This window comes from Monodelphis domestica, chromosome 6 (genome assembly GCF_027887165.1).
Source record: "Monodelphis domestica isolate mMonDom1 chromosome 6, mMonDom1.pri, whole genome shotgun sequence".
Classification (NCBI taxonomy): domain Eukaryota; kingdom Metazoa; phylum Chordata; class Mammalia; order Didelphimorphia; family Didelphidae; genus Monodelphis; species Monodelphis domestica.
Window position 1 is genome coordinate 13,974,004 of NC_077232.1, and position 144,179 is coordinate 14,118,182.

At 36.9% G+C, this 144,179-nt stretch overlaps 1 protein-coding gene and 2 pseudogenes across 2 annotated transcripts; all 3 read left to right on the forward strand.

Moving 5' to 3' along the window:
- The first annotated feature begins 1,535 nt into the window (after positions 1–1,535).
- Positions 1,536–97,571, forward strand: VN2R643 (vomeronasal 2 receptor 643). Of its 2 annotated transcripts, XM_056801017.1 has the most exons (6): positions 15,098–15,345; positions 17,539–17,830; positions 53,444–54,250; positions 77,175–77,393; positions 83,582–83,705; positions 96,639–97,571. In XM_056801017.1, the coding sequence occupies exons 1-6, from the start codon at positions 15,098–15,100 to the stop codon at positions 97,541–97,543; spliced, it is 2,595 nt and encodes an 864-aa protein (XP_056656995.1). In that variant the 3' UTR covers positions 97,544–97,571.
- Positions 21,473–32,215, forward strand: LOC100026776 (tyrosine-protein kinase Yes-like; annotated as a pseudogene).
- VN2R642P (vomeronasal 2 receptor 642 pseudogene) lies at positions 110,843–111,112 on the forward strand (annotated as a pseudogene).

Genomic DNA, 144,179 nt, shown 5'->3' on the forward strand with positions numbered 1-144,179 from the left:
GCATTACTTTCTGGTCCCAGCATTGTAGAAGATGCTACAGAAAGTTGGTGAAAAGAGCTGATGAAGGGCTTTAAGCCATTTCCCAGGGCAATAGGTTTGAAAGAAGCCCAAAGTTTTTAAAAAACCATTGGGGGGAATGTGATAATTGATATCATATATAAAAGACATTTAATTTGGAAGACTCATTTGATTTTTTTTTACCTTCTACCAAAGATCATTGAAAGGAGAGATGGTACAAATTTGATGAAGGACAAACATTTCCTAATGGTTAATGTGATTTAAATATGGCATGCCTTCTCTTAGAGACGGTGGGGTCCTCCTCTGTGGAGAAGGAGCTGAAATAAAATGGTCAAGGATCCCTTATCATATTTTCTGTAAAGATGAACCTTTGGGTGGAAAGATTTGTGTCTTCCCAGAATGGCCAGAAGAGTATCTGATAACATGAGAGTTTGTGTCCATATTGGCACTAATGAACATCCCTGGTTAATTATTGCCTGTAAAACCAAATAAGAAATCATCTTTTGAGCCTTTCAGGCTCTGACCCAGGCTTATCTGCCTTAGAAGGGAACAATATTCCCCTTGAAGTAATCTACATTGAATCCAAACTGATTTACTTGCTCTATCTCATATATGCAGTCACATTTCTTTCCATGACATCTTAGCACAGGCTGTTCCCCATGTCTGCAAGATGTTCTCATGTGTCTCAATCACTCCAATCTTTTGGTTCCTTTAAAGCACATCTTGAGTACCACTTTCTACAAGAAATAGACTGAGTCTTCAAGTTACTCTATCAAAAAGCCTCCAATTTCTTTTTATCCATTTTGTGTGTCTATTTTCCATTTTTGTTGGGTGTGTTTGTATGCGTGCAAGTTGTTTCTTATCAGTAAAATATGAGCAAGAAATATCAAGGATGATTTAATTCCTCTATGTTGATCTCTAGCTCCTAGAACAGTGATTGGCACACAAAGGGAAGTTAGCAGACATACTTAATGAATAAATGAATGAACTAAGCAGTCAGAAAATGCTGCAGACTGGATCTACTACAAAATTGTGTTATGTCATCGCAGTTGGGCTCTTCCTGATACAAGGACACTTGGGTATTACTTCCCAACAGCTCATCAGTGTGTTCATTTCCATTCACAAAATTCATAGAGCACCTCATTGTCCTTATTCCCAGCTGATGACAGGATCTTCCAATATACTGAGAAAACAGAATCCATTAATTTGATCTTTTCCTTCTGTCTTCCCTCTATCCAATGCAGAGTTCATATAAGATATTCTTTTGCCTTTGTGTAATCCAGCGCTTGATTAAGGATGAAACCAATCAGTTGCTCACTCCTAATCTCTACCAACCTCTAAACTCCTACATTGTCCCCTCTTTCCACTCACTTAATGGCTGCCCTTTAAGCACTGGTCACCTCTTTTCATGGCTTTGAAAGGATTCCCCTAATGACCCACAGTCTCTCCACTATGACACTGTGTTTCTGTGCATGTCAAATTTTGCCCATTTCTTCATTTTCTGTCATTTTAGGTCCATGCTCAAACATTACCAACATTTTCTGACTTTGCAATTTGCTGTGGATGAGATCAACAAGGACCCCCATTTGCTGCCCAACATAACCCTGGGATACCAGTTATTCAATAATTTACATTCTAACAAACTAGCTGTGGAGAACTCCTTGACGTATTTATCAGGGAGGGGTCTGACCATTCCTAATTATAGCTGTGGCAGGCAGCACAAGTCAGTGGCGGTCATTGGAGGGATGTCGTCTGCACTGTCCATGTCCATGGCCACCATTCTAGGGCTCTATAAGGTCCCACAGGTAAGGAACTTTTGCATATTTTAATCAATCTTCTCTTTGGGGTTCAAATAGACAAATCCTTTATAATGTGTCTTGCTGCATCATTGGTGATTCAATTAGCAAAGATCAAGAAATTCTTGGCTCTGTTTTGAAAACAGAAGCTCCAAAAAGTGGGCAAAATTGCCTTCCTTGATGGGATTCACTGTGTTATCTAGATGAGGCGATGCTCTCTCGATTCATTTGTTTTGCCTCTGATGGTTCTGAACCAAGTCAAAACCTTCCCAACGAGTAGTCCTGCCCTCTCAGTTCACCTTTTATATGTTTGAATACCACTGTGCAGATTTTTGATGGAAGAGATTTCTTTTTCTCTCACCTCAGAAAATTCTCTTTGAAAATATCTCTGTGCCTTTTCCCTACAAGTATGAAGCACAAGAACTTCCCTTTCATGCTCTGAGCTAAGGAATTCCATCATGTTCTGTGTTTAAAGTTATCTTCCAATTCCAGCTGCTTCCTTCTGCAATCTGGGCTTGATTTGCTCAATATGTGATGAATCTTTTCAGAACAGAAATTGTTTATTCATTCAATTTAACTTATTTCAAGGGAATGTCTTTGTCTAGTGCCTAATATATATTTCATAACAATAGTCACAGACAATCACGGTGAACTAGATGTGACCTCTGTGCGATCTGTTTGGAGAGGCATCAGGGCAATGTGGGCCAGTTAAGTACAAATTCAAGATGCATTTTCTTTTTTGTTCCCAAACCAATCCCTCCCTGGGTAATGGAGATAGGCACATGCATCCTAACAGTCAGAAATTAGATATGCCAATAAATTCACTGATGCTCCTATGCCATTGCTCATGTACACTGTCCTTGTTTCCCTAGAACATATTTTTAGTATTGTCACAATTTTGATTTTTCAAAGACCAGGTGGTTTTTAAAAACACTTTTAACCCTCACTTTCCATTTTAAATCAATACTGTGTATTGGTTTCAATGCAGAATAGTGATAAGAGCTCGGCAATGGGGGTGAAGTGATTTGCCCAGGATCAGAGCTAGGAAGTGTCTGAGGCCAGATTTGAACCTAGGACCTCCCTCTAGGCCTGACTCTCCATCCACTGTGCCACCCAGCTTTTCCTTTTTTTAAAAAAATCCCTTTTTAAAAAGTAATATCTTATGAATATTTATTTGTAAAAGTCAGTTTTTCTTCCAGGAAATACTGAGGGAAAGTGAAATACATGATTTATTACTCAAGTGTTATTCAGTACAATTTTACTCAAAACAGATTTATTAGGCTGTATCAGTTGACAGACATTGGACTAAAAGGTAGGGATTGTGGCAAATGAAATTTCAAAAACCTAAGAACCTCCTGTTGGTTGTCCTGTTGGGTCACCAATGGCACGCTAATTAAATTGGCCCTCTAAATTGTTGTTGTTCTTCCTTTGCTCCAGAGCACATGCGTTAGCTGTGACACATTCTCATCTGCCCATTCTGGTGGAGATTGTCTTCATGTGCTTGAGATAGGCATAAACTAACTGCTGAACAAGTCTGATCCTAGTAAGCCATCCTCAGTCTGGTTTAGAGCATCTGCAAAGAAGGTTTTCCTGGTTTGTGGCCACTGAGTATACTCTAGCTTCTTGGACCCATGGCTGAGTGTGGGTAGATACCAAAGATGTATTGGTTTATCAGGGAAGCCTGACACATCTGCTGAGGAGTCTTCCTGGTCCCTTGTCAGGGTTGCTCACTCACCAATTATTCTGCTATTTCCATACACACATGCACTGCTTTATGTTGAGATTGAGGTCTCTGTTCCTTGACTATTTCAGGTTTCCCCCAAAGTAGGGCAACAATTCTCCCCTCACCCCTCCGCTTCTCTTGCAGGAGTTGTAAACTGTCTGCAAGATATTCTCATGTGTACTCAGTCACTCAAAATCCTTTGGTTCCTTCAAAACTGATCCTGAATACCACTTGCTCTAAGAACTTTACCCTGAGCCTTCCAGTTACTGGAACAAAACACCAGAAATTACCTAGTTTCTATATGGTCATTTTATTGTGCTGTTTATGTGAAAGTGTACGAGTTGTTTCTTATGAATCAAATATAAATAAGAAATGATGATTTCATTTCTCTATTTTGAACCCTATCTCCTAGAATAATGATTAGAATTTGGAGGGGAGTTAGCAAAAACACATTTAGTGAATCACTGAATGAAAAAAGCAGCTAAAAATGTCGCAGATTGGATCCACTTCAGATTGAGATTGTTATTGTTCCAATTGAACTGTCCCTGTGATGATGCCATCCGTGGATTACTTCCCAAGTTATTTCCTATTCTTCTTTCAATAGCTGATCAAAACCTTCACTTGCTTTTGCAAACTTCCAATATCATCTCATTCTCTTCCTTCTCAGTTGAGGAAATTACCTTAAAAATATCCTGAGAAAACAGAAGTTGTAACTTTGATCTGCTCCTTATCTATTCTTTATATCCAATGGTCTATTTCCACAGTTGGCCTGATGAAGAGATGCATCCAATCACTTGCATAGTCTTAGTTTCTACCAACTTCAAACTTCACTTAATAACTATCCTTTAAACATGGGTCGCCTCTTCTATATGGCCTTGAAAGGATGCCCCTAATGACCCCCACTATGATACCAAGCTGTTTCTGTGCTTGTCAACAGTTGCCTAGTTCTTTCCTCTCTTCCTCTGAAATTCTGGTATAAAAACCTTGGTGCAATTGTTGGTGTTCTTCCTTAAACACATCCCTCTGGCTATGATTCTCTGTGGCAGGAGAGTTTCACTAAATCAGCTTCACTAAATGCTGGCCTGGGTCCCAGTACTTAAATGGGATTTCTAATTGATCAATTTAATTTTGAATTCTGACAACTGTATGCTGACTAACCTATTTGGTGCTGGTTTATAAGCACACCAGCTTCAATCATTCATTCATTTGTAAACAGTGGGGGTAAAAAATACTGTGCCTATCCAATCACGCTCATTCTCAGTGCCTGTATCGTGAGGCTCCTATGAGAACACAATAATATTTGACCATTCCAGGAGACGTAATAAAAGCCATGAATCTTGCCCAAAAGGAAATGACCTTTTGTTCTGGAAAGGGGAACACTGCTCTTAGTCATGAGCTACAGCCTCTGGGTGAAGAACTACACAATGCCACTTATCACATGAGAGAGGAAAAATATCCAAGAAGTATTGAAGAGATTGAAATAAAATGTTATAGGTAATGATGAAATAGTAGTGTCTTCCCTTTCCAGAATCAAAATTCATTTCTTTTAATATTCCTGAAGAAAAACCAAAACTGAATAGAAATTCTCACTCTCAAATATAAGCACCAGGAGAATGAATAAAGGTTAATAGGAAAGAGAACTCACAAGGGGATTAATAAGGTTAAAGTGCTTCCATGAGAAGATGACATTTGTAATTCCTAAGAACTTTATCATTATTAGGGCAGTTAGAGAGAGAATACATTACCAAATGATATGAATGTGAGTTGAATATGATGGGATAATATCTAAAATCATTAACTAAAGTGTGAAAGAGGAACACAGTGGATGAATGGTTAAGGGATAGGTGGAACAGGGTAAATAAACTCACAAAAGAAAAGCATAAGAGCTTTTACAGTGGGACGAAATGTGGGGGAACAGGAGAGGGGAGTGTTTGAACCTTACTCTCATTGTAATCGACTCATTTGGGTATAAAAATCCATCTTATCATAGAGCTCTGATGGTGAATCTTTTAGAAGCCTTAGATACCAAGTGCCCAAACTGTAACCCTCACATGGCATGTGAGTCCCACACTATGCCCCAGATGGAGCAGGGAGGAAGTACTCCCATTGGGCTGCTGGGCACAGGGTCATCATTTGAAAAATGTCCTCAGGTGCACATGGGAAGAGGGAAGGGAGCAACTCTCTCTGGTATACTCTAGCAAGGGTGCCTTAGGTTCACCAAGATGGCCCTAGAGGAATGCAGGAGGGAATGGGGATAAGAGAAGGGAGAGGATAGAATGGAGGACAAATTGAGGGAGGCAGTGGCCAGAAGTAAAATAATTTTGACGATGAACAGGGTAAAAGGGGAAAGAGTAAGATAAACAAAGGGAAACTAGAATGGAGGTTAAAACACAGTATACATAATATTGAAAATTTATTTTATAAGTTTCTCTAATATGTGCCTTAATTCTCAAATACATAAGAGAACTGACTGAAAATATATCAGAATCTAAATCATTCCCTAATTGATATATGGTCTAAAGAAATGAAAAGGTAGTTTTCAGATGAAGTAACTAACGTTATCTATAATTATATGAAGAAATGCACTAAGTCATTATTAGTTAGATGAATGCAAATTGAAATAACTCTATGGTACCACCTCATACCTATCAGATTTGATATGAAGACAGAAAAGGGAATTGACACAGATTGATGGAGAAGTGGGAAAATTGGGACACTAATGCAATATTGGTAGAATTATAAATTGATTCAACCATTCTGGAGAGGAATTTGCAACTATATCCATAGGATTTTAAAATCATAAAGACAGGGAGAGGAGTCAGATTGGTGGCTTAGTAGTAGTGAAAGTTGTAACTGCTCTGATAATCCTCTCAAAGAAATCTTAAAATAGTGCCTTTAAATGACTGGTGTCATGGAGCCAACAAGGGGATGGAATGAAGTAGTTCTCCTATGGAAAACCATTTGAAAGGTGGGCAGAGAGGGTTTAATTTCATGCGATAAGGAGGAACCAGAATTAAACTGTGCACAGAATGTAGGCTACTCACTTCCCACCTACTCTGCCAGGTTCCAAACCTAGGCACAAATAATCTTTGAGATGGCTGAACCCTTCCAAAGACAGCAGCAGAGCATCCCACACCCAACTCTTGAAGTCCCAAGTCCTGGAACAAGCCTATAGGGAGGCTCCAAAGACTGTAGCACTTGGCCCATTCAAACCTCCAGTGAAGCCTCTAATCCCTGGACAAAAAACCTGACAGCACTGCACTGAGTCATACAAGCCACCAGAAGTTCTAGAGGAGACTTAATCAGTAGTTTTCAGATCATTCAGGCTACGACCCTGGAAGAACTGAAATTTGCAGAAAACGGTAACTAGAGAAGACGGTAACAGCTAGAAAAAACTGAAGTTTGAGAGAGTATATTCTCTAACAACAACAAAAAAAAAGCCCACATTTTAGATGTAAGTAAAAGCAAAAAAGTAAAAGGCTGGTAAGATGAGAAAAACCCCAAATAAACACCTGACCATAGAAAATTTCTATGGAAATGAAGATTAAGGCACAGGCTCAATAGGGGAGAGAGAACAAAGGAGCCAAATGCAAAACTTCAAAGAAAAATGGAAATTGGCCACAGATATTGGAAGAGCTCAAAAAGAGATTTAAAAAATCAAATAACAGAGGTGGAATAAAAATGGGACAAATGAATGAAAATAATACAAAAAGAAAATAACCTCCAAAGAAGGAACCAATGTGGTCTTGAATCCAAATAAAAGCATTCTATATTTTGCTTTCTTTATAAATTTTTTGTTTGAATTTTCCTCCACCGAAGAACTAATATGGCAAATATTTTACAAGTCTGCACATGTAAAATCTGTTCAATTGATTCTTGTCTCTGAGGAAGGATGGGAGGGTGGGGTCAGAGAATTGGGGGCTCAATTTTTAAGTTTATTTTTTATTTAATTAATTTAGAATATGTTTTCATGGTTACATGAACCATGTTCTTTTCCTCTCCTCCTACCACCCCACTCCTGTAGCCAACAAGCAATTCCACTGGGTTTTACATGTGTCATTGATCAAGTCCTATTTCCGTATTATTGATATTTGCTCTAGTGTGATCATTTAGTCTACTTTCCCAGTCATATCCCCATTGACCCTTGTGATCAAGCAGTTGTTTTACTTCTGCATTTCTGCTCCCATAGTTCTGGATATGGATATCTGGAGGTGGATAGTGCTTTTTCTCATAAGTCCCTCACAATTGTGCTGGATCATTGCATACTTAGGATCTTTTTTTTTTCCTCGATTCCTTTAGGCATGCACTTGTTTTTTTCATATTATTGCAACAATGTTTTAAACATGATGATATTTCCAGTGCATATTTGATGGCTATCTTTGTTTTATAACAATAACTATTGGATTTAAATTTTTACCTCCTTGTATATTGTTTGGGTCCAAAGCCATGCTGCAAGCATTATTGAATAGAAGACTGACAATCCTGTTAAAATAGCTGATTATTTTCATCTTGGGAGTATTTGGAAAACTGTACTTATTAGAGTCTGATGCCATGATTTTCACAAACATATGCCATTTGAAATGTTTTAGGAGTGATATTATTTATTTAAACATACCCTTGTTGGGCAGCAAGCATACTACTCTGCTTATTTATTTCTGTGATATCTTGAAATGTTCCTTAGGGTTCAAAGCAATTTGATAGAAAATAGATTAGGAGACCTCATCCAAGAAAAGAGAGGGCTGCTAAAATGTTCCAGGATCATAAAGTTAAAATGTGTGTGTAAAATTGTGTAAAAATTAAAATGTATCAATAATAAAAATATTATATTTTAGGAGATTTATTAATGATCAACAGAAATCAAGGAATAAAGAGGATACAAAATAAAGACCACGTGCCCATGGCTGATTAGCCATTTCAACCCCCCCTTCCCACATAGCACCATGCTTGCTGCAAACCAAAAAGAGGTGCAAATGGACTTCCTATTCACTAATATCCTCTGTCTACAGGAGGTATGTAACAACAGGAAGTCAGTGAGCTCCAGGGAAATGTAGTTCTTTTTTAGGGTAACCGATTTTCAATTATACACTTTGAAGCCCAAAATCTTCTTGCTCCCTGAATTAGTTCTGAAAATAGCAAAAAACACCCAAACAAACCCAAAACTTGAGGTTTGATATAGTGTCTCCCCAGTCACAGATGAGGAGAGCCCACACCTCACATAAAGTCCTCAAACTGGGCTGGGATCTGGATATGAGAACCTGCTCCTCCCCTGGGCTTAGAGCTATGCAGTGACTTCTTGCTTTAGAACTTGGTCCCTATTTAGGACTTAGCCTCAGACCTAAGAGGACTGCTCACTCTAGTGAAGCATACTGAAGCAGGTTCCCTCGCTTAGTGCACTCAGAATGGAGAACTTGGGAATCAAAACAGGGTCTTAAGGAGCAGGTGGTCAGGGGTGTATATTCCATCTTGATTCCTAAGGCTGAAAGTTTTATAGGAGACTTGGAGCTGTCAGCCCTGGTAGCCAGCCTCAATCCTTCCTTAGTGGCCTTTACTGTGGCACCAGTGACAGTTTCCAGAGACCATTCTGTTGATCTGGGTGATGGATTCATTTTCTCTCTTTATGTTGACCTGGGCTGAAAAAGGATCAGACTATGATTTATTGGTCATTTATTGATAAGATCAAGGTTTTTGTTGTATTTTGTTAAGGGAAGACCTGTTGTGGGTTTCTAAGCTGAAAATTTTCCAGCTAGTTTTTCTATTCATTGTATCCACTCCTCATTTAAAAGTATTTTCCATTTGAGTCTTGTACTACATAGAACTGTCATATTGCTTTAGTCTAGAGTTTGGAAAATCAAGACCTGAAATAAAGTTTCCTGGCTACCCAGTGTGACAAGGAAATCACTTTAAAAGACTGATATATATTAATTTAAGGTCGCCAAGGAATTCAGCTATGTAATTCCTAAATGAAAACTTAAGTCAGCAGTCAATCTTTTATGGAGTTTAATTACAATAGGAGGAAGTAATTAGAGATAGAGAGAGAGAGAAAAAAGGGAGAGAAGGGAATAGGGCTTAAATACCCCTTCTGTTTAGGCTGGGCCAAAAGGCCCAAGCCCTTAGATAGCTGGGGCAAAGAAAAGAGATCAGTCCCTATTACTCACGTGACCAAAATGGAGAAACAGTCCCAGAGGCCCCCACCTTCAGCTTCCTTCAGAGCAAGCTTCTCAGAGCACACCCCAACCACACCGACCAACTTCTAAAAAAACACCTCCAGTCTTCAGCCCCCCTATCCTTAAGGAAACCATCCAAGTTCCCTCCCCTCAGTCCTCACATCTACCAATCACTGTCCATCAATTTCCCTGTGCCAATGGAGGCTCTAGCTTAACCCAGGACCGCCCAGAGGTTTCTGGCTTTGCACATGTCTGTTGAAGGTCATATTTTCAAATAATTAAATCTTTGCTCCTTTGCTACAGCCCTTTCTAAATCCTGTTAACCTGAGTAGGGTAGAGATTGGAATAATTAAATTTTGATCTAGGCTGCAGCCCTTACTCAATCCTGTTAGGATTGAATAGGGTGGAGATTGATTCCAAGTATCTCCATTGTATCAATTCTAAAATCAATCATGACTCAAAGAAATTCCTGTTCTATGCTTAAGCATAGGTCAAAGTCCTTTCCATTGTTCAGCAAAAGGTTTCTGTCCTAAAGTACTCTTAAGAAGGGAAGAGGAGGAAACTCTCATGCCAATGGGATTCACATTCCAATAGCCAAGACCCACTATCAATAGGGAATTTTTCAAGTATGAAATTTCCCAATGGTGAAATTTCCAACATTTATAAGTCTAAGAAATTTTGAGGTTTACACCAGTTTTAAAAGTGAGAATAGCTTTTACATTTAAAAGATTCTTTTTTTAAAAAAACCCTCACCTTCTACCTCAGAATCAATACTATGTATTGGTTCTGAGGCAGAAGAGTGGCAAGGGTTAGGCAATGGGGGTGAAGTGACTTCCCCAGGGTGATACAGCTAGGAAGTATCTGAGATCAGATGTGAACGCAGGGCCTCCCATCTTTAGGCCTGGCTCTCAATCCATTGGACTACCCAATTGCCTCCTCTTTTTCTTTTTCTACAGAAAAATTATTATAAGAAATATTATTAAATAATAGGGAAGACCAGATTTGGTTCATAGGTCCCTATTAAACCCTTGGACTTATATTTTGTCAACCTCTACGTTAGACAGAGGTTGAGTTATTCTGTCCTCTCCCAATCTTGCTCTTGAAACCAAGAATTTAGCCACCATCTATTAATCATCTGTTTAGTGCAATGCATTATGGGAGGCATTGTGCATACAATGGTAGGCCAAGCTTCAATTTGACTCTAACGAATGCCAGGCTAAGAGTGAAATTGGTCCTACATAGTTAATTTGGCCAGGATCACAAAAGTGAGTCAATATAACATTACAAAGCAAACTCCAATTCCTTATTGAAAAGGGCATTTAAAAAGAAATCTTTTAAAATAGCCTTTACTACATAGGAGTTTGTTATAATGAAGATGTGATAATGGAAAATGGAATAAATGGAATAAAATAAATGTTAATCCAGACTAAAATCATTCCTTAAATGCATGGGTTTAATATAAGTGGCTAATCACATGATAAGTATAGTAAGGATAAAATATGCTGAATGAGTGGTGGTTGCACAATGGGAAATTGATTGGAAGACACAGTCAAGGGATTCCCAGAAGGGGCAGGAATATCTGGGTCATGATCAGGCTGGATGGAGGAAAAACTCATGGTGAGGAGACCATCTATCTCTTGGAGTGTTGTTAGTCTTGTCCTTAGTCTCAGTAAAATATTTGGTACATAATGAAAGCCTGATAAAGTTTTAATTCCAATAAATTATTTATTTCAACTTAATGATGGCCTAGTGTAGATGAGAGGGAAGAGTATTAGAGGGCCCCAATTCAACTATGGCAGTTCCTAGATTACTCCTTTCTTAGACTCCACCATGCTAGGAGTACCATCAGTTGTTACACTGGCTAGTTTAGCCCAGTCCAGCTCCAAATCCTTCACAGTGTGGGAAATCTTTTCATAGATATCCTCTCCTGTAGTTGTTCCTTTGATGCTTTGCAGTGTAGCAAGCTCTTCTGTGACTTCAGAATTGTCATTTATCCCACAAATAAAAATTAGAAGTTGTGCAGAATCTGAACACCATTGCTCTCATTGAGTGCCAAGGAAATTTGGAAAGCTTTCTTGCAGAGTTTTGCAAATGCTGATGCAAATTGTTGCCAGAGGTCATCATACACCGATTGATTGACAAGGTCACAGTCGGAGGAAGGAAGATCAGCAAAGCAGACCCAAGAATGAGGGCCACCTGCTTATTCCTCTTTGTGACTTCTTTCCCTAAATTTTTCCCACTAGTGGACTTGTTATTATTATTCTCTTCTCAATACAGGAGAAATAACATGAGAGCAAGTATTTATAAGATCAATAAATATATAGCCTACTTTAAGTCTGCTAGGCTATTTCCCCCAAAAGGTTGCAATTACAGAATAAAAGCCCAAAGATTACTGCCCATGACCCCTCCTCTCTCAAGCACAAGATATGCTCCCAGGCCCTACAATAAACACCAGCTGAAAGATCAAGTACTATAATGAATCTTGTCCTACAGTCACCACACTAGAATGCATTTGTTGGAACAGAAGCCAAGCAGTATTACTAGGCAATTCAAAGCAACACAAGAGAAACAGAACTTGTAAATTGAGGAAAACTCCAAAATTGGTCTGGCTAAAGTCCTCACACTTTGATATGGATATGTTTTTTGTTCATCTCCCAAGTAATTATGATGGATAGTAAAAGCTGACCAAAAGCACAAAGATCCTCTCAACAGGTCAAGGGGCAATAACTTACAAAATGGCTTTATTCACATTAATCATATCTATCACAGAGTGTCATAGAAACCTAGTAAATGATCACAGAATTCTTCGTGGTAGTAACATCACACGAGTGTTATTTAGGTGACTTGATAATATCCAATCAAACTGCAGAATGTCACATATGTAGAGAATTGATTATGTGTGTGTGTACCAAAAAACCTATATAATAAATGTACCATGATACTCTGGCAGAGCACTGGGTGCATGTAGAAGATGCCTACAAATGTGGGTTGAATGCAAGGTGTGTCTCATCTCCTTATTCCGTCCATGATGCCACACCTGGGCAGAGAGACCCTGGGTCCTCAGAGAGGCAGGTGGACGGACCTCTGTAAATTGTCTCCCATTTCTTCAATCCTTCATGTAATTGTAGATCCTGAAAGACTAACTGTACTAAGTATGTCTGCCTTTTCTGGACACATCTCTTTGGAAACAGAAAAAAGTCACTCTAACAAATTCTTCCTCCACAATGGTTTGCCAGTGCATGCTATTAGCTGGGCAACTTGAAAACTTGCTCACAATGATGAAATATTTAGCTGCTTCTGCTTCACTAAAGTATTTTGCTGAGTTGTTGATGTATTTTTCAGTTTTAATATTTAATCTTTTCTCACATCTCCAACCAAACAATCATATTCATCTTCATGGTGAGCTTGATAATGTCAACACAAATTGTATTCTTTGAAGACAGATGCTATATTCTGGCATGTCAAACACACAACTCTTTCCTTGTACTGCATGAAAAAGTAATGTTAAGTCCACTGTTCTTTGAACATCCTACACTCTGAGTCAATTTTTCTCTTTCTTCATGACATTGTTTCCAAGAGATTCCAAATTGCTATTAGTAAAATACATATACATACATATATATATATATATTCAGCCCTACAAAAACAATATACCAACAATAATTTTGTCCACACAGAGGCTTACTGACTGCATTGCCCATCAATGCAGTCTGATCTGTGTCCATCAATGCAGCCTTCCCAGTCCACATCATTTCAGCCTTACCAGGGGCCATATTGGTGGAACTCCACTTTTACCTCAGACTCACACTGGTGCGGTGCAGGCACTAGCACAATTACAGAGCCAGTTCCTCCACCAACTTTCCAGTTCATGCTACCCTGTGAGAACTGCACTGAGATCTGTGGGTAAGTCCCATGCAACCAGATTCCACAGCAGGAAGAAAGAAGACATGACACGTGTGTGTCCTCTTGAGGTCTGTATTCATGGATCTGAAATGATAGACTGTAATATGAAAAACAAATGCCTCAGTCCCCCCATATAGTAAAATGGCAACCTCATACTCCCCCAGATGCACAACATAATGGCCTCTATGATATGTAGTGCATCTGGGGGAGTGTGAGGGCCATTGTACTACCATGTTTCCCCCCCAAATAAGACACTGTCTTATATTAATTGGATGCCCCCAAACCAGTGGCTGTGGTGGGCTTCTCACAGTAGAGGCCCCCCGCTGATGTCACAGGCCAGATCACCCCTATCCAATGCGTGTATACAGTACTGGAGGCAGTTCTGGGCCGGTGACACTGGGATAGTGGAGGCTGAAGCGCTGGCTGGGTTGGGTCTGTCCCACCTTGCACAGGCCCATAAGGCAGCAGTGCACACAGTGTGGAATCCCCTTCCCCAGATCGCTGCTCACCATACTGATGTCTTCCATTGTGCAGCCACATAATCCTTTGTGCGGTGCCTTGTTCTCCTTCAGTTCCTCTCAGAACAAGATGGCACACAAAGGATTATGTCACTGGAAGTAGTACTGTACGTGAGTGACTCTGCCACACGCATTGCTCCTCTCACTGACCACCAATGAAAGAAGGGCCCATTTTGGAAGTGTGGTGGGGGCCAAATACATGGCCTCAGGGGGCCTCATGTGGCCTGCGGGCCATAGTTGGGGGACTCCTGTACTAGAGAGAGGTATGGGCAGATTTTTGATGAAGGAAACTTTAATCTAAAACATCATCAAGGTTCTATTTTTAATTGATCTTGTCACTATCATTCACATTTCCTTTTGTGCCCTTCTCATGTCAGACTCTCCTCTGACTCATTTAACATCTGGTGATACTGAGTCATTGCAGTGATTTGGACTGATGAAAATGGAAGTATTACTTCAGAATACCCTGAAAGTTAGCTCAAGAGGGATCAGAGAGACTTTTGGATCATCTCAAAACTCAGGGAAGCTACGGATACTTCAGAGACAGAAAGCAGAAAAGCAGCTACTTTGTCCCTCGAGTTTTTAACTCAAAAAAGAGGCTGCAGGTGTAGAGTTGCAGGGCAGATTGGTTCCCAGATGCTCTCACTTTCAAACACTGGTCAACATAGTTGTTTGAATTGTACTCCAGAGGTCTGAAGATGTGGCAACTTTCCTTATCTGTCCAGAGGGACCAAGAAGAATAATATCCAGGAGGCAAAAGTGTCCTATAAATATCCCCTGAAACCCTTTGTCTTAAACAGGGGCCGGTCTCATGTCAGACACTTATTTCCCGAGTATTAGGGACTGTGCAAAACTTGTGCATCTATTAGAAAAGTCCTTAGTCTCAGAGAATGTGCCGATAGCTGAATGAAAAAGACCTTCAGTAATCTTAGACTCCCTGATTCCTTGGTACTTTATTGATTTTGGATAGTTGCCATGGGTTTGAGCAAACTAGGATTCCCTTTCTTTATAGTATTTGTGATCCTCCTGGTTTTTCAGATTTCTTTTTCTGAGTACCAGATAGGGGAGCATCCTTGCCAATTAAAGAGACCGTACAATCCTACATATACAAAGGAAGGAGACCTAGTCATAGCAGGCTTCTTCTCCATGTTTTCGATCACTGAGTATAATATTTACCAGTCAACCTTCTCATCTTCTCCTACATGGATTGTTGCAGACAAGGCGTAAGTTGTTATTTCGGTTTTTTTTTTCTTGCCTGGTAAAATATATTAATCCATATTTTTGACTGATTGACTCTGTCAGTAGAGTAATATTTTATATGGCCTCACAGATTTGGTTAAATCAAGGACTTGGGTTTGGAAATGTCTATCATATTGGTACTCGGGAAACAGATAAAATCAAAGGCTTTAAAATCATTGTGCTGTTTAACAAGCAGGAAAATAGAAAATCTATACAAACAGGAGATCTCAAAGGAAAGAATCTTGAATTCATCCTTACAGACTGAAACAACTCTTGTAGGGTAAACTTGGGATTCAAGTGGCAAAATGATATTCCTGAAGAATATCCTTTGTTGAGAAGTTATTGCTTCCATATTTGGAAGAAAGTATTCTTTATCAGAGGCATATTGATGAAGAAGTTCTTGGGATCATTTATTTATGTAAGCCTCGGATAAGATTTGGGTTGGGAGAGTCTTTCTATCTTTACACAGGAAACCGATCAAAGGATCTAACAGTACTTACCTAAGACATTAGAAAAGAGAAATCATTGAGAATCTTACCATCAGTGCAGAATTTTATCCAACTAAGAAATTCAAAAATTCTAATCAGGCCATTTCTGGAGTGCTGCATTATTTTCTGGTCCCAGGATGTAGATGCTGCTAAGAAAATTTGTGTAAATGGGCAAGAAGAATGCTGAAGAGTCTTAAGACATTTCATAGGGTATTCAATTTTAAAGAATCCTGGTGGTTTTAAATAAAACCTGGGTGGGGGAACATTATAATTTATATATATATATATATATATATATGTATATATATATATATATACATACATATATATGTGAAAGACATTTAATTTGGAAGACTCATTTGATTTTTTTTTACCTTATACCAAAGATCATTAATAGGAGATATAGTTCAAATTTGATGATGGACAAACACTTCCTAATGGTTAATGTAATTTAAATGTGGCATGCTTTTGCTTGGAGAGGCATCTTCCTCTGTGGAGAAGGAGCTGAAATAAAATGTCAAAGGAACCCTTATCATATTTTCTGTAGAGATGAACCTTTGAGTGTAAAGATTTGTGTTTTCCCAGAATGGCCAAAAGAGTATTTGATAACATGAGAGTGTGTGTCCATATTGGCACTAATGAACATCCCTGGTTAATTATTGCCTATAAAACCAAATGAGAATTCATCTTTTGAAGTCTGCTAGCCTTTCAGGCTCTGACCCAGGCTTATCTGCCTTAGAAGGGAACAATATTCCCCTTGAAGTAATCTACATTGAATCCAAACTGATTTACTTGTTCTATCTCATATATGCAGTCACATTTCTTTCCATGACATCTTAGCACAGGCTGTTCCCCTTATCAGGAAGATGTTCTCATGTGTCTCAGTCACTCCAATTTTTTGGTTCCTTTAAAGCACATCTTGAGTACCACTTTCTAAAGAAATAGACCGAGTCTTCAAGTTACTCTATCAAAAAGCCTCCAATTTCTTTTTATCCATTTTTTTCCTTTTTTGTTGGCTTTGTTTGTATGTGTGCAAGTTGTTTCTTATCAGTAAAATATAAGCAAGAAATATCGAGGATGATTTAATTCCTCTATGTTGATCTCTAGCTCCTAGAACAGTGATTGGCACACAAAGGGAAGTTAGCAGACATACTTAATAAATTAATGAACTAAGCAGTCGGGAAAATGCTGCAGACTAGATCTACTACAAAATTGTAGTAGCCCCAATTGGGCTCTCCCTGATACAAGGACACTTGGGTATTACTTCCCAACAGCTCATCAGTGTGTTCATTTCCATTCAATAACATCATAGAACACCTCATTGTCCTTATTCTCAGCTGATGACATCATCTTTCAATACACTGAGAAAACAGAATCCATTATTTTGATCTTCTCCTTTTGTCTTCCCTCTAACAAATGCAGAGTTCATATGAGTTCTTTTTGCCTTTGTTTAATCCAGCACTTGATTAATGATGAAACCAATCAGTTGGTCACTCATAATTTCTACCAACCTCTAAACTCCTACATTGTCCCCTCTTTCCACTCACTTTATGGCTGCCCTTTAAGCACTGGTCACCTCTTTTCATGGCTTTGAAAGGATTCCCCTAATGACCCACAGTCTCTCCACTATGACACCTTGTTTCTGTGCATGTCAAGTTTTGCCCATTTCTTCACTTTCTGTCATTTTAGGTTCATGCTCAAACATTACCAACACTTTCTCACTTTGCAATTTGCTGTGGATCAGATCAACAAGGACCCCCATTTGCTGCCCAACATAACCCTGGGATACCAGTTACTCAATAACTTACACTCTAACAAAGTAGCTGTGGAGAACTCCTTGACGTATTTATCAGGGAGGGGTCTGACCATCCCTAATTATAGCTGTGGCAGGCAGCACAAGTCAGTGGCAGTCATTGGAGGGATGTCATCTGCACTGTCCATGTCCATGGCCACCATTCTAGGGCTCTATAAGGTCCCACAGGTAAGGAACTTTTGCATATTTTCAACCAATCTGCTCTTTGGTGTTCAAATAGAAAAATCTTTATAATGTATCTTGCTGCAGCTTTAGTGATTCAATTAGCAAAGATTAAGAAATTCTCAGGTCTGTTTTGAAAACAGAAGCTCCAAGATGTGGGCAAAATTGCCTTCCTTAATGGAATTCACTGTGTCCTCTAGATGAGGTTATGCTCTCTTGATTCATTTGTTTTGCCTCTGATGGTTCTGAACCAAGTCAAAACCTTCCCAATGAGTAGTCCTCCCCTCTCAGTTCACCTTTTTATATTTGAACACCACTCTGTAGATTTTTGATGGAAGAGATTTCTTTTTCTCTCTCCTTTCCATTTTCAAATTGATCTGTGCCTTTTCATGACAAGTATGAAGTACTAAAACTTCCTTGCAGCATTCATACTTATAAATTCCATCCAATTCTGTGTTATAGATATCTTCCAATTCCAGTAAGTATTTTATTCCTTCTAGAATTTGGGTATGATTTGTTAAATATTTGATCTATCCCTTCAGAAGAGAAATTGTTTATTCATTCAATTCAACTCATTTTGTGGGGGATTATAATATGATGATCATATTCTAGTGCACATATGGCCACTGTGCAATCTGTTTGGAGGGACATCAAGGCAGCATAACAGAATTAATAGATGAATAAGTGTAAATTCAAGATGTTATTTTCTTTTCTGTGCCAAAACCAATCCCTCTATAGGCAGAGGAGATAGACACATGCAGTAGAAAAATAAGAATTATTTATGTCAATAGATTCACTGATTTCCTATACCATAGCTTGTTTATACTGTCCTTGTATCCTTACATGATCTTTTTGTATTTTCACAATTTTTATCCTTCAAACATCATAATGATCTATCATCAGTTTTTAAAAAGCAAAAATTATCTTTTATTTCAGGAAACAGTCAGGATTAGTGAAATCCCTGAATTGTAAACCGAATAAGATTGAGTACAATTCTGTACAAAACATTTTTATTAGTCTCTTTCATGTGACATGCATTCTTCTAGAATGTAGGGATCATGCTGAATGAAATTTCAATTAATTATATAAAAACTTCCTATTCCTTCATGTAGTTGTTGTTGTCCTGTTGAGTCACAAACAGCACCCTAATTAAATTATGTTTCCAAATTGTTGTTGTTCTTCCTTTGCTCCATAACACATGCTTTAGCTGCTTCATGGCCATTTTGGAAAGAATTCTCATCTGCCGATTCTGGTCGATATTATCTTCACATGCTTGAGGTAGACATCCCAACTGATGAGATTTGAAGCCAGTCAGTTACCCTTAACTTGGTTTAGATTGTTTACAAAGAAGGTTTTACTGGTGTGTGGCCACTGCATATTATAGCTTCTTGGAGCCACATAGGAGTGTTGGAGTACTGGGTATTCATGGAGGATTAGCACCTCTGGTATGAGGACTTCATACCTTTTTCAGGGCTGCTCATTCACAAATTATTCTGATATACGGATTTAAACAGTCATTTAAGTTTGTATGTATCTTTTGTAAGATATACATTAATATTAATAACTCCAAGTATTAATTTATAAAATTTATTAATAATCACTTGAAGTAGAAGAAATAAAGAAATACAAAACCTAATTACCTAACTAAAGTAAGATGATGTGTGTGAATTCTCCTGCCTGGCTCAAAGCCAGCTTCAGCAGCTGCATTCAAGGAAAGAGAGAGAGAGGTAGGATCACACCAAGACTTTATGCACTATCCACACAATATCCATCTATTTTTTTCTCTTCAATGTCTTCTCAATACAAACAAACACTGAAGGAAATCATTGAACATTGCTGTATCAGCGAGTATAGATTGCCAGTTGAATTGGGATGTTCATAACCTTAGTGACTACAAGAGGTAGGAGATCTGGAAAGAAAAATCGTTCAAAACACTGAGGCACAGAGCGAGTTTTTATATTTATTTAATATCAAGGAATCTACTTCAGCTGAATTTTGAATATTTGTATTCTAAGGATTTTTGCTAATGTTGTTTAAACCTTTTAGACGTGTCCCACTTTTTCTGACTCTATTTAGAGTTTTCTAGGCAAGGATCCTAGATTTTTATGTAATTTACTTTTCCAACACATTTTTCAGTTGAGGAAACTGAGGCAAACAGTGACAAACACAGCTAATAAGTATCTGAGGACACATTTTAACTCGGAAAGATGCCCTTTTCTGACTCTAGGTCCAGCATTCCATCTGTTTTGTCACCTAGATGTCATACTTGAGGGATGTAAACTTAAATTTGCTCTGAAAAGTACACTGTTGCTAGCACGCAAATCAATATAGTTTCTGATTCCTTCTTTGAAGAGAGAAAGAAGTTTCTAATCTTCTGAGGAGCAAGAAATTATTTTATGTGTAAAAATCTTAGAGCCTGAAATAGACTTCCTTGCATTCTTTTTTAAAATTCATTTTATTAGATGATTTAGAATAATTTTCCATTGTTGTAAAACTCATGTTACTTCCCTCCGCTCCTATCATCCCCCTCCCATATATAATGCTCAATTCACCTTGGTGTTTTTGCTTCCACAGTTTTTACTCCGAATGTGGATAGTGGTCTTTCTCATAGATTGCTCCAAGTTGTTCAGGATGGCTGCACTGCAACTAATATAGAAGTCCATTACATTCGATTGTACCACAGTGTATCAGACTCTGTGTACAATGTTCTGGTTCTGCTCCTTTGGCTCTGCATCGATTACTGGAGGTCATTCCAGTTCGCTTGGAATTCCTCCAGTTTATCATTCCTTTGAGCACAATAATATTCCATCACCAACATATACCACAATTTGTTCAGCCCTTTCCCAATTGAAGGGCATCCCTTCATTTTCCATTTTTTTGCCATCACAAACAGTGTGGCTATGAATATTCATTGATAAGCCATTTCCTTATTATCACTTTGGGGTACAAGCCCAGCAGTGCTATGGCTGGATCAAAGGGCAGACAGTCTTTTAGTGCCCTTTGGGCATAGTTCCAAATTGCCCTCCAGAGTGGTTGGATCAGTTTACAACTCCACCAGCAATACATTAAAGTCCCAATTTTGCCACTTACCCTCCAACATTCATTGCTTTCTTTTGCTGTCATGTTGGCCAATCTGCTAGGTGTGAGGTGATACCCCAGAGTTGTTTTGATTTGCATTGCTCTGATTATAGGAGATTTAGAACATTTTTTTATGTGACTATTAATAGTTTTGATTTCTTCATCTGAAAACTACCTATTCATGTCCCTTGCCCATTATCAACTGAAAAAAGCCTTGATTTTTTTGTATTGTATTTTTTTATTTAGTTCATCATAAATTTGAGTGATTAGACCTTTGTCAGAGGTTTTTGTTATAAAGATTGTTTCCCAATTTGTTGCATCCTTTCTAATTTTGACTACATTGGTATTGTTTGTACAAACCCTTTTAATTTAATGTAATCAAAATTATCTATTTTGCATTTTGTGATATTTTCTAAGTCTTGATTGGTCTTAAAATCTTTCGTTTCAAGGTGGAGAGTGAGGGCCAGGGGTGGGGGGAGCCCGGGAATTCCCTCCTCCGTGAAGTAAGGAGTCTGGGGCTAGTTGCTGCTGCCGACCTGCTCTCACAGAGGAGGTGGTGAGGGCGGCGGAGTGAGATGGAGGTCCCGCTGCCCGCCTGGATCCCTCGACTCTTGCCTCCACCTCGCTTTCCTCTCCCCTCCATCTTCCAACCGAAGCCACTACCACAGCCGCCACTCATGTGAGCGGACAAGAACAGAATCAGCAATGGGGTGCGTTAAAATAAGGAAGACAAAGATCCAGCTATGAAATACGGAACTGAAAGCAGTTCAGAGCCCATTAGTATAAATGTCTGTCATTTTGGATCAGAACTTACCCTACGGTGCCAGTCATCTTCAATAAAGGAATCAACTGTTAATTTTTCCAGTCATTCCATGGCACCATTTGGAGGTTCAGCAGGAATGACACCTTTTGGAGGTGCTACTTCTTCCTTTTCATCTATGCCAAGTCCACATTCTACTGGTCTAACAGGTGGTGTTACTATATTCATGGCCTTATATGATTATGAAAGTAGAACTACAGAAGATCTTTCTTTTAAGAAGAGTGAAAGATTTCAAATAATTAATAATAAGGAAGGAGATTGGTGGGAAGCAAGATCCATAGCTACAGGAAAGACTGGATATATCCCTAGCAATTATGTAGCTCCTGCCAACTCCATTCAGGCAGAAGAGTGGTATTTTGGCAAAATGGGCAGAAAAGATGCTGAGAGATAAAGCTTCCTCAGAGGGGAGAGAAGCTTTAAGGTAGGAAGATAAAGACAGGATGGAAGTTTCAAATACCACGAGGGGGATGACGGAGTCAAATTAGAGATATGAGGTGGCAGGAATGAGTCTTTATTAATTTTCCATAAGCCACAGCCAAGCTTTGATCAAAGGACCACTTCGAAGGCTTTTACCAGTCCAGAGGTCCACATTTAATACCACACAGGTCGGAGAGATGAAAGAGATAGAGAAGATTTAAAGGTCAAGCTCCTGCCAAGACAGCCATCAGCTCCTGAAAGAGAGAGAGAGAGAGAGAGCTTAAGGCGGAGCTTGCTGGGCTAAATAGTCTTTGATATGCAAATATACACAGTACATAGGGATGATTCTCATTGGTTAATGACAAGGTATAGGTATGGTTTCTCTTAACCAGGTGAGCACAAAGAAACCTGTGTTCCTGCCTAACCTGGGGGAAGGTGGGGTCAAGGGTCAGAGGCTTCCCCAGTCATGTGCAATACTGAGCATGCTCAAGACTGAGCATGCTCTCTTCTAAGGCAATCTGTACATACCAACTGTTCCCCTTGCCCATAGCTAGGGGTGGACTGCTACATCTCCCCCTTTTTGTTTGACATAACAATAAATAGTGCAATATCAAAATGTAGCAACATTACAGCATTAACAAATACAAACACTCTGGTGCATAATCATATTCTGATACAGAGATGAAAAATCCACCCTGATTGTATAACTTAGATATACCAATCAAGAGTGAACCTCAGCATAAACTGATTCAGTGATCAATCTTAAACATCCCAAACTGATCTTTTTATCTGCCTGTCTGCATTTCACAATCAATGCAACAGTCTTAGTAGCTATAAAAATGTTAAGAAAACAATTTCCACGCTACTGATCCTGGTTTAATGAGGTAGAATTCTATGGCTCACATGACAGGTGCAATAATTAAACATGCCACCTTTCACAGTCTGGACTATCAGAAGTTGTCAGCCTTTTCAACAGTTAGCAAAATGCTATCTCTGGAGATGAAGGATAAGTCCTTCCTTTCTCTCGTACTGATACTGCATTTTAGGGATCTATCTGTGCTCACTGCCAGATCCCTGCCACATAGGAAACTGGTTGGTAGCTCGATGCCAGGACATCCAGAGACTGAGAGTGTCAGTACCCCATGTCTCTGCATTTCCCAACCTCAAACATCCATTTCATATGGAAAGTGTATAATCGTGGCTGAGGCTGTCTGGTTCATAATGAAAGCTTCATTATGATTCCCCTTACATGCAATCAGACATCACTCTCCAGAATGGTCATCTGAAAATTAACAATTGCTATCAAAATTCTTGCAGTCTCAGATCCCCTGTGGCTGAAAGTTACAGACTTGCACCTCTGTAATTCTGGATCAGAGCATCACTAGTACTTTCCTTGTACTTAAAAATTCTGGCAATAATTGTGCAACAGAAAAATCAAAGTTGAATACTTGAAAATGAATCAAAAGTGTTCTCTAAAATGAACATACTGATATCTATAAGATTCCTCTCCCTTTTCTTTTTGTTTGTGTGTTGGGAGAGATCCCTTCAAAGAAAACCATCCTCTCTGAACAATTCTGGAGGACCATGTTATCACACGTCAAATTATCTTAGAAAATGATCCTGGGAACCTGATCCCAAAATTAATACAAAATTTTCTTGGCTCACTGTCTATGTGGTATCCTTGAAACTGAGCCAATGTGAAATATCAGAACTTATATCCCAAATGATTCCTAATTCCTGATCTAAATAGCTCAACATTCGCCTTGTATATGAACATAATTTTGCACCATTACAGGCCTTGCAAAAACATTAATACATCACAGTGCAATTTTTAACAAATACCAATATTCCCATACACTTTACATTCTCAATTGTAGCTTAAATAACCATGATGGTGCTAATGAAGTAATATTTCAAGTTCTGACTGCATATTTCTTATGTCATTCTTATGTAAATCTCTGCTTGTATAAATAAATCCATCAATATGATAACCAAGCATATACCATTACCAATATTTGCAAAATTCATTCTACCAAACCAATGTTTGGGTAGATAGAAGCTTAAGTTGTTGTTCGCATAGAAACAGTGTCTACTGTGTCTTGTACCTATTTCACGTAGAAACAATTTCTACAGTTTCTTGTACCAATAGAATTTGACATAGCTTTTTCATTCCTAGTTGTCAGTGTATAATATTCAATGTGCTTTTTCTACAAGTTTATCTGTGCCTATTGTGTCATGTTTTCAATCCATACTCCCAAACAGTAAAACTTAGATTATACTTTGCCCTTGCTCCATGCATTTGTGTAATAATAATTTGTTCCACCTAGGAGAGACAATGACTGCGCGTCCACAGAAATTGTCAAACCTAGAGTCCTCAGTTTGCTCCTGAGGTCTTACTTCCATATACCAGAACGTCTTCCAGTATATGAAAGGGAAGCCAATAGATCCCGAATCCTGTGGCCTTCTGAATTCTGGGACTGTTGGGAGAGAGCAAGAAATTTTTCCTATTAAGATATTACCCACAAAGACAGGGTATCAGGAGTAATGGTTAACAATGGTATTCACACTTAACTACACCTATGGTAGTCAGTATGTAATGTCCATCCTGGTATTGTCAGGAACATAATCTTTGCCTGGATGTAGATGATTTCTTACAATAACTCAGGTTCCTGATTAAAGATTTCCTAGTGTCTCTTGCCTGATCTCTCATCCCTTCTTGAGAGTAACATCAGTGTCATCTGTCCATTAGACATGCATGTGCAGCATTTTCTGCTTAGCACCTCATTTTTGTTGTCAGAGGTATCAGATCTATGCTATGAATGAAAGTTGTCTGTCTCCTACTCTTTGGAGAGTCATACCAATGTCTATACCCTTGTTGATAACAGCATTTCTTACAATACAAGTGGTAGATTCACAATGCATACAATATACATTCCTTTTGACAGTATCATATACAAAATACAGGGTATACATTAGTAGCTAAACAATTGTAGCTATTTCATTTCAATCCCATAGCAAAGCCTTTGGAGTGTGGGACATATCTGGTGTCTTGTACAGACACAAGTGTGATTTAGTCCTTCTGAGTTAACATACTTGATGTTGCTCTGGGTACCACATCTCAATGGATGTCAGCATGACAAGTGTCCATCAGTGGTCTAATAGCAAATGTCTCTAATAGTGTAATGTCATTGTTCTGGAGTGATATTAGTCACCAGAGAAGTGTCCTTCCAGCAAGTCTGGATTGGGCTGGCATGCAGATAGCTGATGCCAACAGCGTCCATCTGCTTCTCTTCCTGGTCTGTGTCAGCTGGCATGAAGCATGACATGGGTGACCAGTTGTTTTCATTATCTGTGAACATACAAACAAGACCTCGACCCAACGTTATCATCCCCTTGGGTCCCTTACAGTCTTAATTACAGTCTTAATATCTTGATGATATTCAACCCAATTCAGGTATCTCACGCAATGTAATCTTTATCATTACATTCAATACTGATTATTGCATAGCTTCAACTTATATTCCTTCTGGGGTGTGGAAGAGATAGATGATTAGTGATACCATATCCACCCCTTTTCCTTATGAAAGTGGAAATGTCACAGCTTAACAAAATTGCCTTCTATATAAGTCTGATTCTAACAAAAACATGTTGTTTGCAAATATAATGTACCCTTTAAGACAATAATCATAATTACATTTTGGGTAGTAATACCCTTTTGTGCTGCAAGTGGACAGCATTCCTTATACTGTCATAACATTCCCAATTGTACCCTTTGGTATTTGATCAAATTTGGCTAACATGGAACAATTCCAATAAAATGATTTCAAGTTACACATTGTACCAATACTATTCAAAATTTTCAGGCATGTAATAAAGTTAGATCTTTTACCAAATACCCATATATTCATAGAACAGAATATCTGTCCATGACTTAATGATATTCTTCTGCATGTAAATTGTGTTTCATATAAGTACATTTGTGTGGATAGTGCGTCAGACCTGCCTATAGGGCAGTGTCAGTGCCTTTACAGTTCATGTGCTGCATTTCTGGTGTCCTGGGCCAGACACCTCTGCCATCTGTCCTTCTTCTGGGCAGATTTTCTTGCCATCAGATGCTCTCAGTCATCTTCCATGGACTTCATGTATCTGAGAAAATAAACAGAAAACCTCGACCCCAAATGAAAGCCTCATTGGGTCTTAAAAAGTTAGAAAGTGACAGAACAGATATACCTTCAGTTTTTGAACCTTGGGGCTCATGAATTCCTTTGAGCTCCATTCACCATAGCTTGCATGTAAGCCATGAGCTATGCAATTCAGCCCTTGCATTGCTGTTAAAAGCCCTGCTATTCCAAGCCGTTTGGAATAGATAGTAGTGCACAGATATTTAGAGGATCTGTAATCACTTTGCTCACTTCTTCATTTGAGCTTGAACCCATAAACCAGGAGAGTAAGTATCTCCCATCACTTCTCACAGTTCAACCTTTGTGCCAAGAGCATGTTGAAATGCATCCTTTGCTCCAAAATATACAGTGGATATCTCTCAGGGGTGAAATTAATCCACAACAGTTAGCATTGATAAGCAATATCACATGCTTGTGCAGGATATAGATGTACAACAGATCTGGCCCTCTGCTAGAGCAGAGAATGCTAGCAGCTGTTTGCTCAAAACAGCAGTTGCACCTTTGCCTTTGCAAAACAGCATGTATAGATGCTTAAATATTTGCTTTTTCAAACCCATAATCATAAAAACATCATACTATAAATCACTTATGATTTGACCCATGTGTGCTGGGATCTTAAACCTTTGTCTGTCTGCACACAATTTTTGCTTTTTTAAAAAATTCACATTGTGATTATTAAAATTTATTATTTATTAATTTTATTAAAATTATTAAAATTTATTAAAATTTATTATTAAATTATTAAAATTATTATTATGGCATTAATTAAAATTATTAAATTATTAAAATTATGGCATTGTCTTAGGCTATAAAAGTATGCCTGAATTATCAAACAGTTGCACAATAGTTGTTATTTCTGAACTACTGCAATTAACTTCATAACTGAAAAGATCTTGATACTGTGACTAGAATTATTACTTTCATCTGCTAATCCTGCAAATCTTCACTGAAGAAATAAATCAAATTGTGCCAGTAACCTTTGAATTTGCATTATTATCATAGGTCTCCTTTCAATATCATGATCAGCTTCAATATCTGTAATTTGAATAAATGATAGCATTGCCTCTTTCAAATAATTAATAAATCACTTAATAATTAACTACTGGTAAACAGATTGAATCCTTCTAACCATGCTTTTACTCTGTTGAGCATGTGTCTTATTTTTCCGTAGTAAAAGCTATTCTAGTTATAAATTGTTTGCTTTCTGGATACAGGTCTATTAATATGCCCACTAAAAAGTTTCTGAACTGCAGACAGGCTGTTTGAATAATCTCTGCTCAATATTTATCTTGTTGCTTTTATTTCCTGTTTAGAAAAGTGTTAATATTTCCTCCATAGTTGAAATTAGAAAGCCTTAGAAATTCCCTTAAATCATATTCCAATTCATGAAAGTTTCCTTCTAGCCAATTACAGCGTTAGTGATAAAACTTGGAACCTCAGTGGCTATGATGCTATCTTCCAAGTGGCTGTTAGAGAGAAAAAATTCATGCAGCTTCAGATTTAAGCCCAAACCTTGAAATTTTCTGTTTGCCCTTTAACTACTTTGTGATTTATACTGTAAAAAATAGACTCGAATACAGGACTACAATCCCCATGAGCCTTTTCTCCGCTTCCCCAGAATGCCTTGTAATCTCACCTGGGCAGAGATTGAGAAGGTATTTAAGCTGATTCAAAGGCTTTTGAGGGGTCTCGGCTCTTTTGGACTTCTGTTTGGAGCAGGCGAGTCTCTTGCGTGATGTGAGGTTATTTTGTCTAGGCCTCTGGCCTAGACACATGTTTCTTACTTGTATATTCTTTCATCTTTATCCTTTAATAAACCTCTAAAAAATATAATACTCCTTGCAGAGAGAAACTAATTTCTACCTGCCTCAGTCTCCCCATCTCCCCTAAATTTTAATCTTTACAATACCAAAATTTCTTTACAGATAAAACATTTCTAGTCCTGATATTCTGTGGCATATGACAAAAGTCAGAGAAAGATTTTTAATTCTCTTTTTTAACTTCCTCTATCAAGAAATATAAGCAGACATTCCTTTATAATTTTGCCTATATCCAACCCAAATTAAAATGATTCAAATTCCCAGATCTCACCTCACTGTGCTTCTTATTATTTGCAATCACCTAGGTAAAGCCTGCATTTACCTGGCTGGACCTCAAACAAAAGAGTTCCTAGGACCTTTTTCAAATGCTAAATGAGTGTAGAGGCTTGCTTTAAAAAAATTCTTCTGCCTTTGGTTACAGAATCGCAATATATATCTTTACAACCCAGGCTGTTCTGAATTTAACCTAATTCAGGATTATTACCTTAATTCATTAATTTTGCTGAGACCTGCAGTTTTATTAGAAAAAGGTTGGTTTTTTTAATCCCTTTTTCCAAGTTATTCTGATCCTTTAAATGCCCTGCTTTGAGTCAAAGCAACCACTTCCTGATAAGCCTTTCAAATGCATCTGAGTCAGACCTCTCCTGAAAAGGCACAGGAATCTTCCTATGAAGATTAGCTTGCTCCTTGCTTCTTTTCTGCTAGCCTTTCCCACGTTTGCTAAACTGACTGTTTTTCCATATGAATAGCAGCCTGGCTCTCAGAGCTTTTGTCTTAGGAGCTGGTAAATTTGACTTTGCACTGTCCTGATGAAATCTTAACTCCTGCTTTTTCTTTTCCCAGTTGCTCCTTTCGAAATTCACTATGCTCTAGCAACTGTGTTTCAGATAGAGATTTCCCAAGTTCTCAGTCGCCCCTGGTGAGGGTTTTGCTAGGTCAGATTTTTTTTTCTTCTTCCCCTCCCCCTCAAACTGCTCCTCAGGTGTTTCTTAACCTCCAGAGATCTAGGTCAGGGAGAGGGGGCTACGGCATAGCATTGTACTAGCAGGCCCAGGTGGAGGAGGGGAATGGCACTCCTTCACAGAGATAGTTTGAGAATCATGCTCTGACAGACCATGCGCTTTCCTCATCCTGATCCAATCTTAGTCTCAGGCAGTTAAGCTCTTGAGACTTCCATTCCTCCCCCGTCAAGCAACGACATTAAGAGTCGAGCAGGGTTCAGAGGAGTGACCCACCTCGAGCAGAGGAAGACTTACCGTTCTTGGCCAAGAGAACCGGAAAACTCCCTCAGACTGCCGCCACCACCAGCCTTCCTTTTGTGCCCTCGCCTGAATGGACACGTCCTCTCACCAGCTGTGCGAAATAAAAGGGTTGAATGCCACGAGAAAGTGCCAGGTGAGTCCTGGTCACATTTAGGCGCCATATAAAGCTTCCTCAGAGGGGAGAGAAACTTTAAGGTAGGAAGATAGAGACAGGATAGAAGTTTTAGATACCACGAGGGGGATGACAGAGTCAAATTAGAGATATGAGGTGGCAGGAATGAGTCTTTATTAATTATCCATAAGCCACAGTCAAGCTTTGATCAAAGGACCACTTCGAAGGTTTTTACCAGTCCAGAGGTCCACATTTAATACCACACAGGTCGGAGAGATGAAAGAGATAGAGAAGATTTAATGATGGAGCTTAAGGCGGAGCTTGCTGGGCTAAATAGTCTTTGATATGCAAATATACACAGTACATAGGGATGATTCTCATTGGTTAATGACAAGGTATAGGTGTGGTTTCTCTTAACTAGGTGAGCACAAAGAAATCTGTGTTCCCGCCTAACCTGGGGGAAGCTGGGGTCAAGGGTCAGAGGCTTCCCCAGTCATGTGCAATACTGAGCATGCTCAAGACTGAGCATGCTCTCTTCTAAGGCAATCTGTACATACCAACTGTTCCCCTTGCCCATAGCTAGGGGTGGACTGCTACAATAGGCTACTTCTCAATCCTGGGAACCAAAGAGGTATCTTCTTAGTAAGAGAAAGTGAAACCACCAAAGGTACTTTTTCCCTTTCTCTTCGTGATTGGGATGAGTTAAGGGGTGACAATGTTAAACACTACAAAATTCGGAAACTTGACAATGGTGGATACTATATCACAACCTGAGCACAATTTGATACTTTACAGAAACTAGTCAAACACTACAGAGAACATGCTGATGGCTTGTGCCATAAGTTAACAACTGTGTGTCCCACTGTGAAACCTCAGACTCAAAGTTTGGCAAAAGATGCTTGGGAAATCCCTCGAGAATCTTTACGTCTAGAAGTTAAGCTAGGACAAGGATGTTTTGGTGAAGTATGGATGGGAACATGGAATGGGATGACAAAAGTAGCAATCAAAACACTAAAGCCTGGTACAATGATGCCAGAAGCTTTTCTTCAGGAAGCTCAGATCATGAAGAAACTAAGACATGATAAACTTGTTCCATTATATGCTGTTGTTTCTAGGAACCAATTTATATTGTCACTGAATTTATGTCAAAAGGAAGCTTATTAGATTTCCTTAAAGAAGGAGATGGGAAGCATTTGAAGCTCCCACAACTGGTTGATATGGCAGCACAGATTGCTGATGGTATGGCATATATCGAAAGAATGAACTACATCCACCGAGATCTTCGAGTGGCTAACATCCTTGTAGGAGATAATCTTGTTTGTAAAATAGCAGGTTTTGGATTAGCCAGGCTAATTGAAGATAATGAATACACTGCAAGGCAAGGAGCCAAATTTCCAATCAAGTGGACAGCTCCTGAGGCTGTATTATATGGTCATTTCACAATTAAATCTGATGTTTGGTCATTTGGAATTCTGCTAACAGAACTTGTAACAAAGGGTAGAGTGACATATCCAGGGATGGTAAATCGTGAAGTCTTGGAACAGGTAGAATGGGGATACAGAATTCCTTGTCCTCAGGACTGCCCAGAATCTCTCCATGAGCTGATGAACCTTTGTTGGAATAAGGACCCTGATGAAAGACCATTTGAATATATTCAGTCCTTCTTAAAAGACTACTTTACTGCTACTTTGAATCTTGAAATTTCTCAGACTTGTGAATGTTAAAAATTCCCCATTGGGGAATTTTTTATTGGGACAATTCCCTATTGGAACTATTCCCCATTTTAAACAGTGAAGCTACTTAGATAAAAAACGTGAAGACCTCTACTCCACCCGTACTTAAGCCTGCTTTAGGGAAGAAAACTCCTTGCTGAACAATGAGAAATGCTTACACCCATACTTAAGCCATGCCTATTTTTAGAATTAATATAAAGGGGTGCTAAGTACCTATTAAAGGTCAGGCAACTTGTAAACTTGCCAGGACAAAAAGGTGAGAAACTTGCTCAAAGATTCTAACCTACTCAGGTGTGGATTGCTAAAAGGATTAATCTACTCAGCTGTGAATTCTGAATGGGCTGTCCTTTGGAAAATGTCTACTGTGATTAGTAGATGGAAGAACTTAGGGGAGGTGACATAGGAGAAAACCCCCTATATAAGAAAAAGGATCTCTTGAGAAAGAGCTCTTGAGAGACAATCTCTAAGGAGGTCTTTCAAGGGAGGCTGACTCTGGCTGGAACTCCCTCTGGGGAGATTCTGTCCCCCTGAGTCCTCGCTTGAACAGATCTTATGGTGAGTGATAAAAGACTGACTGATCTCTCTCTCTTAAGACTCAGGTCTAGGCCATGTTGGCTTAAGGCCCTTCATACTTATTCCTTTCTTATTCTTTCTCTCTTTCTTTGATTCCTCATTGTATTATTAATTAAAGTCTCTATAAAACCCAGTTGACTAGGGTATATTCATAATTGGGAATATTTCCCTGGTGACCACCTTATATTGATTTAAACAAGACACTAGTGAAAACATATTTTCCACAGTTACAATTTACTCACCCATTCTTATATCTACTACAATTTAAGTCTTCAACTATTTTTACTCACTACAGTTTATAGCCTTCAACCATTTTAACTCTTACAGTTTATGGCATCCACTCTTTTAAATGCCACACTACAGAACCACAGTACCGGCCAGGTGACAATTTATAAGTCACAACCCTACACTATATGCACAAATTTGCCAAAATGTAAAAGAACTTATGTAGAGTTCCTCACTTACGTAAAGGAATCCAAAGAAGAAAATTTTCTCCACTCTGCATGTTTTTCATGGCAAACTGGAATTCCAGATACAGTTGCACAAAACCACTTTTTTTAAGTGTTAAACTCTAAAGACCCAATGATGCAATTTTCCAATTTATTTCAGGGTCCAAAGGAAGTTCTAACTAAGATACTAATGACAGTATGAGTGTTGGCATGATGAATAGCAACAAGGCTACTATTTGTAAATTCCTTCCTTTCTTTATTCCCCCCAAACTCAGAATTTTGACATTAGGGGAAAATTGTTTAGCATTGTGTATAAACATGGGAGATAAACACAAATGCAAAATGATGCTTTCAGTATAATTTTAAATCAAGGAACTTTTTGGTATTGGACCAAACATTTCCATTCCAGTTCTGTAAAATTTTCTCCATTCATAATTTTAATAAAATTTGATAAATCTATAACATTGATTTAATTTTCCTTTTGCATGAGATAATCCAGGTTTTGGAAAGAAGAAAAATAAATCTAAACAGTATATAACTTGATTAAATGTTAGGTGTTAGGCAATGAAATTGGAAAGGATAATGCACTGTTAATACTTATTTTAATGTAACTGGAAAATAGCATATAAGAGTTTTCTTTTTAATTATGTTTTGACTAGCTCCAATTAGAATAATGAGGTATCTAGGAAATGTGCTAATATTTTATGAGATTATGATCATAAAAGCTGACAGTTTGTGACTTGAAATCATAGTCTACAATCTGAGGGAATATTTGTTAATCTTTAGTTCTTAAGAAGAAAAAAAGGTCAATCTTTAGACAGTGTATTTAAAAAAATAAAATTGGTACTGTGAGATGTAACTATGTACTCATGGTGATGGGTGCCACAAATGTAAAATGTCACTAGTGCAGGGATTTGAATGATTGTACTTTTGCTTGTTTTTTAATAAAACATTTAACAGACAGAAGAAGAGGTATTTAAGAGGAAAATGGGAAAAGAGAATTTGAAAAAATAAAGGCAGAGGGACATAGTGTTTATTGTTGATCTAATAATAGTGACAACATAGCTCTTCTGGCATTCAAAACAACCAACTATGTAACTATTTTCTGTGATTTCAGACATAAGTAATGTGACTAAGATCATGAGGCTCTATGGCTTCATTTTTTAAAATATACATCCAACTCTGTGTTTTCCCCTTCATAGTCAACATGGAAGGCTTATATACCCTTTATTCCAACAATGCTGTCATTGCCCAAAACATTTTTGGAACCTGTTTGGAATTGCCTTCACAACTTATTCTTTTAAATATTCCCAATAGTGACAGATCTTCTTACTCATTTGTAGATGGATCTGCTTTTTGGAAATAGCCCAAAATTCAAAATAATTATGGTGAACAAACATGGTTGAGGATCAAGTGGGGATAACTTTTTTTTTTTAACCTAACCCTTAGGTTTAGAAAAGAGAGATTTTGACTGTAATTAAGCTACTTTTCTTGTTTGACTTACAAGCTGGTTTTGAAGGTAATTCCATAAAAAGAGTTCCCCTTGCAATAAATGTAGTTTTTGAAGGAAATATCTTTGAAGGATATCATTTATGTTATCTTTTTAAGCTTCTCTTTGCAGTTATACCTTGTATTAAGCAATAACATCATATGTCTCTGGATGGGAAATGAAGTTTTATAACTTTCATTTACCTGAATGAATCATGAAAACTTTAATTTATCCTTTGGTATCTGCTAAAATTCAAGGCATTTTTAAAAAATGTGATGGAAAACCTTAATGCAAGTGGGCAATAGAATTCTGGTACTAAAGATTATGATTTTTCATGTTTATATTACCTACTTAGTATTGAATCCCTCTACCAAATGGATCTTTCTAAAAATAGTGCCATCATATCATTTTCCCTTACCTTCTATAAACCTGTGATATCAGATTTTTAAAGGGCTTTATGTAAACTATGAAATTGTAATTTTTCTAAGCATTTAAAAAGGGTAACACAATTATCTATTTATGTACTAATGTCATTAAAGAAAAAAAAAGCCAGAAAATGATGCTGGTATTCATTAGGTTTTAACTGAATGGAAATAGTTCCTTGTAATAACATTTGAATAGTAAAGAAATTTAACACTAACTTAATATGTATTCATTTTAAATGGTTATGTATTTTTAAACTTGTTGAGAAAATCAACTTTATACATTTAAAGCTTTTTTTTCCCAACAACTTTTCATCTCTAAAATTTTAATGTGGAATATACCCTAACCAAAAATGAAAGTTGGCAGAAAAAAAACCCTCTGGCACAAATACTTTTTAAAACTAAAAAATGGTAGCCCTAAAACTTAATATTTTTATAAAATATTGTAATATTGACTCGTTTTGTGGATACACTTGAAAATAAAAGTTTTCCTTGAATGCAAAAAATTATCTTTTGTTTCCCAAAGATCTGAAAAGTATACTTTTCTGTGTTCACCTAATTTACTTATTGTTTCCTTCATTATGTTCAAGTTATTCACCCATTCTGATTTTATCTTGGTGTAGGGTGTGAGGTGTTGATCCAAACCTAATTTCTCCCACACTGTCTTCTAATTTTCCGAGCACTTTTTTTTTTATCAAATAGTGGATGTTTATCCCCAAAGCTGGGCCTTTAGATTTGTCATAGACTGTCTTGCTGAGGTCACTTCCCCCAAGTCTATTCCACTGATCCTCCTTTCTGTCTCTTAGGCAGTACTATATGGTTTTGATGATCAATGCTTTATAGTACAGTTTAAGATCTGGTACTGCTAGGCCTCCTTCCTTGATATTTTTTTTTCATTATTTCCCTTGATATTCTCGATCTTTTGTTCTTCCAAATAAACTTTGTTATTGTTTTTTCTAATTCTATAAAAAGTTTTTTGGTAGTTTGATGGGTATGGCCCCTGAAAAGTAAATTATTTTGAGTAGTATTGTCACTTTTATTATGTTATTTCATTCTACCCATGAGCAATTAATGTTTTTCCAATTACTTAGAGCTAGTTTTAATTCTATGGAGAGAGTTTTGTAATTGTGTTCATATAGTTCCTGTGTTTGTCTTGGCAGATAAATTCCTACATAATTTATACTGTCTGTGGTGATTTTAATGGGAATTTCTTTTGCTAACGATTGCTTCTGAGATGAGTTGGAAGTATATAGAAATGCTGATGATTCTGTGGGTTTATTTTGTATCCTGCAACTTTGCTAGTTGTTGATTATTTCCACTAGCTTTTTAGTTGATTCTCTAGGATTCCATAAGTAGACCATCATATCTGCAAAGAGTGATACCTTGGTGTTCTCATAGCCTATTTTAATACATTCAATTTCTTTTTCTTCTATAATTGCTATTGCTAGTGTTTCTAGTACAATATTAATTAATAAAGGTGATAATGGGCATCCTTGTCTCACTCCTGATCTTATTGAGAATGCTTCTAATTTATCCCTATTTGCAGATGATGTTTCCTTTGGTTTTAAATATATACTGCTTATTATATTTAGAAAAGGCCCATCTACTCCTAAGCTTTCTAGATTTTTCAATAGGAATGAGTGTTGTATTTTGTTGAAGGCTTTTTTCTGCATCAGTTGAGATAATCATGTTATTTTTGATGGTTTGCTTGTTGATATGGTCAGCTATGTGAATGGTTTTCCTAATATTCAACCATCCTTGCATTATTGGTATAAATCCTACCTGATCATAATGAATAACCCTTGTGATCACTTACTGGAGTCTTTTTGCTAGTATTCTATTTAAGATTTTTGTATCTATGTTCATTAAGGAGATTGGTCTATAGTTTTATTTCTCTGTTTTAGATGTATCTGACTTTGGAATCAGTACCATATTTGTGTCATAAAAGTAATTTGGTAAAACTCCTTTGCTTATTATGTCAAATAGTTTGTATTGTATTGGAATTAGGTGTTCTTTGAATTTTTGATAGAATTCACTTGTGAATCAATCAGGCCCTGGGGATTTTTTCTTAGGGAGTTCTTTGATGGCTTATTCAATTTCTTTTTCTGATATGGGGTTATTTAAGGATTCTATTTCTTCTGTTGCTAACCTTGGCAATTTATATTTTTGTAAATATTCATCCATATCACCTAGATTGCCATATTTATTGCCATATGATTGGGCAAAATAGTTTTTAATGATTGCCTTAATTTTTTCTTTATTTGAGGTGAGGTCTCCCTTTTCATTTTGAATTCTGTCAATTTGGTTTGCTTCTTTCCTTTTTTTTAATTAAACTTATGAGTACTTTGCCTATTTTTTTAAGTACCAGCTTCTAGTTTTATTTATTAATTCAATAATTCTTTTTCTTTCAATTTTATTAATTTCTCCTTTAATTTTTAGGATCTCTAATTTGGTTTATATCTGGGGATTTTTAATTTGTTCACTTTCTAATTTCTTTAATCTGCATGCCCAATTCATTGATCTCTACCCTCTCTAATTTATTAATTCATTAATATGTGAACTCAAGGATGTAAATTTCACCGCAAGTACTGCTTTACCTGCATCCCATAAGTTTTGAAAGGATATCTCTTCATTGTCATTTTCTTCAATGAAATTATTGTTTCTATGATTTGCTCTTTACCTGATTTTAGAGAATCATATTGTTAAATTTCTAATTAATTTTTGATTTACCTCTCCCTATAACTTTACTAATTATTATTTTAATTGCATCGTGGTCTGAAAAGGTTACATTTATTATTTCTGCTCTTTTGCACTTGTTTGCAATGATTTTATGCCCTAATACATGGTCAGTCTTGTCAATGTACTATATGCTACTGAAAAGAAGGTGTAATCCTTTTTGTTCCTATTTATTTTCCTCCACATATCAACTAACTCTAATTTTTCTAAGATTTCATTTACTTCTCTTACCTCCTTCTTATTTATTTGTTGGTTCAATTAATCTAGTTCTGATAGAGGAAGGTTCAGGTCTCCCACTAATATGGTTTTTCTATCTACTTCATCCTTGCTCTCCAATAATTTTTCCTTTAAAAATTTGGATGCTATACCATTTGGTGCATACATGTTGGGTACTGATATTTACTCATTGTCTATACTGCCTATTATAAGGATGCAATTAACTTCTCTATCTCTTTTAACTAGATCTATTTTTATTTTGGCTTTGTCAGATATCATGATTGTGACTCCTGCCTTCTTATCAGTTGATGACCAATAGATTTTGCGCCATCTGCTTACTTTTACCCTATGCATAACTACCTTCCTCATGTGTGTTTCTTGTAGACAACATATGGTAGGATTTTGGTTTCTGATCCACACTGCTATTTACTTCTGCTTTACAGGTGAGTTCATTTCATTCACATTCAAAGTTATGATTACTACTTGTGTATTTCCCAACATTTTCATTTTCTCTCCTTGTCCAGCTCTTTCCTCTTTCATTATTTCCTTCTAGAACAGTATTCTGTTTTTAATCAGTCCCCCTAATTCCTACCCTTATTTTGCTTTCCTTTCTCTCCTCTCCCTTATCATTCCTCTCTAATTTTCTTTTGGGGTCTTTTTAAACTACCCCCTATTCTACCTTCCCCTTGAATTACTTCCCTCCCCACCCTCAATTTCTGCCCCTCACTTTTTATTCCCCTTTTGTTTTTAAAGTCTATTAAATTATCTTCCTCCTCTTTCACTCTCCCTGCCTTTTTTTTTTGGTATTTGTGGATTTTAGTTCCTGGGAGTTGGTGGCCATTGCCTTATTCCTTTTGGGGCAGATATCTAAGTGAGGAATGTGTAAACCTTAAAATTTCTTAGACTTATGAATGTTGGAAATTTCCCCATTGGGAAATTTCATACTTGAAAAAAATTTCCTACTGACAGTAAGAACTCTATTGGAATATGAAACTCCTTGGCATGGGAGGATCCTTCTCCTCCCTACTTAAAACTACTTTAGGACAGAAACCTTTTGCTAAACAATGGCAAGGGCTTTGACCTATGCTTAAGCATAGAACAGGAAGTTCTTTGAGTCATGATTGATTTTAGAATTGATACAATAGAGATACTTGGAATGACAGAACCAGGTCTTGGAAACTACAATCTCCACCCTATTCAGAGTAACAGGATTTAGGAAGGGCTGCAGCAAAGATCAAGATTTAATTATTTGAGAATATGACCTTCAACAGACATGTGCAAAGGGGGCAGACCTCTGGGCGGTCCTGGATTAAGCTAGAGCCACCATTGGCAGAGGGGAGAGATCAACAGTGATTGGTAGATGGGAGAACTGAGGGGAGGGAACTTAGATTTTTGGCTTAAAGATAGCGGGGTCTGAGGACTGAGGAGGTGGATGCTCTGAAGGACGTCTGAGAAGAGAGAGGTCCTGGAGGGAGAGCTCCTGGAGAGGTCTTGAAGGAGACTGTGGAAGGAAAACTGAGGAGGAGTCAGGAGGAGGATTCTCTGGAAACTTTTCTTGAAAGGAGGCTCTCTTGAAGGTGGAGCCTGAGGTTGGCATGAGAAGCCTTACCTAGAGATATCTTGGGTGAGTGATAAAACCAACTGACTGATTTATCTCTTAGGACTGAGGTCTAGGCCTTATTGGCTTGAGGCCCTTCATTCTTATTCCTTTCTTACTTTCTCTCTTTTTCTATTGATTAATCAGTGTATTATAAATTAAATTTCTCTATAAAACCCAGTTGGCTTAGGCATATTCATAAATTGGGAATATATTCCCTGGCAACCATCTTATATTTATATAAAACCAAGACACAGTAGAAAACATATTTCAGCGGTCATAATTGTTATATATTTCCCTTGCTCCCAAACATTTTAATTATCACATTTTATGGCTCCCACTCTCTTATCTACAACTATTTAAAGCTCAAAATTATTTTCAATCTAACAAATGTGGGTGATCTTTATATTGGACTCTGGAGAGGTTTTTGCCCTGAGGATAAGTCCTGAGCAGTGTCCAGCTACTCTTAGTGGCAGGTATAGCCCCCAAGAACTTAAAGATTGCCTTGCAGAGGTCTGGCTGTGGAGTGTAGGCAAGTCTCTGTATTGAGCACTGGAGGGGGTTTTGTACAGAGGCTATTTTTTGGGTCTCTGTGGTGTTTTGCTTTGAGCCTCTCCTCTCTGCTCAAGCTCTGTGCCCCATCTCCACTTTTCCTCTGCCTCCTGGGGTCCCTAGTCTTGCTGTTCTTATGGGCATATCAGGACCCTGAGAAGTTAGAGCTTGCCTGGAGGAGGTCTATGTGTAGAGTGTAGAGAGGTCTCTTTATTGAGCACTGGAGAGGTTTTAGCCCAAGGGATTTTTATGGTTTTCTATTGCATTTTTTGCTGTGAACCACCCCCCTCTCCCCAACCTCCCCAACCCTCTTCTCCATGTTTCCTCAGCCTCCCAGTGTTCTGAGTCATTTCTCTTAGAGGTAAGTCTGTGTTGACCTCAGCCAACCTCCTTCCTAGAACTTAGAAGTTTGTCCTGTGCTCGCTCCTACTCTGGAAAGGTAGGTGAAGTTGGGGAAGCGTGGTGAGCCGACCCCTTGGTGGGGGGGATTTTGCTCCATTTTGTCATGGAAATGCCCTAACTTTGCCTACCTACTGTGATGTGTCCTACCGTGGAATTCCTTCACTCCTTTAGTTTTGGTTTTGTCTATTTGAAGCACTCTGTCTTGACTGGTAGAGAGGAGAAGCAGAGCTCTGCTTCTATTCAGTAACCATCTTGACCTAGAAGTTCTCTTCCTCACATTCTTCATGAAAGGCAAGAGTTGGATAGAAAATTTTGACCTTTCAATAAAAAACACAAGAAAATTATAAAAAGATAAACAAGAAAGAGATATTATAAACAAATCAATAAGGTGAAAGTACATTCTTCTGTGGGAAGATGATAATTATAACATCTAAGAATTTTATCATTATTTGGGAAATTTAAATATATAAATATATATGCGTATATATATATATATATATATATATATATGACAAAGGCTTTTGACATAGTGAACAGGAATGCATTGTGGGTGATCCTTAGCAAGCTCGGTTGCCCAGCAAAATTCGTCAAACTGATCCAGCTCTTTCATGTTGACAAGACAGGGGAAGTCCTCTCTGGTGGAGAGACTTCCGATCCCTTCAGCGTCTCCAATGGCGTGAAACAAGGCTGTGTCCTTGCTCCAGAACTATTCAACCTATTCTTCCCCCAAGTATTACGACATGCTGTCATGGATCTAGACCTGGGCATCTACATCAAATACCGACTGGTATTCGACCTTCACCTTCGAATTCACTATTCGACCTTCACCGCCTGACTACAAAAACAAAGACAATAGAGAGACACATCCTGGAAGCTCTCTTCGCAGATGACTGTACTCTCATGGCCCACCAAGAAAATCGTCTCCAAACCATTGCGGACAGGTTCTCTACCGCAACAAAACTTTTTGGCCTGACTATCAGCCTCAGCAAAACAGAGGTGCTATTCCAACCTGCACCAGGGAGGCCAACTAACCAGCTGTGCATTACAATCGACGGCATGCAGCTTTCTAATGTCAATACTTTAAAGTACCTGGGCAGCACCATCACCAACGACGGGTCCCTAGACCATGAGATTAATGCCAGGATCCAAAAGGCCAGCCGGGCACTTGGGCAGCTGCACTCCAAAGTCCTCCAACACAGCTGTGTAAGTACTGCGACGAAGCTCAAAGTGTATAACGCAGTGGTCCTCCGCTTGCTCCTGTAAGGTTGCGAGACATGGGCACTGTACCGGAAGCACATGAAACAGCTGGAGCAATTCCACCAACGCTCTGTGACAAGGAAATCACTTTAAAAGACCGATATATATTAATTTAAGGTCGCCAAGGAATTCAGCTATGTAATTCCTAAATGAAACTCAAGTCAGCAGTCAACCTTTTATGGAGTTTAATTACAAACAGGAGGGAGAAAAGTCTCAGGGGCCTCCACCTCCAGCATTCTTCAAAGCAAGCTTCTCAGAGCAAAACCTCTCGAACCTCCCTAGTCCTCAGACCCCGCTATCTTTAAGGAAACCATCTCAGTTCCCTCCCCTCAGTTCTCACATCTACCAATCACTGTCCATGTCTTCCCTGTGCCAATGGTGGCTCTAGCTTAACCCAGGACCGCCCAGAGGTCTGTGGCTTTGCACATGTCTGTTGAAGGTCATATTCTCAAGCAATTAAATTTTGATCTATGCTGCAGCCCTTCCTAAATCCTGTTAGGACTGAGTAGGGTGGAGATTGTATCAATTCTAAAATCAATCATGACTCAAAGAACTTCCTGTTCTATGCTTAAGCATAGGTCAAAGCCCTTCCTATTGTTTAGCAAAAGGTTTCTCTCCTAAAGTAGTTTTAAGTAGGGAGGAGAAAGACCCTCCCATGCCAAGGGGGTTCACATTCCAATAGACTATCAGTAGGAAATTTTTCAAGTATGAAATTTCCCAATGGTGAAATTTCCAACATTTATAAGTCTAAGAAATTTTAAGGTTTACAGCTCTCTCCGGTCAATCATGAGGATCCAATGGCAGGACCGAATCACCAACCAGGAAGTCTTCAACAGAGCCAACTCCACCAGCATTGAAGTCCTGGTCCTCAAAGCCCAGCTACGATGGTCTGGACACGTCATCCGCATGGACCCACAGCGAACACCAAGACAGGTATTCTACTGTGAACTGTCAGCTGGACTCAGGAAACAAGGCCGACCAAAGAAAAGATTCAAGGACCAGCTAAAGTCCAACTTGAAGTGGGCTGGCATGACACCAAAGCAACTAGAACTCGCTGCCTCTGACAGAAGCAGCTGGCGAACCCACATTAACCATGCCGCCACCACCTTTGAAGATGAGTGACGTCGATGTCTTGCCGCTGCGCGTGAACGCCGACACCAGGCCACAACCGCACCTCCCTTAACAACTGGCGTCCCATGGCACATGTGCCACAAATTCTGCGCCTCAGCCTTTGGACTTCAAAGCCATATGAGTGTACACTGTAGATGAAAATGCACAAAGACAATTGTCATTCTCGGTCACCGAGAGAATATTACCATATAAACAGAGAAATGCATGAGTTGTTTTGGAAGGACTAAGAGTCCATTTTGAGGGCTTACTGATCCTTTTTTAGAAATACTTACCTACCTTTGGTGGCCAACTTTCACCAATTGTCCAGTGTGGCTCCAAGAATTTGTAGTGTGCTTTGTGTCAAGAAATCCAGACTCATGAGGCAGGCTAAACTAACTTGAGGGTTAGTTTGAAAAGCCTCAAAACTATCAATGAGTTAGAAGAATGTCTGTTCCTAGCATAGAGACGATAAAGTAATATGAATACTAAATACATTTGTTCCAAATAGGATCAAATGCAAATATTTAGAAGTTAATTTTAAGAGAAAATTATGAATAAAATTATATTAGTAGGGGACCTCAGGCTTTCCCTCTTAAAATTACATGAATTTAATCAGAAAATAAAGAAGAAAAGAATTAAGTATGTGAATAGAATTTTAGAGAATTTCAATGTGATAAAACATGGAATTAAATCAAATGGGAATTGTAGGAGACATTTCCCTCAGCTATATATCACATATTCTTAAAAACTTGCCATGCTTTAAACTGACCAAAACTGCATAACCAAATGAAGAAAAGTAGAATTTTTAATGTCTCATTTTCTGGCCATGATGTAATAAAATTTTATACTCCATAAGGAGCTACTGAAACAGAGACTCTAAATTAATTAGATCCCATAAATCTAATCCTAAAGTATGAGCGGGTCAAATAATAAATCATTGAAGTTATAACAGCATTAAAAGAAATGAAAACAATCAGACAACATATAAAAATTTATGGGTCAGCAACAAAGCAGTATTTAGGGAAATAATTATCTCTTTCAATACATCAATTAAAGTAGAGAAAATAAAAGTCAATGAATTGGGCAATTTTTGTTTTTTGTTTTTTTGAAAAGAAAAAAAACACAAGATAAAATATAGTTGAATTTTTTTTGATGTAAGAAAAAAGTAAAATGGCCAATAACAACAATAAAAGGGGGGAATTTATCCCCAAAGAAGATGAAATTATAGCTATTATTAGGAACCCTTTTACCCAATTATATGCTCATATTCATAGTGAAATGTAAGTGAAATGGTTTGTGGGATAAAAATCCATATTTGACAAAATTGCTGGGAAAATTGGAAAGTAGTTTAGCAGAAATGAGGTATAATCAACAGCTAACACCATATTGAAAGATAAAGTAAAACTAAATTAGATAAAAATAACATAAGCTAAATAAGGTAGCATGGAAGACTTTATCTATCAGATATATGTATAAGTGAAAAATCTATGGCCAAACAAGATATAAAGAGCATTATGTCATGTAAAATTGATAATATTGATTATATCAAATTAAAATGATTTCAAAGAAATGAGGTGAATATAGCCAGGATGGAGAGGAAAGCAGCAAACTGGGTGGGGAAAATTTAGAGCAGGTTCCTCTGATAAAGAACTTTTTCCTGAAATATTTAGAGCCCTAAGTCATTTCTAAGAATACAAATCATTCCCAAATTCATAAATGATCAAAGGATATGAACATGTAATTTTCAGATGTAGAAATTAAACCTGCAGATAAACATCTGAATACTACTCTAAATTACTATTATTAAAGAAATGCAAATTAGAGTAAATGTGAGCTACCACTTCACACCTTCCAGATACTAATATGACAGAAAAGGAATATGATAAATGTTAGAGGACATTTGGAAAAATTGGAACACTAACTCTCTTATTCTTGTTTTGAATTGTTCCAACCCCTCTAGAGAAGAATTTGAAGCTGTATCCAAAGAGTTGTAAAACTATACCTATTCTTTTACCCAGCAATATCACGATTCTGTCTATTACCTAATGAGTTCAAAGGAAAAAAATAAAAGACCTTTATATACCAAAATATTAAAGAAACTCTTTTTTGTGATGGCAAAAAATTGGAAATGAAAGGATTACCCAACAAATGGGAAATGGCTGAATAAATTGGGCTATATGATTTTGATGGATTCCTATTGGGGTATAAGAAATGATGAGTAGGATGTTTTTAGAAAATCCCAGGATGATTAGTGGGGATGATGCAGAATGAAGAGAGTAGAAGGTGGAGAATATTTTTATAGTACTTTATTGAAATATTAGCAACATACCATGATGGTAAAGTGTGTATGAAAAGTATTCTCAGAAATACAATGCTTCAAGGCAATCTATAAAAAGAAAATTTCCTCATTTGTATTAGTTTAAGAATCTCTTTAGTTTGATGCCTTATAACACTGTGATTTGAGAGTAAGAATTTAGTCCCATGCAAATATCTGTGTATATAACCAGATTAGGAAAGTAGTTACAAGATAATAAGTGGGTTATTAAAGTTATTAAGGTGTTTGAATTCTTAGAATAATTTTAAGTGTATTATATTAATCATAAATAAGTTATTATGTTATTCACATTCACATTCCATTCACAAGGAACTCTGAGCAAGGTAGCTCACACAGGAACCAAGGGATCACCTGTAGGCTCTGGAGCTCTAGAAATCCCAGCTCCAGAAGGAGCTCCAGAAAGCCTGATAGCTCTTTGAAGCTCCTCAGAGCTCAGGAAATAGCATTCTACACCTCTTGGAGGCCTCCTGAAGGGGCCAGGGAAATGTGGAGGTTAGGGGTGAGGATGGGTTTAGGTACAGACAGAGAACTATAAAAGAATGTGCAATTTGCAAAATGGCGCTCCAGGTTTTGAACTGGGAGGAAACCTGAAGCCTTCTGGTCATGTGATTTCTTTGTCACAATAAAGCCAGATCTTTACTCAGAAGGGTCTTTCTGCATCTAATTTTTACAAATATTATCTTTCTACAGAGAAGGAAGAGATAGGATCTAAGCAAAGTCAAACATAATTAAAAACATACTTAAATTTTTTGTTATTCTTGGTTTTTTGGTCTGTGTTTTCTTTTGCAAAATTCCTTGAGTGGAAAAATTTTATGTCACATAGATATAAATATACATATAAATTTATATATATATATGTATATGTATATCATCTAAAAAGGGGGAGGGAAGTTGGAACCAGGAATTATTACAAATGCTAAAAACTTTTGTTTACATAAAATTATTTACAATTACATTAAATGCAAAAATCCAAACTCAACCAAAGCAAAACAAGCAGAGTTGAAAAATCCAGTGAAAGTACCATTTCAGCATAATGCTTCAGACATAGAAATTCCTTGTGAAAGGCTATGTTCTTAGTTCATAATTAAGAAAGCTAATGGACCAAGCCCTTGATCAGACCAGATTTAGGTGATGATATCCAAGATGAAACTGGGAAAAGGATTACACATATAACCTGATTATAATGTTCATGTTTCATCTTGTAATGTTTGTCTTGAATATAATTTTAGATAATCATGAAAACATGAACTCATGTAATAGTTTATATGTTTTTCATACTAATTTTTTTTTATTGGAGCTAGGCATGTTTGGTAGTACTTTTGCTTCCTTTGCTATTTGGTTTAATATGTTGTTTATTAGGTCATCCATTGTTATTATTTCTTTCCTCAAACACTTTTATTTAATCTATTTTCAAGTGCCATAGAGAAATTTGCTTATGGCATATAGTACATTTTACTGGCACTATGAGTTGCTGATATAATATATCAAGTATAACATATTGTGTTATTTCTGTTGCATGGGTTGCTGATATTCATTCATTCATTTTTGTTGATTCTGTTCTTTTTTGTTTTTGCTATGAATGATATTCTGACTTCCTGTTACCTTGTTTAATAAGTTTTTCCCTTCTGTTCAGTGGCACATTTCATAAGTACAGGTAGCTGCCCAATTGCTAATGACATTGTAAGAGACTACAATACTCTCAACCTTTGGAAGAGATATAATAACCCATTGCAAGATATTGGTTCTTCATAATGACCTTGATATTGATAGTTCTTCCTGTCTTTGGAATGGAAGAAAATAAAGTGATATTGTCTCTCAGAAGGGAAGATTGAGCGTTTTTAAAAAAAATTGTTGATTCTGTGCCGCAAACCTGTGTCCAGTCCAGCTCACGGCTCCAGGGGTCCTCCGCAGGTGGAGTGGCAAGATGGAAATGAATGGTGGAAGGCAGCTGTGTGTATGTATTTGCCTGGGGCAAGACTCTACATGAAGTGGATGTTTCACCATATCCAGGTTTAGATTTTATTTTTATACCCATTTTCTTGGCACACAGCTACATTATTAAACATATATGTTCGAATAAAGATAATTGGATGTGATACAGTAACTTTTTTTTTAAACCCTTACCTTCCATCTTGGAGTCAATACTGTGTATTGGCTCCAAGGCATAAGAGTGGTAAGGGCTAGGCAATGGGGGTCAAGTGACATGCCCAGGGTCTCAGAGCTGGGAAGTGTCTGAGGCCATATTTGAACCTAGGACCTCCCATCTCTAGGACTAGGATACAGTAACTTTTAACAAATCATTTAATTAACATTCTGAGATCATTCTATACACTTATATTGTAACTATTGATTCTGACAGGATACACAAAGGTTTTTAAGAAGATAAATTATTTTTTACATGTGGCTTAATTTTCCCATTAACTTGTAAGGAGCTTGAGCTTGCAGACAATCAAGGAAAATCACTTATTACCTTTAATAAAAATAGATAATCAATCAGAAATCCTAAAGATAATTAACAACCATAGAAGTGAGGATGAGAGATCAAAGGGGTACTGAAAACACAATTCAGATTTAGTATTAGGCTGATCATTTTTCAGAGTTTGTTCAGGAGTTTTTCAAGAAGGGTTTCAGCTGGTAAATCAAATCACTGAGGTATGTTGAGGCATGGTATACCAAAGCATATTGTATAGGCATCTCCTTATGAATAATTTATATACTGGCTTAGGAGAATAAATTTCAGTGCATGGGAGTAGGAGATTTCTGGGCAAAGCTTGTGGGCAGAGATTTTGCTAGGAATCATATACCTAAGCCAAATTTAACCCATGATGGTTTTTTCGGTTTCGTTTTGTGAGTCTGATCTTTTGGTGATATTTTAGGGAAATAGTATGCAAGCATTTTGCTCTTATATTAATTTTTCAGAGAGTAAGGAGAGGACAATAGTCATGTCAATTGCATTAGTAAAGGATGTTGGTGAGAGAGATCATACATAGGGGGCTTATTGGGTGATTCTATACTGCCAAGGAGCCGCTTTGTGATCTCCTGGCTTTCACGAGTGATCTTGTCAGGACATCATGGCCTGATGGCTCCCAGCAATTCTGAGGCAGTTTCTTTGAGCTTTGGAGGATAATGAGGGGGGAGAAGCAGTCATGTCCAATGCTATCAGAAAGGTTTTGGTAATATGAATCCTTTACACATACAAGTCACTTTTTGAGGAACAGAAAAGATGATATCTGAATGAATAAATGGTAAGATCAGTGACTTTTTTTCAAATTTTAACCCTCATCCTAGTAGCAGATGTGCTCAAAGTATAGTCAACTCAAGGAACAGGAGCTTCTTATCCTAAATGAGCTTTTCTCTTCAATGGTGTTTTTTTTTTTACCCTTCTGATGACTAAATTACCATGTCCATGGACCACATTTTATACATTTTTGTCATAGATACAAGCCTAAGAATAACTAGATGTTAGTATATGTCATGGGGGTGGGGAAGTACTATTTATCCTAGCTTCTTATTTTCTCACTCAATGTGATAAAGATGTCAGAAAGAGACCATATTCCATTAATGGATTCAGCTGACAAGGAAATCAGTTTGGGAGTATGAATCAAGATATTCTTGCTGATTGGGTTACTAGAGATTGACTGAAATCACAGTTCACCATTAGTTCCTTTATCTCATTCTCAGAAATTTGAGGAAGAAGGATGAAGACAGTATGCATAGAAAACATTACCTTGCTCTAGGACAAACCTGATGATTTGTAGGACATTTTGGGGTTGGAGACCATGAATTGGTATCCTTAATGAATACAGAGTAGTGAACCAGTGCTTATCTCATAAATTAAATACCAAAAACATATTTCTGAACAAAACTGACATTTATTATTAGAAAAATAAATCAGAAGGCCAAGTTCTAGACATACCCAGTTCTGGTATAAGATCTGTGACCCAGAGTTAAATAAATGACAAGTATAGAATGTCAATGCAAAAAAATCCAGATTAGACATACTCTACCCCTCCAACTCCTCTCTCCATCACACACACACAATGAGAGAAGGGTGCCAACTGAATGTTTCTTTTGAATTAGGGCAAACAGACTTTCCTCCTCTAGATTGTTTCCTGTTTCAAGAAAGTAAAGGCCATTTTTTTCTAAATCTTGTGGGCAATTACGTCTCTGTTCCATATATGGTAATAGTCAATATCACTCTATAGCTTCAAAACCAATTGAGATATCATAAATCTCTTGCCTTAGGTGCATCTGGACATATTGCAATAAGCATAAGTCATGCACACAACTCCCATTGGCAAGAACATATTGTCAAGGCATTTCAGAGGATTTATTGTCGTTATTTTACTCACAATATGTTTATTAATTACTTATTCTCACAATTATTCAATCAATAAGTGTGATTTTTACTTTCTATTAAATGTAAGGTAATAATTTATCATTATAGCACTGGATATCTAATAGGATTTCATGCAGTGGTTATAGTTCTAAAATAACAAAATTAATATTAACTGATAAAATTTGCTTTACTAGACTTTTCTTTTACATTTCTGTCTTCACTCCCACTATGGACCCAATTTAAGAAATGTTCTGGTAGAATCAAATTGCTTAGAGGTTTATTTTTATGAGGAGCAATCGCAGAGGGAAATTCCCCTTCTGAGACAAAAAGATGATAAAGGAAATTGGGAAATAGATTTGCCAAACAGTACCTATATCAAAGCAACATATTATGGTGTTATAAATCTAGAGACAACGAAAATTATGGTCACTTAAATTATATAGATGCTGTACCAGGAGCAAGGTTGTCTGGGGATGATTGTGAGGTAAATCATCATTATAAGGTCTGACAAAGTATGTGTTGACTTTCCAAGTTTCTTGGAAATAAAGGTAAAGAAGAAGACTGACAGTTATGAACACAGTCTAGTATAGCAACTAAAGCATCATTTAAGTAACATTGGACCAAGGATAATAATGGCTAGAACAATGAGCACTTATCTCAAAATAGTAGACATAATTCTAATACCCAAAAGCCAGGAAAAGGCTGAGGAAAGCCACAAAAATGGGTCTCACCATAGCTGAGAGGGAGAAACAGGATTCTCATTTACAACTTTCCGTGAAGTTTTCATCTGATCCTTTGTTGGACATGTGTAACAATGTCATCAGGGATATTTATGTATTAGCAACAGCACTCATTAATGGTGGCATAAGTCACTCTTTGAACAGTGAGGAAGGTAAAACCTAGTTGATCCTGTATACTGTTTCAGCATGAGATAAAAGGATCCAAGAATCTTTTTCTTTAACCTATATAGTGATACTTCCCAAGATGGTTGTATACATCCAGCACAATGTAAAAAAAATAAGGCCTTCTGTCTTAGAACTGGTTCTAAGGCATAAGAGTGATAAGGGCTAGGAAATAGAGTTTTAAAGGACTTGCCCAGGACCACCCAGTTAGGAAGCAGTGTAAATTTTTTTTTTTTATTTAGAGTTGGCTTAAGGTTGAAAATTCATATAGAGGAAAAATCAAGAGTTCTAAGTTGTTTATTAATGTCTGATTGTTTTAGCTTCTTTAGCCATATCTGCAGTGATCTAATATAATATGAGGAAATAGAAAAGTCTCTTCCTAGTAGTAATGTGTGCATTAGACAAAAGATTCAGCATAGAAAATAGGGTGACCAAAATATTTTATGAGATGAAACACAATATCCACCCCCTTATTTCTACTCCAAGTTGAAGAGATCTAAAGCCAAAATATCAGTTCTTGTGAGGTGAATTTCTGACTTAAAGCGTGCCTATCATGGTCTTAAATCCTTTGTTTATCCTCTCAACTTGTAAACAGAAGAACTTAGTGTTCCTATATAATGAAACAAAAAGTAAAGGTATATCAGTATTTACTAATGAGTCTCTTTGCTTTTCAGTAACCTATCTCCAATGGTGACAAAATTCATCTCAGATCTCAGATATCTGAAGTAGTTTTCCAAAACCAGCTTTTCTCAGACATTCTGGGATATGTCTCCTTTTTTAATAGATTTGCTTCATTGGTTCCAAGTTGCTTGTAGAGATTCATTAGATGTTCCTGCTAAAATCATTTACCAAGCAGATCTTGATACAAATCAGTATACCCTTTTCAAAGATTATTTCTCCAATACCTAGTTGAGGTGTTAAAAATCATCCAAAATCTTGTAGTCTTATTCTTATTAATTATGAATTGTCAGAATCTCACAGTGCCCTTAAAATTCAGAAAACTTGGGTTTTTTTAATATGTTCCATTAGAATCCATTACATTTGATGTACAGAATAGTTTAATCTATTACTTTTTCAAGACTTTGCACTCCAATAAATTTCACTTTCTTTAGGAAGCCCAGATGTTATAAGGAATTTAATGCCAAATATAAAAAAAATAATAACTTTGGCAGATATAATTTCTCCACTCCCTAATTTCAATGACGGTGCACATGAGTTTACTTAAAGAAAATGAGAATTGCAATTGAACAAGAATTTGAGTTGGGATCTGCAGATACATTTAACTAATTATGATTTGTACACAGAAAAAAAAGTGCATGACATGATTTTTGTATAATAGAACTCAGACAGTTTTTAATTATATTCAAATGGAGAAGATTTTACACAAAAATTAGTTATATTCTTAAAGAATGAGGCATTTCAGAGACTTAATGTGATACTTTATTATGTAAACATTAACTGGCAGATAAGTTCAACTACCAACTCACTAGGTTGTTTAGGATATGCAATGAGCACATATTTCATTTACAATAGTAACAATCCCATGGGTGATGATATAGAGATATTCTCAAGTCTCATCTCATTTTGGACTATTTTATTTTAAAAAGAAAAATCTAGTTGTCTGATTATGCTCTGGCAGAAGTGAAGGACATGGAGGAAAATGAGAGTGGGCTGGAATATTGCTGGCTATAAGATCTGGAGTATCTCTATTATAATTCTTAATTGTGGTCCCTACAGATTTTAGATTTTATTGTTTGGTTTTGTCCAGTTCTTTAACTGATTAGATTACTTATTTAAAACTTGTACATTTTTTGAAACATCTTTTAAAATCAAATGACTCAGTAGATGGACACTCACATACATAAAGTCAGAGAAACTCTTAATAATTCTAAGTTTCAACACACTCATAGACCACTCAGAATTGGAGGTATAAATTTATCTTATTCCTTCACAATCAGGCCTTTTGAAATTAAACACACACACACACACACACACACACACACACACACACACACACACTCTAAATGTTGGAACTCTTGTTATAAGCTCTAGGAAATCAACGTAATTTATTTTTTTGCTAAGAACTTTAAAATTTGTGAAGGAATTAATCTTGTCAACTTATAAAAATAGTGGTTATTGAATGAACCTCAGCCCCACCCCCAAACAAAATCTCAAACCCACAAAAAAATCCAAGCTGGTTATAAGATAACCCTCAAGTTCAACAAAATTCTGATGAATAACATATAACAACTAAAATGTATAAAGAGAAAAAAACAGCAATTATCTATAAAAATTGTCCAGGGCCAAATTACATCTTAAAACAGCTAAGGTTATTCACCAGTCTCAGAAGTAGGGATCTTAGGTGAGTTGACTTCCTTTACTAATGTCTCTTGAGTTGGGCTTTCCATGGGACGTCCCCAGGAGATTGTCCTGAAGGAGCTCAGATACCAGGAATCTCAGTCCAGTTTGCAGTCCATCTGAGGTTGCCCTTTATAAAAGAAATATAAATACTGGAAAGTGGCTATCTTAGTATAACTGACATTTATTGATAGATAAGTGATCATAAGACCAAGGTCTAGATGCACTCAGTATTATGATCTAATGCCCACAGCTAATGAAGTGAAAAGCACACACACACACATATATATATGTGTGTGTGTATATATATATATTATATATATATATATATATATATTATATATATATATAGTCAGCAAAAGAGTCATATTACACAATCAGAAGGATCAGCTCATTGTTTCTTCTCAATGGGCAAACCAGAATTTCATCTGCTAGAAGATTTTTTTTCAAGAAAGTAAAGTGTTCTAATACTCTAGGCAATTACATAATCTGCATTCCATATATGGTAACAGCCAACATCACTCTAGCTTCAAAGCCAAATAAGAGGTCATGAATCTCTTAGATCACCTGCATATGATCCATGATGTTGAAGACACACAAAATTCCCATTGGCAAAGATTTTTTGTTAAGCCCTTCCAGAGGATTTTTCCTTATTATTTTATTCACACAATGATTATTAATTTCAGATTCTCATATATGATTATTGAATCAATGATTGAAAAGTTTGCATTCCATTACTGTGATAATTTATTCTTATAATACTGGGTATCTAATAGTATTACATGCAGAGTGTACAGTTCTAAGAAAGCAAAAAATATACAATTTAACAATAAACAATAAATTTATTCACATATAGACAATATATGTAAACAATGAATATAATCTGATTAAGGTTTCTTAATTAGGTTTTCTTTTAGGTGTTTTTATCAACAAAGTAGGAATAATATGTAATGCCAACCTTGAAAGTAGATTTCAGGTTAAGGAAGTCTCCATCTTCTATCCATGATTAAGTTTGGGCTAGAGAAATTTTCCTCCTACACAAGACTATGGGACCATATGATTCTCCCTGGGATCATGACAGGAGCAGAATGTTCACTCTAAAAAGGCTGAATGAAGGAATGGTTGATATTTGAGCCAAAGAAGACATGAGATAAGTTAGAAAGGATGGATAACTGTGCTCCAATATTTAACTGAGGAGTCCATTTTTTCCCTAACTGGAAATTTTCCAACATATACTTAATAATTGCTTAAGGAAACATTGGAAATATATTCTTGGTCAGTTACTGATTGAGAATTCCCTTCAAAATGTCACATTTCGAAATTCAGCATTTATTAATACCTGGTGTTTATAAAGCACTGATGAAAATAAAAGATACAAATGAGATACATTTGAGATACAAATAAAAAGACTCTGGGATTTCTAAAATTTGCATTTCAGTTATTCTTTTTTTTTTTTAAGATCACTTATGGACCATTTGATCCTCTCCTGGTTGATAAAATCCAGTATCCATATGTCTATCAGATGGGCAGCAAGGAATCTACTCTACACCTGGCAGTGATCCAATTGATGCTACATTTTGGCTGGACTTGGGTAGGACTTCTTTTTTCAGATAACCTGAGAGGGCATCAGTTCTTCCATGATTTGGAAAAGGCAATGATTATGCATAGTATGTGTCTCGCTTTTAAGGAAAAGGTTCCGGAAAACTTTAACCAAGAAGATGGGGAAGATGTTATATTCTTTTCTAAAATCATTGAATCATCACCAAAAGTGATTTTTATCTATGGAAATACATATAGCCTTCTAGAATTTTCTATATTCATGACTCAATATATACTATATGGGAAGATGTTGGTCACTACCATTTCCTGGGATATTTCGGCACAGAATAATAATAAAATTATGAGCCATTTACATGGCACAATAATATTTTCTCAAGCCAAGAGAGAGATTCCGGGTTTCAGAGATTTCCTAAGAAGCATAAATTTTACTGCAAACTCTGAGGACATTTTCCTAAAGACTTTCTGGGAGGTAGTGTTTCATTGTAGACTTTCTGAAGAAAGTCCTGTAAAAATGGTATATTCTTTGTGCCTGGAAGGTTTGTCCTTGGCAGATGTACCTGCTCATGATTTGGACACCATCATAATGACATTGAGTTCTAATATTTACAATGAAGTGTATTTATTGGCTCATGCTATCCACCAAATGCTTCAGATGGAGATAAAAGAGACATTGGAACTTGGAGTCCATCCACTTCTTTCTTGGAAGGTAACATTTCTCTTCTACCCTTGAACTTAGAACAGGTTACTCACATCCTTCAATGGCTAGATTTGTTATATAAATGATGGAGCAATATACTGATATTTCATGAATACTTCTTATTCCTTAATATTTTTCTGACGTCTTTTCACATGTGTTATATTCTGGGTAAAACAATGGGATTTTCTCAATAGATATTTTCTACAAATCTTGTATAATAATAATTGTAATATTGTTGATGTTCTTCTGCATACACATCCCTCAGGATATGAGCCTCTGTGGCAAGAGAGTTTCAATGAATCTAATTCAAATTAGGGTATTGATGCTGGCCTTGATTTTAATCTTGAAAATTCCATAATGATTCCATGGGCTCTCTCATTGATCAACATTATTTTAACTTTTAACAACAGCTATATGATAAACAAAATATTTGATATTTGTATTTGGACACGTTGGCTGCAATACTGCAATTACTTGTTTTTCCTGGGTTTATGTTTTGTCATTCAAAATATATTTCAATATTGTTCATTGTTGCAAATGAATACTCACAAAAAACCAAAACCCCTAAGTAAATGCATCATATTAGCATCATAGTATTCCATCACCATCATATACCATCATTTGTTTAATCATTCCCAAGTTTATGGAAATCCATTCAATTTTCATTTCTTTGCTACCACAAAAATATCTGGTATAAACAATTTATATAATTAGGTCTTTTCAGCTTCCTTTTAGATCTCTTTGGTATATAGAATTGCTAGTAGTATTATTGTAAAAAGAAGGGTATGCACAGTTTTATAACCCTTTGAGTAGAGTTCTAAACTGCCCTCTAGAAAGTTTGGATTGGCCCATACCTCCACCAACAGTGCATTTGTGTCTCAATTTTGCCATATCCCCTCCATCATTTTTCATTTGAATTTGTGTATTAGCCGATTTGATAGGTGTGAGATGATATTTGAGAGTTTTTAAAGTTTGCATTTCTCTAATTAAAATTATTCATATGATTTTGATAGCTTTTATTTTTTCTTCTGAAAACTACTTGCTCTTATTTTTGACCATTTCAATTGGAGAATTATTCTTATTAATTTGACTTAGTTCCCTATATATTTCAGAAATGAGATCTTTATCAGAGAAATTTGTTATAAAATTTTAACCTGTTTTGTTTTTTTCCTTTCTAATGTTGGTTACATTGTTTTTGTTTGTCAAAAAAGGCCTTTTAAAATTTAATATTGTTAAAATTATTCATTTTATATATTACATAAATTCTAGCCTTCTCCATGGATTTATAGATTTGATGGCTAAACTATTCTATGTTCCCCATTTTTTATGATATCATCCTTTATGTCTAAATCATAAATCCATTTGAGGTATAGGCTGTAAGATACTAGGCTATACCTCATTTCTACCATACTTTATTCCAGCTTTTCTAGCAGTTTTTGTTAGATAGTGAGCTCTTATCTGCAAATAGTAGTTTGCTGGGGTCATTTACCTATGTATATTTTTGTATCTAATGTATTGCATTGATCCATCATTCTAGTTCTTAGCTACGCCACTGTTTTGGTAATTACTACTTTATAGTAGAGTTAGAGATCTTATGCTACTAGGACCCCTTCCTTTACATTTTCCCCCAATAGTTGACTTGATATCCTTGATTTTTAATTCTTCCAATTGAATTTTGTTACTGTATTTCCATTTCTATAAAATGTTTTAGAATATTTTCCAATAAAATATTTTTGGAAGTTTGATTGGCATGGCACTGAATTAGTAAATTAATTTAGGTAGAATTGTTATTTTTATCCTATTGACCTACTTGCAAACAATATTTTTATAGTTCTTTAGATCTGACTATTTGTGTGAAAAGTATTTTGTAATTGTGTTCATATAATTTCTGTGTTTGTCTTGGCAAGTCAATTCCAAAGTATTTTATATGGTCTAGAGTTATTTTAGTAGAATTGTTTTTATCTTGATGCTTTTCTAGCTATTCATTTATGTGGGTTTATCTTGTATACTGCAACTTTGCTAAAGTTACTAATTATTTCAACTAGTTTTTTTTAGGTAATTCTCTAGTATTCTCTAAGTTTACCATTATATTATCAGCAAAGAGTGATAGTTTAGCTTCCTCACTGCCTACTTTAATTGCTTCAATTTCTTTTACTTTTTTCCCTAAAAGTAGCATTTCTAGCTTAACATTAAATAATAGTGGCAGCAACAGTGATAATGAGCATCTTTCTTTCAATCCTGATTTTAATGGTAAGGTTTCTAATTTATTCCCATTGCAGATTATACTTGCTGTTGGTTTTAGATAGATACTACTTATCATTTTTAGGAATTCCTTGGCCTTCTGTATTTTTAAAAGGAATGACTATTGTCAAAGTATTTTCTGCATTAATGAGATAGTGTTTTCATTTCTGTTATTTTTGTTATTGGTATGACCTGATACTGATAGTTTTCCTCATATGAAACCAGCCCTGTATTCCTGGCATAACTCCTACCTGGCCATAATGAAAAATTCTTGTGACATATTATTATAGCTTCTTCACTAGTATTTTATTTAAGATTTTTGCTTTGATGTTAATTAAGGAAATCATTTAGAAAATTTCTTTCTCTGGGTTTTGTCTTCCTAGCTTAGGTATCAGCACCATGTTTGTGTCATAAAAATAATTCTTAAGATGTCTTGTCATTTGCCTATTTTGACAAATAGTTATGTAGGTTATGTAGTATTGGGATTAAATGTTCTGTAATTGTTTGATAGAATTAATTTGAGAATCCATCTGGCCTTGAGGATTTTTTTCTTGTGGAGTTCTTTGATAACATTGTTCAATTTCTTTTATGAGATGAGATTGTTTAAGTATTATATTTCTTCTTTTGTCAATCTGGGCAATTTATGTTTTCATAAATTTTAATCCATTTCATCCAGATTGTCAGATTTATAGTCAGATAACTGGGCAAAATTGCTCCTAGTGATTACTTTAATTTCTTCTCCTTTGGTGTTGAACATATCTTTTTCATTTTTGATACTTGATATTTGATTTTCTTCTGTTCTTTTAAACATCAAATTAACCAAATAGATTTTATTTGGTTTTTATAACACCAACTCCTAGTTTTATTTTTTAAGTCAATGGTTCTTTTAATTTTATTAATTTCTTCTTTGATTTTTTGTATTTCAATTTTAACCTTAAGTAGGGATTTTTAATTCATGCATTTTCTAGTTTTTCTAGTTGAATACCCAATTCATTGATCTGCTTTTCCTCGCTTTTATTGATATAAGCACTCAGAGATATAAATTTTCCCCATAAAAACTGTTTTGACTATATCCCATAAATTTTGATCATAATCTTTTCAATGCCATTCTCTTAGGTGAAAATATATATTGTTTCTATAGCTTGTTCTTTGATTTACCCCTTTTTACAATTAGATTATTTAGTTTCTAATTAATTTTTATTTTAGCTTTCCACAGACTTCTATTGGTGATCACTTTTATTGTATTATGTTAAGAAGGATAAGAGATGATGGAGAGGAAGAGGGAATAGGGGTGAGAGAGTGAATGGATTGTTCTATTTGATCTTCTCCCTTATTTCTGGGGGGAGAGAAGACAGGTTCTGTCCCCTTAAAAAAAGGAGTATGTCTCCACAGATATTTTCTGGGAGATGGAAGACAGGAGGCTAGAGTGGGATTGCCTCAGTGAGATGACAGGATGCCTCCCTCAGAGGAGCCCAGGGCTCCTGAGGTCTAATCTGTTCTTAAGAGGCAAGATGACCTCTTATGCCTCTGATTCCTCCAGAGACATTAACTGTCCACCCTTTTCAGTGTCTTAGAAGTGGTCAACTGCCCAGGAAAGATGTCAAATCCGTTGGTCATACAATCTTGAATCACTGGGATCTGAAAGTCAACCCTTTCTTGAGTAGAGGTGTGACCCCGCTCCAACCCCCTGCCCAAAATCTTCAATCCCCTTAATATTTTCTTTAAAAACTGGCCCAAAACAAACTCCTAAATGTCAAATATTTATTGAGGTTCAAGCAGGAATGAGATGTCAGGGATGTCAGGCAGGAAATTGGGTAAAAAGGGAAGTCCTATGGATTGCCCTCTCTAGCAAATTGCCCTCCCCACCCAGAGTCTGAAGGTCACAAGATTCTCAGCCTTGACCTCTCCCTTTTGCCAACTGCTTTCTTTCCCATACTCTCAACTAGGACCTTGAAAGTATGAGCCCAAGGATATATAAGGGAGAGAGAGAAAGGGAGATAAATCTTAGGAAAAGGGTCTGTGGATGGCTCTGATCAAAGTCCTAATTCACAATTCCACTTGAGAATTTTAGACTACTATAACTGAAAATCTTAGTGGAGGTGTTCAGGTTTTCAGAAGGCATAGTAGATCTCTGAGGAAATAGGCTCCTTTTCAACTTCAGGGAACCCACCTTTCTCCTCTACCATCCTCAGCTGGAAATGAGTTGCCAATTGGATTTTCAAGCTTCTGATTGTTCCTGAGAATTCCCAGCTTTTCCTTTGCCCCTATTCCACTCTCACTTCAGCTAGTCTCTTCAAGAGACTGATCTTTCCTCAATGCAGAATCTCTCTTCTCTTCTCTTACAATTATAATCCGAAAAGGATACATCTATTATTTCTGCATTTAATTGTGGAGTTTTGATATCTTTGTACATAGTCAATTTTTGTTCAGATGTTTTGTATGGCTGAAAAGAAAATATATTCCTTTTTTAACCCCATTCAAAATTTAAAAAGCAGAATAGGCCAAATGAGAAAAGAAGATTCAAAGGCTGGGAAAATGAGCAAATAGAAAAAATAATTCTAAAAATAAAAAAAAATTATTATGGAGACTAAAAAAATGGCCTAGACTCAGAAGGGGACTGCAAGTTAAAAAAATATGTAAAACTTCAGAGAAAAATGGGATTTTGGATCAGGCTCTGAAAGAGTTAAAAAAGAAAATCAAAAAATCAAATAAGAATTGCAAAAGAAAAATAGGAAAGAGGAATAAAAAGCATTCAAGAAGAAAATAGGTTAAGGAGCATTCATTTTTTTTAAAAATCAGAGGAACTCTGGGTATATGGGAAAGTGAATAATGATAATAAAGAAATCATTGATCTGTTATTTTTCCCATGGTTAGTCTTCCACAATGAATGAGTTTTGTCATAGAATATAGAAAAAAATAGTAAAGAGATAATTATTTGTTCTGAAGTGGTACACTTCACAAATGAGTTCAAACACCTAGAATTTCAATTATTGGAACCATAATTTATTAATAAAAGAGAGAAATAAAGAATCTACCAGCTGGGGAAGAATTCCCTAACAGAAAATTGTGCCACTTTAACATTAAGGAACAGTTTATATAGGTTTCCAAGATACAAGTTATTTCTCTTCACATATAGGTTCTTATCTGACAATACACAGACCTTAATGCAGGAATTTGAGATTGGAGACAAGAAGCCCTTTCTGGGGTTGTGATCTAAGGAGTGTTTCTCTTTACTTAGTCAAATGTTAGTCCCTTTGATATTCCTGAAATTCCTCTTTTGTCTTCTTCCCCACCCACCCAAGCTAAGCAGAAACCAGTTTGTTATCAGATTAAATAGCTTGTCTCTCCAGGAGGGAAGGGAGACCAGGTCTGTCCCCTAAAAATGTGGACAGTGCTAATTTTTCCATCTTTGGTTTTTCTGGGGCTACTTCATTCCCTCCTTTTTCTGTTGGGGTGGAGTCAAATCCTTGACTCATCAGACAGAGGAGAAAAATGTGATCTTAAGGCCAAAAGCTTAATAGCCTGAAGAAGCTGACAGATATGTCATAAGGCAGTTGATCAGGCAGGGTCCTATGAGGAGTGTTCTTGCCACTGCCATGATCAAGGTGGATGCATGAGGGCTGCATTTTTTCAGCTATTCCTTGTAATGTAAATTCTATTCCTGTGTCCTGGCCTCCCACATCCAGCCTGTGTCCCCAAGGTCTGGCCTAGTAGCCATCCTTTATCCTCTGGGTTTTTAATAGTCAGGGAAAGGGGATTCTTGAAATTGAGGGTGACGTCCGAGACCCTGCTTCCCTCCCTTTGTAGTATGATATTGATGTTCTCCTGCTGCAACAGGGAAACAGTTTCACATACCCAAGGTGCACAATAGAATTCTCCCCCTAATTTGCATGACAGTGGCCCTGTAGAGCATAGATGGGGGCTTCTGATAGATACAGAGTCCCTGATGGGGTTGCACATGAAAGGGTCTGTGAGGGATATGTTCATTCACTCCCAAATAAATCACACAAATGAAAAAGGATTTGGGGGGTTTTCTCCTTCTGGGTTGGTCTGTCACTAATTTATTCCTTCCCATCCCTTGTCCTACTGATTACCCATCTGTATTGAATTACCTGGAAAGGTAGACTAATTTCCAAAACTCCCAAAAGTACAAGTCCAAGCATTACTCCACCCCATCCTCTGTTTCCCACAGTGTTCAATGTCTATGAATCTTGATCTTTAAGGGATCAGAGATTTTGGTGACCTTCCACTGCTCTGCTCCTTGTGCTGCTGCTCTTGGTTTAACAGGTTTCAGTTGAGACACGTGGATCCAGCATTTCTTTCCTGCCACCTTTACAGCTCTGGGGGTGGTCAGTATTATCATATAAGGTCCAGTCCATCGTGGTTTGAGAGCCCCTGCAGGAATCTTCTGAACCCACACAAGGTCTCCTGGTTCAAGTATAAAAGGGGGCAGGTCACATTCAGGTAGTGAGGGATGGGAGGCCCGGACAGTTTGAGTGATAGTATTTTTAGCTTATCCAAAGCCTTCAGGGAGGAGAACAAATATTGGTTATCACATTCAGTCAAATTTTCCAGTCCCAATTTAGGAAGGAGGGGAGGTCTTGACCTGTCCTGAACTCTGAGGCCAAAATGCACAATGCAATTCCTAATTTATGCCCAGGGTCTTAGCTATTTGCTGAGTCACCCTGGCTATAAAAGCAGGCCCATTATCTGACCCTATTCCCAGTGGGAGTCCAAACCCAGGAATGATCTCTGATATTAATTTCTTAACTGCCACTGAGGCAGTTTCATGTTTTGTTGGATAGCCTTCTACCCAACATGAAAAAGTGTCTACTAGGACTAAAAGACACCTGTACCTATATTTCCCTGGCTTGATTTCTGTAAAGTCTACCTCCCACTGTTCTCCTGGCTCCAGCCCTCTTCACCTGGTTCCTTCGGTCCCCCCTTTTGAATAACCCAAGCACATGTTTCACATCTTGAAGTGATGTCTTTGCAGATTCAGTGCAGATTATGAAAGACAAAGTCTCTCCAGCATATCACTCAGCTTTGTGCCTCTCATATGTGTGGTGTCATGTATTCTTTTCTCTAGCTTTTGCCCCACTCCTTCTGGTAAGAGAGTCCTGCCATCTGGCAGGCTCAGCTGTCCATAGGGGAACCATACAGCCTCCATGAGGGCCAGAATATCAGGCCCCTCCTGATTCAGTGCCCCCTGCCATCCTATCCCTTCCCCTCTCCAAGTATCTAAGGGAAAAAGGATGATAGTCGCAGTATTCTTTTGCTTCTTCAGAGCTGAGAATGGGTGTAGGGCTGTCCCTGCCTATGGTCAGGAGAGAGGTATTGTCAATGTCCAGGGCTTCAGGCCGAAATGGTTGGTGAGGTTGCAAATGTACATGAATACATATTCCACAGGGGAGTAGCCAAAACTTAAACAGAGAGGGGAAGACTGCAGACACTGAGTTAATTAGGGGAGTGTCTTCAGTGAATGCCAGGGTCCCAGATCAGAGGAGACCTGCTTGGAGATTTGAAGGGTGTCCAGCTACTGCTTCCCCCAAATGGCAGACAGGTCACAAGTGGCAGGGGGAAGTCAGCCCCTAAGGTAGAAGTGTAGAAACCAGGACTGGGGCAAACACTAGAACACCAGATAGAAACAGAAAATTAGGACAATAGTAATTGGCATCACACATTTGCCTTCGGGTATCGTAGCCAACAGACTTCCTTTTCAGAAATCATCCTCTGTCATAAATAGATCCCTTTAGGAAATCAGATTCCTGAGACATTTACAGAGCTGGTATGTGATGTTACTGTTAAAGAATATCCTTTCAGAAAGTACACATTAATCATAAATATCCATAAACACTTGAGTAACAATATTTTTCAGATGTATTCCTTTACCCCAGATTCTAGGGGAAATTCAAGAAAGCTTTGAGCTCTATGTCTAAGATCAAGATCCAAACTTCAACTGTGGTAAATTAAGAATGTAAATACAAGCCATCTATGAATAAACTTCACCTACTTCTCAAAGTATGTTCCTAACAATTTGAGAATTCTCGATTATTAGGGTTCTTTGAGGAAATAGAAATTTTAGTTCACAATTTGCAGTATGTGCTGATCATGGGAATTTCATTACGAAGGAAAATATTTCCTCAGGTCCCAAAGGACACAGTGAGTTGCTTCACATGCAGGTAATTAATAACCTCGATGGTCAGAAAAGGTCCATTCTTAAGTGAGCCCAGAAAATGCCTCTGTAACCATTCCAGGACATTTTCTGTCCTCGGTGTACTTTGTCACCATTAAATCCAAGAAGCCTCCATTTGCTGTAAAAGACAAATCTCACCCATTTCAGCTGAGAGAAATTCTGCTCATCAGCAGTCCAGAAACAAATCTCCATACCCTCAAATAAGCCTTTTATATCCCTACAAGGCTGATCACTCAATTATTCTCATGTATTTGGCAATAATTTACATATCACACTTTAGTCACAAAACCCGAAATAAAGAACTTGAGTGCTGAATTGAGTAGCTCCATAATAATATAAATCAGAGATGTATCATCTCTTGGACCTAGGACCTCTGAAAGACTAAGACAAGGCCATACAGAAATCACTCTATGTCAATTGTCTATAGAAATTAAAGAATCCTTTATGATTTTCCCACAACCCATGCATTAATTTTAGAGATTATCCATAGGTCAGGGATCCAGTTATAAGAGCAGAACATCTATCTATGTTCTTTCACCTACTCTTTCCCTCACTCTCTCTCTCTCTTTCTTTCTTCAAAACCCCTCTGCTTAAAAAGCAAAACACAATTTCCCTTCTTTCTTTACAAACCCACATACTAAAGCTTTATGGACTTTAGATAAAAAGTCCCTTCCTTTCAAATTCAAATCCAAAATGCCATCCCACCTTCTCTGACTAACTTAAGTCAAACAAATATACTGGTGGTATCACCTCAATTGCTAATTGGTAACCCAAAAGAATTCTGATTTAAAGGATTACATCATTGAAAAACTATATTTAGCATAGTGCTCATCCATTATAAATTTCAGTTCATAGTACAAATTGGTAAACTGAGGTAACCACTGAAAATTGAACAAAATCTATGGCACAGGCAATGAGCTTTTATTTACATCCAAACAATACTTAAAACACAGATTTTAGCAGCAACTCAAATAACAATCTTAAAATTCTGAGCAAGCATTTTTCACATATATGCCATTTTTAACATCCTACCTACTCTTTGTCTACTGTTTGCAACATATATCTTTATACAGATCAAAATGTAATCAGAATATCAACCAACATATCCCTAAAACTTATGTGAGATGACTTATCAATTACATATCACTCAACTCATTTTATCACTCTGGACCTGGAATATTTGCATTAAGATTCCACAGATTCAAACAAACTTCTTGGTCAGACAGGTCTGGCAATATTTGCTTGCTTGAGCACCTTAAAACCTCCAAAATATACAATCAAAATATGCTCATCTTTAAGTTCTATGATTCAGTGATTGCCAGCTTCTTTTGAGATTCCTATTTTAGTCCCTAAATATCAATGTGTAACAATTATAAGCACTTCTTTCTACTTCCTGTGAGCAAGGAAGGGGTTAATAACTTCTGAGCAATTTATCCTAAGGCTGCCTGGCTTGATTTAGATTTTATTACTTAGCAACCTTGTCCCATCCTTCTTTAATCAGTGATCTTACTATAATTTAAAGTTTGAATGTATAAAACCCCTTTCATAACAATTTACTCTCAGTGGATTTCAGTTTGAACTCCATACTTCCAAATAATTCTGATTAAGTCTTTATCAATGTTTCAGTGTAACCAAACTGAGGTGCAAAGCATTTACCTGTACTTCTTTCAAACCTGTCTAAAGTAGAATAGAATCTCCAGTTTAGTTTTCTTTTAGTTCAAAACATTGCCACATTCCTAATTAAAGTCCATCAACCTCATTCCAATTCATAATTTGTTCTGTTTATTTCATACCAGAATTCATAGTATCAACAAATAACTCTATCTATTACTCTTATGTCTTCTGGCTCCTCCTCTTTGCCATTAGTGTAAGTAGAGGAAAGTTACTGTACTGAATTGTATTGAATATGCATGACAAGCCCTTCTTAATTTAAGGGCTAGTCAAGGTTGTCTTGTTAAGGACATACAGTTTGTATATCATATCCCTCTAAACTATTTATGTGAAAAACTTAATTCTCTCTATAGTACAAATGCTCACATAATTTGTATTCACTCCATTACGTTCCAGGAATTTCTATCTGAATACATGTTCATCTCTAGATCACAAATTCCTCTCTATATATTGTACACATTTTTAAAAACAATTCATATAACCTTAGTCAAAGACAACATCATTTAGAAATTCTCTCTTTTGCAAAATACCAAAATTCTTAATACTTACATTATTAAATCCTATGCACAGATTAACCACTTTAAAAACTTCTTGTGTGTCATATGATTTCTTGCTGCTACTTCTGACAGCACATGCATTAAAATAAATCTGATTTGAAAGATTCCCAATTTTAAATTCTAGAATGTTATTCTAAACTATATAACATCTTTTTCTGAATAACTTTTACATCTATAAAGTAGCCAGTACAATTTCTGTCCATACAGAATAAACATTCCTCTCTGTGTCAGGCTGGCTAGCAATCACATTTAAACAATTCTCAAAATCACTGAAACCATTATGCAATGCAAGGGTCAACAAAACATACCTCTAACCATGAAATTTTGTGCTCAATAAGATCTGGCTAACATTTCACATTTAACTGACAAACAGTAACCACAATACATTACATTTGTACCATATCAAAATCATTAGCAATCCTCCCAAGTTGAGAATTAATTTTAAGTGAAAATTGCTAACTGTGGAGTAAGAATCTCCTTTTTCTGCTCAGAATTTTCTCTTCCGCTCCCTTGGGCGCCCATCTAGTGGAAGAAAGAGGGAAAAATCATTGAACAGGTATTTGTTTTTGTCCTCTGCTGAGGATATTTGACAGTGGAAAGTTCAAGCTTGCAACTTCCCCCTTTTTACATAGAGGTGAGACTGTGACAAAGACAAAGATAAACAGTAACATACAAAGCTGTGACAAGCATGCTTTGAGAAGAAAAAAATTGATGTTTTTAGGGTCCATTCTTAAGAAAAAATATTTACAAAGAGAAAATTCATTAAAGCAGTTTCAGCATACTTGGGGAAGCTGTGATGAGCTAAACCATCTGATTGGCTGAGCTGATGTTCTTGTTCCCTATCTCTCTCAACTGATCTATCAAAAACTGACTCTTTTTGACTGTTATTTCTAACAAAATGCTCTTGTAGTATCTGGACAAAACTATCTGCTCCCAATTGGGTTAGAGGTGCGCTGATCCCTGAGGCTGGCTGATTTTCTCAAGGAAGGGACTTGTAAATCCCCTCCTATTCAGACTCTCTCTCCTGCTTAGGAGCTTGCCATGGGACACAGCCCAGCCCTTCCACAATAGTCTGCCCTGTTGGGATGCAGTTGGAGGGAGCAGGGAACAGCCACTTCAAAAAAAATTCCTCTCTGCATCATAAACTCTTTTTGCCTCTTTGTTTCATTTAGCCACACAAAAACAACAAAGACTCAACAGAAACCTATAGGACACATTCTCTCACACATTCATACACCTTTGAACCTGAAGGTTCCCTGAAGTCACTGAAAGACATCTCTTTAGTGACCTGACTGTGGGACTAAGCTCTGTCCAGCAACACAACGGCCTCTAGTGAATCCAGATTTATACAATAGAACAGAGCTCCATGGCAAACAGGAATCTAGGGCCCAAACAGAACTTCACGTCTGAACCTTCAAGCAGGCAGACTCCTAGAGTAAAACAGGCGATGGGGCAAAACAAAACAGAATTTTAGACAAACAGAGTTAACTTACCAGAGCAGAACAGAACAGAACAGGAAAGATGGTTCCAAAAACCAACCCAAATTTTGTCTGAAATCTCAAATGCCAGAACCAGGGGTGGGCTCCGGAGAGGACACCATTCACTTCCTTGGATTTCTGACCAAGTCCCTTGCAGGAGTTGAGAACTGCATACTCTCTAAGTTGGCACTCAGAAACACCTCCAAAAGGGATAAGGGTTCAAGTCTCCTTCACAGGCCCCAGCTTAGCAAAAGCTGAACCCCAGCTAGCTGTGGGCCTAGAGAGCTCTCCCCGAAGCAAGCACACACACACACACACACACACACACACACACACACACACACACACACACACTCTCACAGCAGCCCTCTCCAAAGTCCTTACCTCCTGGCCCCAGGGTTCGAGATCTCGCTGGGGGGCCTCCAACTAAAGTGGTACACTTCACAAATGAGTTCAAACACCTAGAATTTCAATTATTGGAACCATAATTTATTAATAAAAGAGAGGGGGGAAAAAGAATCTACCAGCTGGGGCAGAATTTCCTAACAGAAAACTGCACCAGTTTGACATTAAGGAACAGTTTATAAAGGTTTCCAAGATACATGTTATTTCTCTTCACATATAGGTTCTTATCTGACAATACATAGACTTTAATGCAGGAATTTGAGATTGGAGACAAGAAGCCCATTCTGGGGTTGTGATCTAAGGAGTGTTTATCTTTACTTAGTCAAATGTTAGTTCCCTGACCCATTGATATTCCTGAAATTCCTCTTTTGTCTTCTTCCCCACCCACCCAAGCTAAGCAGAAACCAGTTTGTTATCAGATTAAATAGCTTGTCTCTCCAGGAGGGAAGGGAGACCAGGTCTGTCCCCTAAAAATGTGGACAGGGCTTAATTTTTCCATCTTTGGTCTTTTTGGGACTAATTCAATTCAAATTTGAAATTAGATTATGAAATCCCTGCAACTAATATTTGAGTTGACAAAATGTGGATTATTAAATGTATAGGTAAAGGATATTCTGACCAGGGCAAGGATGAAGGTAACCAGGAACTAAGCTTTGGATCAACTGATTAGTGTTTCTGAGGGCATTTGAGCCTGTGGGTCTGTGCTCATAAATGAGTGGGAGAACCACCTGCCCATCTTGTACTGACTTTCCCTATCCCCCCACCCCCTCCTAAAGTGATGAGATAGCTATGATAATTTACTGAGTATTGTATTTAGATTTAGAAAGATCAATTTAAAAATCTAACCTCAGATACTTAATAGCTATATGACCTCATTTAATCTCTATTTTTCTGACTTTCCTCAACTATAACGTGGGGATAAGAATAGCATCAGCCATTTCGGGTAGTTTTTTTTTCAGTTTTTTTTCCCTTTTTTATTTAGAATATTTTTCCATGGTTACATGATTCATGACCCCCCCCCCTGCCCTTCCCAACTCCTACAAGCTGTTCCACTGCGTTATACATTGTTCAAAACCTAGTTCTGTGTTATTCATATCTGCGGTATAGCAATCCCTTAACATCAAAACTCTATCACACTTTGTGATCTTTCACATATTTTTCTTCTTCATTTCCATTTCCACATTTCTTTCTCCTAAATTCCTCTGGCTTCTCCTGGGTCATTGCATTGCTGCTAGTAGAAAGTCTGTTACAATCGATTGTGCTACAATGTCAGTCTCTGTGTACAATGTTCTCCTGGTTCTGCACCTTTCACTCTGCATCAGTTCATGGAGGTTGTTCCAGTTCACATGGAATTCCTCCAGTTCGTTATTCCTTTGAGCACAATAGTATTCCATCACCAACATATACCACAATTTGTTCAGCCACTCCCCAATTGAAGGGCATCCCCTCATTTTCTAATTTTTTGCCACCACAAAGAGCGCAGCTATGAATGTTTTTGTATGAATCTTTTTCCATATTATCTTTTCGGGGAATCTGAGTTGTTTTGATAAAAAAAAATAGTTTAACATTACCTAACAAAATGTCTGGCATTTATTTGGTAATATATGTACATATATAAACTACTTTTAATGAAAATTATAATAATATTATTAACATTTATTCATAGTTCCTAAAGTGTATGATATAATTATAAAATATAACATCATCATGTAAAATGTAATGTATAATTATATAACAATAAAAACAACACTACTACTATTTCTACTACAATCCACTGCTATTATTAGTACTGTTACTATTACTACTAGCATTACTACTATCAAACCACTACTATGAGCCTTATTAACTTTAGGGTAGTACTTAATTTTTTTAATCCTTCTAGAAGTATCTTTTTGTTGTTGTATTTCAGCTCTTCTCTTATTGATTTTTGTTGTTGTTAAGACTTAAGAGAGTGAGGGAGAAAAGCTAACAATGTAGATTGAATTTAGAAGTATTTCTGGAGAATAGATTTTTAGGGAGAACTGGTTTCTATCATACCACTTGTAAGCACCCCATATATTTTTCTGACATTTTAATATCAGATTTGAATGGTTTATTTAATTTCAACATTCTTTTCTTTTTAAATATTGAGTTCTCAATTATCTCTCTACCTTATCCCACTTACCACACATATTAAAGTAAAACAATATGGTAGTAACTTTAAATTTGAAGTCATTTGAAAAATAATTCTGTTTTGGTAAAATTTCTTTAAAAAGCATGACATATGAAGAAAGTGAGCAAATTATACTTCAATTATATTCAGAGTTCATCAGTTCTCTTTTTGGAGGTGGATAAATTTTTTGTGTATGTGAATCCTTTGTATTATTTTGGATCATTGTATTGATTAGAGAAGTCCAGTCTTCTACAAATGATCATTGCTTCTACATTAATGTTAGCTGTGCACAGTGCTCTCCTCATCCTTTTTACTTCACTTTGCAAAAGTTCATATAGATCTCACCATGTTTCTTTGAATCCAACCCCATCCTTATTTCCCTTAGCACAGTAGTACTCTAAGAATCATATGCTACAAGTTGTTCAATCACCAATCAAAATACTTCCTTTCAATTTACAATTAATTGTCAAATGGAAAAGAGACATTACAAATATTTTTGTACACATTGGTCCTTTTCCTTTTCCTTTGATCTCTTTTGAATATGGTTCTAGTATTGGCATTGGTGGTTATAAGGGTATGCATAGTTTTATATCTCATTGGGCAGAGTTTCAGATTATTCTTTAAAATGGTTGTGCCAATACACTATTATATCAATAGTTCATTAACACAGTTATTTTAAATTTATTTTACATTAAGTATGCTATAACTATGAATATATTAAGGAATGTAGACTTTACCACATGATTTTGCATTAAATTTTTTAAATATTACTTTTCTATCTTTTATCATAATATAATTTCCCTTATTATCTCTTTTAATTAAGAACATTTTTTATTTTGCTTTGTCTGAGATCATGGTTGTTTCCCATGACTATCTTACATTACCAAAATGCTAGAGATTCTATTAAAGTTCTTTGTTTGAATTCTTTCTTTGTCTTCTGGCTTCAAGGATATTTTTCCTAATAAATCATATTGTTGGATTCTGATTTCTATTCTATTCTGTTTTATGTTTCTCTTTTATGGGTGAGTCCATCCCATTCACAATTATATTTTCTTGAATTGGAATTCTTATCCTTCCTATTTCTTTTTCTTTTTTTTTTGTCCTCATCTCATTTAAAAAATTTTTATTTTATTTTATTTTTTGAAAACTTTATTTAGTCAATTTAAAACATTATTCTTTGGTTACAAGAATCACATAATTTCTCTCCCTCTCCTCTCCCTTCCTGTAGCTGACACCCAATTAAAATAGGTTTTACATGTGTCCTTGATCAGAACCTATTTCCATGTTGCTGATGCTTACACTAGGATGATTATTTAGAGTCTACATCACCAGTCATATCCGCCTCGACCCATGTAATCAAGTAGTTGTTTTTCTTGAGTGATTATGCTTCCACAATGTTTCCTCTGTATGTGGATGCTGTTCTTTCTCATAGATCCCTCCAAGCTGTTCAGGATCACTGCATTGGCACTAATGGAGAAGTCCATTACATTGAATTTACCACAGAGTATCAGTCTCTGTGTATAATGTTCTCCTGGTTCTGCTCTTCTCACTCAGTCTCAATTCCTAGAGATAATTCCAGTTCACATGGAATTCTTACAGTTTATTATTCCGTTGAGCACAATAGTATTCAATCACCAAAATATACCTCAATTTGTTCAGTCATTCTCCAATTGAAGGGCATTCCCTCATCTTCCAATTCTTTGCCACCACAAAAAGTGCAGCTATGAATATTCTTGTACAGGTCTTTTTCCTTATTATCTCTTTTGGGCATAAACCCAGCAGTGCTATGGCTGGATCAAAGGGCAGACAATTTTTAGCGCCCTTTGAGCATAGTTCCAAATTGCCCTCCAGAATGGTTGGATCAATTCAAAACTCCACCAGCAGTCCAGTAATGTCCCAACTTTGCTACATCCCATCCAGCATTCATTACTTACCTTTTCTGTCATATTAGTCAAGCTGCTAGGTGTGAGGTGATAACTCAGAATTATTTTGATTTTCATCTCTCTGATTATAAGAGATTTAGAACACTCTTCAGGTGATTATTAATACTTTTGATTCCTTTTTCTGAAAAATGCCTATTCATATCTCTTACCCATTTATCAATTGGAGAATGACTTCATTTTTTGTTCAATTGATTTAACACTTTATAGAATTGCATAATTAGACCTTTGTCAGAGGTTTACATTATGAAGATTGTTTCCTAATTTTTTACTTCCCTTCTAATTTTTGTTGCATTGGTTTTGTTTGTACAAAACACTTTTAATTTAATATAATCAAAATTATTTATTTTACATTTTGTGATTTTTTTCTAACTCTTGCTTGGCCATAATATATTTCCTTTCCCAAGGATCTGACATGGATACTATTCTGTGTTCACCAAATTTACATATAGTTTCCTTATTTATATTCAAATCATTCAGCCATTCTGAGTTTATCTTGGTTTAGGGTATGAGATATTGATCCCACCCTAATCTCTCCCATACTATTTTCTAATTTTCCCAGCAGTTTTTATCAAATAGTGGATTTTTGTCCCAAAAGCTGGCATTTTGGGGCGTATCATGGCCCAAAATCATAGACAGTCTTGCTGAGGTCACTTCCCCCAAGTCTATTCCACTGATCCTCCCTTCAATCTCTTAGCCAGTACTATATTGTTTTGGTGACTACTGCTTTATAGTATAGTTTGAGATCTGGTACTGAAAAGTCACCTTCCTTCCCATTTTTTTCATTATTTCCCTGGATATCCTTGATCTTTTTTTCCTTCCAAATGAACTTTGTAATTTTTTTTATGATTTCAGTAAAAAAAAAAAAGGTTTTTTTGTTGTTCAATGGATATGGAACTAAATGAGTAAATTAATTCAGGAAGGATTGTCATTTTTATTATGTTATGTTTATTATGTTTGTCCTACCCATGAGCAGTCAATGTTTTTCCAATTGTTTAGATCTAGTTTTAATTGGGTGGAGAGTGTTTTGTAGGTGTGTTCATATAGTTCCTGTGTTTGTCTCAGCAGATAGATTCCTAAGTATTTTTAATGGAATTTCTTTTTCTAATTCTTGCTGCTGAGATGTGTTGGAAATATATAGAAATACTGTTGACATATGCGGGTTCATTTTGTATCCTGCAACTTTGATAAAATTGTTGATTATTTCGACTAGCTTTTTAGTTGATTCGCTAGGATTCTTTAAGTAGGCCATTAGGTCATCTGCAAAGAGTGATAGTTTGGTCTTGCATTGCCTAGTTTAATACCATCAATTGCTTTTCCTTCCCTAATTGCTACTGCTAGTGTTTCTAGTACAAGTTTAAATAATAGAGGTGATAATGGGCATCCTTGTTTCACTCCTGATCTTATTGGGAAGGCTTCTAGTTTATCCCCATTGCAGATGATATTAGTTGATGGTTTTAGATATATACTGTTTATTATTTTAAGGAACAACCCTTCTATTTCCTATGCTTCCTAGTGTTTTTAATAGGAATGGGTGTTGTATTTTATCAAAGGCTTTTTCTGCGTTTATTGAAATAATCATGTGATTTTTGTTGGTTTGCTTGTTGATGTGGTCAATTATGTGGATGGTTTTCCTAATATTGAACATTCCTCGAATTCCTGGTATTAATCCTACCTGGTCATAATGAATAACCCTCATGGTCACTTGTTGGAGTCTTTTTTGCTAGTATCCTATTTAAGATTTTCACATCTATATTCATTATGGAGATCATTTTCTTTCTCTGTTTTTGATCTGCTTGGCTTAGGAATCAGTACCATATTTGTGCCATAAAAGGAATTTGGGAGATCTCTGACTTTGATTATTTTGTCAAATACATTTTATAATTAGTTCTTCTTTGAATATTTGATAGAATTCATTTGTGAATCCATCTGGCCCTGGGTATATTTTCTTAGGAAGTTCTTTGATGACTTGTTCGATTTCTATTTCTGATATGGAGTTATTTAAGGATTCTATTTATTCCTCTTAATCTAGGCAATTTATATTTTTGTAAATATTCATCCATATCACCTAGATTTCCACATTCATAGCCATGTAATTGGGCATAATAGGTTTCAACGATTGCCTTAATTTCCTCTTCATTAGAGGTGAGGTATCCCTTTTCATCTTGGATACTGTCAATTTGGTTTTATTCTCTCCTTTTTTAAATTAGATTGACCAATACTTTGTCTACTTTATTTGTTTTTTTTTATGTACCAGCTTCTAGTCTTATTTATTAAATCAATAGTTTTTTGACTTTCCATTTTATTAATTTGTCCTTTGGTTTTTAGGATCACTAATATAGTTTTCATCTGAGAATTTTTAATTTGTTCTCTTTATTGTTTTTTAATTAGCATGCCCAATTCATTGGCCTCTGAGCTCCCTAATTTGTTAATATATGTACTCAAGGATGTAAATTTCCCCCTGAATGCTGCTTTGGTTGCACCCCATAAGTTTTGAAAGGATGTCTCATCATTGTCATTTCCTTCAATGAGATTAATAATTGTTTTTATGATTTGTTCTTTAACTGATTTTGGACAATCATATTGTCTAATTTCTAATGAACTTTTGAGTTGCCTTTACATGTACCCTAACTAATAATTTTTTCATTGCATTATGATCTGAGAAGGTTGCATTTATTATTTTGCACTTTTGCACTTATTTGCTATGTTTTTATGCCCTGGTACATGCTCAGTCTTTGCGAATGTACCATATGCTGCTGAAAAGAAGGTGTATTCCTTTTCATCCCTATTTATTTTTCTCTACATATCTACTAAATCTAATTTTTCTAAGATTTCATTCACTTCTCTTACCTCTGTCTTATTTATTTTTTGGTTTGATTTATCTAGTTCTGATAAAGGAAGGTTCTGGTATCTCATTAGTAAAGTTTTTCTATCTACTGCATCCTTGAACTCCACTAGTTTCTCCTTTAGAAATTTGGATTCTCTGCTATTTGGTGCATACATGTTAAGTACTTATATTTCCTCATTGTCCATACTCCCTTTTATCAGGATGTAATTACCTTCTGTATCTCTTTTCACTAATCTATTTTTACTTTATCATTGTCAGATATCATGATTGTGACTCCTTCCTTCTTTTTCTCAGTTGATGCCCAATATATTTGGTTCCATCCTCTTACGTTTACACTATGCGTGTCTACCTTTCTCATGTGTGTTTCTTGTAGACAGAATATGATAGGGTTTTGGTTTCTAATCCACTCTGCTATTTTCTTGTGCTTTATGGGTGAGTTCATTTCATTCACATTCAGAGTTATGATTACCAGCTCTGTATTTCCCAGAATTTTGATTTCAAATCCTACTCTTATTCTTTCCTCTTTCACTATTTCCTTCTACATCAGTGTTTTGTTTTTAATCAGTCTTTCAAATTCCCTCCCTTATTTTACTTCCCTTTCTACCCCTCCCTTCTTATCCTCCTCTTATTTTCTTTATAGTCTTTTTAGACTACTCCGACCCTCTAACTCCCTTGTATTGCTTCACTCCCCACCACTCCATTTGTTACCCTTCTACTTCCCTATAGGGTGCAAATTACTTCTCTGCCCCAGTGTATTTGATTGTTCTTCCCTCTCCAAGTCAATTTGAATGTACTTAAGAATTGAGTAATTCCTATCTCCAACCTCTTTACCGTTCCAGTGTATTGATGTTCTACCCCCCTCTTGCCATGTACTTCTTTGTGACATATAAATTTACCCCATTTTGTTTCTTTTCCCATTTCTCTTAGTATTAACCTCTTAAAAATTATAGTTTTATATATATGCATATATATTCATATATACATATATAATTATGCATACATATGTCTCTATACATATTTATGTCTTGGCACTTCATCCTATACAGTTTGTCAATGTTCCCTCTAAGTATAATTCTTCTAGCTATCCAGGTGATAATAATAATTTTAAGAGTTACTAATATCCTCTCTTCTTGTAGGGATACATATCATTTTAACTTATTGGGTCCTTTAAAAAAAGGGGGTTTTGTTTTGTTTTTCCCCCTTTCTTAATTACCTTTTGATGATTCTCTTGACTTCTGTATTTGGGCAGCAAATTTTCTATTCAGGTCTGGTCTTGTCTTTAGGAATGCTTGGAATTCTTCTATTTTACTAAATGACTATACTTTCCCCTGAAAGAATATAGTCAGTTTTGGTGGGAGTTGATTCTTGGTAGTAGACCTAGTTCCCTTGCTTTTCAGAATATCATATTCCATGTCTTTTGGTCCTTCAGTATAGATGCAACCAGATCCTGAGTTTTCCTCAGTGCCATTCCATGGTATCTGAATGACTTCTTCTTAGCAGCTTGTAATATATTTTACTTGGTCTGGTAGTTCTTGAATTTGACTATAACATTCCTGCATGTTGTCAGTTGGGGATTAAGGACAGAAGGTGATTTCTGGATTCTTTCAATCTCCACTTTCCCCTCTTGTTCTAGAAAGTTGGGGCAGTTTTCTTTGATGATTTCCTGTAGGATGATGTCCAGGCTTTTTATTTTGTCATGGTCTTCCAGTAAACCAATTATTCTTAAGTTGTCTCTCTTGGAACTATTTTCTAAGTCTTCTGTTTTGTGAATGTAATATTTCATATTTTCCTCAATTTTTCATTCTTTTGATTTTGTTTTATAGTTTCCTGCTGCTTTGTAAAGTCGCTTGCTTCTAATTGTTGTATTCTGGTCTTTAAAGCCTGAATTTCTTCCCTGGCTTTTTGATCATCCTTTTTCTTTTCTGATTTTCTTTGAAGGTCATCTTTAATCTTCTTTGCCTCATCTTTCATCTCTTTTGCCTCATTTTCAAGCTGATTAATTTTGGCTTTCAAGACATTATTTTTTCATTTTAGTTCAAGTGCCTCTGTTTCCAGATGACATCTTGCTTTTTAAGTTCTTTTCCCAGTTGTCTCTGGCCTCTCTTAATTGTGCTTTGAATTGTATTTTGAGTTCTTTCAAAGCCTGTGTCCAATTTGATGGAGTTTCTATATTTTTGCTTGGTGTTCCTTGATCTTCCTCTGTTACGTGTGTTCTTTATTCATTACCTGGATATCAGATGTCAATTTTAATTTCTTTTTTCTGTTGTTAGATCATATTTGCCCCTTCTTTTTCCCCTGTAGTTGCCTTCACTCTTGCTCTTCTCATCATGTGCTGGATCTGTGGGTTAGGGCTTTTCTGTAAACCTTCTCCATTGAAGCTTAGTCAGCAGAGCTCTCAGAGTAGTCTGTGGGGGAGGGGTGTTGGGGCTTGAGCTTCCCTGCCCTCTGAAGGCTTGATAAGGTTAATCCCAGTGGAGTTGATCTTTCATATCTGGAGGTGCCCCTAGGCCAAAACCTCAGGAAGGGGGACAATATGGAGTGTCTCTGCTGTGACTAGGCTGGTTGCTCTGTGCTTCTCCCCACCACTTTGTTTAAAACCCTGAGCCTGGCACAGCTTTGTCCACAAGGTACTCCCTCTAGATTAGTGCCATTGGCATCCCAGAGATTCCAGTCACTGCTGGGGGCTCAGTACTGTAGGAGTCCTGGGACCTTCCTTCTTCCTTCCCCTTAGACCTGAGTGTTCTCAAATTCAGGCTTTTTAGGGGTGTAGCTTTTAAGTATAGTCCATCAGGAGTGTTCCTTAGCTCTGTCCGGTTGTTAAACTTCGTATGGACTTTTTTAAGGAGACTTTTTAAAAGTTAGCAGATTTGTATTAAAATCAGTGTGCTAACACACTTTTTTAAAAATACTCTCTGTTATGAGGAAGAGATAAGTTTAGTAGGAAAATGAAGGTTGCAGGGAACACTAGGCACCAGGAATTGTTAAAAGTTCTGGGAAATGCAAGGAAATACAGAAAAGAGTTTGGTTTTGATGAACTAGGAATCTAATGGCGAAGAAGAAGTAGGGGTGTCCTTGTCTAAGACACTAATTAGGTTCCCTTTGAATGTAGATTTCATAAAAAATTATAATGCCAGATATCAAAGATATTTGAAAAAAATTCTTGATTTAGTGGAGGAAAGATAAAATTACTTTTGAGGTAAGTTCATTATCTAGAATACATGTTTGTTTCCTGGCCTTTCTGTTTTTCTGTTGTCTGATTTGCTAGGGAAAAAGAGAAAATGAATGCAGAATGCTAAGAAGAGCTCAATATGAGGAATTTTAAGAGAGAATGATAACTTTGCCAAGCTCCAAATGCATAGCTCATTTTATGTTGATAATCAAGTATTGGGACATTAATGAATCCTTCTTTCCCCAAGGAGTAACAAATTACTGTCCTTGCCTTCAGCTCCACTACTATCTGAAGTGTGTCAATCCTGTCGATGGTACCAATGATGAGGTACGTGGGCATGAATCCAGGAGCATGGCAGAGACATATGATGTCCTAAATTTTCAATTTTTTCCTGGTCCTAAGGAGACACTGGTGAAAGTTGGAGAAATCAGTCCTTTTAATAAGGGATTAATTATTAATGAAGAAGACATTGCTTGGCCAGAAGATTTCCCTCAGGTAAGGAATAGGTGAATATTATGAGCTCCTAAGATGAGACTAATTGGACCTCTTATCTCTCAGTATCTATTAAGAAGATAATTCTTCTTAAATTAGGATCCCCTTTAAGCTTTCTTGGACCAGGATGACTTCCTAGGCCTTTTGGGACACTGTCTCACATATCCTAAATCAGATTGATAATGGTTCAAAATGGGAAGAAAAGTTTGCATTTCTTTTTCCCTATTTGAAATGTTTAGGAGAAGTCTCATATTATTGAGTCCATGCAGTAGACATTTTCTCTGCTGAAAAGGAATGTGACAAGGCCCATGGGCTCTGTTCCCAGTGATTCCTGAGAAGTATTTTCCCTCAAATTACCCAGAAATATGTCAAGAAACTGAAGCTTCATGTTTAGCAGTTTGACTTTATTGTAATGTATGGTGTTAGATTTTTGTCTATACTTAGTTTCTGCCATACTGTTTTCCAGTTTTCCAGCAATTTTTGTCAAGTAGTGAATTCTTTCACCCAAAGTTTGCATCTTTGTGTTTATTGAACACTAAATGGTATGGACATTAACAGTAGTATGTTGATTACCTAATCTATTCTATTATCCATTACTTTAATTTTTAGCCAGGACCAGATTGTTTTGATGATTAGTGCTTTATAGCATTGTTTGAGATTTGGTATAGGTAGACCTCCTTCCTTTATTTATTTTTTTCACCAATTCCCTTGATATTTTTGCCTTTCGTTCTTCCAGATGAATTTTATTTTTTACTAGTTCTACAAACTTTGGGGGTAGTTTTATTTGTATAGCACTAGATAGGTATATTATTTAGGCAGGATTGTTATATTTATTATATTGGTTTGACCTGTCCATGAGTAATTAGTATATTTTTTTAACCTTTACCTTATGTCTTAGAATCAATACTATGTATTGGTTTCAAGGCATAAGAGTGCTAAGGGCTAGGCACTAGGGGTTAAATGATTTGTCCAGAGTTACACTTGTAGGAAGTATTTGAGACCACATGTGAACCTAGAAACTCCCATTTCTAGGTTTGGTTCTCAATCCACTGAGCTATCTAACTGTCCCTTGGTAATTAGTATTTTCCCAATATTTTAGGTCTGCCCTCATTTGTATGAAGAGTATTTTATAATTTTGTTCATTTAGTTTCATAATTGTTTTGGTAGGTATTCCCCTAAATATTTTTTATTATCCAGAGTTATTTTAATGTAATTTCCTTTTCTATATCATGTTATTGGGCTTCATAGGTAATAAATAGAAATGCTGATGATTTATGTGTGTTTATTTTTTATCCTGGATGTTTGCTAAAGGTGTTAATTATTTCTATTATTTTTTTGGTTGATTCTCTAGGGTTTTCTAGGTATATCATCATATCATCTGCATAGAGTGATAACTTTGTTGGAACTTTTAAATCTTTCATCTTTATTTTTCTTCCTTTATTGCTATATCTAGCATTTCTAGTATAATATTAATTACTAGAAATTATAATGGGCATCCTTGCTTTAACCCTGATCTTATTGAGAAGGGTTTCATTTTATTTCCATTACAGATAATGCTTGCTGATGGTTTTAAGTTGACACCATTTATCATTCTGAGGAATTTTCTATTTATTCCAATGGTTTCTAATTATTTTATAAGGATTGCATGTTGTCTTTTGTCAAATTCTTTTTTCTGCATCTTTTGAAATAATCATATGGTTTTTTTCCAATATCAAGGCAACCTTGTTTTCCTAGCATAAAATCTACATGATTTTGGTGTATGATTATTGTGATATTGTGTGGTAATCTCTTTGTTAGTATTTTATTTAAAATTTTTATGTCAATGTACAATAGGGAGATAGAGCTGTAGTTTTTTTTTTCTTTGTTTCTAGCCCTACCTGGTTTAGGTATCGGTACTGTATTTGAGTCATATAAAAGGAATTTGTAAGGATGCCTGCTTTCCTTCCCCACCTCCCCCAAATAGTTTATGTACTAATATAGTTAGTTGTTCTTTGATTGTTCTGTAGAATTCACTTGTAAATCTTTTTGACTCTGAGCCTTTTTAGTTAGTTTTTTTGATTGTTCCATTTCTTTTTCTGTGATGGGGTTGTTTCCAAGTATTCTATTTCTTCTTTTGTTAACTTGGATAACTTATATTTTTTGTGGATATTCATCTATTTTACTTAGATTTTCAGATTTGTTTTGGGCAGTGTGAATTTTAGATTTATTCCACCCTGTTTAGTCTTTAGAATTTTAGCAACAGGGAATGTAGACACCCCCACTTAAGGATTGAGTGTGGGGGAGTAAGGTCTATGACCAATGTGAGCTAGCAAGTGACAAATCAGAAACAACTGATTGACCCCCTGGGCTTTCCAAAACCAAGTTTAAGCAACCATTGGTACATGTAAGACACAGGAAGAGGTGAAAAGAACTGCCTTTATATTTCACATGACTTTCTGTGAGAGAGTATGGACTGTGGAACTTGCTCATGAAGGAACTTGAGTGTGAGACCTCAGACTGCTTCCCTTAGATAATAACGTGGTGAGTGATAAGCCTGATGCCCCTTGCCTTGGCTTTTCTGGAGAAATCAGCCTCTGGAAAGGCCCATCTCTTGGGACCCACTTTCTTTGGCTTTTCTGGAGGCAACAACCTCTGGAAAAGCCCTTTGGCTGAGGCCTCTGAACTCCTGCTGGGTTCAGACCAGGCCACGGCAGCTATCTTTACCTTTCCCTCTCTCTCTTTATCTCTCTCTCTTTCTCTCTCTCTATAATTCTTAATTACTTCTTTCTACTATAAATAAACCACCATAAAATTCCATGATGACTTGAGTATTTCATTGGGATTTTGAATTTAAATGCCTGGTGACCAACTAAAATATATTCATTCTCAACCATAACAGCAGATAGTTAGAAAAATGTCTTCCAATAATTGCTATAATTTCTTCTTCATTGATTGTGATTTTATCTTTTTTCTCTTTTGATACTAATAATTAGGCTTTATTCTTTCTTTTTTGAAATCAAGTTAGTTAATAATTTATATATTTTCTTATTTTTTTCATAAAACCAATGCCTTGTTTGATTTATTAGTACAGCGTTTTTCTTATTTTCCTTTTTATTAACCTTTTCTTTGATTTTAATGATTTCTAATTTGGGGTTTAATTTAATCTCACATTCCCATGTATGAATGTACTCAATTCAGTTTTATTGAAACCCTTAAGTTATCACTTTGGGATTTTATCCGTCTTATGAATATAAAATTTGCTCAGTAAATTTTCTTTTTGTATCTGACTGTTTGGTCCAGAATGACTGGAATTCCTTTATTTCATTAAATTCCATTCCCCCCTTTAGTATGAATTTCAGTTTTGCTGTGTATATAATTCTTGATTATATTACTAAATCCTTTGCCTTTTTGAATATCATATTTCATTATTTCCAGGCCTTTAATATAGTATCTGCTAGGTCCTGTGAAATCCTGACTATGTTCTCTGATATTTGAATATTTTCCTATTGAATGATTGTTATAGTTTTTTTCCTTGTCTTGGGAGATATGGACTTGAGTAATAATAGGCCTGGAGTATTCTATTTTGGGGTCTGTCTCAGGAAGTGATTAGTGGATTCTCTCAATTTCCATTATCCTCTCTTGCTCAAGGGTATCAGGAAAATATTCCCATATGATTTCTTATAATATGATGTCCAGACTCACTTTCTGACTATGGCTTTTAGGTATTCCAATGATATTTAGATTATCTCTCCTTCTATTTTCCATGTCAGATATTTTTCTTGAGAGGCACTTTAGATTTTCCTTTATTTTTAATTTTTAAAATTTGTCTCATTATTTGCTGATGCCATATAGATTCATTAATTCTTTGTCTAATTTTAATTTTAACTTAATGTCTAATATTATTCCTTGAGTTTTTGTGTTTCCTTTTTCACTTGACTGATCCTACTTTTTAAAGAGTTTTTTCCCCTCAATATTTTTGGCTTGAATTTTCATTTTGTCCTTTCTATTCCTCAGGGTCTTCTTTTTTCAATGTATTATTTTGTCTCCATTTTCTTTTTACTTATTTTATTTTTTAGGGAGTTGATTTCTTCAGGAGTCTTTCCCCCCATTTATAGTGTTTTTCTGTCAAGTTTCTTATTATTTAGTTTTTTTACTTGCCAGGTTCTTTCAGGCATTCTTTTGGGAGAAAGCATCCTTTCAGACTTTTCTCTGAAGCTTCACATTTTCCCTTTTAAAAATTGTTTTCAATTGAGTTCATATTTTTATCTTTGCTGCCACTAAGATAATTTTCTAAGATAAGGTTTTTTTTTTGCTCATTTTCTCCCAGTTTATTTATCTATATTTTGAGAGTCTTCTCAGTTCATGGGGTAGAGGGAACACTGCTATAAATTGCAGAGTATGATTCTCTAATACTTAGTGTACGCTAAACAGTCTTTGTTTCCCACATTGAGTCCAATGAGAGTGTGCCTCTGTTAGCTTGCCATAGGGAGGTTGTTGCTGTTTTGGTCCAACCAGATTCAACACCCTGTGTTACCAGTTCCCCTTTTGTCTTATGGGCTGGATGGGTCCCTACCCTGCTACTTCTTGTTCTTGCCAAGTGCCTTTGCCCAGACAAACTACCCGCTTACTGCTCAAGATACTCTTCTGTCATCTGGAAGTGTGTTCGTTCCTGCCTTTGCCTTCAATGCCCCTGTTGAGTGGTTTAAGCTAGGCAGATTTCCCACTCTGTCACTTCATTGCTTTGGGGTCTGCTGCCTTAGGCATTGTTGCCATGTGGGGAGAGTAAGTTTCAGCAGTTTGCCAGTCCCCTACTCTGCTCTGCTCCCTTTCTGCCTCAGGCACTCTGATACTAAGTGAGTTTTTGTTGCTTTCTTGTCCTCTTTTACTTCACTACCCCTTTCAAATGGCCTATGTTGGCTTGGATCCATTCCTTGCCCTCTCTGCCTGATATATGCCTGTTGAATGGCTTGGACTGGGTCTGCTCCCTGGATAGAGCTTTGTGGCCTCTGGCAGAGTCAAAGCATGCTGAACTGGTTTTATTTCTTCCATTTTCCACAGATATTGTGCTGCCTTGGCTACTCTGTCTTCTTAGCCCAATGAGACATCTTCCTTTGACTTTACTTTGGTTTTCAGGCAATTAATTACTGTGTGTGTGTGTGTGTGTGTGTGTGTATTGGAGGAGTGCATTATTTTACTTTGTCATCTTAACTCCTAGTATGCAACTCACTTTTAGAGATTCTTAATTTAGATAAGTTGGTGCAATGGACAGAGTGCCTCGAGTCAAGAAGACCCCTTTCCTCAGTTCAGATTTATACTCAGTCATTTACTACCACTATTATCTGGGCAAGATCCTTAACCCCATTTGCCTCAGTTTTTTCATATTTTAAAGTCAGTTGGAGTAGGAAATACTAAACTCATTCAAAACATCTTTACCAAGAAAATTCCAAGAAGAGCTAGGAAGAGATGGACACAAATGAGAAACTGACACATCTCCAAATCTAAATGTTTTAGTTATGTCCTTTCCTAATGTAGATCATACATATATATGCATACATACATACATATATATATATAGTTATATTCAGCTTCAGTTTCATCCTTCTGTGTCATTCATAAAATTCTACCCTTTATTAATCTCCAGCATTAACTCTAAATGCCAGCCTCAAAAACAAGATAAACCAATCAAATCACCTGATTCTTAGATTCAATCATGCTGTATGGTTTAATTAAATAATTATATTATAACCTCTCTAAAGCTGTGACTCATTGAAACATTCAAGATTCTTCACCAAAAAAGCAAGAATAGGGTCTATTTGGAGAAAAAATAGTCTCCCTCTGCCAGCCTGGTCACTTGTGAATTACTTCACAAGTATTTGTAGAAAATGAAATGCACTTTGGAGATATACTAGTATGATGTACATGATGGAAAATGTGGTGGCCACAAAAATGTTTAAAAAATCAGGCACTTTATTGTGCTTTGTGGAGCATCTGTGTGTGATCATGACTTGGGCAAACTTTGATTTGCAGCAATGGAAGAAAAAAGAAGGAAATTTCCATTGAGATATATATCATTCTTGCTCTGAATCACTGCAAATCCTTATTCTAAATGCCTTCCTTGGGAGAGATCTGGAATCATCCTTGCCTCAGTGTATCTGTCTTTCATCTGTCATTCTTACCATGATATTTTCTCTCTTCTCTTGATGGAAACTCAGACTCCAATTTCCATATGCAGTGTGAGCTGTGGCCCTGGTTTCAAGAAGATAATTCGTGAAAGGGAGCCCATATGCTGTTTCGAATGTACTCTGTGCTCTGACAGGGAAATTTCCAATCAGACAGGTGGGTGCCTCAAGACAAATGGTCCTCTCAAATTAGAGACATTGGATTTCTTTCTTTTTTATTTTGAATCTTAAACTGAGAAAAGTTTTCCTCACTATACTAAAATTTCTGAACTAAAAACAAAAATCTGTATTTATTCAATCACTTGTGTTCACTGCAAATGAATTGTGTGCCTTCTTTGGGAACACCACAATATTAGACAAGTCAAGAAGACACAATAAAAGGCAAAGTTCTTGCCCAAGAAGAAATTGCTTTCTTTTTTCCGGGTCCAGTTTTCAGTATGGGCCAGTTTTTTAGAAAATATATATAGTTTGCTTTAGATATATAATTATAAGAAAACTCCTGTCATCAGTCTTTGGGTTTTTGGTCAGCCTAACTGGTTCTTAATTAAAGATCTCTAAATTGTGGCTTAGAGGTAGTTTAACTTCCCTACCTCACAATGCTAGATTCAAGCAATCAAATAAGGATTTTGCACAATTTGCTTAAATGAATGATTTTTTCTCACAATACACAAACTGAATTAGATCCATAATTGATTAGGATTGAAACTAAATTAAATTCAGAATTGAGTCAAAAGAATGAGTTAGTGACTTAAAGTTGTTTTTTAGACCCTTACCTACCATCTTGAAATCAATACTATATATAGGGTCTGTGGCAGAAGAGTGGTAAGGGCTAGTAAATGGGGGTTAAGTGACTTGCCCAGTGTCACACAGATAGGAAGTGTCTGAGGCCAGACTTGAACACAGGACTACTGCCTCTGGGCCTGACTCTTAATTCATTGAGCCACCCAGCTGCCCTGACATTGGTGACTTTAAATCAATTCTCACTACCACTTGCAGTTCTAATTCCTTAAATTTCATCTTTTGACTTATGAAGGAGGGGCAAAGATACTTCCTCAAGGAATAAATTATCTCTATGCCAAAGCTATGTGTTTTTTATACTTTTATAATCAAAATGTATGTCAACCTACAGATAAAATAAATTGGAGATCTCATAAAAAACTAATTTTGAAGAAAGAGATTTATATCACCAAGGCAAGCAACAAAACTCAGCAAACATAAAAACCATGAAACTCAAGGTTAAAACAATATAATTATGATCATCAACATCTGAAAATCTCTTTCCATACTAGTCACCCAATCCCAATGTCCGTTTAAGCAATAGAACTAGATCTGATTATCAGCTGATCCTTAAAAATGTCCTCTCTGGGACATTCTCATTTTCAGAGCAGCTGTGAAAGGGTCTGTTTTTCTGTTTCTAAGTCATTTGAGACTCCTAGAAAATTCTGACAAAATATGGCAATGACTAGAAAATATAATTCAGTACTGTTTCAAATTTGTTTCTCCAAATCTGAAGTGGCAAAGAATTATAATTTTTACATATCTGTTGCTATTTTTATCTGTACCTAAATTCTGTGCCAGATATAAAAATCTTTAAAAATTCATGAAGATTTAAGTTGTAAAATAAATTTTTCTGTCTTTCAAAATGATCAAAAAGATACATTAAAATGGGAAAATAATTTAACTTTCTTTATAATTAGTTCTACAATTTTAAATGTAAGATCCTTAATCTATATTTAAAAACTTATTACTAAAAGACAAAGTCTGAATTTTGTGACAAAATAACTTAGAATTAAATCATATGCTCATGTATGTAGTTCTTAAATAATACAGCCTAATCCTGTTGCTTTCTCAAATTTTACTATTCTGTTTAATTAGAAAACTTTTTCTTCCCATCCATTTTTGTCTTTTTGATTTGTCTAATTGTCCCATTAGGAGGCTATAATTCATATATAATTTGATGATTGCAATTATAAAATTTTTCATCCATGCATTTTATTATAGGAACTCAGAGTTGTTCCAGTATCAATCTATTATTTAATAGATTTAATATTTTACTAACCAAACTTCTACTGCTGACTTGCCCTGATTATAGAAACTTGCTATGAAAGGAAGAAGGATATAGTTATAACAATGTTAAGGGCACTGACTGACTGATATATACCATAACAGGAGAAAAGTTCCATTGGCTCTGATTTCTAAAATTTCAAAAATATAAAGGATTTTATTTTATATTACTTTTTAATTAATTAAGTTAATTTAGAATATTTTTCCATGGTTACATGATTCATATTCTTTCCCTCTCCTCCTTCATCCTCCCCTTCTTCCCATAGCCAATGAGCAATGCAACTGGGTTTTACATGTATCATTGATCAAGGCCTATTTCCATATTATAAATATTTGCAACAGAGTGATCATTTCCCCATCGAACTATGTGATCAAGCAGTTGTTTTTCTTCTGTGTTTCTACTCCCACAGTTCTTTCTCTGAATGGGGCTAGTGTTCTTTCTCATAAGTCCCTCAGAATTGTCCTGTATCATTGCATTGCTGCTAATAAAGAACTCCATTATATTTGATTGTGCTTCCATGTATCAGTCTCTGTATAAAATGTTCTCCTGGTTCTACTCTGCATCAAGTTTTGGAGGTTACTCCAGTTCACATGGAATTCCTTCAACTTATTATTCCTTTTAGCACAATAATATTCTATCACCAACAGATACAACAACTTGTTCAGCCATTCTCCAATCAAAGGGCATCCCCATATTTTCCAATTTTTTGCCACCACAAAGCATGGCTATCATTATTTTTGTACAAGTATTTTCCCCTATTATCTCTTTGGGGGTACAAACTCAGCAGTGCTATGGCTGGATCAAAGGGTAAGCAGTCTTTTAAAGTCCTTTGGGTAAAATTCCAAATTGCCTTCCAGAATGGTTGGATCAATTCACAACTCCACCAGCAATGCATTAGTGTCTCAATTTTGCCATATCCCCTCCAACATTTATTACCTTTTTTTTTGCTCTCAGATTAGCCAACCTGCTAGGTATGATATGGTACCTCAGATTTGTTTTGATTTGCATTTCTCTAATTATGATACATTTAGAACACTTTTTCATATTCTTATTGACAATTTTGATGTCTTTATCTGAAAATTTCCTATTGTGTCCTTAGCCCATTTATCAATTGGGAATTTCTTGATATTTTTGTACAATTGATTTAGCTCCTTATAAATTTGAGAAATTAGACTTTTGTCAATGGTTTTTGTTATAAAGAATTTTCCCAATTTGTTTCTTCCCTTCTAATTTTGGCTACATTGGTTTTGTCTGTACAAAATATTTTTAATTTAATGTAATCAAAATTATTCTTTCTATATTTTAGAATATTCTCTATTCCTTGCTATTCTTAATTTCTTTCCTTTCCCATAAATAAGAGAGGTACATTATTCTATGTCCACCTAATTTACTTATAGTTTCCTGCTTTATATTTAAATTGTTTACTCAATTCTGAATCTATCTTGGTGGTGTTATAAGTAAGAGAGCAGATGAAGTGGGTGTGCAGTGATATAACTATTTATACACTTATATATGTATGTGTATATATATGCATAATATATACTATCTGATTTAACTTTTAGTTTCAGGCATTATATTACAGGGCCTGTAATCTGGTTTGGGAAGGGTAGATAAGCCCAGGGCAGCCAGAGCCAGACCCTAAGCTAATTAACACAGATAATATATAATCACAGTACAGTTTGGGTTTAATAAATAAGGGAAAGGTGAAAAGGAGACTTGATATTATCTAAACTAATTTTAATCCATCTGTCCCCACCAGATCTAATAATTTTTTCAAAGGGATTTCTTCTTAGAAAATTTTCTACTCTGTTTCTCTCTAACCCAAACCTACAGTCTCGAATCTTAACTAAAATCCTCAACTATATCCCCCTTTGTTAGAATTAAGGAAAGGGTCTGGGTAAGGCTTTGCTAAGGCCAGGGAACATTTTAGATCCAAAAGGATCCAGACTTGATCTCACAGTTTCTGTAGCTGGATCAGGTTCACCAAGAACTACTTTGATGAAAAACAGCAAACTGGAATCAGGAAAGGATAACCACCAACAAATCTGCAGCTGACTCCTCCAGAGATTCTCCAGAGAGCCCCCTAACTTTCTAGCTGTCAGCCTAAACCCTTTCCAAAGTTCCAGAATCTTAATACTGTTCTCATGCCACTTTTCTTCAAATTTTACCACTTTCCTTACAACATCAGGGAGATGGAGAAGCAGAGTAAAAGATTCTGGAATTCTGCAGGGGAGAGTTAAGCTTTTACTAAGAGACAGTTGAGTTCTCTGTCTCTGTCTCTGTCTCTGTCTCTGTCTCTGTCTCTGTCTCTCTGTCTCTCTCTCTCTCTGTCTCTCTCTCTCTCTCTCTCTCTCTCTCTCTCTCTCTCTCTCTCTCTCTCTCTCTCTCTCTCACTCACTCTTTGTTTTCCCCTCCCGTACCTCCCCTCCGTCTCATTTTGACCTGGAGAGACTGGCAGTTTGCTCTTGGTATTAGTTTCTACTTTATCTTTTCTGTCTTACCTGCTTCCCTGCTGGCTGGTGTGATCCTGAAACATCTGTCTGTTAGATTAGCTCTGAGATCCATATGGATCCAGGATCTCTCCTTGGCCACCCTGAGTAACTGCCCAAACCCACTACCTCTTTGAGCATCAAAAGTGGATTTGGGGGTTAGTATAGGTTTATTTATATTAGGGTCTGGGATCTTAAACAGATAGGTAAGAATCAGTGTGGCTCAAAATCTGTGAAGAAATCTCTATGAAGTGTTATTTAGATCAGTGAGGTTTTAGATAGTTGACATTAGTTTAGGATTATCCCCAATCCCCTTTTCACCATCTCTTGTTGAATAAATCCTACAATCTGTCCGTGTTATAGAGTGATCTGTGTTTGTTTCCTCAGGTCAGGCTCTGCCTAGACTAGACTTGTTAGCTTTCCCAAAACAGTTGTCCTTCGGATACTGGCCTACATTAAAATATCTAATCCCATCCCCAAACCACTCTAAATTACAGTTTGGCTGAGACAGGTGGTTTTAACCTAGGTTACTTTGGGGGCAAGGATGTAAGGGATTTTTTTCAAACTTGTGTCAGTGCTTTTTACTGACACTTGAGAGGGAACTTTGACCTGAGAGGCTTGGAATTTCCTGAAGCTGTCAATCAAGTGCCAGCAGGCAGTAGAATTTTAAGATGCTTGCTGGAGTGGGCTGCTGTCCTTCAGCACCACAGTTGCATCCTGTGGAAGTGAAGATCTTTGATAGAGGCTTGGGTTTTTCAAAGTGGAGGGTAATTTTACACAACCCTTCCTATATCCAGTGTTATCCCCTCATTACTCATATGACTGCTAACATGTTACAGGCACTAATGGAAGTTGTCTATGATTATTTGCTGATGATACCATATAAATTTTTTAGTATTATACCAGGATGTGTTTATGGATTGTTAAATTGGGATATGATAAGACCAATAATGCAATTGTCAATACAGATAGTGTGTTAACAGTTACCTTTGTCTTTAATGGGTGTTGCTATTATATATATATAAATATAAATGGATTTTTATTGTGGTTGTCTATAAGATCAAGATGGTTTTTACAATGGTATTCAGGGTCTCAGAGATGTAACAGATGATGGCATTAATGCAAACAAAACTGGATATGATGGAGACATGTTTTAATTCAACTCTTGTAAATAATGTAAAGGGAAAAAATACTGGTTTTGAATTTTAAAATGTTGATGTGCCTAGTGTTGAGAAATTAGCTGAGGGAAGTGATGTAACATCAAATACTCCCAAGTAGGCTAGAAAGGGAAACTGAGGCATTAGATAAAACACCTACTTCATTGCTTCCCTTGAGAGACCTGCCTGTTGTTACTGTAGTCAGGGGGATTATTCATCTAAAATCTCAAAAGAAATTCTCCTCAACTGAATTAGATTCAATAAAAAGGAGGATCTTTGACCCTGACTATGCTGATTTCTTCCATAAGAGGAGCTATTAATGAGAACGGAGAGGGAACAGTGCATAGAAAAAACCCAGAATAATCCTGATCTAACACCATGACCAGAGATTTATGAGGAAATTGACTTAAGTTCAGTGTAGTTATAGAGTATTGAAACAAGCTAGAGAATTTATAACTGAGGTTATGAAAAGGAATTCAAGAAGACCTGGTGCCTGGTCAAAATTTGAATATATTAAGCAAGATCTAGGGGAGTCACCTGCTGCATTCTTGGACAAATTTATGGAAGCGGCTGAGTTGCAATTGGGTCTTAATGTACTATCAAAGGAGATGATTTCTTACATCAGGAGACTGTTTAAAATGCCTGTGCTGTAGTGAGAAATTTTTTCAGAAACAGCTGTCCAGACTGTTGTTCTAAATCAAGTCTCTCCCATACGGTTTCCCAATTTTCCCAGTTTTTGTCAAACAGTGGGTTCTTGTCCCCAAAGTTGGGATCTTTGGCTTTATTGTATCCTATCTTGCTGAGGACATTTACCCCAAGTCTATTCCATTGATCCTCTCTTCTGTATCTTAGCCAGTACCATGTTGTTTTGATGACTACTGCTTTATAATGCAGTTAAAGAACTGTTAATGCTAGGTCCCCATTTTTCACATTTAAAATTTTTTCCCTTGATATTCTTGATCTTTGGTTCTTCCAAATGAACTTTGTTACAGTTTTTTTTTTTCTAATTCAATAAAAATGATTCTTGGTAATTCAATAGGTATGGCATTGAATAAGTAACTTAATTTGTGTTGGATTGTCATTTTTATTATATTATCTCATCCTACCCATGAGAAATTAATATTTTTCCACTTATTTTGATATAGTTTCAATGTTGTGAAAAGTATTTTGTAGTTGTGTTCATATAATTCCTGTGTTTGTCTTGGCATATAGTTTACTAACTATTTTATATTGTCTAGGGTGATTTTAAATGGGATTTCTCTTTCTAACTCTTGATAATGAGTTGTGTTGGAAATATATAGAAATGCTGATGATTCATATGGGTTTATTTTGTATCCTACAACTTTGTTAAAGTTGTTAAATATTTCCAATAGCTTTTTAGTTAATTCTCTAGGATTCTTTAAGTAGATGATCATATTAACTCAAAAGAGTGATAGCTTGGTCTCCTCATTGCCTATTTTAATACCTTCAATTTCATTTTCTTTTGTAATTGCTACTGCTAGGGTTTCTAGTACAATGTTAAATAATAGAAGTGAAAATGGGTATCCTTGTTTCACTCTTGATCTTATTGGGAAGGCTTCTAACTTGACTCCATTTCAGATAATACTTGCTGATGGTTTTAAATTTATACTGTTTATTATTTTTAGGAAAGACCCATCTATTCCTATACTTTCTAGTGTTTTTTGATAGGAATGAATCTTGTATTTTGTCAAAGATTTTTTTCTGCATCTATTGACGTAATCATGTGATTTCTGTTGCTTTGGTTGTTTACATGGTCAATTATGTGGATGGTTTTCATAATATTAAATCATCCTTGAATTCCTGGTATAAATTCCACCTGGTCATAGTCAATAATCCTTATGATCATTTTCTGGAGTCTTTTTGCTAGAATTCTATTTAAGATTTTTGCATCTATATTCATTTAGGAGATTGGTCTGTAGTTTTCTTCCTCTGTATTTGGTCTGCCTGACTTTGGAGCCAGTACCATATTTGTGTCATAAAAGGAATTTGGTAAAACTTCTTTGCTTATTTTGTCAAATAGTTTTTATACTATTGTAATTACTTGTTCTTTAAGTGTTTGACAGAATGCACTTTTGAATCCATTAGGCCCTGAGGGTTTTTTCTTAGGGAGTTGTTTGATGGCTTGTTCAGTTTATTTTTTTCTGAAATGAGATTGTTTAATTATTCTATTTCCTCTTTTGTTAATATATGTAATTTGTATTTCTGTAAACATCCATCCATTTTACTTAGATTGTCTTTATTGGCAGGTATTTGGGCAAAATAGTTCTTAATAATTACCTTAATTTCTTCTTTATTAGATGTGAGGTTGGCATTTTTATTTTTAGTACATATATTATTTATTTATTTAATTAAATTAGTCAGTACATTATTTTATTTCTTTTTTCAATGTACCAGCTCCTACTCTTATTTATTAATTCAATAATTATTTTACTTTCAATTTTATTAATTTCTACATTGATTTTTAGGATTTCCAATTTAATTTTTATCTGGGGCTTTTTAATTTGTTCTCTTTCTAGTTTACCTCTCTGATTTGTTGACATGTGCACTCAGGGACATAAATTTTCCCTTGAGTACTGATTTGGCTGCATCCTATAGATTTTGATATATTGTTTCCTCATTGTTATTCTCTTTGATGAAATCATTAATTATTTCTATGATTTATTTTTTTTAAACCAGTTTAGGAAAATCACATTATTTAATGTCCAGTTAATTTTTGATTCACCTCTCCATGTATTCTTAATTTTATTGCATTATGATCTGAAAAAAGAAGATGCATTTATTATTTATGCTTTTTTTGCATTTGTTTGCAATGTTTTTATGCCCTAGTACAAGGTCAGTCTTTGTGAATATACCATGTGCTCCTGAAAAAAAGGTGTATTACTTTTTTGTCCCTATTTATTTTTCTCCATGTATCTATTAACTCCAATTTCCCAAGATTTCATCCACATCTCTTACCTCTTTCTTGTTTATTTTTTGGTTTGTTTAATCTAGTTCTGATAGAGGAAGCTTCAGGTCTCCCACTAGTATAGTTTGCTATCTCTTTCCTCCTTAAGCTCCAACTGTTTCTCCTTTAAAAATCTGGGTGCTATACTATTGGTGCATACATGTTGAGTACTATTATTTCTTCATTGTCTATACTGCTTTTATCAGGTTGTAATTACCTTCCCTATATCTTTTAATCAGATCTGTTTTTACTTTGGCTTTTTCAGATATCATGATTGTGACTCCTGACTTCTTTTCCTTAGTTGATGCCCAATAAATTATGCTCCAGCCCCTTACCTTTTCCCAATGTGTGTCTACCTGCCTCATATATGTTTCTCATAGACAACATATGTTGGATTTTAGTTTATAATCCACTCTGCTCTTTGCTTCCACTTTATGGGTGGGTTCATCCCATTCACATCCAGAGTTATGATTACCACTTGTGTATTCCACATCATTTTATTCCTCTTTTGGTCCTCTCTTTCTTCTTTCATTATTTCATTTTATACTAATTTTTTTGGTTTTAATCAGTCCCCTTATTCTGCATACTTATTTTACCTTACTTTCCACCCCTCTCTTCTTATTCCCCTCTAATTTTTTTTCTTTTAATTTTAATTTAATTTAATTTTTTAAACATTATTTTATTTTGTCATTTCCAAATATTATTCATTGGAAACAAAAATTATTTTCTTTTCCTCCCCCCCTCCGCACCTCTCCCATAGCCAGCACATGACTCCACTGGGTATCATATGTGTTCTTGACTCATACCCATTTCTGTGTGGTTGGTATTTGCTCTAGAGTGTTTGTTTAGAGTTTCTCCTCAGTCATATCCCCTCCACCCCTGTAGTCAATCAGTTGCTTTTTTCGGTGTTTTTATTCTCACAGTTTATCCTCTGCTTGTGGATAGTGTTTTTTAGATCCCTGCAGAATGTTCAGGGACATTGCATTGTCCCTAATGGAGAACTCTATTACCTTTGATTGTACCACAGTGCATTAGTCTTTGTGTATAATGATTTCTTGGTTCTGTTCCTTTTGCTCTGCATCACTTCCTGGAGGATGTTCCAGACTCCATGAAATTCCAACACTTTATTATTCCTTTTAGCACAATAGTATTCCATCACCAACATATACCACAATTTGTTCAGCCATTCCCCAATTGAAAGGCATCCCCTCATTTTCCAATTGTTTGCCACCACAAAGAGTGCAGCTATGAATATTCTTGTACAAGTTTTTTTATTCTTTATTATTTCTTTGGGGTACAGAGCCAGCAGTGCTATAGCTGGATCAAAGGGTAGACATTCTTTTGTCGCCCTTTGGGCATAGTTCCAAATTGTCCTCCAGAATGGTTGGATCAATTCACAACTCCACCAGCAATGAATTAGTGTCCCTACTTTGCCACATCCCCTCCAGCATTCATTACTTTCCATAGCTGTCATGTTAGCCAATCTGCTAGGTGTGAGGTGGAACCTCAGAGTTGATTTGATTTGCATCTCTCTGATTATAAGAGATGTAGAGCACTTTATCATGCGCTTAGTAATAGTTTTGATTTCTTTGGCTGAGAACTGCCTGTTCATGTCCCTTGCCATTTATCAATTGGAGAATTGCTTGATTTTTTGTACAATTGATTTAGCTCTTTGTAAATTTGAGTAATTAAACTTTTGTCAGAGGTTTTTATGAAGATTGCTTCCCAATTTGATGATTTCCTTCTTATTTTAGTTACATTGGTTTTGTTTGTACAGAACCTTTTGAAATTGATGTATTCCAAAATATTTATTTTGCATTTTTGACTCTCTTTAAGTATTACCTATTACCACTCTCTTCCTCTCCTTCTTATAAGAGTTCTTTCCCCCTGGCCCCATAGTCTTATGGATTGTTTTTTTTTTTGCATGTTGGTGGTCTTTTCTATCTTAATTTTTGTCTCTGTATTATCTTCTTATCCCAGGCAGAAGTCTGAATGAGTGGGTCCAGCAGTTATTTGTGTAGAGAGTTATAAAGTGTTTTGCTTGGAGACTATTTTTCAAGTCTCTGTGGCATTTGTTTTGGTCAGATCATTTTTGCCCTATCTCTGTGCCCAGGTTCCGTGTTCTTCAGCCTTGGGATCCAAGTCTCACTGCCAAGGCCTTGCACTGCCCTCAGGGGTAAGTCTGTGGTGCCCTCAGACACTCCCTGAGAATTTAGAGATTGTCCTGGTTCTCACTCTGACTCTGGCATGGTAAGTGGTATAATGGAGGGGTGATCAACTTGAGCTTTGTTAGGTGTAATTTATACCCATATAGAGAGGAAATGTCCAAAACCTGCCTATCTTCGATGCTATACCCATGACAGAGCCCCTTCACTCATCTGATTTTCATTTTTGTCTTTTTATATGCTTCGTATTCATTGGTTATAAGAAGAGTCTGGCACTTCCTGCTACCTACTCTGTGGCCATCTTAGCTCTGCCTCTATAATACGAATTATTTTAGGAATATAACAATAATCTACTCACAATATGATGTAGTTATAAGGAATGATGCATATTAGGAAAAACAAAAACAATTTATGACTCCCTTGATAAGTCTTCCACTTTCAGAATTACTTAATATTTATAACTGATACATAAACTGTATTGTTCACCACAACCTATTTCCCTTTTCCCTTACCTTGCCTTTTTTTCCAGTGCATAACCAGAATAGAATTTATGAGATTGAGTACCATATTGTAGTTTATTTACTTTTCTGGTATAATTTCTCTCTTGATTGCCATGGTTGAATAAAATAACCAGGGTCCAATATGCTGAAAATTTATGGCTGCCTCCATTTCCTGATGGGTATAAGGAAAAGGATGTTATAAATCTTGTGATGGTTACACTTGAATGAAATTGGGATATTGAGTGGATATACTGCAAATATAAGTTATGTAGGGTGACTTGTTACCCTTCCTGATTCATTTTTCTTATATATATTTTCTTATATATATATGTATATATATATATGTTGTGTGAAAATAACATAAAAGTATAACTCATATTTGGCACATGTACATTAAGATGGGATGCAGAAGGACTATCTCTTGTACTCCCATAACTTCCTGCACTCAAAATGCTCCTTGCCAGGTCTCATTTTGTCTGGCACAATTATATGGGTAGCTGGGCCCTTTGACCCCAACTTAGTTAATAGTTCAGGGCACATTGGGAATCCAGGATCTGATGAAGGGGAAGTAACATGGTGACTGATTTTGGGGAGTTTGTCGGTGATATCTTCTTTCTCTATTTCTTTCTCTTTATTAAAATATATTTATAAATTTAGTATAAGGTCTCCAAGATTAATTTCTATTTATTAAATATTCTTATCCCAGATTTGATGGTAGAAAATATATTTTATCCCCTAATATTTTCAAAAAATTATTGCGTTTACTATATGATTTTATTGAATAATGAATTATTTCTAAGGTACCAAATTTTGATTAAATGCTAGTTAATCAAGTTTTGTTTTCAATAAGCTTTCACTTATGCCTTTAAATTTCACTTTCTAGCCTAATCACATGAGATTAAATAAATAACAAAGTTCATGATCATACCATTTATTAATAGTTGAGCCAAAAATGAAAGAAAGACTTAAATATTTATGTACATAGTCAAGATATCTACCTAGTATGGGGAATAGTCATGGATGCTATAGTAATTAAAATATATACAATAGAAATATCACCCTGATGATGGAAACCATAAAGATATCAGGGCTGAAATCTATATTTACTAAGCTTGAATCTAGGGAGTCATTGTCATAGATGCAAAATATAGGTTCTGATGAAAAAGTCAAGATCTTTTTCAAAATTAACAGTAGTCAGTTTAATTGAAGAATATTTACATCACCATAATCAGGAGCCCAAAATAACTCAGAAAAATTTAAGTTACATAAAATATAACTTGTATAAAATTTATATAATTTAAAATATTAAAATAATCAAAATCAAATAAAAAATCTTTTCCATCTATTTATTCAATGATATGTGGTCTATCTATGAAAAAAATAATAAAATATTTCATTTTCTCATTTCTACTTTGAACATAGATGATTATATTTAAATTGGTTACTTATCAATTTAGGCCTCGTTGTAGAAGATTTGATTTTTAAATGGATTAGAGACACTTTAATTTTTGTTTATTAAGAAAATTATAGTAAAGCAATATTTGAACACATTATTTTATCCATATATGAAGATGTGGAGACACTAAAATATGGGTTTATCTTATTGAACCTCTAAAATTCATGTCCTGCCTGAGGAGGAGTAGAAAAAAAAGATGGAGCTCTATGTAGAATGACTAATGCTGTTATTTATTGGAGAAATAAAACTATTCTTTCTATATAACGAGAGATTCATTTTTGTTTTATTCATAGATGCACAGCAATGTCTGCAATGCCCTGAAGATCAGCATCCAAGCAAGGAGAGAGATAGATGCCTCCCCAAGACGATAACTTACCTGGCTTATGAAGAACCTCTGGGAATGGTTCTGGCTTCTGCAGCTCTTGGCTTATCCCTGCTCACTGTTCTAGTCCTTGGAGTCTTTGTGAAGCACAGAGACACCCCCATAGTCAAAGCCAATAACCGCAGTCTCAGCTACACTCTTCTCATTTCCCTCACCCTTTGTTTCCTCTGTCCCTTGCTCTTCATTGGTCTTCCTACTCAAGCCACTTGCCTCCTGAGACAAATCTCATTTGCAGTAGTGTTCACCTTGGCCATTGCTTCTATCTTGGCCAAAACTCTAACTGTGGTTCTGGCCTTTGCGGCCACCAAGCCAGGGAGTGGGCTCCGCAAGTGGCTAGGCTCCACAACATCTTATTTTCTCATTTGTATCTGTACTCTTATCCAAATGTGTCTCTGTGGCATCTGGCTTGGAACACATGCCCCATTCCTTGAGAGGGATATACACTCCGAGGCTTCCCTCATTGTCATTCAGTGCAATGAGGGATCGCTCTTTTTCTTCTACTCTGTTCTAGGCTACATGGGCTTCCTGGCCTTGGTTAGCTTCATGATGGCCTTTCTGGCAAGGAAACTGCCAGACACTTTCAATGAAGCCAAGTATTTGACTTTCGCCATGTTAGTTTTCTGCAGCGTCTGGATTTCCTTCCTGCCCACATATCAGAGCACTAAGGGAAAGGCCATGGTGGCCATGGAGGTCTTGTCCATCTTACTCTCCAGTGCTGGGATTCTCACTTGTTTCTTTGCTCCCAAATGCTATGTGATCCTTCTGAGGTCAGACAGAAATACTCTGGAGATACTGAAAAACAAAGTTAGTCTCTGAGGAGCAATGTGATCTCAATCTCTTCCTCACCAATCATAGAGATATAGTTCTTAATTTCCTTAATAAAATATTTCAAATAGCCTGGCTTGTATAACTTTTATTTTCTGTTGTTATTTCTTTCATTTTCATTGGAATCAAATAATATTTTGAATGGAGTCATGTTGCCTGATTTTTTAATAGAGGAAGAATTAAAAGTAGTTATAAAGAAATACATTATATGGAGTAGACACCTACAATAGGGATGATACATATAATTATGGAATAATTAATGAATTTTAAAATATGAAGGCTTGATTTCTAATTCTTGGTTGAGTTTGTATCACATTTCTAATTATGCATAAGCCTATCCAGGATGCTGATTTAAAAAGATTTGCAAATCTGGAAGTCTATTCTTTCCCCAATATGTTTATCCAGGTCATATCAGTCATTACATTTATTGGCTATTATTTGATGAATTATACATATGGGAGAGATAATTTGTTGAAGAATTATTAAGTCCCAACTGAATAGGATGATTTTGCATGTATAAAATGGTACAATAAACTTTTATGCCTTTGATTCTTTTCTATAAATTATTTTATTGTATAATCATAATCTGATGTGAACAATCTTTTACCAAAGTCTAATTGTTCTTTTCCTGTTGTTTCATGAATGATACTTTGAATGTAATAGTAGATAATTGCCATAAGACATAATAAAAATGAGAAAATAGTCATGCATCAGAACTTATTCAGTTTTTTCCTTCATTTAAAAATATTTTTTTTTTCTGTATATGTCTTGCAATTCAATTTCAGATGGGTTATTTTATTAGTTTTAAAATCTCAACTTCCAAATTCTCTACTGCTTTACATTTCTTCCATCACCCATTGAAATGACAAGTAACATAAAACTGTTGTTACATGAGAAGTGATTAAAAATATGCTTCTATTATAATCAAAAGGAAAATGATTATTAAAATTCACTGTAGAAAAGGACTTAAAAACTAGAATTAGTGAAATGACAAAGATGTATATAAGATCACTGAAGAATATGATTCTTTTAAAATAAGGTTTGGACAAGTTGCTGCTAATGACTCCATGAATAATCAAGAAGAAATAAAATAAGAATGAAAAAATTATAAGAAAATGTCATATTTATCATTAGAAAAGCAACTGACCTGAAGACAATCACATAGTACAATCAGAAGTATACCACATGTCTGTGAACCTTTTGGCAGCTTTAAACTTAAACACTCTACTTTGGATTTCAGCCTTTGCAATTTCCTTAGCAGGGGATGAATCTAAGGTGAATGATTTTTCCTTACTTCCTGGGCAAGTGGAGGACATAACATATTTCCTTATTGTACTCCTGAATTCTCTTATTCCAGGTCCCCATGTTCTAGGATAGAACATTTTTTTTTTGGTTTTGTTTTTTTTTTTTAAATATATTTTATTTGATCATTTCCAAGCATTATTCGTTAAAGACATAGATCATTTTCTTTTCCTCCCCCCCACCCCCCATAGCCGACGCGTAAGTCCACTGGGCATTAGATGTTTTCTTGATTTGAACCCATTGCTTTGTTGATAGTATTTGCATTAGAGTGTTCATTTAAAGTCTATCCTCTGTCATGTCCCCTCAACCTCTGTATTCAGGCAGTTGCTTTTTCTCGGTGTTTCCACTCCCATAGTTTATCCTTTGCTTATGAATGGTGTTTTTTTTCTCCTGGATCCCTGAAAGTTGTTCAGGGACATTACACCGCCCCTAATGGAGAAGTCCATTACGTTCGATTATACCACAGTGTATTAGTCTCTGTGTACAATGTTCTCCTGGTTCTGCTCCTCTCGCTCTGCATCACTTCCTGGAGGTTGTTCCAGTCTCCATGGAACTTCTCCACTTTATTATTCCTTTTAGCACAATAGTACTCCATCACCAACATATACCACAGTTTGTTCAGCCATTCCCCAATTGATGGGCATCCCCTCGTTTTCCAGTTTTGGGCCACCACAAAGAGCGCAGCTATGAATATTTTTGTACAAGTCTTTGTGTCCATTATCTCTTTGGGGTACAGACCCAGCAGTGCTATGGCTGGGTCAAAGGGTAGATATTCTTTTGTCGCCCTTTGGGCATAGTTCCAAATTGCCCTCCAGAATGGTTGGATCAGTTCACAGCTCCACCAGCAATGAATTAATGTCCCTACTTTGCCACATCCCCTCCAGCATTCATTACTTTCCTTTGCTGTTATGTTAGCCAATCTGCTAGGTGTGAGGTGATACCTCAGAGTTGTTTTGATTTGCATCTCTCTGATTATAAGAGATGTAGAACACTTCTTCATGTGCTTGTTAATAGTTTTGATTTCTTTATCTGAGAACTGCCTATCCATTTCCCTTGCCCATTTATCAATTGGAGAATGGCTTGATTTTTTGTACAATTGATTTAGCTCATTATAAATATGAGTAATTAAACCTTTGTCAGAGGTTTCTATGAAGATTTTTTCCCAATTTGTTGTTTCCCTTCTGATTTTAGTTATATTGGTTTTGTTTGTACAAAAGCTTTTTAGTTTGATGTAGTCAAAATTATATATTTTACATTTTGTGATTCTTTCTATATCTTGCTTGGTTTTAAAGCCTTTCCCCTCCCAAAGGTCTGACATGTATACTATTCTGTGTTTACCCAATTTACTTATGGTTTCCTTCTTTATGTTTAAGTCACTCACCCATTTTGAATTTATCTTGGTGTAGGGTGTGAGGTGTTGATCTATTCCTAGTCTCTCCCACACTGTCTTCCAATTTTCCCAGCAGTTTTTATCGAATAGTGGATTTTTGTCCCAAAAGCTGGGATCTTTGGGTTTATCGTATACTGTCTTGCTGAGGTCGTTTTCCCCCAGTCTATTCCACTGATCTTCCTTTCTGTTTCTTAGCCAGTACCAAATTGTTTTGATGACTGCTGCTTTGTAATATAGTTTTAGGTCAGGGACTGCAAGGCCCCCATCATATGTGTTTTTTTTCATTAATTCCCTGGATATCCTTGATCTTTTGTTCTTCCAAATGAACTTTGTTATGGTTTTTTCTAAATCAGTGAAGAAGTATTTTGGTAGTTCAATGGGTATGGCACTAAATAGATAAATAAGTTTGGGTAGGATGGTCATTTTTATTATATTGGCTCGTCCTATCCATGAGCAGTTAATGTTTTTCCAATTGTTCAAGTCTAGTTTTAGTTGTGTGGCGAGTGTTTTGTAGTTGTGTTCATATAGTTCCTGTGTTTGTCTTGGGAGATAGATTCCTAGGTATTTTATTTTGTCTAAGGTGATTTTGAATGGGATTTCTCTTTCTAGTTCTTGCTGCTGAGCTGTGTTGGAGATATATAGAAAAGCTGATGATTTATGTGGGTTTATTTTGTATCCTGCAACTTTGCTAAAGTTGTTGATTATTTCAATTAGCTTTTTGGTTGAATCTCTAGGGTTCTTTAAGTAGACCATCATGTCATCCGCAAAGAGTGATAACTTGGTCTCCTCCTTGCCTATTCTGATACCTTCAATTTCTTTATCTTCTCTAATTGCTACTGCTAGTGTTTCTAGTACAATGTCAAATAGTAGAGGTGATAATGGGCATCCTTGTTTCACTCCTGATCTTATTGGGAATGCATCTAGTTTATCCCCATTGCAGATGATATTAGCTGTTGGTTTTAGATATATACTGTTTATTATTTTTAGGAATGACCCTTCTATTCCTATGCTTTCTAGTGTTTTTAATAGGAATGGGTGTTGTATTTTATCAAAGGCTTTTTCTGCATCTATTGAGATAATCATGTGGTTCTTGCTAGTTTGCTTGTTGATGTGGTCAATTATGTGGATGGTTTTCCTAATGTTGAACCAGCCCTGCATCCCTGGTATGAATCCTACTTGATCATGGTGAATGATCCTTCTGATCACTTGCTGGAGTCTTTTTGCTAGTATCCTATTTAAAATTTTTGCATCTATATTCATTAGGGAGATTGGTCTATAGTTTTCTTTCTCTGTTTTTGACCTGCCTGGTTTTGGAATCAGTACCATGTTTGTGTCGTAAAAGGAGTTTGGTAGAACTCCCTCTTTGCTTATTATGTCAAATAGTTTGTATAGTATTGGGGTCAACTGTTCTCTGAATGTTTGATAGAATTCACAGGTGAATCCATCAGGCCCTGGGGATTTTTTCTTAGGAAGTTCTTTGATGGCTTGATGGATTTCAATTTCTGATATGGGATTATTTAAGAATTCTATTTCCTCTTCTGTTAGTCTAGGCAGTTTGTATTTTTGTATATATTCATCCATTTCTCCTAAATTGGTGTATTTATTGCCATATAATTGGGCAAAGTAATTTCTAATGATTGCCTTAATTTCCTCCTCATTGGAGGTGCTGTCCCCCTTTTCATCTTTAATGCTGTGAATTTGCTTTTCTTCCTTCCTTTTTTTAATTAGATTGACCAGTACTTTGTCTATTTTGTTTGTTTTTTCAAAGTACCAGCTTCTTGTCTTATTTATTAAATCAATAGTTCTATCACTTTCGATTTTATTAATTTCTCCCTTAATTTTTAGGATTTCTAATTTGGTTTTCTGCTGGGGGTTTTTAATTTGATCGCTTTCGAGTTTTTTCAATTGCATTTCCAATTGATTGATCTCTGCTCTCCCTTGTTTGTTAATATGAGCTTTCAGGGATATGAATTTGCCTCTGATTACCGCTTTGGCTGCATCCCAAAAGGTTTGAAAGGATGTTTCGCCATTGTCATTTTCCTTGATGAAATTATTAATTGTTTCTATGATTTCTTCTTTAGCTAAACGGTTTTGGAGTATCATATTGTTTAATTTCCAATTGGTTTTAGATTTGGTTTTCCATGTACCATTACTAATCATTATTTTTATTGCCTTGTGATCTGAGAAGGCTGCATTCATTATTTCTGCTTTTTTGCATTTGTGTGCTATGTTTCTGTGACCTAATGTATGGTCAATTTTTGTGAATGTGCCATGTGGTGCTGAGAAGAAGGTGTATTCCTTTTTATCCCTATTTATTTTTCTCCATATGTCTATTAATTCTAATTTTTCTAAGATTTCATTCACTTCTTTTACCTCTTTCTTATTTATTTTTTGATTTGATTTATCTAAATTTGATAATGGTTGGTTTAAGTCTCCCACTAGTATGGTTTTATTGTCTATTTCTTCCTTCAATTCTCCTAGTTTCTCCATTAGAAATTTGGGTGCTATATTATTTGGTACATACATGTTGATTAATGATATTTCCTCATTGTCTAGAGTCCCTTTTAACAAAATATAATTACCTTCCCTATCCCTTTTGATCAGGTCTATTTTTGCATTGGCTTTATCAGATATCATGATTACCACTCCTGCCTTCTTTCTATCAGTTGAGGCCCAGAAGGTCTTACTCCATCCTTTAATTCTGACCTTGTGGGTGTCAACCCGCCTCATGTGTGTTTCTTGAAGACAACATATGGTAGGGTTTTGGATTCTAATCCATTCTGCTATTCGTCTACGTTTTATGGGTGAGTTCATCCCATTCACGTTCAAAGTTATGATTGTCATTTGTGGACTCCCTGGCATTTTGATTGCCTTCCCTAATTCTAACCTTTTCTTCTTCGGCTCTACCTTTTAGTCCAGTGATTTACTTTGAATCAGTCCCCCTTGTCCCCTCCCTTGATGTTTCCCTTTTTAGTCCCTCCCTTTTTGTTCCCTCCCCCTCCCCCCTCTCTTTCCCTCCCTTTTTGTTCTCCCTCTCCCCCTCCCCCCCTTGGTTTTCCCTTCTCCTTACCCTTGTTGGGTAAGATAGAATTCAAGATCCCAATGGATCTGGATGTTTTTCCCTCTCAGAGTTGATTTCCCTGAGATTGAGGTTTAAGTAAACCCCCCCCCCTCTCTTCCTCTCCTTCTTATAGGAGTTTTCTTCCCCTCCCCTTCCTCTGTGAATCTTTGTGTGAGAACCATTATTCTATTTGGTCTTTCTTTACCCCCTATTTATACATTACATTTTCCCCACATATTAGTATACATAGGTTGATATAAATGTAGTCCTTATAGAAGAGAGTTTGAGTAAAAGAAGATAACATTTTTCCCCTTTCCTTAATATTTACCTTTTCAGGTATTCCTTGCTCTTTGATTTTCGGTATCAAACTTTCCACAGAGCTCTGGTCTTTTCTTTGCAAAAAGTTGGAAGTCTTCTATTTTGTTGAATGCCCATACTTTCCCTTGGAAGTATATAGTCAGTTTTGCTGGGTAGCTGATTCTTGGTTGGAGACCCAGCTCTCTGGCCTTTCTGAAGATCATGTTCCATGCCTTACGATCATTCAGAGTAGAATTTGCAAGGTCTTGGGTGACCCTGATTGGCATTCCTTTATATCTAAATTGTCTTTTTCTGGCTTCCTGTAGGATTTTTTCTTTTGTTTGATAGCTTTGGAATTTGGCAATTACATTCCTGGGAGTTGTCTTTTGGGGGTTTAGTGTAGAAGGTGTTCTGTGAGCTCTGTCAGTGGATGTATTGCCCCCTTGTTCTAGAATCTCTGGGCAATTTTCTTTGATTATATCTTGTATCACCATGTCCAGTTTGGTGTTTATTTCTGGCTTATCTGGGAGTCCAATTATTCTTAAATTATCCCTTCTCCCCCTATTTTCCAGATCTATCACCTTGTCGGTGAGATATTTTATGTTCTCTTCTAATTTCTTGGTATTTTGGCTTTGCTTTATTGATTCTTGCTCTTTTACACGATCATTGTCTTCCAGCTGCCTGATTCTGGCCTTTAAAGCCTGGTTTTCTTTTACAGTTTGGTCAAACTGGTTTTGTAGATGCGTGAATTTCTTTTGCATTATTTCCAACTTTTCCTCCCAGAAGGCTTCCATCTTTTTGGTCATTTCTGATTCAAATTCTTCATAGGTTTGTGGAGAGTTTCCATTTCCTTTGGAAGGTTTTGGAGCATTTTCTTTTATATTATCTTCTGTCTGCTCTGTATTTTGTATTTTGGCTCCATAGAATGTGTCCAAAGTCGCCCCTTTCTTCTTATTTTTCTTGGTATTTTGGGGCTTCTGTGGTTCTGTGGAGTTTGCCATTTCTGAATGTGGAGGATTAGTTTTTCTTGTCTCTTTCTGGTGTTCAGGGGCTTTAGTCCTGGGCAGATAGTTCTATGAGCTTTCCCTGGGTTAAACTGAATATGCCTCACTGGAACTGGAATGGAAGGGTCGGACCACGAGGCCACACTCTCCCCCTGGCTCGATTTCCGGAAGTTGCCTTCAGAATCGCTGGCCGTGAGGCTGTTTCGTCGGCCTGCGGGGGGATGGGCTGCCGCTTCCCCAAGCTCCGAGAGCACAGACTTTCACTGAGACTTGGATAGCAGGATCCAGCCCGTGAGGCTGTCTTGCCCGCCCTGAGGGTTGCTGTTGTTTTGACCAGCTCTCTGCAGCGGAGGCCCCAGGCAGTAACTTTCACCGGGACCAACCGGCTCTCTGCAGCGGAAGCCCCAGGCAGTAACTTTCACCCGGACTGGGACTTGGGTAGAAGACCCTGAGGGTTGTTGTTCCTCAGACCCTGCTCTCTGAGCCCGGCGCGGCTGCCGCTTCCGGGAGCCTTGGACTCTGCGCTCCTACCCCTGAGGTCCGAGGGATCTCGGGTTCTGGCTTTTAAGGGGAGCCGTACCTTTTGAACCGGGTCCAGGTCCAGGAGGAGGGTTCCCAGGGTCTGTGCTGTTGATCGTTTTGAATTTCGGCGCCTTAGGAGCTTCTAGTTTGAGATCGGTCGGGAAGGGTTTTCCGGAGATCTGAACTTCAGCTTTCTCTAAGCCGCCATCTTAACCGGAAGTCTAGGATAGAACATTTTTAAGATCCATAATTCTGGGAAAAATACATACAATTTTTCCTACCCTGTGACAAAGAGAGTTGAGAACAAGGAGCCAAAATAGTTCTGAAGAACAAGAAGAACACCATATATGTATCAGTGAAATTTGTAACTTGGAAAAAGAGATGTCAAAAATTGTTGGCATTCTTTAAAAATGAAGGAGTAGGAGCCAAGATTGCCCTAATTTGAAGCTGCATACTAATATTTTGCCAACATCTATTTAGATGGAGGTCAAGTCATTTTGTCCTCCCCAAATTTTACCCTTCAGACTAAGAAGTCAACCAGTATGTATTAATCAATGATTTCATGCAAAGTTCCGAGCTAGACTCTGTGGATAAAATGGTAGACTATGCTCCAATTTGCTAGTAGCTAAAACCTGGACTTGGAATTAAATTGGTCCCAAAAAGCTAATTCAGGGAGGGTCACAAATGAGTTGATATGACTTATCAACCAAACAAAATAAAGTTGAACTTGTTAATCAGAAGGGTAATATTATTAAAAGTAAATCTGTTTAATAGGTATTTCCTAATAGGATTTAGTTAGAATGAGAGCCATTTAGAGGAAAATAAGGGCAAAGAGTATCATTCCATAACTTCATTGGTAGAATATAAGGAGGATGGGTCATATAGTAAGAGAAGCAATAAGTGATGAAGTATTGATATCCTCCATGGGAACCTTATGATTTTGGGTAAAACTGGAGGTTAAGTGGAAGACCTGAGATGTTCTTAATTTGGGATGTTAATGAAAAGACAAAAACAAGAGTTTCCCAGAATGGGCAGATATATCCAGGTTTTGATCACAGTCTGTGGAGGAAAAACCCACAGTGAAACCATCAATTTATTGGAGTGTTTTAAGTCTTTTCTTTAGTTCCAAAAAATACTTAACTCAAATTCAGGACTTGATGAATGTTTATTTCAGATAAATTATTTAATCTTGACATTGGCCTATTGTCAGTGAGAGTAAAATGGTCCCCAATTAAAATATGACAATTGTTGTGTGATGTACTGTTGTCTTCTGGATTATGTCCCAATTGCCTCTAGGAGGATGGCCCCATGAACCCACTAGTAACATAGCAGGCAGATTTATGAAAAATCAGACTTATCAGAGAGGCAGAGTCAACATCATGGCTTAGAGGCAGCAAAAAAAAACAGACTTCTATAAACACTTCCTTACCGATCAAAAACACAATGCTTCCAGTGGATTGAAAACCAAATCTAACAACAAGTGTTAAATGTATTTTGTGGTTGGGATTGAAATATATTAATTAGGTGGTAACCAGGGATTTAATTTCTAAATTCCAAAATGAATTACTAAAGTAAATGGAATTTATGGTAGTTTGTTTACAATAGAGGGAAGATATTAAGGAAGAGAGAAAAGGATAAAGAGAGAAAAAGAGAGAGAGGGAGAGATCTCTGGATTCTTCTGATATCAGTTAGAACTTCTAATCCCCAGCCAGGGAGAAAAAATGTCTCAAGATGATGGGCCTTTTCTCAGAGGTTTTGCCCTCTGAAAAAGGCAGGGTCACTAAGTCAGTATTTTACTCACCAATGGTGACCATCTAAATGGAAAGAAGTCTCGGTGTCTGTCTTCTGGTCATTCCTCAAGTATCTGTCTTCCAGTCTCTCCTCCAAGCCAGAGAGCTCTTCGATCTCCTTGAATTGAATATATCTCTTATTCTGGCCTTTTGCCCTCTTTTTAAAGATCCTTTTCTCTTGTGTCACCTCCCCTAAACTTCACATTTAACAATCACAGCAGATACTTTTCTCTGGGACTGTCCACTCTTAAATTCACACCTTATTTGGTTAGATTATATCTTTTGGGTTACTTAACACCTTTCTGGTTATTTCACCTTTTTTAGTTACTTTACACCTTTTTGTAGTTAAAATGGGTAGATCTACTTAAAATACTGAGTTACCACCTTTTTGTAGATTAAAATCTAAAAATAGATTGTTTATTACAATTCAATCTTCCCAATAAAGGAAAAGCTAAGTACCTTCATTGTTACAACCAGGGGATTACAATTTAATCTTTAAAATCAAGGAAGAGCTAAGTATCTTCATTGTTACAACCAGGAGAGAGCTAAATCCAATCTTCACACAAGACAGAGCTAGAGAACCCTCCTCCTGGACCCAACTTAAAAGGTACACCCCCAAAACCTGAACTTCAGGACATACAGGTTTAAGGAGAATGAAGAAGGAAGGTTCCAGGATCCCTCCCCTACCTACAGTACTAAGCCTCCAGTGGTGACTGGAATCTCTGGGTGTGCAAGGATGCTAGTCTGGAGGGAGAACTTGCCTGCAAAGCTATGCCAGATGCAGGGGTTAGAACAATTGTGGAGTAGAGGCAAGAGGAGAAGCTCAGAGCAGGCAGACCATTTGCACTATTGATTTAATAAATAAGACTAGAAGCTGGAACTTTAAAAAAAATAGACAAAGTACTGGTCAGTCTAATTTTAAAAAGGAAAGAAGAAAACCAAATTGATAGCATCCATGATGAAAAGGGAGATCTCACCTCAAATGAAGGGGAAATTAAGGCAGTCATCAAAAAATATTATGCCCAATTATATGCCAAGAAATATGGCAATCTAGGTGATATGAATGAATATTTACAAAAATATAAATTGACTAGATTAACAGAAGAAGAAATAGAATTCTTAAATTATCCCATATCAGAAAAAAAATGAACAAGCCATCAAAGAAGAAAAAAATTCCCAGGACCAGATAGATTCACAAGTGAATTCTATCAAACATTCAGAGAACAACTAATCCCAATAATATACAAACTAGTTGACATAATAAACAATAAGCAAAGAAGGAGTTCTACAAAATTCCTTTACTTCCAAAGCCAGGCAGGTCAAAAACAGAGAGGAAACTATAGGCCAATCTCCTTAATGAATATAGATGCAAAAACCTTAAATAGAAGACTAGACAAAAGACTTCAGCAAGTGACCTCGAGGGTTATTCATTATGATCTGGTAGGATTTATATGAGGAATGCAAAGATGGTTTAAAAATAAGAAAATCCTGAATATAATTGACCATATCAACAAGTAAACTAAGTAAAACAACATGATTATCTAAATAGATGCAGAAAAAGCTTCTGACAAAATACAACACTCATTCCTATTGAAAACACTAGAAAGTATAGGAATAGAAGGTCCTGTCCTAAAAATAATAAACAGAATAGACCTAAACCATCAGCAAACATCATCTGCAATGAGGATAAACTATAAGCCTTCCCAATACAATCAGGAGTGAAATAGGATGCCTATTATCACCTCTATTATTTAACATTGTACTAGAAACACAAGCAGTAGCAATTAGAGAAGAAAAAAGAAATTGAAGGTATTAAAATAGGTAATGAGGAGACCAAGCTCTCACTCTTTGAAGATGATATGATGGTCATCTTAAAGAATCCTAGAGAATTACTAAAAGAGCTATAATCAACAACATTAGCAAAGTTTCAGGATACAAAATAAAGCCACACAACTCATCAACATTTCTATATATTTCCAACACTTCTCAGCAGCAAGAATTAGAAAGAGAAATTTCCTTTAAAATCCCTAGACAATTTAAAATACTTACAAATCTATATGCCAAGACATACTCAGGAACTATATGAACACAACTACAAAACACTCTCCACACAATTAAAAGGAGATCTAAACAATTGGAAAAACATTGACTGCTCATGGGTAGTATGAGCAAACATAATACAAATGACAATCCTACCCTAATTAATTTACTTATTTAGTGCTATAACAATTGAACTACCAAAAAGCTTTATTACTGAATTAGAAAAAAAATACAACAAAGTTTATTTGGAAGAAGAAAAGATCAAGTATATCCAGGGAAAACATGAAAAAAATATGCGAAGGAAAGAGGCCTTGCAGTCCCAGATTTCAAACTATACTATAAAGCAGTGGTTATCAAAACAATTTGGTACTGGCTAAGAGACAGAAAGGAGGATCAGTGGAATAGACTTGGGGTAAGTGACCTCAGCAAAACAGTCTATGACAAGCCCAAAGATACCAGCTTTTGGGACCAAAACCCACTATTTCATAAAAAAAACTGTTGTGAAAACTGGAAGACAGTAGGGGAGAGATTAGGTTTGGATCAACATTTCACATCCTACACCAAAATAAACTCAGAAAGGCTGAATGTCTGAATATAAAGAAGGAAACTATAAGCAAATTAGGTGAACACAGAATAGTATATATGTCAGATCACTGGGAAAGGAAAGATCTTAAAACCTAGCAAGAACTAGATAAAATCACAAAATGTAAAATCCATAATTTTGATTACATCAAACTTAAAAGGTTTTGTACAAACAAAACCAATGCAGCCAAAATTAGAAGGGAAGCAACAAATTGGGAAACAATCTTCATAACAAAAACCTCTTACAAAGGTCTAATTAGTCAAATTTATAAAGAGCTAAACCAATTGTACAAAAAATTCAAGCCATTCTCCAGTTGATACATGGGAAAGGGACATGAATAGGCAATTTTCTGTTAAAGAAATCAAAACTACAAATAAGCACATGAAAAAGTGTTCTAAATCTCTTATAAAAGAGAGACACAAATCAAAACAACTCTGAGGTATCACCTCACATCTAGCAGATTGGCTAACATGACCGCAATGGAGATAATGAATGTTGGAGGGGATGTGGCAAAGTCAAGAAATTAATGCATTGCTGATGGAGTTGTGAATTGATCCAAACATTCTGGAGGGCAATTGAGAACTATGCTCAAAGGGTGCTAAAAAACAGTCTACCCTTTGATCTTGCCATAGCACTGCCAGGTTTGTACCCCAAGGAGATAATAAGGAAAAAGATATGTACAAAAATATTCATAGCTGTGCTCTTTGTGGTGGCAAAAAAAATTGGAAAATATGGGGATGCCCTTCAATTGGGAAATGGCTGAACAAATTGTGGTATATGTTGGTGATGGAATACTATTGTGCTCAAAGGAATAATGAACTGGAGGAATTCCATGCAAACTGGAATGACCTCAAGGAATTGATGCAGAGCTAAAGGAGCACAACCAGAACATTGTACATAGAGACTGTGGTATAATCGAATGTAATGGACTTCTCCATCAATGACAATGCAGTGATCCTGAACAACTTGGAGGAATCTATGGGAAAAAACATTATCCACATTCAGAGTCAAAACTGTGGAAGTAGAAACACAGAAGAAAAACAGCTGCTGAAGACATGGGTTGAGGGGATATGGCTGGGGATGTAGACTCTAAATGATCATCCTAATGCAGATACCAACAATGTGGAAAAAGGTTCTGATCAAGGACACATGTGATACCCAATGCTGCAGGAAGTGTGGGGGAAGGGGAGGGAGGAAAATAATGTGGTTCTCTTAACCAAGGAATAATGTTCTAAATTGACTAAATTAATTAATTTTAAAAATAAATAAAAAACAACGGTATATACTCTGATGCTGACTTCATTGTCATTTGGTGTAATGAAGGCTTCCTCACCTTCTACTGGGTCCTGGCTACATGGGCTTCCTGGCCTTGGTTAGCTTTATGGTAGTTTTTCTGGGAGGGAATCTGGCAGAAACTTTCAATGAATCCACGTGCCTACAGCATGCTGGTGTTCTGTAGTGTCTGTGTTTCCTTCCCACCCATATAGCAGAGCACCAAGAGGAAGGCCCTGGTGGACATGAAGGCTTTTTCCATTTTGTTCTCTATTAAAGCTTTATTTAGGGATATTTTAAAGATAATATACTTAGGAGAGTCTGAAGCCAAGAGTTTTAGAAACTTTCTCCATTTGAAATGTTTTTGAAATGACACTATTTATTCACCCATTTCACCCTGGTGGGCAGCAAGCATGGGCCCATCTCTTTTGTTGCTGTGATATCCTTGAATGGGCTCAAAGCCATTCAATGGGAACTATATTGATGTTCCTTCTCTTCTAAGAAGTGGTATGGCTGCTCATCAACACTGTCCCAGGATCATACTACCTTAGAAGGAAAAAAACAACTTCCTGATCCTGGAACCTGTTCTGAAAATAGCACCAAAATGTTTGAGGTCTGAGACAGTGACCCCCCAGGCACAGGTTAAAATATCATAAAGTCCATGCGTGGTCACTGTAGTCTTCAGGCTGGGTTGGGGTCTAGAAATGGGAACCTGCTCCTGCCCTGGCCTCAGAGCTATACAGTTACTTCTTGCTTCAGAACTTGCTCTCAACTTGGACTTGTCCTGAGGCTTAAATCCACTCTAGAGAAGCATACTGAGGCAAATTCCCCTCCTTTATTGTACAGTGAATGGAAAATGTATGACACAAAACTGTGTAGTAAGCAGCAGAGCTGTAAGTTAATGTATATTCCATGTCAATCACTAAGGTTTAAGGTGAGACTGGGACCTCTGCTCTCCCTGGTATCCAGCTTTGATCCTTTATCACTGGGGCTCCCTTTAGCATGTCCAGTGGTTAGACTCCAATATCTGTATCCATAGACCCATTCGGTTTATCTTGTGGATAGAGCTACCTTTTCTATATTTAATGCTGACCTGGGCTGACAAAGTGCCTGTCTCTGGTTTATTCATGATTAATCAATTAAGACAAGATTTATTGTATTTTCCAAAATTTTAAGGAAAGGACTGTTGTCGGTCTCTAGGCTGAAATTGTTCCTGCCATTTTTCCCATTTAACTGTATCCACTCCTCATTCAAAGGCATTTCCCGTATGTTCAGCTGCGCCTTTCATATCATAGAACTATCAGAGTTCATTAGTTTCAAGTTTGGTGAGATAAAACCTGAAACAAACTCTTCTGGTTTCCTATTTTTAAGAAAGAAGATCAACTCAAAATGGCTTTTACATTTTATTTAATTTATTTTTATATAATGTATTTCCCATTATATTTAATAACAATTTTCAGCATATGATTTCTGACATAACTCTGATATATTCTCCGTCCCTTCTTTGCTTCTCCCCTCTCAGAGGTGGTAATCAATTTGATCTGAGACATATCTCTATTATTAGGTAAAATATTCTTCCATATTGGTCACTGTTGTAAGAAAGCACTAATATAAAACCAAAACCCCCAAATAAAAACATCAATAAACTAAAGGGAAAAATATTATGCTTAGATCTGGATTCTGACTCCAGCAGTTTTCATGCCCCTTTAAATGCGATAATTTATCCTCTTCTGTGTCTTCCTTCCCTTTTCTGTCAAGGGAATCTTCTTTTTCACCCCTTGATTTTTTTTAATACAATGCCATCCTAATCAACTTACTCCTGCAACATCAATCTATGTATATTCCTCCTCATTGCCCTCATAATGATAACAAGTTTAAGTTAAGAACATTTTTTCACATAGGAAGAGAAGTAGTTGGACCATCTTGAATCTCTAAATTTTGTCTTTCTTGTTTATCTTTTTTATGTTTCTTTTGAAAACTGTTGGGTCTAGTTTTTTCATCAGAAATGCATAAAATCCTCTTTAAAAATTAATTTATATAGTCAATTTAGAACATTATTCCTTGGTTACAAAAATCACATTATTTCCCTTTCTCCCCTCCCCACACACATCCCGCAGCCTATGCACAATTTCAATGGGTATCATCTGTGTCCTTGATCAGAACCTTTTTCCACATTGTTAGTATTTGCATTAAATGATTATTTAGAGTCTACATCCCAAGCCATATCCCCTCAACCCATGTCTTCGGGAGCTGCTTTTCTTCTTTGTTTCTACTTCCACAGTTTTGACTGAATGTGAATAATGTTTTTTTTTTCTTGTAGATTCCTGCAAGTTATTCAGGATCGCTGCATTGCCATTGATGGAGAAGTCCATTACATTCGATTATACCATAGTGTATCGGTCTCTGTGTACAATGTTCTGGTTCTGCTCCTTTAGCTCTGCATTAATTCCTGGAGGTCATTCCAGTTTGCATGGAATTCCTCCAGTTCATTATTCCTTTGAGCACAATAGTATTCCATCACCAACATATACCACAATTTGTTCAGCCATTCCCCAGTTGAAGGAATCCCCTCATTTTCCTTTTTTTTTTTTTTTGCCACCACAAAGAGCACAGCTATGAATATTTTTGTTCATATCTTTTTCCTTATTATCTCCTTGGGGTACAAACCTGGCAGTGCTATGGCAGGATCAAAGGGCAGACTGTCTTTTAGCACCCTTTGGGAATAATTCCAAATTGCCCTCCAGAATGGTTGGATCAATTCACAACTCCATCAGCAATGCATTAATTTCCTGACTTTGCCACATCTCCTCCAGCATTCATTATTTTCCTTTGCTGTCATGTTAGCCAATCTGCTAGGTGTGAGGGGATACCTCAGAGTTGTTATGATTTGCATTTGTCTGATTATAAGAGATTTAGAACACTTTTTCATGTACTTATTAATAGTTTTGATTTCTTTAACTGAAAATTGCCTATTCATGTCCCTTGCCCATGTATCAACTGGAGAATGGCTTGATTTTTTTTTTGTACAATTGGTTTAGCTCTTTATGAATTTGAGTAATTATACCTTTTTCAGAGGTTTTTGTTATGAAGATTGTTTCCCAATTTGTTGTTTCCCTTCTAATTTTGGCTGCATTGGTTTTGTTTGTACAAAAACTTTTTAATTTGATATAATCAAAATTATGGATTTTATGTTTTGCGATTTTTTCTAGCTCTTGTTTCATTTTAAAATCTTTCCTTTCCCAAAGATCTAACATGTATACTATTCTGTGTTCTCCTAATTTGCTTATAGTTTCCTTCCTTATATTCAAGTCATTCAGCCTTTCTGAGTTTATCTTGGTGTAGGGTTTGAGATGTTGATCTAAACCTAACCTCTCCCATTCTGCCTTCCAATTTTCCCAGCAGTTTTTATGAAATAGTGGGTTTTGGTCCTCAAAGCTGGTATCTTTGGGCTTGTCATAGACTGTCTTGCTGAGTTCACTTACACCAAGTCTGTTACACTGATCCCCCTTTCTGTCTTTTCGCCAGTACCAAATTGTTTTGATGACCACTGCTTTATAGTATAGTTAGGAATGCTTAAAAATATTTTGTTTCATTGAATGATCATTCTCCTCTGATAGAATATACTCAATTTTTCTGAGTCAATGATTCTTGTTTGGAAATCTAGTTCTTTTGCTTTCCAGAATATCATATTCCAAGACTTCTGATCTTTAATGTGGAAATTACTAAATCTTGAGTAATCCTAATTGTGACTCTATTATATTTGAATTCTCTTTTTTCTAATTGCACTATTTTTCCTTTGACATGAGAACTCTGGGAATTTGGTTTTGGCATTCCTGATAGATGTCATCGAGGGATTTATTTCAGGAGCTGATTGGTGGATTCTTTTAAATTCCATTTCATCATAATGCTAAAAAATGTAGGTGAAATTTTCTTTTAACATAATGTATATATATATATATAAATATATGTATATAATGTATAGGTATATATTGTAATATTAATAAAATATAATCTTTTAATATGATGTCTTTATTTTTTATCATTGCATTGAGATAACCCATTGATTCTTAAATTGTCTCTTGTTATAAGGGGTATTGACCCTTATTAATTATTGGTATTGTTATTACCAATAGTTGATAGTGATATGGACTGGGCCTTGAGTTGATCTTCGGTTTTTCAGTTGAGGAAAAATGGCTGCTCAAGCAATTGAAGAAAAACTCCTGTTCAGATCAGTTATATAAAATCGTACTTATTATAAATATTAAAAGGTTGTATAAAAGGGAAAGTAAAAGGAAAAAAAAGGTATTTATAAGAAAATATTTCCTATAACTAATAAATTCTAAATCCCTAAACCAATCTTTCCCATGAGGAAAGATCACCAAGAGTGATCCTTCTTATTCTAGACTATCTAACTAAATTCCCTAAATATCTATCTTTCTATCCTAAAACTAAAATATAATTTTTATAACAAAATAGAATAACCTGGGTTTCTTCTCTCAACTCAGATATAACACAGGACAGACTGTCATTATTTTTCCATGGACACTTTCACTCAACTACAATACTCTACTGCCACCTGTTGGTTAACAGAAGCTAATTTAATTAGTTAGAACTACTAACTAATTTATTATTTCTGGGTGAAAGGATATGTGCAGTTTTGTATCCTTTTGGTCATAGTTCCAAACTGTTCTCCAGAATAATGGAAGAAATGCACTACTCTGCCAACAATCAATTAGTATATTTATATTTATCTCATCTTGAAGTTTTGTCATTTCTGATAAGCACAAGGTGGTACCTCCCAGTTGTTTCCAAATTCATTTTTTCTAATTCATACTAAGACTATTTTCTCCCAAATGACTGTTTTAGTTTTCATTCCTTCTTCTGAAAATGGTCATTTTGTGTCTTTTCTCTGTCTATCATCTGGAAAATGTCTTTTATCTTAAGTTTAGTTCTGTTCTAGATTTAGTATATATTTCAGAAATGAAGCCTTTACCAGAAGACCTTGCTGCCAGATATTCTGATATTACTTCCTTGTCTTTGGTGTCTTTGGCATTATGTTAATTTCCTGGATTCTCGCTTTTAATTAGGGCCCCTTTTGCTTTTGTTTTATCAGAGATCTTGATTGATACCTTTGAATTTTTTTACCTCCTAAAAGAGTACACATTCTACTACAGAACATATTTTAGTTTCAGGTCTTTCTGTTTGAACTATTTTCCTTGTACATCACATATTGTTAGACTCTCATTTTTTATATATTCTGCTCTATCTCTGTTTCATGGGTGAGTTAAATTCATCCAGATTCATATTTATGATTACTACCACTGCTCATTTCTCTCCATTCTATTTTCTAGTTTATCCTTCCTATTCTTTTTTCCTAACCTCTCTTTAAAAGTCTGTTTTTTTTATTTATTTGTTCCTTATTTTACCTTCTTTCATTCCCTTTCCTAAAACTTCTCAATTGCTTAAGATAAGGATCTGTACCCTATTGAATGTGTATATGCATTCTTTCCTTGTCAAACCAATTGTGGTGAGAGTGAGGTTCAACCATTGCCTGTCCATCTACATTTTCTTCTACAGTGCAGAAGTTCTTTCTTGGGTGCCTCTTTTATGTGTTAAATTCTCCCTTCATCCTGGTGCTTCTGTCAAACTTATTTTCTGGATGTACTTAAAACCATTGCTTCTCAAATCTTCCTCCATTTGTGTTATTATTTGATTTTCTTATAATTGATCACAATAAAGCGACTTCTTTTCATTTTTCTCCATTGGAATTATTGTCTTTCATGTTGTTTCATGAATTTTTTGGAATTTTTAAATTTTTTAATCATCTGCATTCCCATTTTCTTCTTTACTTTGAATTTCATCACTATTAATTTCGAATTGACCTTTAATTTTAAATCCAATTTATCAACATCTCTTCAGAATTTGGATAGACTTTATTTTTAATTAAAGAGACTTTTTCAAAGTTGGAATATATTTCCTAAAAATGTTGTATCAATACACATTTCTTAACCTCCTACTCTGTGCTAGAAAACTATCATAAATTCTGGGGATATGAGGAAAGGCAAAAGAATATTCTAGTCTACAAAGCACTGACTGTGCAGAAGGAAGGAATTAGTAGGTTTCTGTTTCCATTTACAGAAAATTCCAAGTTGTCTGTCAATATAGCTTTTACCAAAGAACTTGGAATATCAGACATAAGAGACATCAGAAAGAGATTCATGATTTGGTAGAGGCAAGATAAACTTACTTTTATGTGTTCGTTATCTAGTATGAATTAAATTTAGTAGCCCAATTACTCTTCTGCACTCTATTATTTGGTAGGAAAAGGAGAAATAGAATACAGAATGCTAGGAAGATCTCAGAAGAATTTTAAGAAAAGAGAGAATGAGGGTTTTTGTAAGCTCCAAATGCATAGCCCATTATATTCTATCATCAAGCTTTAGGATATGGGAATAACTCCTTCTTTCCCCTAGGAGTAACCAATTTCTGTCTGCCTTCAGCTCCACCACTTCCTGAGTTGTGTTAATCCTGTCCTTGATTACAAGTATGAATATTGTGGGTATGCTGCCAGGATGGCTGATGAGAGATATGATATCTTGAACTTTAAAACTTTTCCTGATTATATTTACACACAGGTGAAAGTTAGAGAAGTAATTCCTCATGGAAAATAATTAATTATTTGTGAAGAGGATGTAGATTGGCCAGAAGATTTTGCTCAGGTAAGGGGAAGGTAAATAATATAATCTGCATAAATGAGACGGTTGGAGGCCTGGCCACTGTTGTCTCTTCAGTGGCCCCAGATAATGACTATGACAAGGCTGAAGCATCTACTTACTCTTCCATTTTGCTCTGAGCAGAATAGAATCTTGATTTCTCTAATTTCCTTTTCTTAATACTCATTTTTAAAATCTTTCCAACTAAATTACATAATGATCTGAATTCTTCATATGATGAAAATCTTGAAATTCCCCAGGTCCAGTGGACAAATTTGAGTAATAATAGGTTGGAGAATGGAACCACCTATTTTTTTCCCCTTCATGGCTGCCTATGTCTCCAAAGGGTACCCAATATCTGGTATTCGTGGTGAGTGAAAAGGCTGACTCCAGTAATTCATTTTTTGGGATTTAGAAATTAAATCCCTGGTGACCAATTAAATTAATTTAGAACAACCATAAATTTAACAGATCTCAAGAATTTCTATGAGTGTTTTCAGAGATAACTCTTCTCGAATTTAGATCTGGCTTCAGTTATTTATTAGCTTTATGATTTGGGCTAAGTAACTTAATTCTCTGCTTCAGTTTCTTTTTTATATCTATAGAATCAGTTGTAAAATGGAATGATAAACCACTCCAGTCTCTTTGCCAAGAAAATCCCAAGTAGATTTCCCACAAGTTGGACCTGGGACAAAATGATAACAACAAATTCGAATGTCATGGATATGTCCTCTTCTGATAATAGAACATGGATATTGATTCAATTTCATAGTGTATGAGATTAGATTTACCCCAACCCCCTTCAAATCACCAGAGGAAACTCCAAATATCAACCTAAGAGAGAATATCAACCAAACAAATCATTTGATTCTTGCCTAGATTCAATCAAGTATTTAACCAGTTCATTATATTATAACCTCTCTAACATCATGTCTCTGAAACATTCAGAATACCTCATTCAAACACAGAGGAAAGGACTTCTTTGGTGAACACAATATAATATGAGGAAATATTTCCTCTCCTGTGCTCAATGAATTACTTTGAAATTTCTCCTAGAAAAATGAAATGCACTTTTGAGACACACTAACATAATGGACTTCATGGAAGATGTGCCATGTGATAGAGTGTAAGAGTTAAAATAGTATATGGCTTAAACTGTAAGAGTTAAAATAATTGACTGCCATAAACTATGGCAGTTAAAAGAGTGGGAGCCATAAACTGTTATAATTAAAATGGTTGATGTTGTAAACTGTAGTGAGTTAAAATGGTGGAAGATATAAATTGTGATAGATTTAAGAGAGGGTGAATAAATTTGACCACAGAAAATATGTTTCACTACAGTGTCTTGGTTTTAAATCAAATATAAGGTGGTTGCTAGGGAATATATTACAAAATTATGAATATGCCCAAGTCAACTGGGTTTTTTAGAGAATTTAATTAATAATACCATGAGGAATTAAAGAACAGGAGAAGGAGAGAGAAAAGGAATTAATGACAAAAAATAGGTTGGCCAGGGCAGGCCTGGCCAACCCAGGCCTAAGCCTTAAGAGAGGAACCAGTCAGTTATCACTCACCATAAGATTTGTCTTAAGCAAGGATGTCTGGGGAACAGAATATCCCCAGAGGGAGTTGCAGCCAGAGTCAGCCTCTCAAGGGACTTCTTCTCAAGAGATCTTCAAAGGGCCTCCTCCAAAAGGATCTATCTCCAAGGATCCAAGGATCTCCAAGCCTCTCCAAGCCTCCAAGGATCCCTTGCTCAAGAGATTCCTTTTCTTATATAGGGTTTTTTTCCTATGTCACCTCCCCTAAGTTCTTCCATCTACCAATCACCGTAGATGTTTTCTGAAAGGACAGCCCATATGAATTCCTGCCAAGTCGACTAATCCCCTCAGTAAGCCTGAACCAGAGAAAACACAGCTGAGTTGACTAATCTCATTAACAGAAAACTTGCCTGACCCTTTTAGGTACCTAGCATCCCATTGTATCAATTCTAAAAAACAGGCATGGCTCAAAGAACTCCTTGCCTTATTATAAGCATGGGTCCAAGTACTTTCATTGTTTAGCAAGGAGTTTTCTCCCCTAAAGCAGTCTTAAGTACGGGTGGAGTAGAGGTCCTCCCATTTCTGATCCTGGCGAGTTCTCACATCAAAATGGGGAATGTTTTCCAGTAGGGAATTTGTTCTAATGGAGGATTCCTCAATGTGGAATTTTTTTAACATTCACAAGTATGAGAAATTTCAAGATTTAGAAGAGGCATGGAGAGAGAGAGGACTTGTAAGGCAAGATGCAAGAAATAAGCTGGCGACCTAACCTGCCTGTCTATCAAGAAGAAGGTTCTAAACGGAATGTTTCCAGGAGATGAGGCAGTTGAACTGGCTAGGGGGAAATTCTGATTCTCTCCCTCTGAGAGTTGAAGCTGGCTGAAGTACCATTGGGGGACTTCGCTTGGCTTTTGGTACAGGGGAATTCTGTCACACAGGAACACTGCCCTTGATAGATACTGGGACTGCCTTGGGTTTTGCCTACTGATTCCTTCTGTCTTGTGGATCAATATTTCTCCTGAACTCCTCCAATCCTCTCTCTCTCCCACCTTCACCCTCTCCTCCCTGCCCCCCTTCTCCTCCCAGTTCTTCTTGAAGCCTTTGGCTTCTTCCCTTCCCTCTGAGTGGACCTTAAAGTCTCTAGATTTTTTTTTTGCAGGTAAGGGATTCATTGTGATGACAGGATTGGAAACTGAGGTTGGAGGGATGAGGTTTTCCCTAAGGAGGGTTATGGAAACACAGTCTTATCACAAACTCTGACAGAGAGACAATTAGAGACATGGAATGGAAGACAACTGTTTAAAATCTTCTTTCTTCTTTACCAAGAAAAGTCTCTCCTTCAGCCCAGCTTTCCTTCAAAACTTGGTCAGTCAAATCTTGGAGAGAGAAAGCCCCAAAACCAAGCCAAGCCCCCCAAAGGTCCTTCAGCCACCTTCAACTCCCAGAGAGAAAAACAAAGTCCCAAGTCCTGCTTCTTCTCCTCAGTATGGCCAGCAAACCCCAACTGCCACTCCTGGGAACATTCCACTTGGGATCTTCTTCTTGATTGGCAGACAGGTTAGGTGGCCAGCTTATTTCTTGCATCTTGCCTTACAAGTCTTGTCTCTCTCCATGCCTTTACCACAATCCCCCTTTTATTAGCAAAAAATGCAACTTGCATTTTTCAATGATACTTACCTTATAATAATTTCATCTATCTCTCTTACCTCTTTGCTATCTGAAATATACTCTTACCCTCCCCCCAAATTACAAAATCCTAAACTCATCTTAGCTGTTCAATCTATCTATCTAAATGTTAAGCTAAGAATGGGTTATAGGAAAATGGTTTAGGTAGGGGAATTACATGAACATAGATTTTTATAACAAAACAAATAACAATGTTTAAATCACTCAAATCAATTCACTAAGATTAAGAACATGCAAATGTCCTATATCCTAATGTCTATATAGTCACTAAGACAATTTTCCTAACACTAAGAAATGCTAACCTATGATCATAATTCAATCTAACTTCTATACTACAGAACTTCTATGTCTCTACTTCCTAAACCTTGGACAAACTCACTAGGCTATCACTATAGTTAGTAGTTAGATTATTAATACATTACTCTATAAGTTAGCTTGTAAGTTAGTTTAGTAAATACATGTGTCCATGCAAATTTACATATTTACATCATTCTAAATTTCTGTGCAAACTCATGCAGAAAATAATTTTCTCCTCTTTGAATTTCCCACAGAAAATTTTGTCAGTGTGTTTATTTATATGCAACTACTTGTTGTACACTTATCCAATCCATGAAGTATCTTACTATAGTGTAATTCAATGTAGGATGTGCGTTCATATGTGCTGTTTACATGTATGATGCTTCCTTACATAACCTCATGGTGATAAGTTCCAAGATTTCAAAGTTCCAAAGTCCTTCCATGTCCATTCATGTTGGTTGTAGAAACTCTTCTATCCTTTCTGGTCAACACATCACTTTTCAGTGTTTTGTCACTTGATGGAAGACTTGTGTTCTTCAAATCAAGATCCACTGCAATAATCTGGAACTGGGAACACATGAACAAACCATGAACATTGTACAAGTAAGATTTTTAACGTGTGTGCAAGTAAGAGTGAAAAGGTTACTTTTGCATGGAAGTGAGTTGAAATCTTTGCGCATGTTTATCAGAATTTATCAACTTTTCTTCATGCATGCAAGTATGAATCACATGTGCTCTATTCATGCATGGGGGTAAGGTGTGCAGGTGTTTTTACATGGATGGGTGTAAGCATGCTGCATAAGAATAGAGTTTACAATTTTTTTCCCCAAAGGGCTCCATCATATGGTTATTTCAGTTCTTGGATGGTCACTGTATGTAGTATTTGGAGATAGTTCTTTTCATTTTGTTACTGTGTCAGGCAGAGACTATTTTATATTTTATATTGAGGCTTTGTTTCTATGGCTGCTAAACTTTCAATGCATTTTTCTTTTGTTTTACTGGTTGCATTTCTTCAGGGGTGCTTCCTTTCATCATGTTAACAAGTGCAGTGCTCTGTTTTCTGTATTCTGGTGGCTCTCATGTGCTCTCAGCAGGCTATCATTCAAAAGACTAGGACTGTTTTCTTCTTCTTGGGCTATCTGTGTTGCAGTTCATGACTAGGACTTTTTCTCAGATGTCATCTGTATATGTAACTTCACAAATGACATGATCACAGTGTTATGTCTGGTGAGATATCTGAAACTGAAATAATATCTTCATGGCATATCCTCTTTCCCTTCCTTCCTCTGGTATAGACTGCTTTAGGATGAAGGTTGAGAGATGTGGATAACCTTTTTTTCTTTTTTCAGGTCCCAACTATATCTTGCTGTTAACGTCATGTTACAACAGATTCAACCAATGTGAATCCACGCTTCTCTAGCATTCTAGATGTTTGTGTCTGTCCTAGTTATGAAGTTGGAATATTGCGACAAGTTTAGGAGTGTTCAAGATGTTGAATTCCTGCTTCTTCTTATGCTGGAATAACTCATTTACTATGCTACCCCAAGACTAGTCTTCATTCACGTAAGGTTGAGTGTAGTATTTTACCCCATGGAAGTCCAACTAATCTTGGTGTCACTGTTACAGCTTGAATGGCACTTGTCCTATGATTTTGAAGTTAGAGAATAGAATTGAAATAGTGTGTCTATCTCCTCCTCCAGTTCAACATGTTTCTGGATATTCTCCATCCCATTCAAAATCTGTATCTGCATAAGCCATGTAATTCAACTTCTCTATAAAGTCATTTTCATTATTAACCCCTAGGCTTGCATAAATTTCCTCTAATGGTATACAATTTGTTCTGTGCCCAAAGAATAATTCCTCCTCAGTGTCTTGGGAAGAGTTTACACTGGTTCCAGGTACTCTATCTTTTCCCATGTATCCCACACATCCCCTTCTTCGTTGACCTCTTCATAAAGCTTATAAAACTGATAAGGCATTTGTTCTATATCATCTTCATTCATTATAATTACGCCTTCTGGTATTCCTTCAGATTCAATGTCTGAATCTGAATCACTGAACCCAATCACTATGCTATATGGATTTTGCTCAATGCCATTTAAACTTTGTCAGATGTCGGTAGCTCTGGCTTTGTGTTTTGATCCAAGCCTATGTCACTAGCATCTGTGTTTCTCAAATCAGTTTCTGGATGTATCTCATTAGTAAGCTTAAGATTTTCATTGTGAATAGGTACACTTCACGGTATGGGGTTAGCTACTTCTTGCAGATCTTATACACTGTTAATAACCACAGATCCTATTCTAACACTAGTCTGAGGTTTATGTTCATTCTTATTTGACTGTGTAGAGATAGGAATCTTTCCCTCTAATTCAGTATTTTGTTCTGGGAATAAGGTTTGTACTTCTGAATTTTCCCCTGTGTCAGTAATAGGATGTGTGTCTCCAGTCTGTCCCACAACAGAAATATGTTTTCCCTCACTTCAACATATCTCTATCACTAGCTTAATAGCTAAGGTGTTCATAACTATTGACTCAGTGTTCATGTCCTTGCTACTCTCTGCCAGGTGTATATGTAACTCAGTTAATTCTTCTTGATTTGATTCATTTCCACTGATCTTTACACTGGGACATGAATCTAAACCATGGCAGTAGCTTTGGCTACTTTCCCCTGTGCCCCTTAGAATGCTGACTTCAAGCCTGCCTTTTGAATCCATGGTGGTTTTTCCAGTTGGTAAGAATTCCATTCCATCCTGCCTTTCAAATTTAACTGAAATGTCACCTCTAATACTTTGAATATGACAATAATTTTGTCCTAAACTAATGTCAGCTCCATTTTCAGTAAATATTTCCTTATCTACATCACTCACTGCTAGATGGAAAGTACTAGCTTCTGGATTCAAACTAGATGTTGTTTCTAAGGGTACCTCTGCCATAAAGCTCTTGGGACAATTAACTAAGCTTGGTGGGACTTCATCTGTGAATGTTTCTAGAGCCTTGTTATCTTTATCAACAGTAACCTTTAGGGAATTGAAATTATGTGCCTTTGAAACTGTCACTAACTTTTACTTGAGTTCTTGTGACTCTTTCTTACTTTTCCTTTTGCAAAATTCAATCCCATCATCTACTTTACACTGGAAAAATTTCTCAAGGAATGATTTTATTTCCTTTACAGACTTTTCCTGTGTGGTTACTATACAGGTCATATGAAAGTCACTCGTCTCATTGGCAATTTGCGATGTTATTTCCTTAATTTCTGCCTCATTTTCTTTCATATGGCTCTGCCTTTAATGGCTATCATTCACAGAATCACTTTTTTGCACCAATTGTACACTATTTTCCAACTTTATTCTATTATGTACAACTGCAGCCTTATTGACATCCCCAAGTGTCACACTAGTATGTGCCTGGATTCATAACTCTTTTCTAACCATATCTGAATATTAGGCTTAGCTCCAGTTTCTATTGCCTTTTGCATTTCCCTCAAATCAGGAGCCTGCTGTGAGGACTTCAACTTGCAGTGTGAACAGCAAGTGGATTTCTTGTACCTAGTCTCTGCATTATGTGTGTCTCTATTAGTACTGTCATGTTTCTAATTTAAAAAAAAAACAGTTTCTAATCAAGTGTCCTCTCCAGTGGCAGAAGAAACACTCCCTAGTTTCTTTTTGCACTGGTCTACCCTGGTAACTAGGCTTTGGGGACCTAGGTTTTGTGTATGTCCTCACTATGTTCAAATTTTAATTTCATCAATTTTCTTTTGTTTCAAATCCTTTTCAGTCCTCTCTAACTTATCTTTCAGGTCTTGAACTTCTGTACTCTGATCTGAATTGTTTTCAAATAGGTAATCTGCAGCATCTCTCAATTCAATTAGGGAAACTGAATCATATTTAGGGAAATAGTTCTTGAAGAATATTTTCAAATTGGGTGTGTATCCACTAAGAAATTGTCTACAGATGTATCTAGTTATCTCTTCATTATCAGCCTCTAGACCTAAGATTGACTCTGCCATTTCTGACAGATGGTCTATTTATGTGGCAGGATGTTCCCCTTTATCCTGCCTGACCTTGTCAAACTTGGCCCATGCATTTGACTTAGAACAGCTTTGCTTAGTTGCTTGTAGTAAGACCTCCCTGAACCTTTTCATATAGAACATGCACATGGGATTTGCATAGTCCATATACCTTCTTTGTTCTACTGTGGGCCAGCTGGTCAAACTGTTCTCAGATATAGTTGTCTCCAAAAATTTCCTTTGTTCATGTTGGCAGAACATTTCTGATAAAAGAAATTCTACATCATTGAAGTCCAGATCAAAGATCCTGAAAGCCCGTTTAAGCTCCTTGTGGGATTTAAAAGGATTATCCACAAATTTTGGGAAACGGCATTTAATGGAGGAAATTCCTGGGGAGGAAATTGTCTATGGGCTTTTGAGTGAATCACACCAGCATTTGTGGTTAGCTTGGTGACCTCCTTCAATGGACAGATTTTCTCAGGGTCACTAGCAGCCTGGTTCTCATTTTCATTGCCACTGCCACCTTTAGTTTCCTGAGGTCCATTCACAGTTTGCCCATTGTCCGTGCCCATAATTAGATCTAGACTTTTTCTTTGATCAGTTGTTCAAATACTGCCTTAATCATCTTGTCTAAGTTGTTTTCAACAGCCATAAGCTTCTCTGCCTTAAGGGAATCATGAATCTAAATACTTTCTTGACAAGGGTTAGATTCTGCAACACAGCCATAAAGAGTACATATACTTGTGCCAAGACTTGCAATAGTACCAATTCATGTTGAAATGGAAATTGTAAAATACACATTGTCATGTTTCCTACATAATCCACAGTCTCTACCACCATTTGAGTCAGTTTGCTATATAGAATATGATATAACCCACAGCAAGCAATGGCTGTGATGACCACCACACTAAAAACCACTTGTTGGAACATCTTGACTTTGTTTTCATTCTTTAACTACCCTGCCTAAAGGAATGTGGGTACAGTCAGACTTCGGGTGCCAATTGAAATAGAATAATGTTGATCTGTTTGTCACTATTTCTTTCGTAGTGACTGCATGCTCTGGCTGACTAGAGAGCTACTACTAGGGGACACACCCTGAGGATTTCTTAGTTTTACTGGGGATAGACGAGAGACACTGTTGGTACAAGGGAAAGCTCTGGGGTGCCACTTGAAATAGAAGAAATAAATCTGTTTGATCTCTATTTCTTGTTACTACTATGGTACTCTGACTTGGCTAGAGAGCAGCTGTTGGTATGGAACACGTGCTACAGAGATAGAGAGAGTTACTGCCACAGGGATGCTGCCACAGATGCTAGTATAGGGGAATGCTCTAGATAGATAGTGGGGAATGCTTAGGGTGTACCTACTGATCCCTACTGATGGTTGATGGATCAATCTATTTCCTAACCTCCTTCCTCCCTCACTGCCTCCCTTAACCACCCTCTTCTGGAAGCCTTTTGACTTCCTCCTTCCCCCCTGAGTGGACTATAAAATACTCTGGCTTTCTTTCTCAGGTAAGGGTTTATTGTGATAACAGGATGGGAAACTGAGGTAAGAGGGATGAGGATTTCCCTAAACTACAAGGAGAATTTAGGAGAGTTATGGAAATAATCAGTCTTCTCACAAACTGTGATAGAGAGACAGTTAGAGAGATGGAGGACAATGGTTAAAATCTTCTTTCTTCATCACCCAGAAAAGTCTATTCTTCAACCTGGCTTTCCTCCAACTCTTGATCAGTAAGATCTCAGAGAGAGCAAAACCCCAAAAGCCAAGCCAAGCCCCCCAAGGGTCCTTCAGGCAGCTTCAACTCTCAGAGAGAGGGAGTCAGATCCTCCCCCTAGCCAGCTCAACTGCCTCTCCTCCTGGCAACATTCCGTTTGGAACCTTCTTCTTCATTGACAGGCAGGTACGGTCCCCATCTTATTTCTTGCATTTTGGCTTTCAAGTCCCCTCTCTCTTCATGCCTATAATCATAAGCATATCAAAGAAAAGGAGGAAGAGATTAGGAGAAATATTGATCCATCATTCATCAGTAGGGATCAGTAGGCAAACACCAGAGCAGTTCCTCTTTAGCAGCATTCCCCTATCTCAACTGTTCCCCTCTACCAGCAGTGTCTCTCATCCATCTCCATTGCAGATAAGCAAGTGTGTCCCCTAGTAATAGCTCTCTAGTCAGCCAGAGCACCCAGTCATTGTAACAACAGTAATAGTGTCACACAGATCACCTTTTCTATTTCAATCAGAAATCGTTTCCACAGATCAGCCATTTCTATTTCAATTGGCACCCCAAGTCTGACTGTACCCACATTCCTTTAGGCAACAAAGAAAGGAAAGGTAGACAAAAGATGTTCAGACAAGTGGTTTTTGGTGTGGTGGTCATCGCAGCCATTGCCTGCTTTTGGGTATACCATATTCTGTACAGCAAACTGACTCAAATGGTAGTGGAGATTGTGGATTATGTTAGCAATGTCACACTGACTGTTTTACAATTGCCATTTCAACATGAATTGGTTCTCTGGCAATTCCTGGCATGACCTTAAACCTAAATACATGCCAATTTCTAACCCTAACCCTAACCCTAAATACGTGCTGATCTGGGGATGGAATGGCAGACTTAGTAACAACCCAGTATTCAGTTAGTGCCAGCATTCTTTGGGGAAAAGTGGTATCTGGCCATAGCTATGAAGGTGGGTTAGATTCATGTTCCATTGAAGACTTCATTGGGAATGGATCAAATCAAAAAGAATTAACTGAGTTACATATGCACCTGGCAGAGAGTAGCAAGGACATGAACAATGAGTCAGTAGTTATGAACACCTTAGCTACTAAGCCAGTGACAGATTGATGGTGTAGTCTGGGACAACGTGTTTCTGTTGTGGGACAGACTGAAGACACACATCCAATTACTGACACAGGGGGAAATGCAGAAGTACAAACCTTATTCCCAGAACAAAATACTGAAATAGAGGGAGAGAGTCCTATCTCTACACTGTCAAGTGAGAAAGAAGTTGAACATAAACCTCAGACTAGTGGTAGAGTAGGATCCATGATTATTAATAGTGTACAAGACCTGTATAACGATCATCCAGCAATTGTTATATGAAGGATTACCTGTGGGTGATAACTTGAGAAGGAGAAAGGAGCCTGAGGGAAATGGGCGAAAAATAAAGACTCAAAGACAAGTTAAAAGATATGAGGAGTGGAGCTCTCTCCTTAATGTCTTCCTTGGATAATCAATTAAAGGAAAACCTGAGTAATAAGAAAATACATGGGAGTAAGAACTCCTAGACAGGAAGCATGGGGGTGACAGCATCTCCAGGAAGATGAAGAAGAGATCAGGACAGAGAAGTCTGAGGATCCAAGAAACAAGAGGGAGATTAAAGCTTTCTCTTTGGGATTGAGGGATTGATTAAAGCTTTCTCCTTGGGATTGAGGGATGTGGATTGGGAGGTGTTCAATGAATACATAACATAGCATAGGTCTTAACATGGGCTGAATAGACAATGACAAGCTAGAAGAGGTGGAGATTAATTAAAACCGGCGTTTTGCAAATGAATGTGCTCAGAGTGGAGGCATGCCTACCAAACCCCAATCACAAGCTTTGTAAAAGAAAACACTCTGAGCTGAGGCAGTGTGGCTCATCAAGAGGTCTGTCCATGTGTCTGGCAATACAATTGATCATGATCAATACATCAATCTTACTTCCCAGATGCTAACATGCCTGGTATGCTACAACCTGCAAGAAGTTGCATTTTTTCTTAATAAAAAGGGTGGGGGGATTGTGATAGAGGCATGGAGAGAGAGGGGATTTGTAAGCCAAGATGCAAGAAATAAGCTGGGGACCTAACCTGCCTGTCAATCAAGAAGACATTTCTAAATGGAATGTTCCCAGGAGGAAAGGCAACTGAACTGGCTAAGGGGAGGATCTGACTCTCTCTCTGAGAGTTGAAACTGGCTGAAGGACCCTTGGGGGGCTTGGCTTGACTTTTGGGGTTTTGCTCTCTCTGAGATTTTACTGACCAAGAGTTGGAGGAAAGCCAGGCTGAAGAATAGACTTTTCTTGGTGAAGAAGAAAGAAGATTTTAACCATTGTCCTCCATCTCTCTAACTGTTTCTCTGTCACAGTTTATGACAAGACTGATTATTTACATAACCCTCCTAAATTCTCCTTGTAGGTTAGGGAAAACCTCATCCCTCTTACCCCAGTTTCCTATCCTGTTATCCTAATAAACCCCTCTCCTGAGAAAGAAACTAGAGTATCTTTATAGTCTACTCAGGGGGAGGGAAGAAGCCAAAGGCTTCAAGAAAAATTGGGAGGTGGGGAGGGGGCAGGGAAGAGAGGGTGAAGGAGGGAGGGAGAAAGGAAAAGATTAGGAGAAATATTGACCCATCAGTCATCAGTAGGGAGCAGTAGGCAAGCCCCAGAGCAATTCCCCTTTAGCAGCATTCTCTTATCTCAACAGTTCCCCTGTACCAGTAGTGTCTCTCATCTATCTCCTTTGCAGATAAGCAAGTGTGTCCCCTAGTAATAGCTCTCTAGTCAGCCAGAGCATCCAGTCATTGTAACTTAAAAAGTGAAGGAACTTGATCATGTCTGGTGGAGGTTCTGTGTATGCTCATGACTTGGGGAAAAGAACTACAATGAAATAGGAAAAATAGGAAGAAAATCTCCATTCAGAAATATGCCTTGATAACTCTTGACAACTTCCAATATCTTGCTTGAAGTGTCTTCCTTCCATAGGACGTGCCTGAATCCTCAGAGCCTCAGTGCAAGTACCTTTCAGCAATCATTGTTATGATGATATTTTTTTCTCTTGCTTTGATGGAAACTCAGACCCCAAGTTCTACATGCAGTGTCAGCTGTGGCCCCGGCTTCAGGAAAACGCTCCAGGAAGGTCAGCCCATCTGTTGCTTTGACTGTACTCTCTGCCCTGAAGGGGAAATTTCCAATCAGTCAGGTAGGTACAAAGACAACTGGTTCTCCCAAATTGTAGACACTGAAGTTCTTTTTTTCTTAATTTTAGTTTTGAATCTGAACCTGAAATTCTTTTTTACCATAAATATACAGTAATGTTTGTGAGTTTCATGGCAGTCTTAAGAATATTTACCTCAAAAGGCAAAATTTCATTCCCTAAAATTAGACCTTGAATATTAGATGCTCTTGTTTCCCTCACATATAAATCCTTTATTCTTATTTTCTTCTTTACACAGCTTCTGAACATATAAATCAAAGCTGGGCTCATCCTGGGGCTTCAAAATACAGTGAATACTTGGTAGCTGATTCCTGTAAATGTTGTATCTTTAAAAGGTCCTATAGTTTTTCATAACTTCCGGAAGGAGGGGGGCAATATGTAGTCTCTAGGCTGCGACTAGGCTGCCTGCTTCGCTTCTTCTCCAACTGCCTCCCCAACATCTGTGTTCAACACAGCTCAGCCTGACACAGCTTTGCCCACAAGGTACTCCCTCCAAACTAGTGCCTTTGCCTGCCCAGAGATTCCAGCCACTGCTGGAGGCTCAATAATGTAGGTGGGGGTCCTGGGACTTTCCTTCTTCCTTCCCCTTAAACCCGAGTAGTCTCAAATTCAGGCTTTTTGGGGGTCGTACCTTTAAGTTGAGTCTAGCAAGAGGGTTCCTTGACTCTGTCCTATTGTGAGGTTTGGTTTTCACTCCCCTAGGAGCTTTTGGTTTTTAATTGGTTAGGAAGTCTGAACTTTTGCTGCCTCTACACCACCATCTTGATTCCACCTAGAATCCTAAAATGTATTTTTAAAAGATTTTAGGTATTATTTGTAATGCTTCCTTAAGAACAGAGTTCGATTGAAAATGTGTCAACTTTGTCAAGCTTTTCTGTTTCTGTTTTACTGAATTTATGTGCAGCACTTCTACTTCATTTAAGATACCAATTGGCTTGAGACTGATCCCATAGTTATCTTTGAGTAGAAAAATCATTTTGGAAAAGATGCCCATCTTCATCCACTAACAACAACTGCCACCAAAAATAAATTAGGAATACAAACCCTGGAAGCGTTAGAATAAGCCCTACTACCATAGTCAGTCCTTACAGCCATTATCTGGAGAAGGTACTCCTTTGGAGAAAGGGCCAGCTATCCCCACTAACTTCCATTCAACTGCCACATAAAGAGCAGGCAAACCATCCTAGTTGAAGCAGCCAGGCACCCTGAGGGGGGAGATGGGAAAGCACCATGTGCCAAGCAAGTCAAACCACCACCAGCCTTACCACCTTCTCCCCTTATGACTGATAGAGACAGCCCAGGACTCTGACCCCAATAACCTCAGCAATAGCAATATATGAATGTCCTCAGACATCATCCTGGGAAGCAACTGCTATGGAAAGCATCCTAGCATTTGGTAACTCCTTCAGATGCTACAGTTACAGCTATTAAAGATTCAGAAAAGAAAGTTCAGCATCTAAAACTGACATGATTTTTATTAGTGGAAATGACATTAAAGAAAAGACATTAACATCTACTTTGATGTTACCCTATAAGGACCCTTTCATCTAATTTACAGCTGAAACTTTCAATAATGTTGTGTTGTCTCTCCCATTAGAATGTGAGCTCCTTGAAAACAGTGACTTTGTTACTTTTCTATTTGAGTCCGTAGCACTTAGCCCAACGCTTTGCACATATGAAATGCTTAATAAAGAATTCATTTATTATTTGTTTTTGCTTTTCAATGCTTTGCACATTTGAAATGCTTAATAAAGAATTCATTTATTATTTGTTTTTGCTTTTGAATTCCATTTTAATTTGTGAAAGGTGTCATAAAAATGAGTTGATATGAAAAATGCTAGTAATTTGTGTGAAGTTTGATATTGTAGAGCCCTTTGCTCTACATGGATCAATGTAATCCTGATTTTCAGAATTTCCCTAAAACCACAGCAGACATAGGTACTTTTGTGGTAGAAGAAACAAATATATGTGCAAGACTTGGCAATAATTTTAGACAGTTGAATTTATAATTCAATTTATATACCACTAGGTCATTATATTCAAGTTGCCTGGTTAAGACATAGTTCTCTACTCTTTGTGATTATGAAAGCATAATCATACGATTTGGCTGAATTATATGATTCTTAGTGATATTTACATTTATCTTTAATTTTTTTTAATTTTGCTTTGATTTATTTAGGTTTGAGGGAATGCGCCAAATCTGCTATGTATAAAATAAGGCACTCTGTAGGTAGTGCTTCAAATGTTTGGACCAAATTTGAGGAGGAAGGGTTAAAGACATAAGGATGAGGAAAGAGGAAAGGTCACAACCAGATTTTGAAATCTATTCAATTGTTACCAGCTACCAAGATTTTTTACATGACTGAAGCATCCTTAGCATTGTTTAATAGATACATTTGTTGAGTAGAAATTTTGTTGTTCCTAGAAAGAATTAGGAAGCATAGCAGTTGTGGATTGTGTTCTTTTGTTTCTTTTACCACCTTTCCCATTTTTCTTAGATAGGCTCCTACATTTAGCATAGAATGCTATCAACCATTTGATTCTTGTGGTGTTAAGGTCCAGGAATTCACCCCCCCACCAAGGAAGGATCTCGGGCAATGTAATCAGACACAGAACAGGCCCTTTATTGAAAAAAAAAGACTGATACATGCATCAGTGGGAATCTCTGCCATCAGAGTTCCAAGTTGCTTCTGACAGGCTGGGGTTTAAATACTTTTTCATGAATAACCTTTGTTGGAAAGTTGCTTTTTGTACCTGGAGTCTCGGTGCTGAAGTTTTATCAGGGACCTTGGACAGGTCCCAGCGAGGTCCGAAGATTATCTGTCTGTAGTGCAGCCTTGGCTAGGTTTGAAGTTTTATCTGTCTGTAGTGGGGCCTTGGCATTTTTCCTGGCTGAATTTCTCAGGGCAACTTTCAACTTAGATTTCCATCATTTGCAACTTATTTTTCTCTTAGGGGGGCATAGGGGGTGCCTGCCCACTGAGGCTAGACCTCCCTCAGTGACATTTTGGAATACTTTTAATTATTTGCACAGAATGTCATATAATCACATAAAATGACAAAAAATAGGGAGCAAGAGATCAGATTGAAGTCTCAGATCATTGCAATATTATACAAATAAGAGATGATTCATCATAGAATAATGTGAGTATGTGTTTATTTTGGCATATGTTGTGGGTTTGGGTTTTACAAGTTTATTCACTTCCAAAAATGAATAATGTAGAAATGTTTTGAGTTATAATACATGTATAACCCAGATTGAATTGCTTCTCAACTCCAGCAGTGGAGAAGGGAAAAGGGAGGGAGAGAGTCAGAATGATATAATTTTGGGAAATTCTTTCAGTAAAAGCCAGACATAATCCATTCCAGGACATCTCCTCTTTCAGATCCCTGAAGAATTGTTCCCCTGTTATGTCATCTGCAATAACTAGCCCCACCCAAGTCCAATAAAAATGTAGCATCATTTGGATTGTGGCCAGGTACAGCATGGATTCCCTTCTGCCCAGCTGATAGACATATGGCTACTGGACCTCATCAGACAGGAGAAGATCAAATGGGTCATAGCTGAGCTACATGAATATAAAGAAGATATAACTGGAATGCTGATATAAAAGTAATCTCTGATTTCTCCTTTTCTGAATTCTCCTTCAAATTTCATCTCAAGCAATGATCAGAGCCTTATACATTGAAGGTATTGATAAAATTGTTTTAATCCAATGGGATAGATCTTGGTTATAATAGATTTAAGAGAAGGCAATTTTGTAAGTGGATTCAAGTTTCAAATCACTAAATGACAGAATTAAGAAGTGAGACATTTTGAAAAGAACTCTTAATTTCTACTGGATCAAATATCCTTTTCTCATGTCTTCTCAAATAATTATCTCTCTCTTTGAAACTTTGTAAAGAAGAATTGGCAGGAATGAGTCTTTATTAATTTTCCATGAGCCACAGCTAAGCTCTGATCAAAGGACCCTTCCAAAGGCTTTTACCAGTCCAGAGATCCACATTTAATACCACACAGGTCAGAGAGATGATAGAGAAAGTTTAGAAATGGAGCCTGGCCCAAGGCCAGGCTCCAGCAAGGACAGACATCAGCTAGCCTGAAAGAGAGAGAGCTAGAGGCGGAGCTTGCTGGGCCATATATAACCTTTGATATGCAAATATACACAGTACACAGGGATGATTCTCATTGGTTAATGACAAGGTATAGGTGTGGTTTCTCTTAACCAGGTAAACACAAAGAAACCTGTGTTCCCGCCTAACCTGGGGGAAGCTGGGGTCAAGGGTCAGAGGCTTCCCCAGCCATGTGCAATACTGAGCATGCTCTCTTCTAAGACAGTCTGTACATACCAACAGTTTTCCTTGTCCATAGCTAGGGGTGGACTGCTACATTTTTCTCAGTTTTCCCATCAATTTCCCATTGTGGGACTACCATGTATCCCACATGTATCCCTGATTCCTCAATACAAGAGAAATGTAACCACAGAGTATGCTGTCACTTCATTTTTTATTGCTACAGATATCATGTGATCCAGTCTACTTATGCTTTTCACCTGCATATGAGGAATACTGATCTCTACACTAGTTTCCTTCATATGACCTTTATTATAACAAACCCCATTTTGATAATACCTATTAAAAGTATTTATTTTTAAAATATGACTCTTTTCACTAAAGAATTAGAATTTTCTTTGTGATGCTCTATGAACTCTTTCCAGTGACCCTTCCTGAATTAACTACTTAGGAACAATGTTATTCTAAGTCCATGGTGCATGGTGTAAATGAGGAGGAAATGGAGAGAGAGACTCTCCTCTCTTACTAATGGGGAGGGGTGAACAGGATTAACTAACTAGATGGATGAGTTTTTCCAGTGAGGGTTAGAAGAGATATATGGTGTCAAAAGGGTATGAGGAAAGTGGAAAATCAGTGGAGAAATGGTTGAGTCTCTCCTTGCCTAAGGTTGGCTAATCTTAGAGCTAGGGATTTCACAGAAAGAAAGAGGAGTCTGACTACCTTTCTTCCCTTGAATGTGGGCTCAAACTGCGGGAAGGATGTGATCTCCTCAGATAGTCCCTTTCAGGGGCAAGGGTATTTGTTGTGAGACCCTTCCCTAGAACCCCAGTGACAAGCTGCCTCTTTGCTTGACCCAGATGAAACATGATTTCCCCTTTGGAACTTGTCTCCCTCACATCCAACCTCTATCTTTCAAGAAAACCCCAATCAATCTTAACTGAACTTCACTGAAATTTCATTTTTAAAGGGATGGGGAATAAGGGTAAGAGAGATCAGGGAACAGGATGGAAGGATCAGGAATGCCCTATGATCTATATTTGGCAGCTTCTGGAAGTCAAAGTTCTTTGGCTTGAGGCTTTTGTGCCTCAAGCATTTTCCCCCCAACACCCTGTTCCTTATCTCTGCATTCTACACAAACTTAAACTAATGTCTCTAAGATTTTTATCCAGGGAAAGATAAGAAGGGGGAGACCCAAAGGGAGAGGGCAGATTGTCTCAGCCTCAGAGTCCAATTGCCTCCTTGTCAGTCTAGAACAGCAGGAGACTGGTGAAAGAGGTTGTGGACAATTTCCTAGCTGGGAACAGCTATACTGCAAGAGGAAAAGCAGGTTCTTTGTCCTCCTGGAATCAGTTATCTCTCTCCAACCCTCAGGATGCGCTCATGGCAGTATCCTTCCAAGGCTGGAAGACAGTCAGTTGGTTCAGAATTCTCTCAGCTCCAGTTCTCCCAATATTCTCTGCTCCTCTTCCCCCGCCCCCCCAGGCCAGTCTACATCAGACTGCAAGATTCTATTTCAGGGTCTCTACTAAATTCTTGCAAATCCCACTCCTCATCTTTGTGAGTTCTTAGCCAAAGAATGCACCAGGAGTAAATAAGTAATCTAATATCTATCTTCTAAATCCACTTCTAACTATGTAATGTATTTATCCCATACCCCCCCCCCAAAAAAAAACAAACAAACTATATTTTTAAAACCCAATTCTACTCTAACTCGACTAAGTCTTATCTAAGAAGGATTCTTTGGAAAGATGGGATCAGGGAGGTGAATTCAGGGGTTTACATGGGTTTGAACACATAAGCAAAAGTTTGTGGACAAACATTGTCCCAGAACAATCTGTAACAATTAGTTTATGTCACTTGGCAACAATTCTCTACTGCTACATTTTAACAATGATAACTTTGCAAAACTGTATCCTATTTTTGTCTTTTTGCTTATCTTCTATTTAGGTAATACAATATTTATTATTTTACTTTCTATGTCTTATCCTTATTCCTTGTTCTTTCCCTCATCTAACTCATTGAATGTTTGTCTACTTCCCTAATTCCCTGACTTTCTGTCCCTACCCTTGCATTATCTTATGTTGTTCCTTCTATCTTTATTCCTAAATTTAATCAGTGTTAGTAGACTATGGTACATGTAATTTACATTATGTACATATCATTTTCACTGTACAATAATTACATATGATATATACATATATTACATATATCAACATGGAATTTAGGAATCCCAAGCTTGTTACCTAGTGGGATCTTATGAACCCTAATTTTAGATTTAGCTTGTAGATAGGAGACCCCAAAAGCTAATACTTGTTCCCTGTTCCCATGAGAATTTACCCTGAAGAGAAATGATAATCCTGGTTGGGTGAGATAAGCATATGCTAAGGATTTTCTTTGTTTTAGGTAGCATCCCCTATTGTATTAGAACCTTTCTCAGGAAGGTCAGACCTGGGTAAGAACCATCCTTTAGTAACTTTGTAAGCAGCCCCTTCTCTTGCACCCTAGCTTCTAGCTATGATTGCATCTTGTCAGTGTAGTTTGAACACTGCCATTTTCCTTGTAGCCATAGTGATGTCAATCATCTTTCCCTGCCCCTGGATTTCCCAAAGGGTATATAGGTTCCCAAGTTCTTTTGTTCCCCGGAGTCCATCCTGAGTCGGTGGCACTCCCAGGGGCTAGTGACCAGGGCGTCTTGACTCTGTGCAGTCTTGGGAAGCAGCTCTGTTGTCCCATTAGTAGCGCGAACCCCTTTTCCCTTGATTAAAGAGTGATTTTGACTATTTAATAGTTCTGCGTTTTTTCTAGTTGACATTAATGGAGGTCCCACTGATATCCAAAGTCCCCCCTGCTTGAGCCCTCCAGCTAACGAGGACCCCAGACTTGAGGTACCTCATACAACCTGTTTGGGGTTGGGTCAGGAGTCCGGTTAGCTAGGGCCAGGTAAGCGGCTCTCTCGGAGGTAGGACTCGCAGCTCTGGTTTGGGAGTGACTCGCTCTTTAATTAAGGGATTTTAGTTGGGCGTCTGTGGGGTACATAGTCGTATGGTGCATAGCCGCCCCGGCGCTATTGGACATGGGTAACAGCTTGTATGTTGTCCCCAAAATTGGTGGGGGCGGTCAGCAGCCCAAAGAACCACCTAATAACATGGCCATTTTAAGGCTTGAGAGTCTGGCCCCAACGCGTATTGGACAACATGGAGTCTAATTCAACCTGGCTTCAATATCTGAGTTTAATTAGATTTTGGGTGTGTGTGTTGGTGCCTGTGTGAGTGCAGCCATGTCTATGCTAGAGGTGAGGGCAAGGAGAGAGCAGGTCAGAAGCATGAATGGTTGGCTGAAGGTTTTGAATGGGAAGCTTGAGTTTGAGTGTGAGAGCCTGAGGGTTCACTTGAGGGTCTGAGTAACTGCTTTAAATTGACTAAAAGAGAGAAAGTTTCTTCATGAATTGAGATGGCATGGCTTAAGGTTTAAATGGTTACAAAGTTTTGCAAAAAAAAAAAAAGCTTCTCATGGAAGCTTAAGAACTTAAGTTCTGGATTTCTTCTCAAAAATTTTCTGTGGGCTTTTACTTGTATTCTATGTCTAGTGGATTTCTTAGGAGGAGACTTCGCCAATAACTTCAAATGCTGGTGATTTAAGCGTTAGCCAATAATGTCTGAAAGTTGTGTTAACAATGAATTCCTCCCAAAAGTTGAAGAGGCGAGACTGGAGCTGCGATCTGGATACGTGAATATCCAGCAGGAGGCAAAAGGAGGTCCAGAAATTCTTAACTTTAAGGTCTAATTTTTCTTCCCAAAGTTTTGGTCTGGTTAATGGGTGAAATATTGTGTATCAAGTGCAGTTAATATTGGTGACAAGGTGCATTTTATTCTAGGTGCTAACCTGGTTATTTGAGGGCTATAATTTCACTTTTTTTTTCAAGCTGTTAATTGTTTTCAAGTAGCAAAGCATGTGTGTGAGTTCTGGAGTAAAGAAATTTCATTTTAGGATGGTCAACTACAGACCTGACTGGTCATGGAATTGTTACAAGAATTATTGGGGAAAAGGCATTGCTTTAAATGGTAAGGAAACCTTGAACATTTTAAACTGACCAACAGATTTCCTCTCTAGGAGTGGCTTTAGCCTTGGGCCAAAGTGGTTTGTGGCAAAGATAAAAGAAAAGCAAACTTGGAGCCACCTGTAAATAAGAGCCTGAAAAAAAAAAAGAAGAAGAGAAAAAAAAGGAATTGTAGAGGTATTCAGTTAAAGGTTTAAGCTTTTCTTAGTAATCCTATGTTTTGTGTTTGGAAAAAAAAAATGTTTTGGGTTTTGGTTTTTAAAAGGTAAAAAGAGTCAAGAAACTATAACCTGATTTTGAATTTTTAAGGTAAATTTCCAGAGTGCAACCATTACAATAGATAGGATTTTTGCTTTAAAAGACCAGTGAATACTGATAATTAATTTTACTTTTTAAGTGGAGAGAACAAATGGTTTTGTGAGCATTATTTCTGATGATCTTTGGCATATGACCGCTAATAAAGGAATTTCTCACCTGGGAAACTCAAATTTCTAGGAATGCCCTGTATTTTACCACCCCAATTCTGGAGTGTGGCACCTATTAACATTTTACTTCAAGACGTTTCTTAGGAGCCAAAAGCCTGGACCAGATTTTCCTGCAGCCTAGAATCTGAAGGATTCCTGAAGAAGACATCTCTACGAGAAATCCGAAGGAGCCCCAAGATATTGGATCCGGATAAATACTGTTTCTCATCATTTTCATTGACTAGAAATGTTTCTGTAGCAGACCTAAAACTGGCCATTTTATTTCCCCTGAAAATTCTATTTACCCTGAGCAAAGTCCCTTTAAGTAGAGAACCTAGAAAGGACAGAGCTATTACCCAGTTAGTCGGAGTGGGGAAAGTTTAAATAGGAGCATTTTACCTGGTTAAGAGGTTTGAAGGTAACATCTGTTCATTTGAGAATTTGCAGCAAAGATTCCAGAGTGCTAGTTTGGCTCAAAGTAGTATCAGAAGAGGTTAGGAAGAAATGATGGAACCTAGAAATGATTGTTAGTAATACAAGATAAATTTATTTTAAATCTGGAGCATGGTTAGAGAGAATTGCCATCTAAGAGTGAATTGTATGGGAAGATAATTGGGAAAAGAAAAGCTATGGAGGAAATTGGTTATTGATACAGTCACAAGGATGAATGGAGGGGCTAAGTTAATGTCAAGTTCTACAGGTGATGCTGATCATTGCCAATTCCCCATCATTTTAAGTTACTTCCCACTTTTCTTCTGTTAGTAGCAAATTTTCTATATGGTGAAAGGAGCCTCAGGAAGGCAAGGCATAGACTATGGAAAATGTGGAGGCAGATAGAAATGTTTAGCCATTATGAATGAGTAAGGAAATTCAAAGAGGTCCCTTTTTCTTAAAAGGAAGAGTTTAGGTCTTAAGGAAAACCTGGCAAACTATCAGTGCCAAAAGGGGGGAGGCCTTGCACATAAATAGTAGATTCTAAGCAACATTGTTAATAAACAAGATAGAACACTGAATTGCTCCCCAGTACCAGTAAAGATTATACATTTTGAAGCCTCACGGCAGGAAACAGGGAGATAAGAAGAGAACCTTTGTGACTAGGAAAGCTAATCCATTCACCTATAGATTTAGGCAGAAGTTCAATGGTAAATGAGTCCTTATTGCCAATGAATAAATACTCAGGAAAATGAAATGTGTACTCAAAATTTAATTTAAGACTACAACTCAGTTAAATCAGGAAAATTATTTTAACAAATTTTTATCTACAGACTTTACATTAGCTGACTCTGTTGCAACATTATTTTTTTTTCATACTCAATAATAGGAGTAAAAAAAAGCCCAAACTATTTAAGCATGGTTATGTTATGGGCATGGAAGGATACCTTTTGGGGTTCGGGAAGGATGCCTTTTGCAAGCATGCAATGATTCCAAAACTTAGCTTAAAAACAAAAAGAGATTTATTAATTTAGAAAGTAATGTTGAGAGTGGCCAGGAGGATAGCAAGGTGGAACAGCAAGATGGGGAGCAGTTCCCTGGGAGGACAGCATGAAAGGAAAGGCTGTTCCCTCAGATGACATCAGTTCTGGGGATTTTATACATTCTTCACAACAGTTAGTCACTCAGGCATGGGGTGGGGTGATCGTACTGGGGTCTGCCTGGAGACATAAAGATTCCTTAGTTTTAGGGGACAAACAGATGTCCCATAGGATTGAGGTGTGGTCTGAAGGTGCATCTTTCTGACCATCTAGAGGTCGATCAAAGGAAGATAGTCATCTCAGGACCCTAGAGGGGTCATTGGGTGTTTTTAGTCTCAGAGTTAGAAAAACAACAAGGGAGTTTCCTTGGCAATAGCTCACCTAGGTTTCTGGGGTACAGTGCCCATGTCAGTTATGGTTGTTAAGTAGTTAAAGGTGAATGAAAACAGTCTCAAAACCCCTAGCATCTCGACCTCCCCAAAGAGATGTGTGTGAGGTTTTAAAATTAAGGAAAATTAGAAGCATTTGTAATCATGAGAATTTTTGGAGTTCATTCCAACAGTGAAATAAATTTGATTTAAAAATAGTTTTGAAGCTGAACTTGCCATGCAGTCATTTTAATGCGGTTTTGGATTTTTGGGTGATAGAATATCTAGTTAGAATATTACTTAGTGGTAGACAAAATATTAATTTTTGGCCACAAACAGGAGGTAGGGCCATTTCCAGATTTACAAAGCCCTCAATAACCTGTGATGTGGATGTTGTTTCTGCTTTTATACTTCTGTAGTTTGTAGGGTTTTTATTTAGGTAAAGTAAGACAATCTTTCTGATTAAGCATGTAAATGACCTAATTTTATAGTTTGTGTGGAAAAGACATTGCTAGAATATAAGGAGATGGGATGGGAGATTTAAGATTAGCAGCGTGGATAATCTTTGAAGTGAGTAAACATATAGGGAGTAGATCAAGTCCTGTTAAAGAAAATGTTTATGGATTTCTCTTAATTTTCTCTTGCAGCAGCAAGGAAGCGGGCTGACACCAAAGGAGGAGCCTGCCAGAGGACAGAAGTCTGCGGGAGAGGAGGCTGAAGGCATCATCAGGACCCACCAGACGTGAAAGACTTAAGACTTTGGGAAATGGGCTCCTGTTTTGATTGTTAGTTACTCTCTTTGCCAAAGGCAGACTGACTGCCTGCCTTTCTGGCTCAAATGTCAATGCGTTGGAGGCATTGGGGAATGCCCCCAAATGCCAGTTCCCCAAACCGGTATCCCCGAGCTTTCCCACCATTAGGGATGGAGTCCAATCTGATATAGCATTACCCATTTGTCCATTTGTTTGGTCAGCGACGTTCGGTCTTGACCAAAAGGGGAGGGATCAACATGGAATTTAGGAATCCCAAACTTGTGGCTTAGTGGGATCTGATGAACCCCAATTTTAGATTTAGCTTGTAGATAGGAGACCCCAAAAAGCTTGTCCTTGTTCCCTGTTCCCATGAGAATCTACCCTGAAGGGAAATGATAATCCTGGTTGGGTGAGATAAGCATATGCTAAGGATTTTCTTTGTTTTAGGTAGAGTCCCCTATTGTATTAGAACCTTTCTCAGGAAGGTCAGACCTGGGCATGAACCATCCTTTAGTAACTTTGAAAGCAGCCCCTTCTCTTGCACCCTAGCTTCTAGCTATGATTGCATCTTGTCAGTGTAGTTTGAACACTGCCATTTTCCTTGTAGCCATAGTAATGTCAATCATCTTTCCCTGCCCCTGGATTTCCAAAGGGTATATAGGTTCCCCAAGTTCTTTTGTTCCCTGGAGTCCATCCTTAATAGGTGGCGCTCCCAGGGGTCAGTGACCAGGGAGTCCAGACTCTGTGCAGTCACAGGGTGCAGCTCTCCTGTCCCCCTTAGTAGTGCTAACCCCTTTTCCCTTGATTAAAGAGTGGTTTTTGACTATTTAATAGTTCTGCTTTTTTTCTAGTTGACAACATAGTGTTTTCCTTTTGGCTATTTTCGTTCATGCAATTCTTTTGCTGTTTAAAGGTTTCTTCTCTTCAGTTTGTGATTTTCTCATTGATTTTTTCATCTGTGCTGCATGCAAACTTGACTGTCATCTACAGCTTGTCTGAAGATGCATCTGATCCTCTTATCTCCTCTCCTGCACAGGAACTTGGCTGTGTGTGTGTGTGTGTGTAAGATTTTAGTGTAAGGGATTTCTGCTTTGGGTATTTTGAGGGTATCTTAGTTGCATGTTGGAGAGAGAGTATTAGCTTTTCTTTTTTCAGTCTTCATCGGTTTCTAAGTTAAATTCCAACTGTAAGTTAAATATCAGCATCACTTTGATCTAATTCATTATGTTTGGGGTCCTGATGTGTTTCTGAGCTTGGTATGTCTAGACTGGTCATGGAATTCTGAGATTTTGTGTTTGACACAAGATGTCTAAAGTTATGATTTTTCCCTTCCTTGGCAACACTGGTCAATGTCTGCTTTCTCTTAGCATTGGTTCCTGATGGTGGCCTTTGCCCTCCTCTTGGGAAGCAGTCTCCAATGCTTTTTCTTAGCCGAAGGGATGGGGCTTTTCCTCTTTGTGTAATGGCTGCTTCTTCTTCTCTGGAGTGTTAGGCTCCCCCAATTAGCAGCCTGGGGCTAAATGCTACCTTCATCTGGCTTTCTCTCAGAGTCTTCCCCAGGAGCTCTGAACTGGATTCTTGGCAGATCCCTCATCCCTGTGTGTGGACATTGCTGGGCATGGATCTTGGTGAGGTGCCATCCCTCCCTTCCTCCACCTGAGGAGAACCTGTCCGGGGTGGAGGGTGAGGGACTCTGGTGGCATTTGAAGCTTCTCTTGGTGTTCCCCTGGATGATTTGTACAAAGTGCCCCTTGGACTCTTGGAGGTGTCTACAGGCATGCTGGGCTGGAGCCTGGAAGCTCCCAGTGAGAAAGGAACTTTCTAGGCCCATCCGGCTGCCATGGTAGAGATGCTAAAGATTGGGGATAGTGTCTCTTTCTGACTTTTGCCTGGACTTGGTTTTTTTCCATGTTGCTAGGAAAATACCACAGTCCTTTTCCCTGTATAGGCTCTAGAACTCTCAGATACTATTACATTGCTATGATTTCTTTTGCTGACAACTGCTGCACCCCCTCCCCCCCTACCCCCCCCCATCCCTGCCCCAGACCGGTTTCTCTTTCCCAGTTCAAGCCTGTAATCTCTAGTTGACCTCTCCTGGTTCTCAGATCTTTGTATAGTGCAATGAAGAGATGATATTGTTTTCAGACACAAAGGCATACTTTAAAACTTTGTTGTCTTTTAATATGAGTAAAGGTGAAATGGTTTCTCTTTGCTCCAATGGCATCTTTAGTATTCTTTGACTTTAGGACTTGAGGAATAGAGACAACTAATCATTCTTATCCCTTTCTGGTTACACTTGACTTGTTACTTTAGTACAATGAGATATCAGTGATAGTGTCTAAAAATCATACGTATAGTCTCTCCACATGCACTTGGACCATTTTCAATGTCTGAGAAAACAATTGATTCACTGGAGGTCTAAGGAAATATCTTGATCTGTGCAACCAGGTGATGGGTTTCTTGGGTGATGGGTTTCTTGACATAGGCTGGGGTTGCAGCCACTCCATAGGTTTCTCTGCCATGCTTTGGGGCTCTTGGGACTCTGATTTCTTGCTCTGAGGAAGACTGAAGGGAGCCAGGATTCTTTTGGCAGGATATCAGTTCTATCAGCAGAGTTCTTTTGGTCTTTAAGTCTGTAGAACATAAGTTAGATCATTTTCCAGTATTGTTCACTGTCTAATTTTTTTTTTTAATTTGATTAAGGCTTCTTTAGAGACTGAATTAGTTTTAAAGTCTTTTGTCTAC

Excerpts from the sequence above, each read along its gene's own strand:
- VN2R643 (XM_056801017.1), top strand. The coding sequence starts at position 15,098 with ATGGGTTTGAGCAAACTAGGATTCCCTTTCTTTATAGTATTTGTGATC. Across the intron at positions 15,346-17,538 it reads TGGATTGTTGCAGACAAGGC|GTTCATGCTCAAACATTACC; the intron begins GTAAGTTGTTAT and ends CTGTCATTTTAG. Across the intron at positions 77,394-83,581 it reads GGCCAGAAGATTTCCCTCAG|ACTCCAATTTCCATATGCAG; the intron begins GTAAGGAATAGG and ends ATGGAAACTCAG.